We start from the raw sequence: 121,896 nt of genomic DNA on the forward strand, positions 1-121,896 counted from the left end.
TTTCAAGCCCTTATTACCTGCCTAATTCTCTGCTAGGATATTGCTCAGACATCTAAGGAGATGCAAGCTGGCAATTTCAATGCACTCCTAAACATCTCCAGCAAAACACCCGCCGGTGCCAAGCCCTTGGCTCCTGGCTCCTTAACCTGTTTCTACTAAGTAAGGAGATTTCCAGGGCGAGTCTGACTTGGCCCTGCAGGAGGCATCTTTTCTCCTGCCAAGGCTTAGGCTGGAGCGAGCTTCTCCCGAGCTGTCACTCAGGGAGCAGGAATGCAGGCGAGGCTGCCCTGTGGTTAGAAGGACTCCACCCCAGAGACAGAGGTAGGCGCCCAGGTACCAACACCGGAGACTTGGGGCACATCCAGGGTTGTTGATGACAGGCACTGATCTGTTTCTTAACCCTTTGCCTGCCTGCCCTTGGCTTCCTTCTTTCTGGCTGTAACGATATCCAGGCAGTGCTGGTATCTCGTATTTGCCCTGTGCTGGGTGGTGGTTGGTATGGGAGCAGCTGTTGGATGGGGCATCTTTAATGGAAAGCCAGTGATAAGCAGGGATCCAGTCCTCCTTCCTCTGTTTCCTGGGTCTAGAGGATGTTTCCCAGGTGGAGAGATATGTTTTGGGGAAGGGGTCCCTCTGCTATTTTTGTCCTGGAAGGCTGGAAAACTGTAGTGTGCTAAAGCATTAATCTGTTTTGTTGTTTTGGTTTTTTTTCTTCGACACTTGGGGTTTGGGTTTTGTGTTGATTGTTCTGCTGAGGTCTCCTTGGAAGGCTCGGAGTCAAAACAAAGATGGTTAACCTAGGAGCACTGTACTTTAATAGCATTAATTGTCCATAAAGCAGGCAAACCCAGTGTGTACCTTCTTCCTTGATGAGAGTCCTAGCCTGGCAGTTTTGCAAAGTCTGACCAAGTAAATGTTTCCCTGGCTCAGTTGCCCAAGTTTCAGTTGCTCCTTTCTTGTGATGGCAACATCCCACTAGCCCCCAGGTACCCACACGGCCCCAGACAAAACCTGTTGATGGGCAAGGCTGGGGCTGGAGTGAACAGCCCGGCTGGCAGCACGCAGCTCCAGGCACCGGGGTTAAACCCTACTTTAATGCCAGGCTCTAAAGAGTGTTGTGACCTTGCATGCTCCTTTTGTCTCTAAGCCTCAGCTCTCCATCTCTAAAACAGGGATGGCTTTCGCCTGTCCTCCTTAGTTCTACCCGATGTCAGGCCAGTACAAGTCCTCAGCTGGGGGCCAGAGGCTCTACTGGTATCAGTGTCCCGTTGGTTGTTTTTTTACCTGTCATGTAGCTTCTATGTGCCTATGTGGAAGGATAGGCCTCTCCTCTGCAGGGAGCAGGGCAGGTGTCCTGCTCGGTTCTTCCCCTTGCAGATCCCGAGTATGAGGAGAGCCAAGTTTTAGAGTCTGGCCTGTCTCCCTAGTCGTTCTCCTTATGTATTTGCTTAAGGTATCCATCGCTGCCGTGTCCTTGCAGTGCAGCTAAAGAGTTGTGACTGATCTTCGGTGCTGCCTTGCCTGCAGGCGTGCTCTGAGGTGATGGATCTAGACCATGGCTGTGTCAGCCCGTCCAGGGCACATTAAAAACACATCGCTGATTGTTTAAGGGAAGGGTTCCAACTTTACAAGTCGTGTCCCTAAACAGGCTTGTTCTCCACTGCCCCTTGATGCTCTGTCCCATGCTGAGAAGGTAACGCACCAGTTTGCCTCCGTGTGGGCTGTGAAGCACTTTCTGCTTGTGTTTATGGAGTGTTTTGCAGCCTGTAGCAGCAAAGTGACACAGAAAGGGGAAATGATGTTATTCAGGAATTTGTAGCCAAAGGTTTTGGGACATGTTTCCATTGGACAAATGCTACAGTGTGTCTTAGCCTGGTGCTGCATCCTAAAATGCTCTTTGCTGGGTTTTCTCTGCTCCTTGAGGCAAACCACTAGCCAAAGTAAGGCATGCCCGAATTCCGCTGACAAACGCCAGCACAATGCGCCAACATCCCCCACCTTGTGCCTGCAAGCGGAGTGGCCTATAGAGAGTCACTGACCTTGAAGAGAGTGTGAATAGCTGGGCAATGGGCTCCTTGCTGCAGTTTGCAATCAAATGCTCAAAGCCCCGTGCCCACCTTGCTGACCTTTCCTGACCTCCGTTGCCCAAAGATCAATGTCTACGAGTCAAGAAAGTCCTCTAGAGGCAAAGGGGAATTTTCCTCTGTGAAGCATATAGTAGCATGAGAGTACTGGACTCATCCAAGCGTGTGCTGCCGGAGGACTGGGGCCCCAGTGCAAGCAAGAATTATTTCCTTGGGGCTGGCGTGGGCGGTGGAGTCCCAGTTCAGATGTGGTAGCAGTTCTGCATCTCCGTCCTTTTGGTCGATCATTGCCTTTCGAGTGGTGTCCCAAGGATGTCTCCCACGTGCTGAACTGCTTTGCTCGGAACACGACGGAATATCTGAGAAATCCTCCTTTTTTCAAATGCAGCTTTAATGAGCTTGTGAACGAGGCTTCCTCCATCCCTGGTGTGGTCATCGAACATGTTATCTGTTTATCTGCAGGGATATATATTGCAGTGAAAAAGAAAAAGTCAAACCCACCACCAGCACAAAAGATTAAATACAGGCCTTTAAAAAAGCCCCTGTGGGATCTCCCAGCCCATGGGAAGGCTGATGGAGGGAATTTACCTTCTTTTGTCTTGGCTTTCCAGTGCTACCCCTGACACAAGCACCACCATGGCCTGAGAGCCCCTGTTGATTTTTAAGGAGGAACAAAAGCTACTGAACCGAGTGGGAAGGGTTAATTGGGAGTGAACGAGTGGAGTCCATTTTCAGCCTGTAGACATTTAACTGCCCAAAGAAAGAGCCGGTCTGCGAGGTGGGCGATGCTGGCTCTGTTTGGATGGGGATTTTGAGTAGAGCTGTCCTGTTGCTGCCGCCCTCCTTTCCATGGGCATGTCAGGGTGACCCTGGCTCAGGGCCACGCCGGCCAGTTTTGGTGGGTATGTTGTAATCCCTGTAACTTTACAGCACGACCTGCTCCATGGGCTCCGCCACAAACCCTCGTCCCGGGGTGATGTCATGGAGGACATCGCAATGTCATCTCATGCCGCAACACGCTTCTGCTGACACAGCTTGACGTCACGTGGGCACCGCGATCTGTTGGGCACAGCCGTGGATGAATGCTCTGCCCTTTGCTGGAAGCGTTATGTCAGCCAGAGGCCCTGCCAATGCTACCAGGGCAGCAAAGCCTGCATTCGCACCAGCAGCACCTTTTAGCTTGCTTGGTGCTGACACACCACTTTGAGAGCCGCCTGATGATTTGTGCTGCTGCAGTTCGGGTTTCTGTTTTATCCTTGCGACCTGGAAGCTCCATCGAGTGCTTAGTCCTGGGTTTGGCTAGAGGATGGAGCAAAGGCAGCTGAGTTTGCTCAATGCAAGCTCCTTGCATCACTTGTGGTTCTACAGGCAGGAGTTTTGCTCAGGCTGAGTGCAGCGAGGATAGCCTGCTGCCTCCTGGCATCACTTGCCTGCTGGTGGTCTGATCACGGACAACGCTTTGGCTGATCCTGCTGGGAGCAGCAGCTGCACGTCACCCAGCGGTGCAGAGCTGCTGTCTATCTGCTGTCGCATGCAACGCCAGAGCCAGTTACTCTATCGTTGCTCCTGGCTTACAAGTCTGAGGCTTGTCTCAGGGGATCCTTGTTTTTTATGAAAGATTGTGCTGAATCAAACGGAACTGGAAGCAAGCAGATCTCCAGGGGTCGTTGACTCACATCAAAGGATTCCCGAGAGAGCCCTGGATGTCTGTGTCAACAAGACTCAGTGATTCTTCATGGCAAACAGCCTCTTCTCAGCTCCCAGCCAGGCTTTCTGTTCAGTCCCCTGGCTTGGTACTGTCTCCTTGTCAACAGCAGTTGGATGGGTGACTCCTCTCTCCCTGCTAGGACCTGCTGCTGGGAGCATCCCAGCGCCTACGGCTCCCACTGCCCTTTGTAGGGTGTCTTTGTCCTGCTCCAATAATCACAAGGAGCTCTTTCTCCTCTCCACGCTCTTTCATTTTGCTCCATTCCTTTATCTTGAGAACAAGCAGGCTATTCACCCCAGGGGAGGTCAGCCCCAGCCTACCTACAAACCCAGCACCTGCATGAGTGACCATGTCTTGGCAGCATGGGCACCATAACGTCACCTTGGCCCTCCTCTTCTCTGACTCCCCTGTGCCGTGCAGAGCCGAACACCAGCTGCAAGCTCAGAAAGCCCCTGGGTTGCCGGGAGGAGCAATTAGGACATCAGTGTTCTGCTCTTCCAGTAGGCTTTACTGGCTTTGGGGGTTTGGGGGGGGTTTTGTACACTGAAGAGGGTCCAGCTGGTTCTTTATTCGCTTGCTTTGCCTTGCGCCGGCAGGCCCACCCCGTGCACCAGTACTTTCTGCCGGTCCCTCAAGTCTGCCCAGGTCTGGGAGCTGCTGTCTGCCTTGCTGTGGCCCTGCGCCCCAACGGAGCTTCAGCTGCTGTGCCCAGTCGCTCAGCCACCCCGTTGTCCTCTGGTGCTTTCAGGATCCCAATGACTGCATTCACTCGTGGCCCCTAATTTTTGCATATTTTTTTTGGGAGAGGGGTGTTTGACCTTGAGTATGAGGAACTTGTGCCTCCATGTGTGGGCTGTGTGGATGTACCAGCCTGCTTGGAGCTAGCTTGGGGCTCATTGTGTGGTGTAGACTTGCCTTGCATCTAATTAGAGGCTCATTTTTCCCCTTTTTGCCTGTCACTCATTCCTCTTTTCCCCTTCAGAAATGGTGCTCGGCACAGGCAGTCTAGCGAGAGCAGGCTCCAGTGCTGGTTTTCTCGGTCATTTTGTGTTCTGTGGTGCTAAGCCTTACCTATAGGCTAAATCTGACCAGGGTTTGCAGAGGGCCAAGTAAAGCTTACCAGCAAACATCTCTCGGGAGGTGGGCTTGGCACTCGAGACCTCACACCGAAGGGGCAAGCGAGCCGAATGGGTGGATATCCCTTTTAGGAGTTTGAGAAGCTCAGATGCACTTGGACTCGCAACAGGCAGCTTGTAGCAAAGCTTCTGCTGAACCTCTGTTGTCCCCGTGTTCCCTGAGAGCTGAGCATAAGGTCAGGGTGATCCCTCGAATGAGAAGAGGGGACGCAAGCGGGCTGCAGAGTGGCTCCTCAGTGGTGTGTGATATTGTCATGTAATCAGGGCATTCTGCGGGTAATTAAGATTTGCCTGTGACTGCCTTAGATGTTAGAGCATGTGCTTTGTAAACTAGGAGAGGGTTTTTTTTCCTTGGGTGGTGTCATGACCTGGCATTATTTTAAAATAATTTTATATCTGTGATTATTACTTGTATAATGTTACAGGCAATTATCTACCAATAATTACGTTGAATAATTCCAGAAAGAGTTTATTTAATATAAACATTTAGAAAGCTAAATACTATGGATAAGATAGAGCCCAAGGGCTCAGAACTGCTGGATTTTATTTCCAGATTTGCCGCTGGTCTTCTATATGGCCGTGGCACTTAACAGATGTGGCTTCTGCAAATAGCTTGACTTTAGGGGGAAGGAGTTTTGCTCTCCACCATCAAATAAGCCAAAATTATACTGCCAAGATTGAAAGAAGCTTGGACGATGCTCCGCTGCCCCAATAATGCATGTGAAACATCCCAAAGGATCAGTTCTGAGGTGTTAGTTTCTTCTTTATAATAATCTAATGCTGTAAAACACAACTCAAAGTCACATATTTCAAAATCAGCTCTGTTCTATTGCTTCTTTTTCCAACTCCCAGCCTAACAGAGCACTTTAGAGTCTGCAAAAGCTGATGCTGGAAGCCTGTGGAGGAATTAGTGCAGGGACCTATTTGTGCGTTTGAAGCTGGGCAGAGAGCTTGTCTGACAGAAAAAAAAAAAATCAAGGATGAAACAGGCACCAGAAAATTGACAGACAAGCCTGGAAATGCCTTTAACCCTTATTTACTGTAGGGCTTGTGGTTTGAAAAGCCTGGAGTCTCATTTCGACTGTTCGGTCCCCACTAAAATTACAGAGGTGGGAAGAAACCGCCCGACGAACCGTATGGGCTCTGACAAACAAGCCCAGGGGAAAGGGGTTCGTCCCTGGGCCTGCTGTGCAAATTAAAAGCAGGTTTAGAGCTAGACTTTATCCTTGCTCCTGCGATGATTGCAGTGGGCAAAGGGAAGGAATGTACCGCTGGTGTCTCCAGAGCCCATGTTGACATGCCAGCCTCTGCTTACATGGCACTGCCTTGCTGTAACTCCTGTGGGTGTGGAGTCCTAGTTATTTTATCATAGGGACTGATTACAATTTCACTGGCACCGGAGTAAGCAGGAATAACTCCCTGGAGATGATGGCATTGCCGCCCATAAAGAGTGGAGCCAGACTTGCCGTTAAAAGCTCTGTGAGTCCTGGCCTCTTGAGGTGCCACCACGGTGCAGAGCAGGGGAAGGAGCCCCACGCGTCCGTATTCAAGCAGAAAAGGAAACTGAGGAGTAAGAAGGTCTTGCACAAGATTGCACAATGTGGAGGAGCTGGCAGTAACATGCAGGTGTCGGGCTTCCCAGCCTTCCTTGAGGCAGGTTGCTCATGTGTTGTGGAGGGAGCCTGGTCTTGCTTGACACCAACGTCCACAGGAGCAGAAGAGAAAGTAGGTGATCTGCCAGCGAGAACCACCACCATGGGCATGACCCTTGTCTTGGAAGACACATGGATTTGAAGGAAGACCTTGTGGCTGAATGTGTCCCCGTCTCCAAGTGCATGAGATCATCAGGGTAGCGGGTAGTGGGAACAAATACATCAGCCTCTTTTGGGGTTTTGATTTTTTTAACCATGAGCAAAATGGTCTGGGCTTTGCTGCCATGGTACTTTTGAGCAGCAAAGCAGAGCAAAACCACAAACTCGGGATCATGATGACTTACCAGGGCGGGCTCCACGCGTGCGGGAGTGAAGGGTACAAGAGACCCCGGACAAGTGACAGCGCCACAACTTCAGCTTCCACATGTGACACTGCTTTGGGGTCCTTCTTATCGCACCCAGCCTGTGTGCAACCCAAGCCCTTCCCTCCCTAAGCATCTCAGAGCCCTTCTGGTATTGCAGGCATCTAGAAATAGCTGCAAAGTTGCTGTTTCCTCTCCGTTTTGGGACTGGGGAGAGGAAGGAGGCTTGGAGTAATACAGCTCCCTCGTGGTGGCCTCCTGGGGTGGGGCAGGTTTTAACAACGTGCCAGAATATGTGGCTGTCCTTGGACATGTTTAATTTCCCATCTTCTCAGCACAGGGAATGCTTGAATCGCCCTTTAGCGGTTGGGCACAGAAGGGGAAAGATCATTAACATACAAAGGGCTCCTCTTTCAACACCAGCGTTGCGAACTTTCATGATTTTAGCTCTGTCTCATCATATTTGTTCTGCGTTGTACTTGGGTTTGCTTTTTTTAAAAGTCCTAGTTCTTGGAATTGGGTAAACACATCAAAATCTCAGCTTTTGTTAAAGGCTCCTGCTCCTGACGGCTGCAGAGGAAAATCACAGCTTTCCAGAGATGCTGCGAGTGGTGATCCAGCATGAACGCCCCATCCCTTTAGCTTATTTCTGATGCTTGCCATATTCACACAAATCTCTCTGTGAGGGGAAGGGGAGGTGGGGAAAGTTGCTGCTTCTGGTTGCTCTAGGACTGGTGAACGTGAATGGTGCCTGAGCTGCTTTGCTTGTTGCAAGAGAGTCACCGCTTCAGCAGCACGAGTGGAAATGGAAAAGGCTACCTTTTTTCACTTTTTCACTTGTCTACTTTCCTTCTTTTTGTCTCACTCTTCCCTCTCAATGAATTAGGTTAGAGCTTTGTGTCCCCTCCTGGGAACACGGATAAGGGTTGGATTGGTTTGGGGAATCGCTGCCTTCCCCTCTTGTTCCACGCAGGGCGGATGCTTTGCTGTGTAGAAGATAACTTCTTTGGCTGTCTTGGTTTTTCAGGTGGGATTTGTTTGCTGCAACGGGAAATGGTAGGAGTTTGAATCCCATTTTGTGTTGGCATCAGGGCAACTGGGTTGAAGGTCCTGATATGGACCCATTCCACGTTTCCGCTGAAGATGCGACCCACTTAAGATCAGGTGTCTTGTGGGTATTGCCGAAGCTATTCAGGTTAAACATCTTCGCTGGTTCTTAAGGCGATTCTGACAATGGGCCTAAGGGGAAATAGGTCAGGTACTTTGAGATCTGTGTCACTGTGTTGGCTTGAAACATTCCTAAATGCAATCTGTGAGGAGATGCCAGAGCGCTGACCCATCGCCTGCCGCTACTGCAGGCTTTTCCTTCAGGTGCGTTGTGCTCTTCATCGGCAAAACAACGTAGGCGCTCGGTGGCGCGGAGGCACAGAAGGAGAAAAAATGATGGTGCTTCCCCCATAACATTCATCTGCGGTCCTGCGAGCCTGACTCACCTTTTCAGGAATCTGGTTTAATCATTTATGCAGCTTCTGAAGGGACAGGCAGGAGACAGCATGAAAGCGTAACGCCTTTGAAAAGTATTGCCTTGAAAGCATTTGCCTTCCAGGGGATCCCGTAGTAGTTGCTCCAGGGCTGTAACGATAAGTGACACCAAAGTTTGTCCTAATTCTCTGGGGTTTTGCCTCTTGCTGGGCTGTTGAGGTCCTGGCAGTGTTTGGTGTCCTTGCAGGTCCCCTCATCCTTGGCCTTGTGGGCATCGTAACGTTATGTGAGAATCCCCTACTTTTTTTTGTCCCCAAAGTAAACGTTAGTCTTTGGAGAGGAGAGGAGAAAGAATTGGTTTAATACAATTTTCTTTGATGCCCATCTTTGATACGGTCCTTGCACGCAAAAGGCTTTGGTTGCCTATTGAAAATGATGGTTTTACCCAAAAAGTATAACTTGTTTAAAATATATCTACAAAATGTAACTTCCCTTTTTTTTTTTTAAATTGAAACAGAATGTTTTATTACTGGTAGTTGACGTCTTTGCTGTTCCTGCTCTCCTGTTCCCCATCTTTGCCACCATTTTAATGATGAAATTGAAATAGAAAAAGAAGTCAAAGTCGAGTGTGTAGAAATCTGGTTTTATGTTGTTAGCAGAAACTTCAACCAAAAAAACCCCCATTTTAATTAATTTTTTTCAGCTTTTTTAACCAGAGGTTTTGAACCAAAGATTCCAGCCAGCTCAGCCCTGCTAAACACCCTGGGCGTCCTTCAACAGGCTCTTGAGTGCAGGTGAGTCTTGTGGTTCTCCTCCTCCCACATGGACTTGCAGAGCTTGTGCTGCCCCGTGTCTCCACACAGGGTCTCCCTAGCCTTGGACAAGGCAGCCACTGGAGACGTTAATTAATCTCAATTTAGATCCAATGCCTTGGCCTTGGTTCTGCTCCTACAGTCAGGAGACATTTTGCTGTCAGCTCTAGTGGGAGGGGGACTAAGTGTTTAATAAACTGCAGGAACCCAATGGTTTTCCAGTGCAGTTGTGTTGGTTGGTTTTTTTCCATAGCAAGGGATATAAAAGCATCACACAAACCAGCTTTCACTGCGGCAATGTAAGACCTGCATTAGGAGACAGGCGCTAGTCGTTAGGAGTCACAACCAAGGCGAAGCTTTCCAGGGCTCAGCTCTCCCCTAGGAGCCTGCAAACCCAGCTCTTGAGGGGGAACGCCGGCTTCTTCCAAGGTGCTTGGGACCCCCATGAAAACTGAGCTCTCTAGAAGATCTGGTCACCTCGAGAACATAAATTGGAGCTGAGCTACCTTTAAGTTCAAGTCCTGGGACAGGGTGGGGAAGCAGGGATGGGAAGGGAGGCCGAGGATGGCAATGGGAATGTGTAAAGGAGAGTCAGGCTCAAAGGAATCTGCCATTCCGTCACTGGGAGGAATGGAGGAGGCTAAATGAACTCTTCGAAAGGATCAGCACCATGTGTACCTCTTTGGGAGCGGGAAACATGTGCTTCTAATTTTTCTTGCTCGGTGTGTGCCAAGGGGGTCTGTTTCACATTGACTCTCGACCCTTTAGAAGAAAAAGGGAAAAACAAAAGAGAAATAGCTGGCCAAACTAGTGCTGTTGAGGTCCGTGGCAAAAATCCCACCAGCTTCAACAGGACTGTGGTTCAACCTAGAGAAGGAAAAAAACTCTCTGAGCTGGAGCGGTAGAAAAAGTAGAATCTCTCTTGTCTTGGTTTGGGACACTGACTGGACTCGAAGTCGTCTCATTCCCAGCTTATCACAGTACTGGATCAGGCCCACCTAGAAGTGCTCTTAATAAAAATGGATAAAATCCGTTCCTTTTCTGCAGGTGGAAAATGCTCTTGGGATGTGTGTAGTATCTGGGACAACAGGCATGGTCTTGGAGAGGTCCTCACTGGGAAATGGCTTTGCTGTCCAAATAATGTTCTTAGATTTAAAAAAGAAAGAAAGAGCAAAGATCTAAAATCGTTTTGTAAAACAAATGTGCAGAAAAGAAAACTGTTTGGGTCAGTGAAAGTGGCCTTTATTCAATCAACTTGAAATGTTTAATTTAGACTGACTTTTTTTTTAAAAAAAAAGTGTTATATGAAGTGGAATAAATAGGAAAATGAGGAAGTGCGTTGAAAGAAAAATAATTCTTTCTATCCTATGTTTGGGCCATTCTTTCCTGAACAAGTCCTTTGCATCCTTTTCAGTCTCCTGTGAAAGTCTCTCTGGTGACAGAGACTTTCTCCATTTCTTTTCAGAAACTCCCACCGCAGAGCAGCTCTGACTTGTGCCCTTCCTTGGCTTCTCGTTATGTTATAAATAATTCCCTCTTTAAGCATCCTCACACTTTGAAACTTTGACCTGCCTTGTAACGCACCGTCTCCCAGCTTTCATTTTGTTCGTGCCAGAAAACCCCGCTGTTCTTCCCTCGTCCTGTACAGTGGAGTCTCTGTGGTCCTTCTCCCTGCCTGTCCTGGTCTGAGCTACCCGCTCTGGTAATGGTGGGCTCTTCCCCGGACACACCACGCTGCCATCAGCAAATTGCATTTTTATCCCTGTCAGTACCATTAATGATGAAATCGGAGAGGATTTTTCCCAAAGTCTTTTCCTGAAGCGCTCACTGGCAAATCCTCTTTGACCCGAGACTCCTCTTTCCCCACCACTCGTCGCTGTTCCGCTTTAGGCGTTTCCATGCCCAAGGCAGGTTTCCTGGGCTAATCCCCATCTCGGAGCCATTCAGCAATTAGTGCTCGCTGCGGTCCAGGTCCAGGAGTTTGTGTTTCCTTTGCCTGGAGTTGATGACTTTGATAAAAGCTTCTTGGTAAGCCTGGCACCATCTTCCCTTGTTGGATTTTATTCCAGTTTCCATTTCCTTTGCTCTTTTGGATTACTCTTCTAATATAGGCTAGTATTTGCCTCCATCAATGGATTTTCTTCCTTCTGAAATAGACTTGCAAGCCATACATTTCTTCCATTTCCATGTGATTGATAGGACCTTCTCTTCCTTCGCGAGATGCCAGTTCGGGCTGCCGTAGCCGGAAGCTGTAACGGGAAGAGTTTGAGCAAAAACGCCCCTAAAGCAGTGAAGGTAGCAGTAAGATCAGGTTCCCCACTGAATCTTGTGCAAATGTTAGAGCCACAGCGGTCTGCAGTGTGTTATTTGTTACATAGAACTATGAGCAGGAGCTCATAGTTGAACAGGCAACATGAAGATGCTTCTTGGAGGTTTCCAGTCAATGCCAGTTATGTTCTGCCCCTTTGTAATCTGGATATTGCGTTATTTAAGGCAAGAAACCACTGCTTTGGTAAAGATTGCATGCTCCTTCCCCTCTTATTTCCCACCCCCCAACTCTGTTCCCTCAGTTGTCCCCCCGCAGGGACTCTCCCACCAGCGCAGCTGGATGGCGGCATGACACTGGTGTCAGGTGGACCATGAGGTGCTTTTTTGCCAGGTTCCTGCCTGATGACAGGTGACTCAATGCCTCAAGGCTTGTAAGGAAGCCAGCGAGCCAGCATCTGATGAAAGAGCCCAGCGTGGAGAGGTGCAAGGGGAGAGAGAAGAGGAGAAACCTCGCGGGATGCGATGGAAGTGAGTCATCTGACAGGTACTGCCACCAGGCCAGTCTGTAATTAAAGCTCACCTCAGCTGGTGTCTCCACTGGAGCATATGCCAATCATTCCCTGTGGCATTTTCACACTCCTTATCTGTCAGCCTAGAAATTACTTTTTTAGATCAACTTTGAAGGCTTAATTCTGGCAGGGAGACACGGGGGGCCAGACAGTCTGCTTCGCCACAGAGCGCCGTGCAAGGGGAGAAGCAGTAGTCGCTTTGTGTGGACCAGATTTTCAAGAGATGTGAGCTGGTTTTTCAAGGTGGGACCAGGTTTTTCCAAAGTGCTTGGGTCCTGGCAACTCCCATCATGTTTTTAAAAATGTATCTGATGAATTGCTGCTACTTCTTTTAAAAACTCAGTGGGAGCCAAACTCCCTAAAAACGTTGGGACCCCATGGTCCTGCCGACTGAAAGGGTGGCAAGCGCGTGGATGTAAAATTCACACGATGGCTTTGCAAGCTGGCGGCGAGTCCTCTGACCCACCACGGTCAGTTATTTTGTGTGTCGCTCAGTCCCTCAACAACCTGCCTTCTGCAGGAGGCTTTGTGATCCCTTTGCAGATGGACCGAGCGCGCTGTTATTAACAGAACTGATTAGTGAGATTAAGTTATAGTTAATTAAGAAAGCAGTTGACGGATTGGATTCAGCTCTCTGGTGGCGGTATCCAGGGGTCCAGCTTTGGTAACATCTGAGAAAATTATACCAAGCTGGGGTGAATTAGGGATTGAATCCAGATTCTTACGCACAGGGCGATGCTCTGAAATCAGGACCAAGTGAATGCCGCCTCCTCTTTCAAAATCCTTTTGGCTTCTGTTAATTAATGAAATGGGAGTTTTCTGATTTCCTATACTTGGCATAAAGGGCTTTGATGAAGCATGCAAGCACGTTTGTGTCCCTGTCCCGCTCCCTGGATGAGGTGCGCGCGTTGGGCAGCACGAACGACTCATCGGGGATCACCCAAGGATTCTGGGGCAGAGCTGGACCAGAGGCCCTTTCCCCAAGCCCGACGTGGCCTTCCCCACTGGCCCCTCTCTCCTAAGAGGGGAGACGTTATGAATCCAGCTGTGGGTGGGCGCGATGCCCATGCACACACGCCCCCTCCCTCGCGGGCAGTCGCTGCCTCCTGCAAACACACGAGGCTGCGCTCACCCACGCCAAGTGCCCTCTTCCAATGGCCTTGCACGAGCACCCCGTGACTCCGTGCCCAGGAATGCTGCCACGGATTGATCGCCCGCTGGGGATTGCGTCAGGCCCGTAAACTCGTTCAGCACAGGATGAAGCGGCTTGGTGACACCTGCTTGTGTGCAATGTGGCGCTTTCTGGGGACGACGGGTCGCCAAGGGCTTGGGAAAGGGGAGGTGAGGGTTCGTGCATCACCCTGGCACCGAGCCGCACGGGGTGATGTCCTGCTAGCCTCCACAAGGCTTTGGGACCTTTTCCTCTCCTCCTGGAAGGGGTTGGAGAGACGGGAAAGAACGCCGGTCTCTACGATGCCTGCAATTTTCCCAGTTCTCCAGCTAGGAAGATGAGATGGGTCTGCCGAGCTAATACCAGCGCACATGCCTTAGGCTTGCTTGTCCTTACAACTCCAAGCCCTTCCTTTTTCTCCTTAAAAAGCTAATAGAGCCTCTGCTGTTTCTGCTCAACACCCCTGGGCTGTGTTCTGACCTGGTCCATCCTGCTGCCCTTTTATCTCCAAGGGATGTTTGTCCCAGGCCAGGGGTGTCTCCCAGCAACGCGCAGGCAGACGCAGCACACTTACGCCCCACTTATGCCTTGTGCGTATGTAGCATTGCCCGGAGATCTGTGCGATATCAGGCCTGGATTCGCCTCCCTTCTTTCGCACACCTCTCCCTGTCTCCGCCAGGCACTCTGCCTGCCTTTGTAGTCAACTGAGAGAGATCAGCCCTTCTAGGGTTTCGGCTCTCCCCGAGCGAGGCGCCTGCATTAGGCTGGGTGAATTACCAGAGCCCATTTCCCTCTATGGACTGTAGACAGAGCCCCAGGTGCTCCGCTCTCGCTGCTCTGCTCTCAGATGCAGACATTCTTACTCTGAACATCTAAAGCTGGGTGAAGCAAACACCACCCTTTATGTTTCTCACATACATTAAAAGCTAAGTGGCTGATAAGGAACCTGCTAGATTCTAGCCTAAATTTATTAATGTCCAATTTATACAAACCTGTCCTTGTAGCAACGTTGTCCTTCACCTTTATGTTGCTTTTGCACCCCCTGGGTACTTGGGCTGTGCCCTTTGGTAGCAGAACAAGACCATTCCCTTTTATCTCCCTGTGAAAGTCAAGGTCTTCTAGCATCTTCCTTGCACGAAGGGTTCTCCCTTCCCTTCGTTGCCCTAGTAGTTCTCCTCCACCCCTGACTTCTTGATCAAGGATGATTAAAAGAAGATACTATATTTCGCATGAGACCCCTCAAGGCTGTATTGAGGGAATGCTCTTCTCTTTCTACTGGAAGAGGTGAGCCTGGTGATTCTGGGATTACATTACCCCACGCACGATGCTGCACCGTGCTGGCAATTCATGGTCATCCCTGGGCTGAATAATGCATGCTGATTTTTCTCTCTTTGTGCTGGAGGCAATTACTATCTGGCCCAATCTGAAATGCTTAGTTTCTTTCTGACCTAAGCCTTATGCCTGGACAGCTTATCTCCAGGTGGAAAGCCTTATCTCGAGAGTTACCCGACAACCTTTGGGAAAATCAACAGGATTCAGCCAACTCTAGGTCTGTCTTTAAGAACCTCTTGATGTAAAAATAAAAAAGTGCTGAGAAGTGAAAAAGAAAATACTTTTCAAAACCGTCTGACCTTTGAGAAGAAATCATTCCAGAAAAGAAAATGTTTTAGTGTAGAATGAAACAGGCATCGCATTTGGCCAGACTTTGCTGAAACAAAATACTCCGACAGCCCTTGAGTAGCCGGTTTCTGCATGGGGCTGGGAGAGAGATTTGTTCTTTGCTGTTTATTCAGCTTTGGATTTTGGGAAACGTCAACATCATTTTTTTGTTTTCTTTCCTTTCTGAAAGAGTTAGAAATTTCAAAATCCTGAAACTCTTCCCAAAATGAAACAGCTGGTTATTGCTCAACTCTTTCTGTTCCTACCTCCGCCCTCCTGATGAGTTATACAGAGGGTGTGACATTCTGGGATCGCGCTGATCCCCAGGTTGTTGGAAAGGGCCACTTCCAGCAGCTTCTCCCTAAGTAGGGCTCAATCCCGCTGTCAGCTGGTAAACCCGTCCCTGCCGAAAAGAACAGCCTATTCCCTTGGCTCGGCTGCTTAAAGGTGCAGTTCCCAGCAGCACCGCAGAGCCAGCTGCTAAAGCTGCTCCTGACCCCACGTTATTTATCCGTACGGACTTCAGGGCAGTGGGTTCTCGTTTACACTGGTGTAAATAAGAGCCGAATCAAGCTATTAGTGTCTCACACCTCAAGCATTAGGGCTTTCTCTGCATTCATGGAAAAGGTTGGGGTTATTACCAAAGAGGTGAAAATTAGATAATAGCTGATGTCTCAAGGGTGCCAGCCATCCTGGTCTTAAGTGATTCTTTATTTCAAGCACATCATAATTCGCTGGTGACTGCTAACTGGAGCCTGGTGTCTTACTTGCATTTATGGGCTGCTAGCAGATGATTATAGAAAATACAGTAATTAAATAAGTACTTCAGCTGGGTAGGTTTGGCCTGGGAAAGAGTAAAATTAGACGAGGCAGTATGAGCTGTTCCAAATTGTGAATCTGATTAATTTCACTTTCTTTTCTTGTAACGTGTCCAGTAATATTCAGGAGGAAGAGGAGGGGTCACCCAGGAGAGCCTGTGACTGGTGAATTAGAGCCAATAGGCTAAAACAGGTTACGGTGATACTTAGCGGTCTCATTCTGCAAGGTGCAAAACAAGCAGGAAACCTGCAAGTTTTGGGGGCCAGAAGCAGTCCTAACAGCGAGGGAGATGATGTGACCAGAGCTGTGCAGCAGATCAGTGGGACGCCACGGACAGACCTCACACCTGGCTCCAGCAGCTCCGTCAGCTGGGCAACGCTGCCTTTTCGGCTGTGTTGCCTATTCCCTTGGCTAGGCAACTGCTAGGGTTCAAGAGTAAAAGCGGTTTCGGGGCCACCTATTTACGATATTTTTATGACAGCACCTCTTCAGCGGAAGCTCAGGGAAGCTCGCCGCTCTTCCCCTCTGCGTTGTGCACGCAGTGCTCCTCTCCAGCACAACAATTTCCAGCAGAGCCAAGGCCAGGGGTTGAACTGGCTCCAACCAGTAGGAACCTGCAATTACCCAAGCATCTATGGGATGCCATCAATGCAGGATTCCCTTTGATGAAGCGTCGTATCCAGGTAACCTGTTCCTAATCAAACAAGACACCCTGGTGCGCAGGAAAGGGCACTGCCGGCCGTTCCGGGTGCTCCGGGAGCGTGCTGTGGGCAGAGCAAACAGGAAGCCGAGGGATGGACCACTGAGAGCCACTCCACCTTTGCCCAGGGGTGTTGGGCAGGTGACGAGTCACTTAGAGCTGGTCCTTCTCTCGCTCCGGCAGTGACGCATTGTTTTGAACGAGAAATTCCAAGAGCGTTGATAGTCCTTTTGCTTTAGGGACAGCGTCATTACTTGAGGTTTTTGGGGTTAAATCCACAAAGGTGCTGACCTTCCTCGCTCTCAGGAGCCCTACAGGATCTGGGGCCAGGGCGCACCCAACGAGCATTGAGTGTTGGAGGTGCCAAAGGAAGGAGGATGGTCACCAGAGCCTTCCTCTTGAGTGGATGGAGAGAGCAGCCATTCCAAAACATGAGTCATCGCACTTAGGCTCTGAACCACCCTCTCTGGTGGAGGCCACCTTTCTTTCCACAGCCCATAGAGGGAGCTGATGGTGCTTTGATTCGTTTGGCAAGAAGTCTGGCCTTGGTGCTTACATAAGAGTGGGATGCTGAAATACCTGTGTGGCTTGGGCTTTTTGGAACCACCCATGAGGCCTTTGGTCTCTCCTTGCCATGTGGCTCTTGCAGCATCTCATGATGCCGGTGCAGAGGGTTAGATAAGGTGACTGAAGGTGTTAAAGAGATGCCATTCAACATCTGTTCAGGCTGCCCTCTCTGGGGTTCTCTTCTCTGTTTGGGTTTCCTTCCTCTTCCTCATCTGCTTAAGAGATAGATGGGCTCTTGACTGAATCTCTTGGAGGACTGGGTCTAAGGAGAGGAGATATTCTGGACCCCAGGCATGGAAAGATGAGTGGTATTTTAATATCATCCCTGCTGGAGCGTGATGAGATTCCCGCAGACACGCATAGCTGCTGAAAACGCTCAGGTTGAGACATGATGCAGCAACCCTAGGAGCACTTCCAACAGATTGCCTTTTGGGCCAGCGTGCAGGGAATTGAGTTGGGGCCGTCAGAGCTAGCAGCAGAAGCTGAGCCAAAACAGCCACAGCTGTTTCTGGGGACCGGCAGGCTCTGCAGCACACACAGGGACAAGGGTCTTCCACCGGTCTCCTTGGGGATTGCTGCTCTAGACTCTTTCACTTGCCGATGCTTTGCTGTTCTCAGCGCCTTGCGAGTAGGGAAGGGCAGACATCAAAAGCTCGATGGGAGCATCCAAAAGTTCATCTGAAGCATGCAGACCTTTAGCGTTTGTAACGGGAAGTTGGAGAGATTTCAAGCACTCTCATCCCACCTCCTGGCGCTTCTGTTTCTGGTTAAGGCCAGACATAACCACAAGAACAAGCTTTCTCACGGTGTTTCAGCACATTTCCTGTTGGTCCTGGAAGAAAACTGGAAGAACGTTTGAAATTAAGAGGACATCTAGCCTTTGTAGAACCACAAAGGCTCTGTTTTGGAAAGAGGCACAGGCTCCGAGTGTTGGTTGGGGGTGAGTGAGTTTACTTTCTTGAACCAGTTTGCACCATCCCAGCTAATAAGTGTCCCCCTGCCAAAAAAGAGTTGATTTTGTCTTATGGAGAAATGAGTCACGGTTCTGCAGTGCTCCAGTGCGATGGGAGCAATCCCGGGATGCTTCAGGAATCTCAGATGGAGCAGCCTTGTGCAATGGGTAATTTTGGAGCCTGCAGAGGGTCAAAGGTGGGTGTGAGGACAGAATAACATTGCTGTGGAGGGAACGTCCTCCATCATGCTGTCATGTAGGTCGGCATTTCCAGGGAAGTCTTGTCAATCTTTTTTTACTAGAGGGTATTGGGCTGTGTGAAGCAAAGGGCCATGGGCAGAGCTGGTCAGAAACCTGTGTACGCGTGTGGTTGTGAGGAGGGGACTACGTGGAAACATTTCACTTTGGGGAAGAGGAAGGCATTTGAAAATGGTTTCATCAAACTGTTTATGTTGGAAAACACGTGGGTTTTTTTCCAATGCAAGTTGGAGTTTGCCTGCATCTTCCTGGGATTGCTTTTGTTGTGGCAGGCATTTGTAATCAAATTCAATCAAACCACAGAAGAAAAACAACCAACAGGAAAACCCTTCAGCTCAGATCACCCCTTGGTCTCAAAAGCCCTTGGAGGATCCTTCTCTGCCGTTGTCCCTGCTGGGGACTGGAGCATGAGAAAGCAGCTTTGGGCTGGGGAAAGGCAAACTGAGAACCCACCGCGCCTTGCTGCCACCACGAGAGGTGAACCGTGTCATGTAGACCTCCAGCCACATTCTTTTTATTCCATCAAGTATGTGCTGCACCCCTGGATCCAGTCTGGGGCTCATGAAGAAGCCAATACTTGTTTTTGAGTATTTTGTTTTGGATTTGAATCCTTACAATCTTAACACTTTCTTTTTTTCTTTTTTTGAAGATTAAAGAACATCACACCAGAGGAGTTTAGAAAGCCAGCTAAAGAGTGCTGGACACATCAAGAGAAGGATCAAAACCACAGAGCTGAGCTGGGATTTAACATCATCTCCCTACGGAGCGCAGGTGTCGTTTACTTTCCCTGTTTTATCTTTGCTAAGCCTTAATCACAGAGTTGCTGCAATTCCTTCCATGAGGTTAAGTCAAAGGAAATCCCCGGGTCAGGTCATCCATCCTCTGCGCTCAGTTCTCGTCCTACGCATGCGCTTTGCTAAATCCAGAAAGACACGGATCGGGCTCAGCAGTGGGATTTGGGCTGGAGGCTTGGGTGGGAGCACCGTGGGGTTGACCTGTGTCTTGCCCCTCGAGCATGGCAAGCCAGCGAGGGTGGAAAGGTGTCCAGGTTTGTGTTGCTTCAGAAAGGGTTTCCACATCTCACCTTTCTCCCTTTAGGAACTGTGTTTAAAAAAGTCAGAGCCCTCCATTTGATGTCATCTGGGAACTCAGGTCCATTTTGGGGCGAGAATGTCAGATCTCCATTGCTGGCAGCCTGGGAGGGTCTGGAAAAACAGCTGTCAGGCAGAGTTGTCCCTGCTTCGGGGTATGCGATGAGCAAGGCGACCTCTTGCATTCCTCCTGTCCAGCTCCATCCCTTTGCTGCCCCTGGCAGTGCTGCTCTACACGGCGAGGCGGTGCAAGGTACTCATCTTGCCTGCTGTAAACCTCAGGTCCGCGAGGACGAAAGCCCACCTGACGCAGCATGCTCTCCCTTTGCAGAGGGCAGCTCTCCAGCCGGACTCGCTGTGGGCTGATGTCCAGCCAGAGATACATCGTTGAAGCAGTGGGACAGGGTAAGGGAACTTAAGCAAGACCACACAGGGGCTAGCAGCCTTGCTTGGAGTCGATCCCAAATCCCTAGGCCAGTTTGCCACCCGCAGGGCCACGCTACCTCCCTCGGGCAAGGGGAAGTTTCCCTGGGACAATCCTTTCTTCTCATCGGCCTTTTTCTTTTTTTTTTTTTTGTTTAATTAAATTAAATTAAATTTTCTGTAGCATCTTTTATTATTATTATGTACCTTAGGCATTGCTCTGAGTCCATCGGGGTGAGTTGTATAGCACACTGAATAGACAGGTTGACTATCTGCCCACTGCTCCTCCCTTCCCTCCCCCTCCTCTCCTCCGGCCACCCTAGAGCTACGCTGCACTAAATGTGCTTCAGTTTCATCAATCCCCAAGCTGCACATCAAAGGCTGCGTTTGCTTAGCTGCGTGCTTCCCTGGCAGGCTTCAGGGATTAATCACACCTGAGCCTGCGTGAAAAGCGTGACCGTGTCACGCTTGTTTGTCTCGGACGGGTGCTCTGGTTATCTTACAGCAACACTAACTTGGCTGTTGGCCTTCATGGATGTGCCATTTCCATTTTTATTTCGTTGGGTTACCAGCCACAGCCGAGGTTGGCTGTAGGTGCCGTACAAGCATCGTGGAAGACTCCATTGCATATAGTTAATGAACACCCTTGATTTACTTGAGTTGCTGTAGCAGCCGGGAGTCCCTGGTACAAACCAGTGTCCTGCCAGGCCAGGTGCAGTGCAAGCAACAAGAAGTGATTTCTGCCCCTAGAGCTCTGCAGCCTGGTAGAAAATGAGAAAAACAAGTGGATACCTCTTAGGGAGCCTAAAGAAACCATGAGACAATAACGCTGGTTGCATGATCGGTGTCTGTCTGCATCCACCCCCGGAGCAGGAGCTGTCGGCTTCAGGGGCTTGCTGGCCACCATGAGAAGGTTTAGAGCAGCATCTGGAGAAGAGCGAAGCCTCTGCGGAGCGGGCTGGCGCCTGGACGCGACACTTGGGAGTTGCCTGTGTGCTGGGGACAGCCCTGCGCTGCCAGAGGTTCGCATAGGCTGCGTTGGTACCCTCCGAGAAGGGGAATTGGGAGCCAAAACTGCAGCTGGATGGGAGCAAGGATCCTTGCATTAACTTCAGCTGCTGCCTGGGTATGGGCTGGCATTGAGCTGGCCTCTGGGAGCGACCCAGGGAGTCTGTTCTGGTTTGCTTGGATTGCACCGCCTTCCCTCACGTACTGAGCGGCCTTTTCTGTAGCCGCCTGTGATAGCAGCGATGCTACAGGGTGGAGAAAGCTGGGCTTCACCCCGAGTGTACAGTTCAGTCAGCATTTTCCTGGAGATCAACCCTGCACCTGCAGAAATGCTCACGGAGATTAGCATTGGGATCCTGGTTTGGGTGGGATTGTAACCTGGATTATTGTAATCTTGGGCATCATCTCTGGCAAAAGCATTAGCTCACGGTTGCAGAAAGAAGCCCCAAGAGAGAGCAGGGCTCTGTATTGAGAAACAGGCACTGCCCAAAGGAGCTTGCAAAAAAGCTGGGAGGGGAAGTAAACACAACAGCGCAGGGCCGGGATTGCAGCACACTCCCCGTGGCCCCGTCCGGCAGCCTCCGCACCGGGCCCCAGTGCCCTCCTGGCTCCTTAATGCCCCACGCTGACCTGTGCTGCTTCTGCACCGGGGGGCAGAAAAACTGGGGCCCCGGGTTGCGAGGGGGGCACCCTGCAGTGGGAAAAGGAGGTGCCGTGGATGTGAAGCTGAGCAGATGTGGTGATCTCCGCTGGCTCGAGGCAGTCTGAGGATGGAGAAGCCCTTGGCAGCCGCAGGACGTGACCGTGGCAGTTAGCGGGGACCGGGCGGCGTTGGCCGTTTCCAACACGCCTGCGGTGGTAGGCAGCCGGCGCAGCTGAGGGGTGTGTGGCACGCACTGCCTGAGCCCCAGGACCTGGGGGCCATGCAGCTGTGCTGGGGGAGAGGAGACACCCGGGTCTCTTACGGGGATGTGGCTTTGGACCGGCCCGGTCTGAGCTGCCTGCAGCATCCCCCCGAGGATGCCTGGGTACTGCCGGGCAAGGGCAGGAGAGCTCCTGCAGGATGGCAGGCAGGGGAGGATTACGACCGATGAAGTGATACCTACGGCCGCTGGAAGGCTGTGCGGGGTGACCGTCTTCCCTAGCTAATTTCCAGCTCCCAGTTTAAATCCTCTGGACTTCCTCTCTCCCTTGAGAAGATAAAGATCCTGGGCATGCAAGAGTGAACACCCTGCCGTTGCGTCCTCTGCCACAATCAAAGCAGGCATCGAGTGATGCCTCTCCCCGTGTGCGCCATGGGGAACAGGGAGGTGACGGGGGAAAGAGGAGGTGGCTGCCTTCCTGTGGGTGTGTTTTCCAGAGCAGGAGAGAAACCAAGATGGATCAGACACCAGCCAAACAAGGTGACTACGTTGTGAGGAATGCAGGCACAGGCTCTGTTAGTGTGTGAGATGCAGAGAGGAGATAGAGGGGCAGCCAGAAAATGCTTTTGCCAGCACAGCCACGACACTGGCTCCTGAAAGGCAAGAGGGTCAGTCTCAGCATCTCCATCTAGAACGTAATAACGTGAAAGCGGTGTGAAACTCATTGCCACAAGATGCTATTGATGCCAATGGCTTAGCAGGGCTAATAAAGCTTTTAGAGAGGTATTGAGGTAGCAAGAACAACAAGAGTTTTAAAGTAGTAAGTTGTAAAAAGATAAAGGGGTTGGGTACAGATAAAATCCTCATGCTTCAGCACGTAAAGGGCAGTGCAGAAGACGAAGGGACAGGCAGGAGCTTATTCTGGGGCAGGTAATCCCCAAACCACTTCCTTTAGGGCTCCCAGAGGAGGAACCAGAGGAATCCCAAGTCTCATACTGGAGTAGTTCTCCTCCATGAGATGTTTCTGTGGTAATATTGGATTTACTCTCCTGGATAGGGGAAGGATCCATCTCTCTGCTTCTGTAGGGTGAAACGGGTCTTGGTACCACCATGGCAACACACGGTTCCCTCTGGGGTTGGAAAAAAAGACATTTGTGCAGAACTTGTAGGGCGTTTGTTGTCAGGCTGTCTGTCCCTGTCAGCTCGGGGTGAGGCTGGCTAACAAGCCTGCGAGGGAACAGGCCAGCAAATGCAGAGTGAACACGTTAGGTTCCTTTTCTCTGGAAATCAGGCCGGAAAAACAGCATGCCCCCAGTCTGCAGAGCCAGCAGTGTGAGGCTGGCTGGAGATGGCCCTGTTCCTCGCAAAGAGGGGCTCTGGAGCTGGGACTTTCCTCTCTGAGCATCAAACAAGCCCTGCTTCTCCCCCCTTATGGTTTTGGGAGGCAGGTGGCACGGGCAGATGAGCAGAGCGGTGGGTGCTGCCAGCACGGGAGAGGTGGTGGGGAGCGGGAGGCAGCGGAGGGCAGCGCTCCCCCAAGGCTTGCCGGTGGTGGCTCAGGCAGGACCCTGCTCCTCCGGGTAAAACAGGGAGAAGGATCCTTTACCCTGCCTCTGGCCTCCAAGTAGAGCGGAGGAGACTGGGAAAACTTTCCTGTGTTTATCAAAAGCAAGCAGTTTGTCACGTCCTGCGTTATGTGAGGATTTACATCTCTGTGTGTGTCCCCGTGCTCGGTTTCTGGCTGGGGACCTGCTGGGGCCACTCTGAATTCGGTTCAGACGCAGCCCGGTGTGCAGACGAGCCATGCACATACTCGGCCCCATCCACCTTTGATCTTAAGCTGTCAAGAAAGATGCTTTGGCAGGAATCTTGCCCGTCAAGTACCATCCATAGGCAGCCACAATGTCACAGCTGTGACCAAGCCCTGACAGCTCCAGGAGCTGAGGTGGTGCCAGGTTTAAGCCAAGCCTCCACCTTCTGCCCTCAGGCTGGAGGCAGGCTCCTTTCTGGGCTGTGCAAAAGCTCAGGGCTCCCTGCTCCTCTGCCTGGTGAATTCAGGGGTCTCAGCTGCTTTCAAGCATTGTCATAGGTTGGAGGAGCTGCCACTGACACCCCCCCCAATGCCCTGGGTCTGGCTGTGCAGACACCGACCTGCTGCCAAGTCCTGGCTGGGGGTAGGAGCTGCTGCATGGTCCAAACTGCTGAGGAAGAGGATGGGATGCTGCTGCCTGAGCAGAGAGGCCATCTCATCCCAAGCTTGCCCATCATATCCTCAGAAGAGCCAAGCCCTTGCTGCTCCCTGTGCCCCCGGGCGTGGGTACCACTGGGGTGTCACCAGGTACCAGAGCATCTGTGCTACTTCATCCCCCGTCATGCTCTTCCCAAATAATCCCGAAAGTGGCTTCCTTCCCTCGGCTGCGGGTGGGGAAGCCACTAGATGGCAACGTTACCTGCAGTGCTGGCCGCCTCTCCTGGGGATGGAGCGGGGCCGGGGGCGCTCCAGGGGCCACCCGCGCCCCTGGGACTGGGGACCCCAGCCCCGGCACTGCTCGGGGTCCGCGGCGGGGAGCCTGGCCCGGTGGCAGGTTGGTGGGTGACCTCCTAGCTGTGACTCAGTGGCGTACCTAAAGAAAACAAATTACCTTAAAATCACTTCAGTTCTGGGTGATCAGTTTTTGCCTTTAATTGCAAACTGGCTGCAGCATCGTGAGACGTCGCATCACTGGGTAGAGGGTGACGGCACGGGGCGCGTGTACTCATACGCACGCATGCAGTCGCTTATATGTATGTTGCCGTCCCTGAAGGCTCTGTTTACCTGCAGAATTTCTCAGGCAATCCCCAAACTGTCTCTTGCAAACGTGGCTGGGTTTGACCCTGGGGAATGGTTTGCCCCGTGCAGTGTGGCCAGCAGAAGACCCTTCAGCGCTTGCTACAGCTTCTGTGAGTTGGTGTCATTGCTGTGGCTGGGAGCACTGATTTTGCTGCTGGTGAGGGCTTTTAGGCATGACCAAATCAAGCTGGCTTTGAACCAGCCAGCGCAGGAATGCGCAGCAGCGTGTGACCTGCTGGGAAACACCCCGTGCCTTTCTCTGCTCCCGTCAGTTATCATTGCTGCCCGCATTATGTTATTGCCATAGTCGAGCCCTGTTAAGTGAAGGGCTTCAGACCTGATCAGGTGGGTAGGGAAGGTGTGAAAAGCCATCTAGTGTTAACCTGGGCTTGTTCCCTTGGAAAGGCAGGGGAAGGGCTGCTGCGAGCGCCGTGGTGCTTCGGGCGCAGTGCCCGTCTCTGCTGGGCCGAGTCCGACTGGCCGGCGAGTTCCTGCAAGCAGAGAAGTTACCAACCTCAAGCTTGCACCTCTGTGTGCCTCAGTTTCCCCAGGTGATGATCCTTCCCTGCTTCCCCTAAGGCAGGAAGAGGAAGAGGATGGAGGAGCATGCTTCTCCAAGGCAGCCAGATGGCCTGAATGGGAATGCTAATTAACTATCCATCACGTTGGGGCCACAGTGCAGGAGGAAATGAAACTACAGCGTGATATGGAAGAACAGCCCTGAACATAAAAGGGATGTGCTGTTCACCCAGGGAAAGATTTATGGGAGTTCTGAGTCAGAGCTTATAGTACTACAACAAGTAATATAATAAACAGTGGAGGACAGAGCTGTGTTTTTCTCCGCGAGGCTGTAGAGCCTGGAGACGATGGACCGTGGTGGACCAGGATGGGGAGGGAGGCAGGAGCGCTACCCTGCCAACGGCACTGCCCTCACTCCTGAAGTCCTCCTGTTTCAGTGCGATGCCTCCAGGTGGTCAGGATTCTTTTTCTTCCTTTTTTTCAGGCTTTTATCCCTCCTCAGTCTCCACCCGCTGCCCTTCGAGCTCCGAAAACTGCAAGTTTGGAAACCAGCCTTTGTCCCAAAATTGCCCACGCTTTTCTAGCTGCAAACCTCCCCACCGTGTGCCCTGTAGTCGAAGCCTTCAAGAGGAGCCCCGAGGGTGAGACGCCACACGCTGAGCCGGTCCCGGGAGAGATGCCGCCACCACAGCGCAGGAAAGGTGAGATTTGGGCCAAGGGGAAGGCGCAGAGGCCAGGAGGTCTCAAGTCCCAGGTGCCTCCTCACGGCTCCTTTGCAGCAGAGAGCGTGATGGTGCTCATCCACAAAGTCCTGCCCGCTCTGCCCTCTCCACCACCCTGGCAGGGTTGCAGGTCTTTCCAGCCTCTGCGCCTCGCCGTGTGACTAACAGAGCTGGCTGGCTCCCAGGGGTGTCAGTCCGGGACCCCAAACAACCCCAGGGAGCCAAGAGGAACAGGAAAGCCCAGAGTCTCCTTCCTCGTCCCCCTCCTCCTCCTCGCTGCCTGCCAGATGCCTTCCTGGGCCAAGGGGTGGCCCTGGGTGGCCCCGTCTCCCGTTGGCCCAGACGGGAACAGCCGCTCCCTATTACTCATGGGGATGATGTGGGGGGATGCAGGGGCGGAAAGTCGGAGTAAATGGAAAGTGGGCACTTGCCTCTGGCCCTGTCTTCCCATGGCCGCAGCTGGAGCTGAGCTCAGCCAGACGCCCCGGCGCAAGGCCACGGGTGGCAGGCGGCCGGCACGGGGACGCGGTGCTGGGCTGCGCACCTCCGTCCTGAGCCGCGACGGGCTGCTGGGGGACGTGGAGGTGAGAGCAAGCACGCAGCCGCCGGGCCCCCGAGCCCACCGACACGGGCCAGAGAAACGCGCCGGTCCGTGCCTGCACACGCGGGCGTGCAGAGGTGCCTTCAACATCGGCCCGTGCGGCGCTGTGCTCAGACCCCGCTATTCAGCACGCCCTGGGTGACTGGCACCCGCTGGGGGGCTGCTCTGCCCCCCACGAGAGGTGCACAAGGCTCCAGCGGCTCAGCTACCTCCCTGGGGGAGGGCGGCTGCGAAGGGGAGGGGATGGGGCACAGGAGCTGAAACACAGACGTGTGAATTTGTGCTACAACCTGAGATAAACTTCATTTTCCTGCTCTTTGCACTGGAAACTGGCTAAGGCTGTGTCTTACAGATATCTTCAGAGGTGTCTATAAGCCATGCCTTCACCCCACACCCTGGGATTCTCCCTCAGTACCCCCACCCATCCCTCTGTGGGCTGGAGAAAGGCTCACTGCCCACCTGAAAGGCTTTTCAGAGCACCCAGATTTACTAATGTTAGTATTCAAAAGTTCTTCTTTGCCGAAAGCAAAGTTTTCCTACCTAAGCTGAGTTTCCATGAGGAAGCCCATAGATGGGGCAGGAAAGACCAGAGACTGGCGAGCTTGGGGAAGCTGCATCTTCTTTGCAGCAGGCAGCAAGGTATTTTTACAGAGAATACATCTTTCAAGAAAAATCTTTGGACCTGAAGGACTTGGGCTGACTGTGACTCTGAGAGGGTGTGAGATGCGGACCCTCGCTGCTTTCCAGGTCTCAAGGTGGGCCACGGGCATCCCCTCTCCCACGTGAATGCCCAAGCTGCTAGTTATTATGGAGTGGACACACCTCTGCGATATTTTGATGAGAAATTCTGCCCGGGTCAAAGTGAGCAGATGTTCCTAGCAAAAATCATTGTTTCCAATGAATTAACATTTTCCTGTTTAAAAAAAACCAACAACACAAACCAAAAAAAAACTTCCAAAGCCTGCCTCGGTCACTTCTACTGCTCAGTGCTCAGCTCAGGGTGAGGTGGCAGCTGGACTCAAACCCACGGGCACGTTTTGGGCTATGAACTGAATGAAATGGGACCCCCGGAAAGCCCGACCGTGACCAGGTGGAATTTTCCAAACTGACGGCGAGACAAAAGCTTGGCCGACCTCTGCGCCTGCAAATCCCCATCGGGGTTCAAAGGGAGCGGTGCCCGCGGTGCCGCCCACCCTCCCGGGACCAGGAGGAGGTGAGATTCAACTGCTGGTTAACACCGGCGATGCCTCCCCGGCTTTGTGCCGAGCGGGATTGGGTTACAGGGCTGGGGCTGGGAAAGCTCCTCCGCAGGTCACAGGTGGATTAAGGAATTCCAGTCCCCATTCAGTGCCTGGTGAACCACAACTAATATGGGGGCTGTAAAGAGCAGGGGCAGGCGAGATGGGAGGCGTTGAATGGGAAAGGCACCTGCAAGGGAGGGCGATGTGAGCCGGACTGCTGGAATCCGGCGGGCGGCGAGGAAATGGTGTGATTTACCATCAAGCCCGGCCGCAACCTGCTTTTTTTTGCCTTTGAGTAGGGGCAGCCAGGGAGAGCCCTGGGTGAAGACAACAGGGTGGCAGGAGGGGTTCACGTGTCACCTCCATAATGGGGATGCTTCCAGGGAAAGGAAAAATAATCCCCCAGCACAGGTGGGTTGCTGAGCTGGGTCAGAGCCAGGCTACCTCCCAGGCACGGCCGGAGATGGGCATGGAGCCTGCCGGGGGCTGAACAAAGGGACCCCGAACAGCATGGTGCGGGGGAGCGTGGTGGGACGTGGGCAGGTCTCTGGGGAAGACACAGACTCCCAGTGAGGGTGAGGAGCTGATACGCTGGAAGGGCTGGGATGGCGAAGCCAGGGTGTAGGAGGCGGTGAAACCCTGAGTCCAGGACGCTGTAGGTCAGGCGAGAGCAACTCCCTCACTTTGCCTGGTAAAATGCCTGTCTCCTCCAACAGCCCTTCGGAGCCACGTGGCTCCCGCTGGGCTTCGCCCTGCCGAGCCCAGGACGCAGGCTGGACTCTCTGCTTGTCCGAGGTTGGTGGGTCCCTGCTCCAGCCCAGTCTGAGGGGGTTTGGACTCAGAGAGCACCCTGCGTCTGAGCTGGGCACCCAGCCCACCGGTCTGAGCTCTCTGGGGACACGCATCTGCCGGGGGAGCCAGCGACAGGACGGCCGCCTGCTCCCAGCATCTCTGAAGTCAGAACAAGGCTGCAGGTGCTGGGACGGGATGGGATGGGATGGTCCTCCCACACCAGAGCCTGGCCTTGGGAGGGATGCCCCAGTGCCACAGAGACCCAGATGATGCCATGTCCCCCGGGGCAGGTCCCCCTGGGCCCTCCTGGCCGTGCCTGGGGAAACTTTTGCACCTGAGAGCCATCGGAGAGGCAGCGATCCTGTACACCCTGCTCCCCAGGAGACTCCTAGGCGCCTCTTAGGAGGACTTTAATTACACATTTACCATCACCATATTTTTTTCTCCCTCTCTCCCCCCCCCCCTTGAGTTCAGCTTCCCCAGAGATGTAAATACCCGGCGCGTGCCGCGGGGATTGTCAGCCCCACTAATGACCACCTGCTGGGGAGGGAGGACGGTGGCGTGGGGACATGTTACGTGACACCACCCCTACTGGCTTGGCAGTGGCTCCCCGGCTCGGCAGGGGTGTCCCTGGGCCCTGGGGTGGGTGGCTCTGCCTCCAGCTCTGCAGGAAAGGACGGTGGCTCTGGGAGTTGGGGAGATGGCTGTCACGGGGCAGAAGGGGAAGGCTCAGGTCCTGCAAGGGGACCAGGGTTGTCCCTGTGCTTGCTCCGTCTAGTAGGATGATGCTACCAGGAGGCTGCTAGCCCTAGGCACTAGCCAGCCATCAGATGGAGGGGGTCACCAGACACCTCTGCCCTAGAGGGGATCAGAGCTCCGAACGTCACACCACCAGCTCTGCCACCGTCGGCCTCCGTGGCACCCCTGCCAGAGCCATCCCGCCCGCCTCAGAGGGTGTCTGATGCCTCCGGCGCTGTCAGGTTGCTTTTCAAAGCTGCCTGGTTTCCCCTCAAATCCCTCTGCAGAGACGTGCGTGGTTTGGCAGGGACCGAACCCTCCTTTGCAGAGGGGAGAGTCTCGGCTGAGTCGCATCACCCGGCGCCGCTGCGCTCTGTGAGCGGGCACCACGGGCTCAGCCTGCTTTAAAGCGGAGCGGAGGATTGGCTTCTGCCCTTTCCTGCTTCTGGCCACGGCCCTGACTCCTTTATTCAGGCAAAAACTCACACCGAGAATTTAGCTGAAGTTGAGCCTGGGAATCTGGCCCCAGAGGCTTAAATAATTCTTTCTACATGGTACATGCAGAGAACAAAAAAAAAAAAAACAAGCCAAAAAAACAAGCAAAACAGAAACAGCGATACAAGAGGAACAATTTCCTTTACCACTAATTTTCTCTCTGTTCATTATCAAGAACGTGGGGGTCACTGATTATAACGCGCTTACCATCTCTCCAAACCCACATATCCCGGCTGGGGACAGCGAGTGACCAGGCAGCGCTGAGCCTCTGCGGGTGCCCTGGCCGCCTCGGCATCGCAGGGGGCAGGAGGGAGTCTTGCCTGGGAAGGCTCCGGGGGTACCCGGGGCCGGGCGCCGGTGGCTGCCCTGCCGTTACATCTGCTGCGGGTAAATCGAGGACTCTGAGATGACATTTTTTTCCAAAGCTTGACCTGAGTCTGCTCCCTCTGAAACTCCTCGCTGGCTGCAAAGGCGGAGAAGGGAGCCAGGCCTGGGGCTGTTAACACAGTGTTTCTCATCGGTGCTAAAATTTAGAGCTGGAATATGGAGAATGCAGCGGGTCCAACCCAGGGAGCTTCTCCCCGCACCCCTAACGCTGTGCCCGGACCAAGAGTCGAGCTGGGCATCTTCATTCCCCCGAGGACACGTGCAGCCACCGTCCTTGGCACCTTCCAGCAGCAAACCCGCAGGAGCGAGTCACTGGGGTGGGTCAGAAAACACCATTTCTCCAGAGATGTTGAAGCTTTTCCGATGTATTTCTCCTTTTCCGATGTATTTCTCCTTTCCCTCTTAAAAATTCTTGAAAGAAATTTTTTGCAGAGCCTTAACCACCAAAAAGAAAAGGACATGTTTTGGGACACTGCTTTTCATCAAAGCATTGAGGGACTTCGTGCGTGCATTTGGGGTTTTGGTGGAAGGCTTGGGATTTTGCCATATAATGGGAATGTCAACAGAATATATATTTTTCTCTCCAAGTATTTGTTGAAAGCTTTCTGTTCCATCAAATATCACAGTGATTCTTCCACCCCCCTCCCCCGCTTCTTCTCTTCACCTGCTCACGGACTTTTGCCCTGGGACTCCGACATGGTTCCCTGCGAGCCACGCTTGGCTCGCCCCCGAGCATCCCCCATAGCCACAGGCTGCATCTCGAGCTTGGTCTGACACTAAAAGCCCTTTCTGATGAATATAAACCCAGGGAGCGGGGGGTGATTATTTCTCATCTATTTTCAGCAGAGAGAGTAGGTGCAGGGAGGGCTGGGCTCCCCCCGCCGCCGAGGAGCCCTCTCTGCCGCAGCTTTCCCGTCGCTCAGTCCCCACAACCCGGGCAGCAAAAGCAGTTTTCTGTCACCAGCGATGCGAAGCGCGCACAATCGAGGACTGACCGTGCAGTCGGCTGCAAGCTCAAGCCCTTCCCGTCGGTTCTTTAAACGCTCGGCAAATTCTTCCCCCAACCTGCAAGCCCCGGCACGTCCCGCGGCGTGAGGCAGGCACCACGCATCGGATGCAGAGGATACGGCGTCGTCCGTGCTTTCACCTTCCCATGCGTGTGTTCGCCTGCAAATTCAGCTTCCAGTGCTTGGAAGAGGCTGGGGGGGGGGGCCCAGGTGCTCCTAAATGGGGGATGCAGGTGTTGCCCTGTGGCATCTGGGTGTGGAAACGCCCCCCTCCAGCATCCCCTCCCGGCCAGCGGCGCCGATGCTCCCGCAGCTGAGCATCCCCAGCGTGTGCCCCCAAAGTGAAGGTCCCCCAAGTCTCCCCGCTTGCTTTGACTTGAGATCAGATCATTTTGTGCCATTTCTCTGCACCAGAACACAAGGACAGGGATTCCTCTGTGAGCCTTCGTTCCAGCAGAGTCCTTAACCCTGAGACATTGGCCTTTCCCCAGGCTTTTATAGTGCTTCCGAGTGGCCCGGGCAGGGGTCAGATTTCAGAGGAAACCCTGCTACTTCTTCCTGATCCTTTACAAAAACGGGATGAAAACGTCCTACGAATGGTGAGACACGCCCCCCCCGCAACACTTCTGATCCATCAAAATGTTTTGCTTTGAGAAAACAGAATGATTTCGTTCCACTTATTGAAATTTAAACAAGGTTTTGATTGTTTAAAAAAGTAACTTGATTTCGAAGTGGAAAAATTACATCTTTTCACTGCAACAAGTGGCAGAAGGGGCTTCTTTTCGCAGGGGCTCAGCTCTTCCTCCCTGCCATACCAGCTCATCTCGCGGGTTTTGCCTCCCATATGCCCTCAGAGCGTCCCAGCATCAGCAGGATTGTGCCCCCCGCCCAGCACCCGGACCCAGCGGGTGACGGGGTGTGCTTTGCCGGGCCCACGGAGCAGCCAGCAAGGGCAGGGATGGAGCCCAGCGCTGCCAGAGGAGGTCTCAGCCACAGCTTTCAACTTTCCAGTGAGGACATTAAAAACCAGAACAAAACAGAGAATGAATAACAAAGCAAAACAAAACAAAAAAAAAGAAAAGAAAAGAAAATCTGTGGGTTTTAAACTCCCTCCTTGGCCGAACCGCTTTCCAGAGAAACATGTCAACAGGCGCTGCAGCCAGCGGGCTGGAGAGGGATGCTCGTGGGGGCAAAACGTGGGGTTTAATTCTTCCCCCCCCCCATGGGCAGCGAGGTGGGAGCCCCCGCGGCACAGCATCACCCCGGGGACGCCGTCCTGCCGGTGGGTGCTCCGCAAGCGCCTGGGGTGGAGGAGGATGAGGGGAAGGGAGCACCTTCGTGGGCACCGGGCACGGCTGGAAGCAAGAGGAGGCTGTGCCAGCAGCAGGGTACCACGCCGGGCTCCTCACCCCGCTAGAAACACCGCGTTAAACCCCCTCCCAGTTTGCCGGCGTGGCAGCTGTTAAGGTGGTAAAATAGGTGCTGCCCGTTCCAGGCCTAATCCCAAAGTTTTTAAAGTTTCTCCTTTAGAGATGCGTGCCTGCACGAGGTTGTTTTAAAACAAATGAATCAGGTTTATTGGATCAAATTCTCCGCTGAGAGGCCGGTGCGTGATGCTCTCTTTGTTTAAACGCTGCATCTAACCATTACTAACTGCCTCGTTCCGCCGTTAAAGTTGCAAACCCTTAATGGGTCTCACTAAAGGGAAAATAACAGCTTCCCAAACGAAGAGCTGCAATAGGAAAGGAAAAGACCATTTGTACAAGGAACAGTCCCCTGGAAATCATGTAGAAAACCTGGGCCAGATCATAATTTGGCTTGTTGTAGGGCTCACCCTTAGGGGAAAAATCAACCTCCAAACAGTTATCTAAAAAAAAAAACCCAATCCAAACCAACATTGTTCATTATTTAAATGCACAATAAATTCAAGTTATCAAAAAAAAAAAAAAAATCCAGACAAATATTTCCCATTATTTCACTGCTCTGCTTGGAACACAATAAATTCAAGTTATCCTTTTTATCTGCCCCACCCAGAAAGAGGCAGTTTTGCACCGCGCCAGCGAAGGCCGTAGGGGCAGGGAAGGGGCAGGAGGGGAAGAGCATCAAGTTAGGAGAGACAAGTGAAATTTCAGCCTGGTGCCAATCCACAGCCAAAGTCCAAGCGAGAGTTTCATGTTGAACGGAGAGAAAGGAAACATAAGTGGGTTCTTATATACTTTTTGGAGGACCCCAAAGGATTTTCTGGGTCTGCATCAGCAGACAAGATGCTTTCGCAGAGCCGGCCGCCTCGCTGGCTGGGGCAGAGCTTTACCAGTGACCGCTGAAGGGATGGCAAAGGGTTTGGGGCTGCAAGGGCAGGACAGGGTTCAGCTCATTTCCAGCTTCGGTGCTCTCCAGCTCTCTGCGTTAAGGGTGATGGGAAGTGAATGAGGGTTAAAAAGCCTCTTTAACTGGTGCTCTTGTCAAATTAGCAGGGCAAGGCGCTGAGGCCGGGGCTAATGAATGGAATAATTGATTAAATATGTCATATTTCTGCCTAGCAGGTTCACACCTTCCCCAAAGGTTTCCAGATGGGGCATAATTATCCCCCAAACTGGCTTCACACGCCAGGGCACAAGGGGAGGAACAGTGACATGGGGAATTTAGACAGCAGAAAATTGCTCCCGCAATTAATCCCAGGCACTTAATAAACTCACCGAAGAACAGCAGGGATGGAGAGAGACCCTCTCGGGTTTGGCCCTCGGCGGTGCCGGTCAGGAATAGCTGGTGATGCTGGTGTAAATTCGTACCTCTGTGCATTTATGGGGTAGCAAAGCCGTCGCCGGTTTTGCTTCTCTCCAAACAAGATGCCACGAAGGGGAAATTTCCCCTCTCCTTTGCCCCCATATTCATTTGTCTCAGCAGGGGCCAAGGGCTGAAGTGGTGTAAATCGGGGGGGGCTACATGCCCCTTGGTGGATTGCTGCTGATTTACATCAGGGTCCTTTTATTCCTTTGATTTCCAGCCAGCAGTCCCCGTGAAAATCAAACCCAGACCAGGTCTACGTCCTGGAAAATATTTTAAGTTTTAAAACAAAATATTTGCTTTATTGCGGGGGGACGAAGCGGGGGGCAGGGGGAACGATTTCTTGCTCTAAGACTTTTTAACATCCATACCATTTCATCTCAACTCAAACCGGCGACGAAGCAGGGCGCAAATCCCGGCCGTGCTGTTGGGGAAATGCTGATTTACACCACCTGGCCGGTGCCTTGGGTGGCACCAGGCTGACCCGCACCCACCGTGGAGCCTCTGGGTGCTGGAAAGGGAGAAACCCCGCCGAGGCCGGGCCGGGGAGCCGGGCTTCAGCCAGCCCAACCCCAGCCAGGCGGGCTGCTGAGGCTGCAAAGTTTGGGGCAAGCCGTTTTTGAGCATCTTTTTGCAGAAAACCCCTTTCAAATCCCTCCTGCAGATGTTGGAGCTCTGCAAAGGTAGAGGGGGAAAAGATACTCATGTGAAATTTCTCTTCCCATGTGTCCTTCTGAAACCTCCCCGTCGAAGCCAGGTCCCAGCCCCTCCTGTGACGGCCACGCCGCTGTCACCTCCGGGGTGCGGGTGTCCTCTGGGCCACCTCTCCGCCTTCAGGTCACCTGCCCATCAGTAGCTCCCGCCTCGCCTTGCTCATGCCGTGATTCACTGCACGGGCGAACAGGTCCTGGGTGCTTCGGGGGTGTCTGGCACCATCCAGGGGACAAATCCTGCTCCCACTCGTGTTGGTGCTCCGCTGTGGGGCAGGATCAGGCCCTGGGACAGGAGGGTGACGTGGAGCACAGCCTCTCCCCTGCACTATTACCTGCTCCAGCCCCCTCCCGGAGGACGCTCCCTTTAAAGGTCCCTTCCAGCCCAAACTCTTCTATGATTCTATGCTCCCAAACAGCTCCTCACCCTCCCCGGTCCCCCCCTGGGATGGATTTTGCTTCAGCCAACAAGCCCAAAACTCCCGGGGAGATGCCAGCGCCACAGCTCGCTGCGCAGAGGAGCCCGGCTCGCGCTGGCACCCCATCTCCCCGTGCTCCCCCGGGATTATGGACGGGGCTGGAGATAGCGCGGTTGTTCGTTAGTGTGGCAGCGGTGGCGTGTGGGAGGGCAGACGCCAGGCTGTCTGCTCCCACTTTGTTCGGCTTGTTATTAACTTCTCCTTGGGCTGCCATTAACCCAGAATTCCTGTACTTGGCTTCAGGCTTTCCCCGCGCCGCTCTATCTCCAGCGCGTAATTACAGCTGTTGGGATCTCCCTTTATCTTGGAGGATCTTGTAGGTTTGTTACCTGGCACATGCTTTCCTGCCCCCCCCCCACTCCCCTTCCCTGCACCCCTTTAATCCTTCCTGCTTTCATCAGCCTCGGCAGCCGGTGCCGGCAAGTAAAAACCCAGAGCCTCCATCGCAGCGGGCGAAGCCGCATCCCCGGCTCCTGCCGCCGCAGCGGGAGCATCGCCGGGCAGGTGAACGGCAGCGACGCGGCTCCCGCATGTCCCGGCTGGCAGCGCCCGGCGCGCTCCCTGCCACCGCCTGGTCTCGGCATGTGTCAGCACCTTCCAGCCCCAAGACCGAGACTTTGAATTGGCTCCGAGCATGGCCTTCATTTATTTTTTTAATTTAATACGAGTTGACTTGATGTATTTATTTTGGCAGCGGGTTACCCCTCAAACCCCAAACCCTGCTAAAACAGCATGTTCTGTCCCTGCCAGCCCGCGCCGACACAAACAGGAGGGCTGGGACCTGACCCCCCGAGCGTGCGCCCCGTGCTCGTCCCCAGGCAGGTGCCTGGGTGGCACCAGCTCCTGCCCTCGAGGTGCCGGAGCCGCTGGGAACCAGCCCCCCGGGTGAGCAGTGGCTGGGAGCTGGGTGTTTTTTACAGCCTGAAGGTTTGGTGCCAGTTTATTACCCCCGTCTCCGAAGGGAACGCGGAGCAGGGAGTGCTGTCCCCACGCCTGCCCCGGTGGGCTCGGGGATGGGGCGTCCCCTTGGCACATGGTGGGGCTCGGGGATGCTGAGATCAACACCTTCAGACCCTGACCCACAACTCTGCCTGCGCGAGGCCAGTCTGGAGTCGGGGAGGAGGAGGAGGAGGAGGAGGTGGGCTGCTTCTTGCCTGCTGTCACCACTGCCTGGTGGTTTGCCCTGGGCTGCCCCATGCCATGGGACCCACTTGAAGATCCCCAAGTGGGGGGATCCACTCGCTCTCCAGCCCCCAGGCATAGTGGGTTGGGATCCCTCCTTGCATCACGCACAAAACAGAGCTGTGACTCCCTGCCCCAGGAGGGGATATGACCCTGAGGGTCCTTCTGCTCCTGCCTGAATTTAAGTATTGCCCCCAAACACCCATGGGGACACCATCCTTCCACCAGCACCTGGCACAGGGACCCTGGCTCCTCTGCTACGTGGTGGACATTTTGGGGCACTTATATTTAATTATAGGCATTTATTATGTCCCCCATGTAGCAGAGGGGTGGGAGAGCACAGGGGTCTGGGAAGGGGGTCCGGGTCCCCTGAACATTTGAACCCCCCCAGATCCAGCCCTGGGAGCCTCCCTGCCACCATGAGCAGCCTCTGTGGCGGGGGGGACGCAGCCCCCAGCCCCAGCATCTCCCCCCAGCCCTCAGCACCGGGGCGAGGAGCACCGGAGGGAGCGGAGCCACCGGTAGCTCATCCCAGCAAGCCGGCACCCGTCCCTGGGGCCGGTAAGAGCTGAGTCACCCCGGCAGGGAAAGTGAGGAGCCGGGAAAAAGCAGATCAGTGGAGGTTTCCTTTGATAGTCGCAGCAGCCACGCTTTGCCCTCGGTGCCGGCCGAGCTGGGCTCCCTGGGGATGCCTCAGCCAGCCCGGGCAGGGCTGGAGAACATCTGGATTTCTCCTTGTGCCTCTTTTTATTTGCTACTTCGCCCCCGCTTTTGCCTGGGTGGGATTGGGGGATTTTCCACGTCAGCCCCTGGAGTTTGGTGGCCCGGGCAGGGGTGGCAGGGCAGCTCCTTCCCACACCCAAATTTAGGGCTCACTTAGGATTTTGAGCTCATGTCATCCTCAAGGACAGTCCCAGGGACGCTGGTGCTTTGCTCAGCTCCATGCTGGGATGGAGGGATGTGGGGAACCCAGAGCCTGCATCCAGCACCAAGGGGCCAGTCCATGGGTCTGGCTGTGCTGGAAATTATCCTTATGGTGTTGTGAGCTAAGGTTTAGGGAGGTTGGGGTGGGGAGAGAGGGCAGAAGCCATCAGCTATGGAGAGGCAGAGGAAGGGTTGCTGTGTTGGGGGCGTGGGGCAGGACGCGGTCCCAGCGTGTCCTGGGGTTAGCCAGGAGCTCAGCTATTTATATTGGATCTCCTGGCCCCTGCTCGGCGTGACTCAGACCCAGCATGATGGCCAGATGGAAACATGTTTTGAAGATGGTCTAATGGGAGGGTGGGGACAGGGGACCCTCCCTGCCAGCATCCCCAGCTGCCTGTCACCCCCTCGCTCCCTCGAGGCTGCTCCTCCCGGGCAAACCCCACGCGGGGTGGCAGCTGAGACCTTGTGGCCAGTGCTTGGCTCTGCACGGGCCACCCAGCTCCCTTCCCCGGTGCGTCACCTCAATGTCCCCAAACCCATCGCTGCGGTGCAGCCAGGGCTCACGGTCCCCGTCCAGGGCTTGGCGTGAGATCTGGGATTGCAGGAGGTGCAAATCCTCCCCACCAGCACCGTCCGGGGCTCCGGCTGGCTGTCCCCAAAGGTGGTGATGGCATCTCCCAGCCCCGGCGGGGGATTTTGCCCCTGGTTTGCCCTGGCCGGCAGCTGGGGTGGAGGCTGCGGGGACTCCTCCGGGCCCCACGCACCCCGCCGGGGTCAGGGCTCCCCGGGGCAGTGGGAGGGAGCAGCCAGGCAGGTTGGCGCCTGCCGCAGGGAGCGGGGCCCTGCGGGGACACGGGGTGCTGCCGACGCCAGGGGAAGGGGCCTCCCGTCTGCCAGGGCGGGCGCCGACAGGGTGGCTCTGGGCCTCTCCCCACCCTGGGTGTCCTCCCCCAGCACCCCTGAGCACAGGGACTGGGGATGCACAGGGCCTCGACGCCCTGTGTGTTCGTCCCTCCATCTGGTGTCTGTCCCTCCCGTGTCCATCCTTCTCCGATCCCTGGTGCGTCCCCAGGTCCCCGCACATGTGAGCTGAGTGCGAACGGCCTCAGCCCCTCCCTGCCCCGGGTCTGTCCCCTGGGTGCCCAGGGCTGCCCCGTGCCCCCCTCAGGGGGATGAACCCCCCGGGGCAGCCTGTGTGGGAACTCACTGTCCACCCCCCGGGCCCCTGATGGAGGGGGGTCCCCGAGAAGGGGTTACTCCCAACATAGATTACCCCGCACATGGGTCAGGCCCCCCCCAGGGAGACTCAGCCAGGACATGGGGGGGTCGGGGTGCCTCTCGCCACCCCACGTCTACCCTCTGGGGAAGGGGGCGCATTGCTCCCGGCCGGGGGGGAACCCCAGCACCCCGGGGCGGGAGGGGGGGGACACGACACACAGAAGGGGGTGCCCCCCCGGGGGGGAGGGGGCAACCAGGGGGGTGCCCCGGGGTGTGACGTCATGGCGGGCGGGGCTTGGCGGGGCGGGGCGGGGCGGGCAGGGGATCCCCCGGGCGCGGGGCCGCCGTGCGGCAGCGCGGAGCCGGTCGGGGGGCGGCGGGGCTCGGTGCGGCGCTGCGGGCTCCGGGGGCGGGGGGGGGGGCTGCCCGCCCCGGCCCGCCCCGGCCCGGCCTCGGCCCACCATGACCATGAGCTCCGTGGCCGAGACCCTGCTGGGGCCCGACCCCTCCAAAGCCGCTTTCCTGGAGCTTGGGCACCCCTCGCCGCCGCACTACCCGCTGCACGGCCTCCACCCCGCCGGGCACCCCCAGCACGACCCGCCGCCTTTCGCCTCCTACGGCCGGCCCGGGCCCTACCCCTACCCCGGCGGTGCCCCCCCGCCGCCCCACGGCGGTCCCTACCTGCCCTACCCGCCCCCCGGCGCCCAGCATCCCCCGGCCGGGCTGGCCCACGGCGCCAGGCTGCAGGACGCAGGTAAGGTGGGAGCGGGGTGCTCGGCGCTGCACACCCGCCCCCGGGCACCCACCCGAAGGGGAGCGACGGGGATTCACCGGGAAGCGACGGGACGGAGCCGTCGGAAGCGCGTCGGGGCTGCGCCGGCCCCGCCGGGGCAGAGGCGAATGCGGGGCTCGGCCCGGCGGGGAGGTCCCCGAGGGGACCCGCGGGGGCTGGGGACGATGTGTCCCCCGCTCCCAGGGCGCCCGGACCCGCCGGAGCCCCGTGCGGGTGGGTGGCTGCGTGGCTGCAAGAAACTCCAGGGATGGGGAGCATCAGACCCCCGGCTGCTGGCATCCAGCGCCCTGAGACCCCCGGCTGCCAGCATCCAGCACACTCAGACCCCTGGCTGCCCACATCCAGCCCTCTGAGACCCCCAGCTGCCAGCATCCAGCCCCCTGAGACCCCCGAATGCCCACATCCAGGCCTCTGAGACCCCAGCTGCTGGCATCCAGCCCCTTGAGACCCCCCGAATGCCCACATCCAGGCCCTTGAGATGCCCAGCTGCCCGTATCCTGCCCTCTGTGCCCACCCAGGCTGGCAGACCCACCCTCCCCTCTGCCCCACTGCCAACATGCTCCGATCTCATCTCCCTGCCCCATCGCATCCCTGTTCCCCACTGTTTTCCCCAAAAGCTGATACAGGAAACTGCAAGCTGGAGAGAAGTGGCCCCCAGGCTGCCCCACAGAGGGGTCCTGAGCCCGTCTGAGCCCCCAGGCCCTGTTGGCCCCTGTCAGCTCTGGAGAGCCGTGGCCATGGACAGAGCAGACTTTGTGCGGGACATACGCGGGTGAACAGACACGCTCACCACCATGCCCTGCACTCACCCGCGTCAGCCCCGTGGTGCTGAGCCAGGGACCACCTCGTCCCCGGGGCCTCCCTGAGCCCCGGTGGGTTTCTGCCCCACACAAGCCACGTGGCCCAAGAAGGACCCAGGGATGCTCAAAGGCACGGAGTGGGGAGGAGATGGTCCACAGTGGGGGCACAGACCTTGCAGCGAGGGGCCGCCCGGGGGCTCGCCCCGGGGATCAGTGTGCCCACAGCAAGGGCCCCCAGGGCAGGGCAGTCTGTCCTGCTGCCCCCTCCATCACCCCATGGGGCCCTGCCCGGCCCCTACGTTGGGTGCACGGCAGAGGGGCCAGTGGCCTGTCCACTTTTGGGCTTGTACAGTGATTTTGAATGAATAATCCCATCTCTCCCTTCCTCCTTCTGTTTCCCCTTTACTTTACTTGGGCCTTAAACAAACCAGCTCAGCAAAAGCAGGTCCCCCCCTACTTATTCCCTCTCCCCTCCAAAACTAACCTCCAAAAAGCAAAACCCGCTGCATCCCCCAGGGCCAAGGTGGGATGCTTTGAGGTTGCTGGGTTTTTTTTTTCAACCTCCCAGTGTGTTGGTTTAACTCTCTGCTCCTCTCCCACCCCAAGAGCACGAGAAGCCCCTGGCCATTGCCAACGGGGAGCTGCGCATCAACGGCAAGGGGAAGAAGCTGCGCAAGCCACGCACCATCTACTCCAGCCTGCAGCTGCAAGCTCTCAACCAGCGCTTCCAGCAGACCCAGTACCTGGCGCTGCCGGAGCGCGCCGAGCTGGCCGCCCAGTTGGGGCTCACCCAGACGCAGGTATGGCCCCTGCGAGGGGCGAGGGGATGGTCATGGCCCTGGGGACGCACCACGTGGGGGGCTCATGCCCATCGCTGCTCCGGGAGCGACTCTGGATTAAGGCTGCGTCAACGATGCTGGGGTGCAACTGGAACGGTGCCAAGCCGTGCCGTGCCGCGGCGGGGGAGCTGGCGCCGGTGGGCCCCCGGGGCTCGGGTTTGGGGCGCCCCTGCTCGCACCTCCCAGCGGCACCGGGACTTTCCCAGCCCCGGAGCCTGGCTGCCGGCCCGGCCGTGCCCGGCGCTGGGCGGCCCCGGGCCGCGGGACGGGGCGAGTGGGTTTTTGAAGGCGATGGGGAGAGACAGGCAGGCGGCAGCGGTGCAGCCCGGAGCCAGGGGCGAAGCGAGCTCATAAAGCCGGGGAAGAGGAGGCAAGTGGGAACCTGCCGGCAGCGCGGGGGGGACCGCGGGGAGGAATGAGTGGGGCCACCACCCCAGCACAGCGAGCCCCACCGTGCCGCACCCCGGCCCAGCCCCGGCACCCGGCTGGGCTGGTGGGGGCCGCAGCCTGTGGCAGGGTGGGGGGGCGCAGGGACACATGGCGAGGAGCACAGCTGGGGACTCCTGGCTTGCTCTCCATTTATCACACGTTTGTCTGCTCTCCCTGTGCCTCTTACCACATTCTCCTCCAGCTGCCCTTAGTGGAGTCTCTGGTGGCTTGTAAGGGGTTGGGCTCAGAGCCCAGCTTATCTCATAGACCCCCCACGCTGAATCGGCTGTGCCCCCTGGAAAGGGCAGGTGTAGATAGGGGAGACCCAGAGGGGTCTGTAGGTATTGATGCTGGGGGTTTATGGGGGGGCGTTGGCCGCAGACCCCATCCTCCCCACTCACCCCCCTCTCCCCCGCAGGTCAAGATCTGGTTCCAGAACAAGCGCTCCAAGTACAAGAAGATCATGAAGCAGGGCTCGAGCGCGCCCGACGGGGAGCACCTCCACACCGCCGCCTCCCTCTCCCCCTGTTCCCCCAACATCCCACCGCTCTGGGACATCCCTGTGCCAGGCAAAGGGGCCCCCCTGGCCCCCAGCAGCTACATCAACAGCTTCGGAGCCTGGTACCAGCCGCACCCGCAGGACGGCATCCCCCGGGCCCCCATGATGTGATGCTGCCACGGCTCCGGCGCCCGCCAGCTCCGGGAGGGCCAGTGATGGGGCAGAGCATCCGTTCTGCCGCTGCCCCCCGAGGGACTGGGGAGCCCAGCAAAGCCCTGGGAGACCCCAGCGAATGGAGGAGGAGGAAGAGGAGGAGGAAGGCGACCATGGTCTGCAGGGAGCCAGCGATTGCCTGCTCCATCGCAGTCCGAAGTGAGACAGATCCGGCACGACGCCCTGGTGCGCCCGTCCCAGCAGGACAGGACTTGGCCTCCAGCCACAGCCCCGGGTCCCTCCATTCATGGACGTGGGGCAGGGGGTCCCCAAGAGGGGCTGGAGGGCTGGGGAGTCCCCGGACCCCCCCAGCCTGGCTTTATTTATAAATACCGTCCGTTACTGTATGTGCCCCCCACTTTTATAAATAGGCTGTACACCTGTAAAGACTGCTCCTCTGTACCTGCAGCTCCCTTTGCGGCGGGATGTCCCCCCAGTTTTGGGAGAGATGCTTCAGCCCTGGTCCTCGGAGGGTCCCATCTCCAAAATCTCCTGGGGAAACAGCCCCGTGGGGATGGGGGCACTGAAGCAGGGGGCTGGGGCTGTCACGTGTCCCCCCTCCAAACATCTGTGCGGGACCCGCTGATATTTTCAGACATGCGATCGCTCCCCCGAAATGGAGGCGCAATTATAGTAATTGTGGACCCGGGCCCCTCGGTGCGGGGCTTCTCGCCGCCTCCTTGGGGTAATTACGGGCAATTTGGAGCTGTTGAAGATGTCTCCCTTAATAGGGGTGGGAGAGGGAGGGCACGGGCAGGCTGGGGACCCCGGGGCGGGTCGAGCCCGGGGTTACTGCCCCTCGTCTCCAGCAGCCCCCGTGAATACCTGGCCCTGGGGGCGAGGGCATTTTGGGAGTGGGGGATATTTTTCTGCTGCAGGTTTGACAGTGGGTAACCTCTCCTTTTGTGCCTTTCAGAGGCCAGAACCCGGCTAGAAAATACACTATCATTATTTCCCACTTTTCCCAATCCTGCTCAGTGTTTGTCACCCACGATAGGGACGAGACCCACGCTGGGGTCTCTCCCCAGCAGAGCTTTGCTGGTGCAGCAGGTCCACACCGAGGTTTGCTCCATTGCACAGACATGCCATGATCCTCGCTGCAGGTACTGACACCTTATATTTCCCCCCCTCCAAGGGTCCCTTCCTGCCCCGGGGACCACATTTCCCATCCCAGCTGGCAAGGTCAGGAGGGAGCGATGCCGCGATGCCGTGATGCCGTGCACAGTTCTGTTTGCTTTGCACGCAGGGCCAGAGTTTTTCTGAGCACTTGGCTCCCACCTGGGGAGTTGGGTTTTTGAGCAAGCGATCAATAGCCAGGAGATGGGCAGGGCTGGAGAGCTGCGGGGACGCCGTGCCCCGGGATGGGGACACATGGGGAGCCCCGGGTCCCTGCCCACAGCCGCAGGGCTGGACATGAGCCCCCACCACCCTGCCAGCTGGTAGCGGGTTTGATCCCTCGGCCGAGAGGTTTGGGGTGCTGGCGGTGACCCCGCCGGGACACAGGCAGGGTTGGCCCTGGTTGCGTCCCGCAATGGCCACGCAGCGCTGGTATGTGGAGGACGTGGAGCCCATGGGCTGGCTCGGCACCCTGGGGGACACCATGGCCAGGACCAACCGCGGTCCAGGACCAAGACATGACACCGGTGTCCCCTACATGGCTGGATGGCGTCCACGAGTGGGGACAAGCCTGGCAGAAGCAGGGGCCTGTGCAGGGCAAGGCTGGCTTTATTTTCCCCAAGCAACGGAGTCTGTCCTCCCCACTGAGGCTTTAGGGAAGTGGATGGATTTGCTTTGCACCAATGTTCTAGGAAAGGAGAATTTCTCATCCAGAGACGGGAAAATCCAGCTGCTCACGGGTGGGATTTACCCTGGGTGGGGGCTTTGGGCTGGAAGGGGTGGCTTTCCTCCAAGAATTACTGTCCAGCCACAGGAAGGGGCTGAAACATGGAGTGGTCTTGGTTGCAAAGGGCTCTCAGGCAGCTCGGGGTGCTGCGTCGAGGAGCTGGGTGCTGGGTGCCATCCCAGCTCTGTGCATTTGGGGTGAGCCCCCGCAGAGCCAGCGGTGGGGTCGGAGGGGGCTCGGCAGCGTGCCCGGGAAGGAGCTGGCAGGACGGGGGAAGCAGGAGGCAGAGGCCGTGGCGCCCGCTCGGCTTTCCCGATGGATGTGCTGCCAAGGACCTGCAGCCAGAGCCGCTTGCAGGTCCCGTCTTGCAGCGGGAGGGAGGCAGCAGCCCTCGGCTCCCGGGGCCAGGATCCGGCCTGCCCGGCACTCGCGGTGCGGCCGGGATGGCGGCTGGCGCCGGGACCCCAAGGTGGGGGGGCCGCCTTTGCCCTCGGGTCCCCCCTGCACCCAGATGCACACGCAGGGGAGCTGTGGCCGACCCCTCCTGCCCTGGCGCGTGGGAGCAGATCCCAGTTTAGGGCACCCTTGGGTGCAAGGAAATTCCCGCTGCAGCCTATCTCTTGGGCACCCAGAGGAGCCTGGCCCCCGCTGCCACCCACCTGCGCTTGGGTCCTGCTTGAATTGCTCTTGTGGGATGGGGATGGGTGCGGGGACTGGGTCCTGTGCCCTGAGGAGGGGGTTTGGGGGCTGTTCTGCCCTTTCCTCCACAGCCAAACCAGATGGTGACCCCGCTTTCCTCTGCGTCCCCAGGAGAGGGGTAGCATTGCCAGCACGGCATGGCTGAAGCTGGTCTCGGCTGTTCTCCACCGGCCAAAAGTGGCCCCAGTTGGGGACAGTCAAAAAAGGCCAAAAGCCCCTAGACATCCCAGTCTCATAGGGTTTAACCCACTGGACGTGATACATCACACGGGGGGATGGGGATGTCCCTTTGTGTCCCTCTTCCTTCAACCCACACAGGCTGGAAACCCAACCAGCCCCCTTCAAATTGCCAGGGCAGGTTTGGACAGTGGGGGTGGGTCTTTGTGCCCCCTTCCCATCCCCAGCCTGGGCAGGGCGATGGGGCATGGACTGGGGCAGACAGGGAGCAGAGAGGTCCCCAAGGCCACTCAGAAGCATTTCTGTCCTGTTTTCCAGAGCTGACACGGTGACGGAGCCCCAGCTGGCGGCAAAGCCGTGGCTGCCAGGCGTCGCTCCTCGGCTCCGGCTGCCGCGTGCCGGGTTAGCCGAGAGCCAGGGAGGGGACGAAGACATGGCAGATGCCAGGCCGGGCCGTGGGCGGGCGGCTGCCCCCGCTCTTTGTGCTGGCAGCGGCGTGACGCAAGCGGCTGGAAGCGGCGTGTTGCAACGGGGCAGGAAACGTGTGCCGCGCTGGGAGGGCTGCGCGCCGGGGCTTGTGCACGCGGGGCAGAGCCGTGCGGGGATGCCGGTGGGACACCGGGCACTGCTGCCCCACAGCTTGGACCCATGGGGGATGGAAACCACATCTGAGCCCTTGTCCTGCTCATAGTTGCAGGCAAAAATCCCTACCGAGGGGCTGGGTGCCCCCAGCATCCCCATCCTGGTACCAGCCGGTGCCATCCTCCATCCCTGGTGCCAGCAGGGGATAACTGGGATAACTGGTGTAATGAAGGACGATCCCTGTACCCCTGTCCCAGGGCCAGGCGAGGGATGCTGGGAGGAGTGGGGTGATGGGGTGACATCCCCACTCCTGCTCTCAGGCCCCATTCTGCTTTGGGAGCGTGCTGGTGAAGCGGCTGCTGGTGGGAGTGGGCTGGTCTCTGGGGAGGGATGTCTGGGCCCCACAGCCCCTTTTGGAGAGCTCTGGGGGTCTTGGCCACCTCTGGGCTGGAAGAGCTGCAGGTGACGCTGGTGGTAACCCCCACCCCAGGCTATTGGAGATGGGGCTGAGCGAGGATGAACAGGAGGAAGGCAGCTGAGAGGGGCTGTGCCCGGCTCTGCCGCAGCTCATCGGGCAGGTGCAAGGGGCTCCTGCACCAGCCGTGGCTCCCAGCACCCAGCCCACCCCAGGGGCTGTGGGTGCTGCGAACCCCGGGAGCCCCCAGCCCCACGCAGACGCCGGGACGTGCCCTGTGGCCGGGACAGGAGGGGCAGGGGAGCTACATGAGCGCAATATCCTCTCCAGTGCCCATCCCTGGGGCATCAGGCCTGGAAGCACTGGCTGCCGGGAGAGCCCAGCTTGCAGGCAGCGGTGCCGGAGGGGAGCAGGGCTAGTGCCTGTCCGCGGGCAGCGATGCGCCCAGCATTTATATAATCCACGGATATGTCATCTTCTTTTTTTTTTTTTTTTTTTTTTCTCCCCCCCTAAATTAAAAAAGAAAAAAAAAACCAGGCAGCGCCAGCTCATGCCGTGCTTCTCACTCCAGGCAACGCCGCTCGGTTTCCTCCTCTCCCAACCCGCCGCCTCCTCGCTCTTGCTGGCAGCCTCCCCCTAATAACCCCCGTGTCTCCAGCGTGTCTGCCCGCCTGCCGGCTCCGGGGCGGTTTGCACGCAGCCTCCAACCCCAACCCCAAGCGCTGGGGGACGGGGGGCTTGGCAGCACCCCTTAATTCTTTGCAACCGGCCCGGTCATGCAGGCGCCGTACGGGGATGCCGGGGGGGGTCCGGCTGCACCCGATGCTGGCACGCCGGGGGCACGGGATGACGGGGAGCTGGCGGGTGCAGCTCGTGGTGGGGATTTGGGGAAACCCCCACAGGTGCAAGGTGGATTTGGCCGCGGGGATGTGGGGACAACCTCTGGGGACGCTGGAGGCTGGGTGCGTCCTGTCCGTGCCCGGCACGCCGGCACCCCACGGGGCTGGGGGTGTCCCCAGACAGTGCAGACATCCCCGGGGCCACCCCACGGGGGGCTGGATGGTGCGTGGGGCTGCATGGGGAGCAGCGCTGGGACCCCCTGCGTGGCCATCGGGGATGTGGTGCCGGGGGCCAGGGCAGGTCCCCTGTCCCCAGCGCGGCTCGGTGGGGACAGCACCAGGGTGGGCAGTGGGGCTTCAGCCCCTGGCCCTGTGCTGCGCTCCCACCCGTGAAACCACACCGGTGGCACTGGGGACAGCGGGGCAGGGGTACCGGTGTGGTTCAGCCCCACAGAGGGTCCCCCACCGTCTGGGGGGTCTTTGGGTCACTCGAGCCCTCCCAACCCTGTAACACCAATGGGGAAAGTCACCGTCTCCGCAGTGGCGGCGAGCGTCGGTCCCACGGGGTCGGTGCCTCGGTGGGGGTCCCGTCCCCCGCCAGCCCTCACTCACAGCATGTCCTCAAAGGGGACGCCGGGGCAGCCCGGTCACCCTCCCAGTTTGCAGAGCTGGAAGCCCACTGGTTCCCAGTAAGAGGAGCAGGAGGGAAGCGGCAGGTCTCTGCGGCGGTTCAGGGGAGTCTCTGCAAACCAGGAATAAAATTCCCCCCAGGTTCCCTCTCGACGGGGCAAAGCACGACTCGGGGTGAGCCGACGGCCGCCGTGCCCCCCGCCCGGTGCCACCCCCGGTCCCCGACCACCCCCCAGCTGCCCCCCAAAAACAGGCGCGGGGGACACGTTGTTTAACTCTGCGTTTCCCAACCTGGAAAGCTCCTGAGTTTCTCCCTGCTCAGCGAAAACCTCCCGAAAAAAAATGGTGTTTGGAGCCTTCAAATTCGAAACGCTTTTATTAACATTAATAGATCAGCTTTTGTTCACTAGGAAAGCAGCAAAGGACGCTCGGAGGAAGCCCCCGTCCTTAGAGGGGGCTCCCATCAACCAGGTTTGGTTTTTTCCTTAAAAAAAAAGAAAGTGAACAAAAAACCAGACCGAAACCAGTTTGGTTTAGATCAACTTTATACAAATGAACCTTATGTACACTCTCTTTTTTCCCCCATTCACCCCTATTTATATAAGGCAACATAAATAAGATCCTCGGGACTGTACAACACATATGAACACTTTTTAAAACTGCACTTTCTGCTTTTAAAAAAATAGCATCATTCTCTTAAAAAATAGTAAAGAGGTTTTTTTTTTCTTTAAAATGTGTTGTCGATTTATTTAAAAAATAGGCATTTTGCTTCGCCATTAGCTTAACTGACACGGATGGAGGCACTGTTAGAAAATGGACATGAGCGCGATTTTTCTCTTTAAAAAATAACTTAAGCCATTTCTGAACTGTTTAAATATTAAAATATCCCCCACCCCACCCTTTTTTATCTATTTTTAAATAACCACCTTTTTGTCTGAGCATCGTCCCGGGCGATTCCCGCGAAGCTGCCGCAGAAGCGGCTGGGCTGGGGGGTCCCGGTTTGCTCCCGTGGGGCGTCCGTGGCCCCCCCAAACCGCTCCCAGTGCCCGGATTTCGGGTGCCGCGAGGGCGAAGCGCATCCTTTGGCATCGGCGATGGGCCCCCACGCGCCGCGTCCTGCTCCCCACGAGCTCCATCCCCGCTGGGGTGCAGGTGCTCCGGGTGCCCCTCGCACCCCGCCTGGGTGCCCACCCGTGCTCGGGGCGGGGGGCTGTGGCGTGGGGCAGCTCCCCCAAAGGCAGCTCAATGGGGTGGCCCCAAGAGGCAAAGCTCCGGCGAGGGACCCCCGGCGGGATGTGGCTCCTCGGGGGCCATTTTTATTAGGGGGTGATGGAAAAAGAGAAAAAAAAATATGCATAAGAAGAATTCGCCACCTTTTCCTCCTGCGCTGGGCTGGGAGCTAAAGAGTTTAACCCTTTGCAGTCCTCTTGTTCCTGAGATGAGCTGGGAGAGGATAGGATATGTAAGTGTATATCTAGGGGTGCGTGTACATGGGTGTCCTTTTTTCTTAAAAAAAAAAAAAACAAAGAAGAAAAACCAAAAAAATAGGGGGAAAAAAAAGGAGGCAAAGGAGTTCTGCCACTGTCTCTTGTTCCTTTTCTCACTCCAGGCTGTTAATAGACGGCGCCGGTGTTGGGGGGAGGCCCCGGGGAGGTGTGATGCATCGTGGTGGCCGGCGGTGGCTGGTGGGGTCCGTGGGGTCCGCTGAGGGTCTGGGGGTGATACCAGGGGTTGTGCTCCTCCAAAAAGCCAGGGGAAGAGCTGTAGGGAAGCGGCTGCGGGAGCGGGGTCCGGCCCGGCGCGCTGCCGTGCGAGTTACTGTCCCAGACGGCCGGGGAAGGGGGGGAGTTGCAGGCCATGGAGTCGCTGTTGTTGGGGCTGTGCTCCAGCGGCACCTCGCCGTTCTTGTACAGCTTCTTGAACTTGGAGCGGCGGTTCTGGAACCAGATCTTCACCTGGAAGGGAGGGAGAGGAGTCAGCGCCCCGCCACCGAAAGCAGATGCCCCGGTTGACCGGGGCGCTCGGGGGGTGCAGGAAGGGGACCCGGGGCGATGGGACCCCAGGTACGCGGGAAGGGACAAGGGATGTGGGTGTCACGGAGAGCCTGGGCACACCGTGCACTGCGGGAAGGCACCCAGGGCACGGGCGTCACGGGGACCCCACACACGGGAAGCCCCCCACGACGTGGGTGAACCTGGACACACCATGCACTGTGGGAAGGCACCCATGATACGGGTGTCGTGGGGACCCCGGAGATGCGGTGCATCGCGAGGAGCCCCCCCGGGGACATGGGCGTCGCGGTGAGCCCGTCACACCATGCATCACGGCACGCCGGGCGTCGGGAGCGTCCCCGGTGCTGGGTGAGGCGGCGGCGCTGGACGCCCGGGGAAGGGGTGGGGGCGGCGGTGGTTGTCACCCAAACAGGATGTCCCTCTGGGAGCGGGTGACGCGCTCCGTCAGCCCTTTGCCCAGTGTCCCCGATTGCTTCATCGCCCAAGGGAGGAGGAGGAAGGCCGGGCGCTGGGGAGCGCCACGCCAAGGGCGGCACAAGGGCGCCAGCGCCGGCCCGCAGGCAGGGAGGGCGCCAGGGATGGGACGGGGTGCGGGGGAGTCGGGCGCTGCGGTGACGGCGGTGACAACCCGCTCGCCCTCATGCCAGCAGATCGGCGGGGTCGATTTGTCCCCACGCCAGGCAAGCCCCAAAAGCAAGGGTTTAGCCCCAAAACTGGGTGGTTCGTGGGGAGGAGAAGCCCATCACACCTGTCCCTGCTTTTCCAGTTCAGCCTGAAGTGCCACCCCCAGCACAGGGTCCCTTGGGGGGGATCTGTCTCCTGTCCCAAATTCCCTTCTCTCTGCCCGGACCAAGAGGGATGGGGGAGCTGGAGCGCCGGGAGGAGGGACCCAAGGGGAGCCCCAGAAATCCCGTCCGGGGGGAGCAGGGTCCGGCTGCCGTGACCCCGCGCTCCAGCTGGACTCGGGGCCAGAACCTGCTGCTGGGATGGGGTGTCCTCAGCACCCCGTCCCGAGCACCCCATCCTGAGCACCCTGACCCGAGCACCCTGTGCCGAACGTCCCGCCCCACCCGGGATTTGGTGCCCCGCGTTCCCGGGAGGCCGGCTGCGTTGCTGACCCAGGACCCGCCCAGGCACCGGGGCAGGATTCAGCCTCAGACCCTGCCAGGTGCCTGGGCAGAACGAGGTCTGGGATGGGGCTGGCTCCAGAGGGAGGGGGATAAACCCCAAAACCTGGGGAGCAGGGCACAGCTGAGGTCTGTTCCCTCTCTCAGCTCCTTTCCTCCTCTCTAGCTTTTCCTTAGCAGCGCAGCTCTGCTCCGCGCGGGGAAATCTGGCAGCAGGGACCCCTGCTCCTGCGAGCAAGTGGGGACCATCCCTCCCCGGGCACCCCCAGATCCCCTCCCGGCTCTCACCATCCGGCTGTGAACAGACCCCTCTCCCAGACCCTCACTGATTCGGGTTTTGCAAGGTGGGGGGGCAGCTCCAGCTCCCTCTCTTGCTGATCCCTCCTGCCCACGGCTGGGAATTGGGGTGTTAGGGGGTTCGGGGGGAGGCTCTGCCCTTACCTGGGTCTGGGTGAGCCCCAGCTGGGCAGCCAGTTCGGCCCGTTCGGGCAGCGCCAGGTACTGGGCTTTCTGGAAGCGGCGTTGCAGAGCCGCCAGCTGGTAGCTGGAGTAGATGGTGCGGGGCTTGCGGATCTTCTTGGGTTTCCCATTGACCATCCGCACCTCCGGCTCCGGCTCCTCCTTCACCGACACTGGGCAGAGAGCGGAGGTGTGAGGTCGGTGACGGCAACGGGGTCCCAGCGCAGACCAACCCCCTCCCCAGCTCAGGGTCATCCTGCTGTGTGTGCTGGCGCTGCCCCGTCCCCTGCGACGTTCCCCCCGACGGCCGCATCCGGCCCGGCTCCATCCCACTGCACCCCCCGCCAGAATGCCGGGGGCGGGGGGCTGAGCCCTGCCCCAACATCCACCCCATCCTTCGGTGGGGACAACACTCCCAGCCCCAGCCCCGCGGCCACCCCGTCCCCAACTTGGGGACACTTAGAGGGGTGCAACTTCCTCAAGCTCCCGCTGCAATCGCGGGGGACCGGTGGGATGGATGCGGCCCCTCTCTCCCGAGCATCCTACCTGCTTCTTGGGCTGGGAGCTGCTGGTCCCTGAAGTGGCTGTACTGGCGGTAGGAAGGGCTGTAGGAATAGTCGGATTTGGGCGAGTAGGTGCCGGCGGCGCCGATGCCGTTGAGGTTGAACTGGTGGTAGGGGTAGTGGCTCACGGGCTGGCTGTAGGACTGGCCCGAGTAGTAGTCATGCTGGCTGGTGTAGTAGCCCAGATCGGTGACGGAGGACTCGGGTAAGGTGGGAGAGTCCTTGGAGGCTGCATGGCAGCTCAGCGAGCCCGAGAGGTCGGTGAGGATGCTGGAGAGCTTCTTGTCGAAAGAGCCGCTCATCGCTGGAACTGGGGGGGGGGGAAGCTGCCCGCCTGGCTGGGGACCCCCCAACCTGGCGGCTCCGGCTGCCCGCGCGTCAGGCCTGGCGTGCCCTGAGCCGGCTCCTCCGCACCGGCTCTTGCGAGGAGCAACCAAGAGACTGTGCCCAAACCTCCAGCCCCGGCCGCCTGCTTAAAGCCTTTAATTAGGGAGCAGGGCAGGGTGGGTGCGCATTCCGATTGGCTCCAGAAATATTGCCTGGGAGGCAAAACAGGCTCCTGCCTCCTCTCTCTGTGTGTGTGTTTTTTTTCTTTTTCTTTTTTTTTTTTTTTCCTTCTTTCCCTCTCTCAAGAAACAACAAAGAGTGGGTGAAGGAGGGAGAAGGAATAAATAAAGATCGCAGGCTCCTGTCTGCAGCAGCAGGGGCGGGACGGGGGGGGCGGCTGGCAGGGCCTCTGGGGACACCGTGTGATTCGGGAGGGGGACTTTTTTGAAAGGGGATTGGTGTACCCCACCCCCACCCCCCACGGGGACCCTTGGTGCTGTGGGGGGATTTGGAGGGGGAGCAGGATGAGGGGGTGTTTTTGGGGGGGGAGGAAGGGTTGGGGTTAGGGAGGAGGATGGATCTGGGCTTGGCGCTGGGTGGCTATGGGGGGGTCTGTTTTAGACACACACCACCCACCCCCCGGCACCCACCTTCTCCCACTAGTTACCAGTGTCTCCCGGTTCAACACCATCCCCAGCCTCATGGAGTGGGGGACCCTCTTGTACCCCAAAACTTGCTATCCCCAACCTCCCTCGTAGGGATCTTGGGGTGGTGTCAAGCCCTGATTCTGGGGACACACACACCCCCACCCCCCCACCGGGGATCTGTGCCCCTCTCCCACCCACAGTCCAGGCCCTGGCCCCCCCACTGCCCTAAGAGCCCCCAGGTGTGTCACCCAGCCCGGGGCTCCCAGCCAGCCCCTGCGACCCCCCCAGCACTTGCAGGGCTGTCCCCAGCCACCCCCTTCACCCAGGACCGAGGTGGGGGTTTGGGGGAGGGGCGGGTTGGGAGGGGGCACTTTTATTTTGGTGGGGGGGGGGGTCTCTGCCTCCGCTGCAGGCCCATACCCCTGAGAGGGGCTGGGGGGGCTGGGGGCGGGTCCTTAAGCCTGGCCGGGGCTTTCCCCACCTGCCCCCCCCCGGCGTTGTCCCCCGCCCCCCCCGCAGCGCAGCGCGGGGCAATGGCGCCACCTGGCGGCCGCAGCGGGGCTCTGCGCCACCTCCGGGGCCGCGGGTTCGAGTCCCGGACCCGCCGCCACCGCCGGGGCCGCGGCTGGGGTGGAAAAATGTGAACAGAATGGAAATAGAATAGGAACGGGAACAGGAACGGGAACAGGAACGGGAACAGGAACGGGAACGGGAACGGGAACGGGAATAGGAATAGGAATAGGAATAGGAATAGGAATAGGAGAATATGAATAGGAAAATATGAATAGGAAAATATGAATACAAGAATACGAATGTGCATTGGAATAGGAGCAGGAGAAATTTGAAATAGAACTAGAAATAATCAAAATAGAAGTAGAAATAGCAACAGAAATAATAGAAATAGAAATAATAAAAATAGAAAGAAATAGAACTTGAGCTGAGTTGCAGAGGGAAGCAGCCGGGACGAGGCAGAAGCGCGACCCAGAAGCCCTGCGAAGGCACGGCCTCGCCTCTCCGCATGGGAAACGTAACTTGAGATTTGAGGAATTAATTCAGAGGGGGACAGAAATGTCTGGGACAAGCCCAGCCCTGCCGCCTGTCCCGCTTGGGGCTCCGCGAGGGCCTCCCTGGGGAGGTTTCCCAAGGTCCCGGAGGAGCCGCTGGGACATCCCCGAGGTCCCCGGCCAGGCTGTCCCCGCAGCCGGACTGTCACCAGGGCTGGTTCCTTCTGGGAGAGGGTTTCTCCAGCAGGAAAAGCCGGTTGGAGACCTGCAGGCCGGGGAACGCGGCTGGGGAGCGGGGCGCAAACAGGGAGCAGGTCTGTGCAGTCCTAAACCAGTTTGGGACTGGGAGGCACTGGTGCCTCCAGCTGCCGGAGGCTTCTCGGCCAGGCTGGCGCTTGGTGAAGCCCCAAAAACCCGGGAGCTCATGGCGGGCGGGGGGGCGTCCAGTTTGGGTGAACTGGGACAGTGGGGGTGGCTGTAGCTGTGTTGGGGTACCCGGGGGTGTCCGGGGGGGGGGGCTGGCAGGGCTTACCAGCGCCCCCCCGCCCCCTCTACCCCCCAGAAGGCTGGGGTGGGGGGGTCCCTCCCCTGTGCACCCCCAGAAAGGTACGGGGGGGGTCCCCTCCCCGTGCCCCCCACAAGGCTGGGGTTTGGGGTGGGGGGTGGTGTTACCCCCAGATGCCCCCGGGAAACGGCCCCCCTCAGCCCGGAGGTGCCCACGGGAGTCCCCTAGTGTCCCCACCCCTGCCTCAACTGCGGGAGGGGTGCGGGAAGGGACCCCGGCGGCCCGCCCCGCCCCCCGCAGCATCCTTGGGCGGATGGCGTCATCTAGTGGCCTTTCGGGGTAATGACACCCCCTCTTTGGGTGCTGCCCCCCCCACCTTGGGTGCTCATACCCCGCCCCCCCCCCGGGGCAGACAATACCCTTCCCTGGGGGTTCACACACCCCTCCCCCCCGCGTGCAGGTACCTCCCCCTCGGGTGACAACGCGATCCTTGGGTGCAGACACCCTCTCCTGGGGTGCTGGCCCCCCTCACTGGGTGCAAACAGCCTTCTTTGGGTGAAAAAAGCCCTCTTTGGGTGCAAATACCCCCCCTTTGGGTGCAAACAGCCTTCTTTGGGTGAAAAAAAGAGTCCTCTTTGGGTGCAACCACCCCCCTTTTGGGTGCAAACATCCCTCCTGGGGCACTGCCCCCCGCTTTGGGTGCTAGCACCCTCCTGGGTGGCAGCCAAGGCCACAGGGGAACCCCTGAAATGCTAACAATCCGGTGGGCAGAGAGAGGGACCCGTTGCACCCCAAAATGTCCCCAAGGCGGGGGGGTGAACCCGGCCACCCAGCCAGGGCTCTTCGTCGCCACGCCGCGGGCTGTGTCACCCGCCAGAGAGAAAATCCACGTGTCCCCGGGGAGACGGTGGGGTTTTGGGGTGCTCCGAGCCAGGATCAGGGCCAGCCCACCCTGGGGGGGGGGCCTCGGGACAGGGAATGGGGGCAAGGGACAGGGGACGGGGGAGGGGGACGGGGGGCCCTTGGGACTGTCCCCTGTGCTGTCACTCTTTCCAGTGACACTGTGCAGCGCGGGAGCTGTGCCGGGGCGTGGGGACATCGGGGTGGGGGACACAGGACATCCTGCAGCCCCCGCCCCCGGTGTGGCATCACCCCCCCACACACACCTCCCCCACCCACAGGTTTCCTGGCACGGGTGGGAGCGGAGCGCTGGCTCCCGGTGACCTTTGCTGGAGTTGGGGACCGTGGCCGCCACCACCCCGGGAGCGAAGCGGTGACACCACGGCCGCGGTGTCCCCGTCCCGCTGCGTGGGGTGGCCACCCTGGGGTGCAGCCGTGGGCCTCGTCCCGCTCTCGGGGGGGGGGTCCCACTTTGACCTTCTGCCCCCCGCCAGGCTCTCGGGGGGGTGTGTGCGTCTGTCCGTCCAGCCTCCCGCTGCACCCAGCCCCGGGGATCCCTCCCACCCGCGGTCCTTGGAGCCACCCCTGGGTGTCCCCCGTGGGTGTCACAGCCCCCAGCAGCCATCCCGGTGGGGGACCCCCGGAGCCGGTACCGGGCAGGGAGCCGGCGCGTTCCCGGCGTTCCCGAGTGGGACGCGCCGTGGGAGGCCGGGGATTTTCTCTCCCTCCCCTTCCCCCCGTCCGCCCCCGCCGGCAGCTCCGACCTCCAAGTGGGGCACCGTGGGGGGGGCTGAGCTTGGGAGCGGGGACTCCATCCACCTGGGGGGCCCATTCCGGGGGGTCCCATCCCATGGGGGGGTCCCATTCTGGGGGTGGGTCCCACCCCATGGGGGTCCGAACCTCGGGGGCGGACCATGCCGGGGCATCCCAGCCCATGGGTATTCCAGCCTGGGGGGGGTGTCCCATCCCATGGGGGTCCGATCCTTGGTGGTTCGACCCTTGGGGGGGGTCCCTTCCCACGGGGGTCCCATCCCATGGCGGGTTCCGATGCTCGGGGGGGTCCGATCCCGGGGGGGTCCTATCCCTGGGGGCCCCATCCCTGGGGGCCCCATCCCAAGGGTCCCACCCGGAGGGGTCCCACGGGTCAGCACAGATGGCAGGGCAGGGCACGTGAGGCCCCACCCAACGGGGGGGTTGGGGGCGGGGACCGCTGCCCCTCCCCCCGCCCCTCCCCCCCCGCAGCCGCGGGCCGGGGCGGCGGGGCGGGGCGGAGGGAGCCGTCCCGCGTGTGCGGGCACGGTTGTGCGTGACGGGTGGGTGAGTGTGTGTGCGTGCGCGCCCCCGCGCTACCCCGCGCGCTCGGGCCCCTCCGCGCGTGGGCGTGGGCGGGGAGTGTGCCAGCGCGCGCGCGCGCGCGCGTGTATGCTCCCGCCGCCTTGCCGTGCGTGCACGCGCAGGTATGTCCACGCCTCCCCCGTGCGCACGCGCGGGGCGGGACCCCCCCCTCATTCCCTCCCTTTCCCCCCCCTCCCCGCAGGTGCCCGGTGCGGGGAGGGGTGGGGTGGGGGGAGCGCGATGTGCGGGGGGGATGTGCGCAGCTCCTTTAAGGGGAGTGCCCGGAAGGGCGCGCGCCCCGCCCGGCCACGCCCCCGCCCCGCAGCGCACCGGTCACCGGTGGGGCGCGGTCGTGCGGCGGAGCCGGTGCGGGACATGGCGCGGTGCTGCCGGCTGCTGCTGCCGCCGCTGCCGGAGCTGCTCCCCGCGCTGCTCCCCGCGCTGCTCCCCGCACTCCTCCCCGCGCTCCTCCCCGCGCTGCTCCCCGCGCTGCTCCCCGCACTCCTCCCCGCCGCCGCCTTCAACCTGGACCGCACCTTCCCGGTGCTCAAGGAGGGCGCGACCCCCGACGGCTTCTTCGGCTTCTCGGTAGCGCTGCACCGCCAGACCGAGCGGCGGGAGCGGTGCCTGTGAGTGCGGGGCGGGGGGGTTGTCCTTGCGGTGGGAGGGGGGTCCCGGGGCTCGAGGTGTGCGGGGGGCAGTGGGGCGGGGGGTCCCTGGGGTAGGGCAAAGGTCCCACAGCTGCGCTGGGGGCAGGGATGCGCCGGGAGGAGGAGCTGGTGGGGCTTAGGGTGCGGGGAGAGGGGTGTCTTGTGGGTTTAGGTGCTGGGGTGGGAATGGGGGGGCGTTGGGGGGGGTCTCTCAGGGCCTCAGAGCCCTGAGCTCAGGGTAGGGGGCCATATATGTTATAAAATCGCTCCTTGGGTGTGTATCCTCTGCTCGCGGCTTTTCTTTGCACCCCTTTATTAGATGGGGTCCCATCCTGACCCTGGGCTTTCCCCCCCACCCTTATTCCCCGGGTGCCAAGCACCTGCTGCGGGTTCCCCACGCGGGACCCCAGGTGCTGCGGGGCAGGTCTGGCAGCAGAGCAGGGACACACCGTGACAGCGGTGCTGGGCACGGTGCCCGGCAGCCGCCCCGGGACGTGGGGGCCATCCCCACCCGTGGGGCCCCGGCTCGGCGCCGTCTGCGCCGACCCTCACCGGGGCGGTTGCGAAGCCCCTCACGTCCCCCCTTCAACCCTCACCCGTTGCTGGCGAGGCTCCATCGTCCCCATCAACCCTGGCTCTGCCGGGGGAGCCCTGGGGAACCTGTTGAACTGTAATTCCTGCTGCTGAGCAAAGCCCCAACAAAAGCCCTTTTCAGTCGGCTCATTCCCCGTGCGATCCCACCACTGTCACTCGCCGTGTCCCCCGCTGTCCCCCCGCTCGGCCGGACCCCCTCCCCGCGGGTTCCCATCCCTCCTGGCTGGAGGTGTGAGTCGCGTGTGCGAGTTGCCTGTGCGTGCTGGGGAGAAGGCGCCGGCGCAGGGCTTGGGTTGGGTTTTTCTCGCTTGAGGGCACAGGTTTTTCCTGGCTCACCCTCCCGTGGAACTCCCGTCTGCGGGGGGGGGGGGGGGGGGGGGGGGGGGGGGGGCTCCCTCTTTTCCGCCGTGCCCGTGGCGAAGGGACCGGCGGCAGCTGCTGGACGCAGGCGTCTGCTGCTCCGCATTCCAGAGATGCATTTCGGCCGCTCACCCCGCCGTGGGACGTCTTGTTGTTGCTCCCCGTCCAGGAGGGAGTGAAGCTGTTCCTCGTGGAGCAGCTGCGGGGGTGCAGGAGCTGGCCCGGCGCCCCAGGGACCCCTCCTCCCTGTGGGGACACGCTGGCTCCCATCCATGGCTGAGTTCCTTCGGCTCCGGTGGCATCGGAGCAGCTGGCGGGGTGGCATCGAGGTCAGGGTCCTGGCTGGCCCCAGCACAGATCGGCTCGTCTGTCTTGCCGAGATGTTGGCAGTAGCTGTTGCTCTGTTTTTTGGGGGGGTGGGTTCAGGGGGCTTTGGCTCTGGCGGGGGCTTGCGATCCCCCGCCATGGGCCACGTGGCCTGTGCGTGTTTGAGCGCGATGCTGGCGAGGCGCAGAGGCTCCGCGGTCTGCGGGGGAAAGGCTTTGGAGTGCGAAACCCCCGGCAGATTTGCACCCCCTTCCCCCAGGAGCCCTCCGCTGCCTGTCCCCAGTGGGGGGGGTGGGGGACAGGGGACACTTGTGAGCACAGAGGAGCCAGGGGAGGCCGAGCACGTCCCCGCTTCCCCATGGGCAGCAGACGCGGACGGGCTGTGCAGGCAGCTCTGCCTGCGTGGCGCGGGCAGGAGAGGGCTGGGGCGAGTGCAGGCAGCTCCCGCCTAACCAAGGCCTGGCTCGCTCGCTGCGGGCAGCTGCGGAGAGGGAAATGCCCACCTCGGTGTCCTGACGGCCAGCTGCCCTCCTGCGAGCTGGGGGAGCTGCCTGCCCCTCGCCCCTGCGCGGGGGGGACAGCGCAGGCAGGAGCGTGGCAGGGGGCTGGAAGAACTGCAGGGTTTGCTCTGTCCGTGGGGGCGTCTGTCATCCCCAGCCAGGGGTGTCGGAGCCATTTTGGGCAGATGTGGTGAGGTGGGACCGGTGCAGGCGTGCCCCCCAGCTCCCCCCACCATCCCAGGGCTGCCAGCCCTGTGCTTCCTCCCCACAGCCGAGCTGCCAGCCGCGGCGGGGGGTGCCGAGCGGGGCTGCAGCACCACGGGAGTGAACCCGCTCCCCTCCCTCAGCCCCGGCAGCAGATGGCGGTTCCCCCTGCCCTTTGCTTGCCGGGCGGGCCTTCGCAGGTGCAGCCCTGCTGCAGCCGGGGTGGGGACAGGAAGGGGATGCTTCCTGCCACCATCAACCCCGGCAGGGGCGTGTCCCGTGCTTTTTTTGGGGGGCTCGATGCCTGGCCTCACCCCAAACGTGACTGTGGCTGCTGGAGGTGTGGGGATGGTGGTGGGGCGAGAGGGATGCTCCGGAGCACGGCTGGCGTTCCCGACCTTCCGGTGGGGTGGGGAGAGCCGCTTCCCGGCTGGGCGCTGGCGGGGGGCCAGGCTGGCACAGCATGGCCGGCGTGACGCCCGAGTCACCCCCCCACCCCCCCACCCCCCACCCCCGCAGTGTTTTTCACGTCCCAGAGCTGTGCCCATGCGAAGGTTTGTTTGCTCACTCCTCCCTAGGCCAGGTGAAGGCAAGGTAGAAGCAGTGGCGTTATCAGCCTCCCTGAGATTAAGAAACTGCTTCGGCTGCCTGTGCCAGGTCCGGCTGCAGGCTCAGGCGAGGGGGAGGTGGTTTGGCTTGTGGCTGTGCTGGCGGGCCCCGGCGGTGCTGGGGAAACCTGACCCGTGCGGGTTTGGGGGTCCCTGAATGATATGGGGGAAACCGAGGCGTGGTACGTCTGTGCTTGGGAGGCTGGGAGCCCTGTGTGTGCGGCCTGGGGGGAGGCAGGGGGCAGCACCCACATCTGCGACCTTCTGGGTGCCTCTGTTTCCCTTGTGGGGAGGGGGAGCAGGGGTGCTGCCCGTCCGCTTGGGGTCCTTGCTGGTCCCAGCTGGCTGGTGGGGAGAAGGGAGAGCGGGGCTGGGTGAATTCCCAGCTTTCCCTCCCCCTCGTTTGGTTTTCTGCTGGTCGCCAGAGCCGGCCTGGCCGTGCTCCCCCCGCCTTGGCCAGGGTCCGGCAAAAGCCGCCGGGGTCCTGCGGGGCTGCGGCTCCTTGGCAGGCGGAGGGGGGACGGATGTGGCGTGGTGGGGCCAGCGCCCGGGGGGTCATCATCCATCCATCCATCCATCCCTCCATCCCTTGCTGCTTCGAGGAGGCATCTCTCCCCTTCTCCCGCCTCCTTTCCGGCACAGGCATCAGCAGATTTGCCTGCTCAGGGCTCCCGGGGGGGATCGATCGCTGCAGGGCCCCTCCACTGCAAACGCAGCAGCAGAGAGGGGCGTGGGGGAGTCGGGGTGGTGGTGGGCAGTTTGGGCTTGGCCTGGAGCAGCAGCTCTTGAGCAGGGGTGGGCTATGCTGGGGTCAGTTGCCCACATTTGGGGGTTCGGGGGGGGTTGTTGGGGCTATACCCTGTAACCCAATTGTGGAGCTGAGCTCTCAAACCTGGAGCTTGGCCCATCCCCAGCGTGGGGTAAGGTTTGGGGTGTGAAGCCTTGGGGAGGGTCCCTGCGCCATTGCTGCCTGTGACGGGGGATGAGACGGGATGGGGTGCTGGTGCTGGAGTCCCCCCACCCTCCCGCCCGCTCCTCCCCCCGCCTCTTGGTGTTTGTCACTCCTTGAGCATGTCAGGAGATGGATGAGGAGTTGCACTCGCTGCCCGGCTGCTCCCCACCAGCCCCGGGGAGGGGGCTCTGGAGCAGTTGGGCTGGGGTGCACATGCTGCTGTTTGGGGGGAGCACGGCCCCCTGTTGCTGAGCCCGGCTCACCATCCAGGTCCGATCCTCCTTCCCATCCTCATCCATTCTCTCCCACCCCAGGGGTGGCCGCGTTTTGGGGCCAGTCGGTGCCCTGGTGCCGAGACCATCCTGCAGCTGCCCCTCCTGGCTCGGCCAGTGCCGCAGAGCCCCCCCACTGCCGTGTCCCCCCCGGTTTACCAGGGTGGATTAGAACGGGGCATGGCCTCTCGCATTCCTGCCTCCCTCCCTTCCCAGCCTCCCCCTCTTGCTGCTGTTTGACCACCCCTGCCTTTGCTGGGCTGAGCCGTGTCTCCTCATCCCTTCTCCTAGGATGGGACCAGTACCACGAACTGGTCCTGGCCTCCCCAAGATGGGAGGCCCAGCATCCCCCCTCCTGGTTTTCCTGGGTCTTGAAATAGCTGGGCTCCACATGGTACCTTGGGGGATGCCTGTGCGTGTGTGTGTTGTCCCCTCCACTCCGGTGGGGCTCAGAAGCCCCCAGTATCCTGCTAACCCTCTCAGGAGCAGAGCCTGCGGGTGGGCTGCCGTGCTGGGAAGTCTTGGCTGGAGGCAACGAGGCGCCAGAGCCACTTGGCTTGAGTCGGCTCCCACCTCCCCCCCGGGACCTGTGGGGCACGGCCATGAGGAGCGGTGGTGGTTGGGAATGGCTTTGCTTGGAGCCGGGTCCAGCTGAGCCAGGACCACCTGGGGAGGCTGGGGGCATGTCCTGACCGTGGCAGCCCCCGGCAAGGGGCCGCATGTGTGTCCCTGCCCCCAGGAGCCATGCTCATGGTGGGGCAGCACCAGAGGGCTGCGGGTCCTGCTGGGCCTTGGGCTGGGGGGGCAGGACCCCCCCATGGCTGGGGGACCCCCCCCAACTTCCATCTCCAGCGCTGAGTCACAGCGTGGCTGCCCTGAGTCACTTCCCCTCCAGAGCAGTGGGGACAATGGTGCCCCTTGTCCCGTCCCCCCCACATCCCTCAGGTGTCACGGTGAGGGGCAGGAATTACGGGGGCAGATTCCTTTGTGCCAGGCTAGAAAAAGTCAGGAGGAGACATCCTTCCCTCTCCGTGCCCTCACCTTCAAACCTGGCGGGTTGCACTTTCCCAGGGGGATGCGGATGCTGCTGCCCCCCCCAACTCAGCATTCCCGGGCGGGAGCAGACCCCCTGTCGTGCCCCTTTCGGGGCTCTCCTGCAGCTGAGTGATGCCGTCCTCCCACCTGCAGCATCTGGCTGACTCAGCCGGAGCGATGCCGCCGGCGGTGCCCGTCACCGGCTGGGCGGACGTGGGGCGGGGGGGGGGCCCTGGCGTGCCGGGACGGGGGCTGCCTGGGGCCCCACATTCCTCCTGCGCCTGGGCTTTGAGTCAGCCGCCCCGGCTCTGCCCGGACGCGCCCGCGCTCCTGGCCTCGCATTGCTCAGCCCTGCCCAGCGCAGCCTCCCCGGGCGCTCCCTTCTCGGTGGCAGTGGGATGAGGACAGCCAGATTTGCCCCTGTCCTCACCAGTGGCCGGGCTGAGGACTGACCAGCTCATTACCCCAGTGCCCTGTGGTAAGGTCTGGGGGCTGCAGCGGCTACCTGGGTGCCTTCTCCTGCTCCCGTAGCCTGCCTCCGTCCTGCCTGTGAGGGGGGACACGCTTCCTCTGCTGGCACGGTGCGGCCGTGCCTCCTCCACACCATTGTCCTCCTGATTCCCAAAGGACTTCCCGGCGGAAAGGCTGGCCTTTCCGGAGCCCCCCCAGGCACGCTGGGTCCTCCCGCCATCCCCCAGCCCCACGGCAGGGCTGCGGGTCCTGTGCCCTGCTGCTACCCGGGGTCCCTTGGGATGGGGGGGGTTCGGGTGGGTGCTAGGTTCCCTTCAGCATCACCTTAAAGCCCCTGGGGGGGGTGAGCGCACGTGGGGCTGGGCTGTGGGTGAGGTATCTCCAGCCCGGGCACCACTCCAGGGATGCCAACGTCCCGCTGCATGGCACCACCGTGACTCAGCCGGGACACCTCTGCCCCTCCAGGGGCCTGAGTCACCCCCCGGAAGGGTGCTGCCTCCCCTGGGACCCCCAGTGCTGCCTGGAGGAAGGGAGGCAAGCCCAGACCCCCTCCTGGGAAGAGGGATGCATGTGTGCCAGCTCACCCTCCCCACTCCTGGGGGGTCTCCCGCCCACTCGCCACGACGCCTGGCGCTTGCAGCGTTCGCTGGCATGGCAGCGGGAGGCGGCGAGCCTGTCCGCCGGACGCGCCGCAGCTGTGCCGCAGAGGTCCTGGCCTCGCCGCCGGCTCAAAGGTTGGCCGGGAAGGGCTGCGGCTGTTTACACAGACCCAGGGGCCCCAGCGCTGGCGGCGGCCGGGTTGTGCCGAGCGGCTCCCCGCTTCGCTTTCCCTGCCGGCACGGCGGGGTTTGCAGGCATCAGCCCCCCCTTCTTCCTGCACCCCCACACACCAGGGTGGGGGTCTTAGCTGTGAGCCCCGTTGGGATCGGGTCCTGCAAGGAGAGGGCAAAGACCGTGTCTGTCAGTCTGTCCCCTACCCAGAGAGGGGGGTGTCTTTCCCTTTGCTGTCCTGTGAGACCTTTCATGCCCATCCAAGGGGAACCCCCCTTCCTGCTCTGGAGATGGGGCCGGGGGTCTGCCTCCTCCCCTTATTTGGGGGTGTCAGGGCATGATGTGCTCCAGGAAAGCAGCTCCCACCCCCTCCGAGTGCCTCCTGGCCACCATCACACCCCACCGCCCTCTGCCCGGGGCAGCCTGCACCCCCAAAATGAGGTGGAGGGCGCTGGGGTGGGTGGACCCGCTGACACCCCGCCTTCTGCCCCCCAGGCTGCTGGTGGGGGCCCCCCGAGATGTCGGGCCAGCGAACGGCACGCGAACGGGCGCCGTCTACGCCTGCCCCCTCACCGTCTTCACAAGCGACTGCCAGCGGCTCGACATCGAGTTGAAAAGTACGTAAGCACCCCAAGGCACCCCAAAACGCCCCCTGGCATGCGGGGGCTCCGGGGGTGGGGGGGTCCCTGCTCTCATACTGTCTCCTCCTCGCCCAGGTGAGCCAGACAAGGCCATCATCGATGACATGTGGCTGGGGGTGACGGTGGCCAGCCAGCGGCAGCCGGCGGGGAGGGTGCTGGTGAGTGCACGTGTACCCCAGTTCTTTGCACGCGTGTGTGCCAGCGCCCTGCTGCCGCCTTGCACAGGGGCACCGGGGAGCTGCTGGGTGCTTTCGCGTGGGCCTCGCGCGCGTCCCCAGCGCGGTGGGGACTCCCCTGTTGCTTCCCTGTGCCCTGGGGCAGGGAGCTGTGGGGTGACAGGGTGCTTGGACCCCTCTCCGGGTAGCGTGTGCAGGGGTGGATGGGCTGCGGCTCTCGGGTGGCAGGACAGTGTTATACCCTATGGATCATCATAGCCAGGATAACGCTGTGCCGGATGGGCTGGGTTAATGGCAGGGCAGCATCCGTATATGCGGCCTGATGCCAGGATCGGGGCAGAGGCAGCACGTGGGGCAGGGGGTGGTGGCCTTGGGAAGGAGGGGGCTGTATCCCCTCATTTTTGGGGGTGCCGCAGGTGCTGAGGGGGGTGCCGGGCTGTCCCGGCAGGCCTGCGCTCACCGCTACACCAAGGTGCTGTGGTCGGGCAGCGAGGACCAGCGGCGCATGGTGGGCAAGTGCTACGTGCGGGGCAACGACCTGCGCCTCAACCTCAGCGACGAGTGGCAGACCTACCACAACGAGATGTGCAACTCCAACACGGACACCGACGAGACCGGCATGTGCCAGATGGGCACCAGCGCCGGCTTCACCGCCAACATCATCTATTTCGGGGCGCCCGGTGCCTATAACTGGCAAGGTGCGTGTGCCTGGGGAGGGGCAGGGGTGGGCAGCCCCCTTCCCCGGGGCCGCCTGGTGCCCGTACCCCCGTGGGGCATCCCCTTGTGTGTGCATCGCACGCGGCCGTGGGCGCCCGCGGGCACATTGGAGCACACGCGTGCATGGTGAGCGCACGCGTGTTTGCGTGTTTGCTCGTGCGTGTGCCTTACATGCGCCACCCATGTGCGCCACTGCGTGTGCTTATCTACGCACCCGTGCAAACGCTCGGCGCGTGGGTGGGCGTGTCTGCGCTCACGCGCTGCGGGCGTGCAAGGGGAGTGGGTGCTGAGCCAGGGGTGGGGAGCTGCCCCCCGCTTTGGAGTTAACCCCCTCCCCATCACAGGTACCGACTACATGCTGCAGCGGGAGATGTGGGACCTGCATGACTTCTCCTACCCCAACGTGAAGAATGGCAATACCTATATAGGTGGGGGGGGGCGGGGGGCTTCCCCCTGGTTCCTTGGGGGAATTTGGGGTGAGGAGGAGGTTTGGGGGATGAGGATTTATGGGAAACCTCGAGGGTGGATGTTAAAGGGGTGTGGGGTTTAGGGGGGCTTGGAGAACCCACCCAGGGATGGTTTGAGCAGGGGTGCAGTGGTGACACCGTGGTGTTCAGGGGCCTGGAGGGGGCCTTGGGGGGGGAAAACACGGGGTCTGGGGATATCGGGGGTTCCCGTGCTGGCCCCCACCTCACCGGCAGGGTTTGGCGTCAGGGTACACGGCGGAGGTGGGCAGCGCGGTGCTGCAGCAGGACGCCGTGACGGTGGTGACGGGCGCTCCCCGGTACAAGCACACGGGCGCCGTGTACCTGCTGAGCCGCAGCCCCCAGCAGATGCTGCAGAGGAGCCTCCTCCTCCCCGGCCACCAGGTCGGCTCCTACTTCGGCAGCGCTGTGGCCCTGGCAGACCTCAACAACGACGGGTGAGAGCAGGGGGCCGGGACCCCCCATCTCCCAGGGGTGGGAGGGGGTCTCTCCTGGGGTATCCCGCAGCTCAAGGGGGTCTCTATGGGTTATAGCGTAGAGGGCACAGCTCCAGGGGAGCGGGGGGTCTAATTGATTCTTTTTGGGGGGGGTCCCCACCACTTCTGGAGTGTCGGGGTGGGGGGTGTGTCGCAGCCCCCAGCCCCGACCGGCCCCTCGGCCCCGCAGGTGGCAGGACCTGGTGGTGGGAGCCCCCTACTACTTCCAGCGGAAACAGGAGGTGGGGGGTGCCGTCTATGTCTACATGAACGAGGTGGGCGACTTCCAGCCCCAGCCCAGCCTGGTCCTCACCGGCCCCAGCTACTCCGCCTTCGGCTTTGCCGTGGCCAGCATCGGGGATGTCAACCAGGACGGCTTCCAGGGTGAGGGGCTGGGGACCACTGGGCGGGGGGGGGGCTGCTTTTGGGTGGGGGTGTCTTCGGGTAAGAGGGGATCCCCCTTGAGGGGGCGTGGTGGGTCTGTGGAGAGGTTTGGGGTGAAGAGGAGATGGGGGGCATCCGGGGCGGGGTGAGAGTTTGGTGCGGGGAGGGGGTTGAGGAGGTGTGGAGGTACTGCGGGGCAGCCCCCACCCCGTTCCCATGGGGCTGACCCTGCTCTTCACCCCACAGATATCGCTGTGGGGGCTCCTTTCGAGGGGCCCGGCAAGGTCTACATCTACCACAGCAGCGCAGAAGGGCTGCTGGACAAACCCCGGCAGGTAATGGCCCCACGGGGAGCCCCTCACCGGGGCAGCGGGGCTCCAGATCCCCTCTGAGCATCCCATGCTCCAGGGTGGGATGCAGCAGGTAGATCCCCAGATCCATGGGGCTGCTGAGCAATGGGTGACCCCCCCCTCCCCAAATCCAGGTGATCAGCGGGTCGGATCTGGGCCCCGCCAGCATGCAGACCTTCGGGTACTCGCTGAGCGGGGGGCTGGACGTGGACGGTAACTCCTACCCCGACCTCCTGGTGGGCAGCTTGGCGGAGAGGGTCGTCCTGCTCAGGTAAGGGAGCTGGCACCGGTGGGCGTCCTGCAGCCCTCTGCCCTCCCTGCCGCCCCCCGGGGACGGATCCTGACCCCCATCTCTGCCCAGAGCTCGGCCCGTGATCAACATCTTGAACAAGACCTTCACAGTGACCCCCAGCAAGGTGGACCCTGCCCGGTGCACGCCCGACTCCTGGTGAGCCCCCGCCCCGGTGCAGCCGGTCCCGCTCGTGGCACTGCGGTGCCCGCGGCTCCGCTCACGGTCCCTTCCCCCCCCCCCAGTATCACAGTGACCGTCTGCTTCTCCTACAACCAGAGCGCTGGAGACCCCAAGTACAAGGAGAAGATCAGTGAGTGCCCGGGGGATGCAGCCGTGGGCGCGTGTGCACGTGGGAGTGTGCTGGGGGGGACACACGACACACGTGTCCACCAGCACTCGTGCAAGGGTGTGTGCACACCTCGGGGGGAACGTGTGTGCAGGGGGTGTCGTGAGCACACGCTTGGGGAGGACGTGCATGCGTGTTGGCGCGTGGGGATGCACACACGTGTGTGCAGGGGATATGAGTGTGCACGAGGGGTTGGGTTGGAGGCACGTGTGTGTGCAGCACCGTGGCGCTCTGCTCTCCCCGCAGCCCTGGAGTACATCCTGGAGGCTGACAAGGACCGGCACCCCCCCAGGGTCAGGTTTTTGGGGACCCACTCCGCTACCTACCGCGGCATCTTCCCCATGCCCGAGACCCGCTGTGAATCCAAGGAGCTCCTGCTGCTGGTGAGCGTGTGTGAGTGCACACGTGTGAGGGTGCACACATGTGTGAACATGCTGCAAGTCGCTCTGCGTGCGGCACCGGAGCTGGGGGATGGGCTCCTGGGAGGTGGGGAGAGGGGTGGGGGTGGGGGCAGGGAGTCTTGGGAATAACATGGGCAGGAAAAGAGGTGGAAATCCATCCAGCCCTCCATTCTGTGACGAGTTTGTTGGGTCTCGCAAGCAGGGTGTGAGCAGGTGGTGGTACGCCAAATGTGGCTGGGGGCTGCTTGGCTGGAGGTGGAGTGAGGGGGCCAGGGAGGGAGTTGGGGCTCTGCTGTGATTTCTGCCACCCCGCAGGACAACATCCGAGACAAGCTGCACCCCATCGTGCTCTCCATAAACTACTCATTGGTGGAGAAGCCCAGGAGCTTCCAGCTGGGTCCCCGCTCCCTCGACGCTTTCCCCGTCCTCAACCAGGACCAGTTGCATGAGAACGAGACCAAGGTGCCGGGGGGGGTTGGTGGAGATGCTGGGCTGCGGGGACCCCGCAAGCCTGGCCTGGGGGGTGGGAGAAGGTTCATGGGGATGCCCCTGTCCCTCCAGATCGAGTTCCAGAAGGAGTGTGGCTCCGACAACAAGTGCTACAGCAACCTCCAGCTCCAGAGCAGCTTCGTCACCGACCAGAACCAGCCCCTGCCCAGGTGACAGCACGTCCCTCTGCGTCCCAGTCCACCTCTGCCGCCCACTGTGCCACCCTCCTTAGCCATGGGTCACCCCTCAGCTCCCCCCCGAGCTGTCGCGGTGGGACCTCTATCCCACTGGGGCCACTCGTGTGCTGAGCGGGGACGGTCTCTGCGCAGGGTGAACGGTACCCAGGTGCTGCAGTACAGCCGGGATGTGCGGAAGCTCTACCTGAGCATCAACATCACCAACGTGCCCACCACCTCCTCCAACGGCGAGGATGCCCACGAGGCGCTGCTCAACGTCACGGTGCCGGCCAGCCTGCTGCCCTCCTCCGTCCGCCCGGTAGGCGATGGCATCCCCAGCTGGAGAAGGCACAAGGACCAGGGTGGGCTTTGCTGGGATGTTCCTCACCCTCTTCCCCTCCCCAGAGCGGAGCCTGTACCTTTGCGGAGACGGTGCTTTGTGAGCTGGGCAACCCTTTTAAGAGGAACCAGAGGGTAAGTGCTTCTCCCCTGCCACCCCCCAGCCCTGCCCGGGGGCTCAGCAGGTAGGTGGGGGTCCGGCTGAGCTGCTCCACGGTCCCTCTGTGCTGCAGGCAGAGCTGATCATCACCTTCGAGGCCATTAGGATCATGCTGGACACACAGGAGGTCTTGGTGTGGCTGGACCTGTCCACGTGAGTGTCCTCGGGTGGGTGGAAACGGGCTGGGAAGAGGGTGCCTGGTGCGACGTCAGCTCGTCCTGCCGTTCATTGGAAAGGCAGCAGCGGAGCGGGATCGTATCCAGCAGCGTTGCTGGTCCGGGAAGGATTGGAAAGCAGGCAGGGAGCTGTTCGACCCGGCAGGGCTCCTGGGGTGGGCAGGACGGGGAGCCGGAGGCTTCTGCTGGGAGGTGGGGGGCTGTCCCACGCTGTCTGGGGGCTGTTCGGTGGGGGGAGATGCTGACCCCAGTGTCTTGGCAGGCAAAGCACCCAGGAGGACCTGCAGCCCGTGCTGGCCAAGCTGCTGGTGGACTATAGCATCCAGTCCTCACTGACCATGTGAGTGCAGCAAGGCTGAGCCCCCCGTCCCTCTGCTGCCCCTCCATCCGCCCCACCTGAATTTGGCTGCATCGGGTGCGGGCACAACCCCCCCGTGTCCCCGGAATGGGGCAGACGGATGCCCCAGAGATGCTCCCTGCCCACTTTGCCCCCCTCGCCATGGCTGTCCCCCCTGTCCTGTCCCCAGAGACTCTTCCCACGCCCAGTCGCACTTCAGCGGGAAGGTGGTGGGCGAGTCGGCCATGCAGAGAGAGCAGGACGTGGGCAGCCCCCTCACCTTCGAGTTCAAGGTGAGCTGGGGGGCGGCCGGTGCCTGTGGGGGTGGGGGGTTGGGAGTGCCCATCTCCATCCCCCGCTCTGCTTTGCAGGTGACCACCAGGGATGAGTTGCTGGGCTCCCTGGGCACCATCCTGCTGGGCTTCGAGTGGCCCTACGAGATCCCCAATGGCAAATGGCTCCTCTACCCCACCAAGATCCTCGACCTCGACAATAACGAGACCTGCCACCCCCCCGGGGGGGTCATTAACCCCCTCAACCTCACCGTGAGTGCCCTCGACCCTGCTGCTTTGCAGGGATGTGCCCCTGCCCCGCTGCGTGGGTACTTTCAGCCCCGTGGGCCCCGGGTGGGCAGAGCTGCCTGGGCACTGATGGGGCTCGTTCCCACCACGTAGCTGCTGGAGGACCAGGCTCCGTCCCGGCAGAGGCGGGAGCTGGAGGCCCCCGAGCCAGCGGAGCACCCCATCACCCTGGCCACCGCCAGGAAAGCCGAGTCGGAGGTGGTGCTGGTGAGCGGGGGCTGCAGGGGGTGGGGGAGGGCAGCAGCACATGCCCCCACTGGGACCGTGGCACATGCTGCTGCTTGGCACCGGCACGGTGCATTGGGGGCTCCGGTTCCCCCCCGATCCCCCTCCCTTATCCTCCCCCCTAATCCCCCTCCATTATCTCCCAGAGCTGCTCCAAGGGCACCGCTCGCTGCATCTGGTTCGAGTGCCCCGTCCTCCACACCCAGCACTCCACCACCTTCAGGATCTACGCCCGGGTGTGGAACAGCACCTTCATCGAGGTCAGCACGGGGCCCCGTGGCGTGGCCCACGGATGGGGGGGGGACAGGGCGGGGGGGACAGGGCTGGGCTGCTCCCTTGGGCACGGTGAAACAGGGCACTGAGTTGGCCAGGTCTCAGCTCCTGCATCCCTTACCCCGCCCCCACCATCTGTGTCCCCCCCAGGAGTACAGGAGTTTTGACCGGGTGAAGGTGGACGGCACAGCGACGCTCTTTCTCCGGACCCACGTCCCCACCATCAACATGAGGAACCACACGGTGTGGGTGAGTGGTGCCAGAGCCTCTTACTGGGACGGGCTGGGAGGGACTGGGGGCCACGGGGAGCTCCTCCCGCGACGAGGCTCTTCTTGGCCCTTCCAGTTCTCCGTGGACGTGGACTCGGAGCTGACGGAGGAGCAGCCGGCCAAGATCACGCTGTGGCTGGTGCTGGTGGCGGTGGCGGCCGGGCTGCTGCTGCTGGGGCTGATCATCCTCCTGCTCTGGAAGGTGAGGGGGTGCCCAGATCACCCTCCTGGGGAGGGAGTGCAGGAGCCTTGCTGAGACCCGACAGGCTCATGTCACCAGTGGCTGCTGTCCTCCCCACCTGGCTGTGGGGAGCAGCGGGTGGAAGGTGCCCGGCTGCTGAACGATGAGGAAGAGGAGGAGAGAATCCTGACTTGCCCCCCCCACCCCCCTGCCCTGGAGCAAAACATTTGGGGAGCTGCAAAAAACTCAAAGCAGGGCTTGGACGATGGCACCTCCTCACCCCATGGCTCCCACCTCCCCCTGCGCTGCAGGGAGTGGCGGGGTGTCTGACCCCCTGCAGACCCCCCGGAGACTCCCCTGGTTCCCTGGGGACTCCACCCTTTGGCCAGGAGGGGTTACGTGGGTCTGCAGGGCCACCCACCCCCAGCATCCCCAGGGGTGAGGGTGCAATGGGGCAGCTTGCTGCCCTGCTCCCCCCACCCCACGGGGGGTGGCCAGGAGCCCCCCCCATCCCTCTCCCATCCCAGCCCTGACCCTGTCCCCTCCTTCCCCGCAGTGCGGTTTCTTCCGGCGGGCCAACACGCGGGCCATGTACGAAGCCAAGGGGCAGAAGGCGGAGATGAGGATCCAGCCGTCGGAAACCGAGCGGCTGACGGACGACTACTAGCGGGGGGGCAGCCCCGCTGTCCCCCCGCCGGGTGCCAGCGCCACCCGCTTGGTAATGCCCTGTGCGGCCGGCTGCAGCGGCATCCTCCTTCTCTTCAGCCTCCTCTCCTCTTCCTCATCTCTCATCTGGTTCCTATAGGGTCCCTATAGGGCACAAAGGGCTCTGTGGGGTCTCCAAGGCTGCTGCTCCCTTTGCCTCTGCTCTTCGCCGGCTCTGGGGTCTCTCCCCTTCACCCCCCGTGTCATGCTCCAGCCCCGCGCTGACCCTCTCCCCTCCCTCTCCCCCCCCACCACAGTGCGACTTCTTCCAGCGGACCCGCTACTACCGGATCATGCCCAAGTACCACGCCGTGAGGATCCGGCAGGAGCAGCGCTACCAGCCCAGCGGCCTCCTGCCCCGACCGCGCAAGAAACACTGGGTGACCAAGTGGCAGGAGCCGGAGAAGTACTACTGACCCCCCCGCCCGCCCCCCACCCCGGCCCCCACGCGAGGGGAGCACAAGGGCCGGTGTTTGACTTTGCACAAGCGCATCTCTCCCTGCCCCGATCCCCCTCGGACGCAGCCGCATCCCGGCGCTGGCTTCTGCGTGCTCCTGTCCGCTTTCCCGAGCTCGCCCGGTGCCCAGCCCGGCTCTTGCTCGCTCGTGCCTTGCACGCTCGTGGGGATGAGCCCCAAATGTGCCACCTGCCCCCCAGCCCCCCTGACGCGACCACTGGTCTCATGAGTGCCTTCCCCCCTGCCGCGCAGACACTCCTCCGGCCGGGTCCTGCACGGGTCCTTGCACGTCCTCGCACGCTGGGACACGCTCACATCCCCCCGTGCATCCCCCTTCCCTCGACGCTGGGTGTGGGACCCCCCTCAGCTTTCGCCAAGGCTACATGTGATGGTGGGAATGGGGACGGTGGGAGCTTGTTCCTTCCTCCCCTGCCTCCTCCTCCCCCCGCCCAAAGCAGTGCAGGGGCCTGATCCTGCATGTTGACCTCCCCCCAGCCTGCATCAGACGCAGCTGTGGGTTGGGGGTAGGGGGTGCAGAGCATGAGGCTGTGTCCCCCACCCCACAGCCGTGTCTTGGGGGTCTGTCCCACCCCCACGGACGCTGCCCTGTGGGTTAAGTTATTCTGTGTCTCTTGTTGGCGTTTTGGTGTAGAGCTCCGGAGCGCGGTTGGTACTGGGCAGGTGAGGGGATCTCGTATCCCCAGACCCCCTGCCCCCGCCCCCCCCCCCACCCCCCAGGGCCCAATAAAGCCTCGCTCTGGGATTTGTAACTTCTTGTCTCCCCAGTGTCCCAGTTGAAAGTGTGATTGGGGGGGGGCTGGGGGGGGAGGAAGACCCTGGGCACAAAGGGGTGGGGATGAAGTACCCCAGATAGGCGGGGCTACTGGGGGGGACGCCTCAGGTGGGCAGGGAGATTTGGGGGTAGCACCCCAAGGAGGCAGGGATATGGTGGGGGGGGGGGTAAGGCCTGGGCGGGCTCAGCCCCCCCCCGAAGCGCTGGCGGGGCGCTTCGGTCAGCGAAGGGTTAAACAGGTGGGGTCCGCTCCGGTCCTGAAGGGGTTACAGCTTGTGGGGGGGCGTGGCTATCAGCGAGGGGGGCGTGCCCGTTCCCCACCCCCGGGGGCGGCGCCAAGGGGCGGTGCCGGGCGGTGATTGGAGGGGGCGGGCCGTTTGCGCGCGGCGCGGCGGGGGCGTGGCGCGGGCCGGGGGCGCGGGGCGGGCGGGGGTCGCCATGCGGCTGCTGCGGTGCCTGGGGAAGCGGGCGGCGCTGGCCGGCGTCCCCACCTACATCGAGCACTTCAGCAAGTTCTCGCCGTCCCCGCTCTCCATTAAGCAGTTCCTGGATTTCGGTAAATACCACCCCACCCCCGCGCGGCCCCCAACCCCCCCCACCGCGGGGTATCCCCGGGTGGGAGACCCCCCTCCTCCTTCGTCCTGAAATACACCCGGTCCGGGTTAATACCCTCCCCTTCCGCCGTGAATACTCGGTTTGGGGGCGGTGCTCCGGGGAGGGACCTCCGTGCACACCCCCCCCACCCGGTAAATAAACACCCGTTTGGGGTGGGGGGGCTGCCCCCAGGGAGGGACCCGCTCCAGCGGGTATCTGGGCCTGGGTAACTATAACCACACGCGCACACCCCCAAATACCCGGTTATTATTTTGGGGGTACCCCCCCGGTGCTCCCCGGCCCGGGTAAATAGCTCTCCCCGCCACCCCCCCCACTGCTCCCGGGTAAATAGTTGGGGCTGGGAACGTGGTGTCCTGATATGTGACTACTGGGAGGGGGTCACCCCCCTTGGCCCCCCCCCAGGACCACCCACAGGGGGGTGGTACCCCCCACAGGCAAGGAACGACCTGGATAAATCTGCGCCTGGGTAAATATCCCCCCCCCCCCCGTGGGGTATGTCCTGCCCCCACCCGGTAAGCACCCACCGGGACCCCCGAGTGTTCCCTGCACCCCCTGGTCGTCCCCTCCGCAGCCAAGTAAATACCTGCCTGGCCCGCCAGCACCCCCAGGGTGGGTGACACAGGTCCCCCCACAAGCAAACACCCCAGGTAAATACCCCAGGGAGGGTGGAGATGCCCCCACCCATCGTTGTCACCCGTCCAGGCTCCCCCCCCGTGTTCCCCCCCCGGGGATTTTAATGCCAGCGCTATATTTACTCATGTCCTCTCTGCACTGTCCCGGGCCGAGGCTGGCAGCTGCGCCCTGGGGGTCCCCAGCCCCTGCCCGGGACCCTGCTGGTTCTGCCCCATCCCACCAGTGCTGAGACCCCTCCCTCGACTCCTCTTCACATGTCACCTCCATCCCGTGTCCCTCGTCCCCAGGGAGGTGCCCCCCAGAGGCTCAGGGTCAGCTTTGCCCCCTCCCCGCCTTGCCGGACACTGGCTCCTGGCTGGGGACGTCCATGTCCTGGGGTCACCCCGGTGCGTCCCCACGGCAGAGGCTCCGCACCCCGCTGCCACCGGGTCTAGTCTGGGTGTCCCCAGCTCTGATGGCGGCCCAGGTCCTTCTCCCCACCAAATCACCCTTGAGGGGGGCTTCCAGTCCCAGTCTGGGCACTCATCCTACCCCCCCACCCCCCCAAGGTCCCCGTCTAGCCAAGGGCAGGCTCCTGTTCCTGCTTCCTGTACTCCAGTCCTCCCAGTCCCCACCAGCAGAGAAGCAGGAGCAAAGCCAGCCCTGGGGCTGGGGGCATCAAGCTGGGGCTCAGCCCGTGTCCCACCCCCCCGCCAGGCTCCAGCAATGCCTGCGAGAAGACCTCCTTCGCCTTCCTGCGGCAGGAGCTGCCCGTCCGCCTCTCCAACATCATGAAGGAGATCAACCTGCTGCCGGACCGCGTCCTGCGCACCCCCTCCGTCCAGCTGGTGCAGAGCTGGTGAGATGGGGGAGGTCCAGGGGGGCCCCCCGCTGTCACCAGGGGTTCTGCCGCCTCCGGGACCACCCGGTCCCACGCGGCGTTGGGTGTGGAGGTGCCAACACCATTGTCTGTGTGGGTCCTGCTGCCACCGGGGGTCCTGCTGGCCTGGGTCACACAACCGCGGGTCCCACTGTTGTCACCCGGAGGGGTCCCACCGCTGTCACCTGCCTGGGTGCCACCGCGGGTCCCACCGCTGTCACCTGAGTGGCTCCCATCGCCACCACGACTCCTGCCACCGCCATCGCCCCGCGGCGGGCGGGGGGCGCCGCTGCCACCGCAGATCCCACCGCCACCGTGCGTCCCACCGCTGCCACCGGCTGTCCTCCCCCACGGGGCAGGGTGTGACAGGGCCAGGGATGGGTGACAGGGCAGCACCCAGCTGGTGCCACGCCATGCCCTTAAGTGACAACAGCTGCAAGGCTTTGAGGGACACCTCTATGCCAGCAGGGTGTCCCCAGACAGCAGGGGGGTCACGAGTGCCACCCCCACATCCTGCCCCAGCCTCCTGCCCCCGGAAAGGGCCGAGCCAGCCCCAACGGAGGTCCATGTCCTCGGGGTGGGGGGCGGTTCTGGGTGTCCCTTTAAGCACCGTGTCCCCCTGCCAGCTCTGTCGGTGTGAACCTTCTCCCAGTGCTGCCACGTGATGAGTTGTTTGTGCGGCGTCCTCAGCCCCTGCCAGCCCTGCCCGGCGCTGCCAGCACGGGCGGGCAGCAGGATCGGGCCATGCCACGCTCCCACAGCCCTCACAGGGGGCCCCGCATTGCGGTGACCCTCGTGCCCCCCACCCCATCGGAGGGGCTGCGTCCCCAAGTGTTCCCAAGGGCCACCGTGCCAGCAGGGGAATGGGACAGGCTCGGGCCCCCCGTCAAGCTCAGTGTGGTTTTGTGGGGCAGAAGCTTTTGGGGAGGGGGGCTCCTGGTTGAGGGGGTGCTGAGCCCCTCTCCTCACATGGTGCAGTGCCCCAGGGCACCCTGTGCCGCCCTGACATGGGGTCCCCAGGGTGTCCCCTCTCTTTGGGGGGCACCAGGCAGGGGGTAACATGCTCCTTCCCCAGGTATGTCCAGAGTCTGCTGGACATCATGGAGTTCCTCGACAGGGACCCCGAGGACCAGACCACCCTGGGACAGTAAGTTGGGGGGTGGCAGCGTGTCCCTAACACCCCTTGTCCCCCATCCTGGGGCGTCGCCTCCTCCCAGACACACACTGGTGAGAGCTGGTGTCACCAAGGGGCCCTGGCCCCCGGCATCATCCCCCAGCTGCCCCTCTCCCCACTTTGCCCGGCATGCTCCGGCGTCACCAGACTCTGCTCTGGGTTTTCCCTGGTGCCACCAGCTCCTGGGGCCACCCAGCCTGGATCAGGGCTCTGCCCAGAGCAGGCGCCCCCGGGCTCCATCCTGTCCCCCTCGTCAGGTTCACGGACGCCCTGGTCACCATCCGCAACCGGCACAACGACGTGGTCCCCACCATGGCGCAGGGGGTCATCGAGTACAAGGAGGCCTACGGGGATGACCCTGTCTCCAACCAGAACATCCAGTACTTCCTCGACCGCTTCTACCTGAGCCGCATCTCCATCCGCATGCTCATCAACCAGCACAGTGAGCGGCCCCGGGGGTCCCCGACTGCCCCAGCTGTCCCTGGGGTCCCCACCCTGCCCTGGGCATCCCCCTGTCCCAAGGGTCCCCATCAGCCCTGAGCATCCGGCACCCCCCAGAGCATCCCACCCCAGCCCCAGGGATCCCACCCCTGCCCTGAGTCCCCCCTGCAACCCCAGAGATCCTGCCCCAAGTGTTCCCCCCCGGCACTAGGGATCCTACCCCAAGCATCCCGTTACCCCAGTCGTCCCCCCAGCCCCTGGGATCCTGCCCCAAGTGTCCCCCCCCAAAGCGTCCCCCTGCCCTGAGTGTCCTCGCCAGCCCCAGGGACCCTGCCCTCAGCATACTCTGCCCCAAACGTCCCACCCCAGGGATCCAGCCCCACGCGTCCCCCGCCAGCCCCAGCGATCCTGCCCCACGTGTCCCCCCCAGCCCCACACTTCCTGACCCAGTGTCCCCCCACCCAGCACCAGGCATCCCCCCCCAGCCCCAGCGATCCTGCTCGGAGCATCCCCCCCAGACCCAGCCTGCCCCTGTGCACGTCCCCATGCCCCACATGTCCCCACCCCACCCCATGCGTCCCCACCCTGCCCCACATGTCCCCCCTCACCCCTGGGAGGGGCAGTAGGCCCAGCCTTGGGCACAGCCTAGGGTGGGGGGCCGTGGGGGTGGCCCCAGTGTCTCTGGGGCCAGGGTGGGGTCCCCGCTGCTCACTGCTGTGTGTGTGTCCCCCCCGTCCCCTCCCCAGCGCTGCTCTTCGACGGCAGCACCAACCCGGCGCACCCCAAGCACATCGGGAGCATCGACCCCCACTGCACCGTGGCCAACGTGGTGAGAGGTCTGTGGGGATGGGGGGGGCTCCTGCCCCGATGGAGGGCACGAATCTGGGGGGGGGGGGGGGGGGGGGGGGCAGGTGCTTGAAGATCCCCCCAGTCTTCCCCCTGCTCTGGGATCTGCCTGTTTGGTTGCCATTCATGTCCTGAGTTTGTGTGGGCCTCAGCCAAGGTGTCCACAGTCTCCCCTTGTGCTTTGGGATCACTCCAGAGGACCCCAAAAACTTCCTGGGTCTGTAAGGACATAAAATATTGCGGGAGTGAGGGGAAGGGGGCCCCAACCCCCCCTCCACCCTCCTGCTGGGGGTGCTGACCTCCGCCTCCCTCTCCCAGATGCCTACAACATGGCCAAGCTCCTGTGTGACAAGTACTACATGTCCTCGCCCGACTTGGAGATCGAGGAGGTGAACGGTGAGGCCGCGCTGGGGGTGTTCCCTGCAGCAGGGGATTCTCAGGTGGCTCGTTTGGGGTTGGGGAGGATGACAATGCTGATGGCTGCTTTCCTCCTCCCTGCAGGAAGCAACTCCCAGCAGCCCATCAGCATCGTCTACGTCCCCTCACATCTCTACCACATGCTTTTTGAGCTCTTTAAGGTAACCCCAGCGCTCTCGGGGGTCCGGTGGAGGCAGGAGGGCAGTTGAGGGGGGGTCCCCTAAAGCACAGCCAGCTCTGTGCCCGCAGAACGCCATGCGAGCCACCGTGGAGAGCCACGAGAACAGCCCGCGGCTGCCGGCCATCAAGGTGATGGTGGCTCTGGGCCAGGAGGACCTCTCCATCAAGGTGCGTGAGGGGCCACCGGCCCCATCCCGGGGGGGGGATCCCCAAGCCCAGCCAGGGGGGCACTTAATGGGACTGGGGGGGGGACCAGGAGCGGGGTGGTCACCTCCCACCACGTCTTGCAGATGAGTGACCAGGGCATGGGCGTCCCGCTGCGGAAGATCGAGCGTCTCTTCAGCTACATGTACTCCACCGCTCCCACCCCGCAGCTGGGCACTGGGGGCACCCCCCTGGTGGGTGCCTGGGGTCCCTGTACAGCCCTGGGGGATGGGGGACGGGATGCGAGTCTGCGGCTGGGGGCAGCGTGGGGACATTTCGGGGTGCTTGGGGTGGCGTAGGGATGTTTTAGGGCGGCTAGAGTGGCATGGGGGTGCTTTGGAGGTGGCATGGGGAGGTTTGGGGGTGCCTGGGGTGGTGTGGGTACATTTTGGGGTGCCTAGGGGTGTCATGCACATGTCTGGGCGTGGCATGGGGGTGCTTGGGTGTGACGGGGGGACACTGGGGTGGCATGGTGACATGCGATGGTGCCTGAGGAGCTTTGAGAGTGGTGTGGTGACCACTGCAGGTGGCACGTGGACACCGGTGGGTGCATGTGGTGCTACCTGGGGTGGCGTGGGGAGACTTGGGGTCCCCTGGGGGTGCTGAACCCAGCATCAGGGACTACCCACCCCATCTTCTCCCCTCCCAGGCTGGCTTTGGCTATGGCTTGCCCATCTCCCGCCTCTATGCCAAGTACTTCCAGGGGGACCTGCAGCTCTTCTCTATGGAGGGCCTTGGCACCGACGCTGTCATCTACCTAAAGGTGGGTCTTTGCCCCCCGGCACCGGGGGTCCGCAGCCTCTGGGGTGGGCACAGAGCCCTCCCCAGCCCCCTGTGTCTCCCACAGGCCCTGTCCACGGACTCAGTGGAGCGATTGCCCGTCTACAACAAGTCGGCGTGGCGGCACTACCAGGCCAGCCAGGAGGCAGGGGACTGGTGCGTGCCCAGCACCGAGCCCAAGAACACCTCCACCTACCGCGTCCCCTAGGGCCCCCCCGGGGGCTTGCTGCCCCCCCAGGTTGTCGATAGCCCCTGGGACCCCTCCCCTGGGCGTCCCCCATCACCATAGGGTGGTGTTTTATGCCAGTGTGGTGTTTTAGCATCCCGTTTCTGCCTCCCGCCACTGCGGCTATTAGGGCTCACTGGGAAGCACGTGAAATGTGGGGTGGGGGGAGTCCCAGTGGGTTGGGGGGTCCCAGCAGCCCCCCCCCCACCCTTGGTGGCACTTAGGTATGTAGCTGGGGGTGGCATTGGAGCAGGATGGAAGGGGTAGAGCCCCTGTTGTGTCCCCCTGACCTTGGCACCCACCCCAGAGGGGTGCACCCCTTGGATACCCCAGGGGTGGCGAGAGACTGACTGGTCTATCCCAGTATGACCAGTAGCACTTTCCTGCCTCTCCAGCCCTGACAGGGTGGGGGGACCAAGCCTGAGCCCCCCCAGCTCCCTCTGCCATCCCTGGTATTGCACTACTGAGCTGTTCTCACCCGCGTGTGTGCCCCCCGCACCCCACCCGAGGGTGGGTTCCCCACACATGCTCCGACCTGCTTGGGAGCCTCCCCCTGCCCCCCTCAGACCCTCCCCGCTGTCAGTAAATTGGATGTTGACTGAGCTCCTGGCGTGGTATGTTGGGGTCCCGGGAACACCCCCCACACGCGCGCACACTTTGCACCCCTCCCTGTGCCTCAGTTTACCCACCCGGGAGTCACCCGGGCTTGGGGGGAGGCTGCTGGGTCACGCCAGCCTGGGCGCAGGGACAGGGTGGCACTTGGGGACACAGGCGGCTCTGGGCTGGAGAGCTCGGTCCTGGGGTGGGGGCCACACTCTGCCCCCCCCCACCTCCAGTTCCCCCCCCACACCTCCAGTTGCCCCCCAACCTGGCACCAGGCTCCCCCCTACCCCATCTTGTCCCCCAACCCCATCCCAGTCAGGCTCACACTGGTCGCACTGGTTTGCACTGGCCCTCGATACCCTTTTATTTCTTGGGGTGTCCCCCAGAGCGCCATCCTTGGGGCTGGGTGGGGGGTCAGCATTCACTCCCTGCACCCCAACTCGGGGGTGTGCGTGTTTTGGGGTGGTCAGGCCATGCACTGTCCTCGGCTGGTGCCGCACCGTGCCGGGGGACCAGGGTGAGGGGGGTGGCTGTGACCCCCCTCAGGGTGGGGGGGGGGTGGGTGGGTGACGGGACAGGGTGGGGAGGGGGTCCAACGTGCCATTTGCATCCAGAAAAGGGGCCCAGGGGGGGCCCGGACTGTGCCTTTGGGGTGCAGGGGTGCAGGCAGGGAGGGGGCGGCTGGAGGAGGGGGGGGACGTGTGCTGCTCCGTGCCTGTCTCAGCCTGGCACCGCCGTCCCTTGGCCACGGCAGCGGGTCCCGTGCCGGAGCCGGGTGCCCCCCAAGCATCCCGGGGGCTGTGGGTGGGGAGGGGGTGCAGGGGCGCTCCCGGCCCCCACCTTAGCTCCGCCGCTGCTCCTGGTCCCTCTTCTTCTGCTTCTCCCGTTGCTTCTCCGCCTTTTCCTGGGCCTTGCGCTCCTTCTCCACGGCCAGGCTCAGCTCCTTCAGCTTCCGCTTCATCACCGCGCGGTCCTGCGAGCTGCCCACGCCCAGCGCCTGCCGGCACAGCCGGGCGCTGGCGGTGGGGCCGCGCGACCCTCCCCGTGGCGTTGGGGTGCCGGCACCCCCTTGACCACCTCATTGGGGTACCTGGAGCCCTCCTGCACCGCCTGTCCTCAGGATCATCCCACTGAGGTACCTACACCCCCCACCATGCACCAGCCTCTTGGGGTACCTAGAACCTCCCCGCTGCCTCCTTGACTCATCCACTGGGATACCTGGAACCTCCCCCTGCCGTCCTCCCCCATGGAGCAGCCAATTAGGACAAGAGGTTTTAGGTACCCTGTGATGAGCCCATTGGGGTACCTAAAACCTACCTGCATCTGCCCCTTGGAGCAGCCCATTGGAATACCTAGAACCCTCCCTGACATCCTGCCCCATGGAGCACCCTGTTGGGGTACCTAGAACCCACCTAGAGCTGTCACATGGAGCACCCTGTTGTGATACCTAGAACCCACCCAGCCATCCTGCCCCATGGAGCACCACATTGGGGTACCTAGAATCTCTTGCCTTACAACTGAACCTGTTGGGGTACCTGGAACCCCTTGCACCCCACCAGAACAGCCCCCCCCAGCCCCGTACCTTGAGCTTGGCACCATCGAGGTGCAGGAGCCGTGGACCATCAACACCGTGGGCCAAGAACACCTCCACGTACTGCTCCAGGTTGAGGCTCTCCAGCCACTGTCCCACCTGCTGGCACGTCCAGCCCGCGGCTGTGCCGGGGGGCTCGTCCAGGAACTGGCCACAGGGGGGGCTGGCTGTTAACGGGGGTGTCCCCACAGCACCTGGGGGCTGGACCCCAACATCACGCACCCCGCCCAGGGGCTCACCTCGTCTGAGGACTGTGACAGGGTGTGGTAGGGGTAGGAGCACTTGGTGGCGGTGGGGCCGGGCAGGCGCGGGCTGGCGCTGGGCGGTGGGGAGTCCTCGCTCAGCGTCGAGTCCTGGGGCAGCAGGAGGGGTGAGGGCAGGGCTGGCCCCACTGCCCCCAAAGCAGCCTGCAGCCCCCCAGCACCCTCCCTATAGCCATCCTCCCCACAGGGCTCTGACTCCCTATAGGGCTACCAAACCCTGTGGGGTTTTGATCCCCTCTAAAGCCATTTTGACCCTATGGGGCTTTGATCCCTCTCCCTATAGTTACCCAACCCTATGGGGCTTTGAACCCCCTCATAGCTATCTTGACCCTATGGGGCTTTGTCCCCTGTCCCTACAGCTGGCTTTGACCTCTCCTCATATAGCTACCTAACTCTCAGGAGCACCAACCTCCTTCTCCATACCCCTGTAGGGCTCCCATGTTCCCCCCCCCATACCCACCCGCCCTCCAGGGCCGGGAGCCCCCCGTTCCTGGGCACTGACCTGGGAGGCAGATTTGGCAGGGCTGAGCCCCTCGTGCCGGGGGGAGCTGGCGGGCGACGCGGAGCCGGGGGAGGCCAAGCCCCTCGCGCCATCCGAGAACCAGGAGAAGGGCAGGAAGGGTGACCCCGAGGAGCGGCCAGGACCCTCCACCGCTTCCCTGGGGACAGCGCCATGTTAGGGCCCTGGGGCCATCCCCGCACAGCCCCCCCTGCCCTGGGGGGGGTCCCTCACCTGCTGCCCATGGACAGGCGGTTGCTGCCCTTCTCCTTCCGGCTCTTGCTGGAGGATGCCCGGCGCAGGGTCACTCTGGGTGGGAGAGAGCGGGCTGGGTTGGCGGGGAGCGGGGTGCCCCAATGGCTGTGCTCCCCCCTCAGCCCCCCCATAATCCATCCTCAGACACCCCTCCATCACCTTCAGGGGATCCTCTGCCCTCTGTGCATCCCTCCCTCCCTCCACGCATCCCTGCCTCCATCTTTCCGTCCCTCCAGGCATCTCTCCATCTATTCCTCCATCTTCCCATCGTACATCTCCATCCCTTCATCCATCCCTCAGTGCACCCCCTCTTATCCCCCTCCATTCCCCCCCACCCCGTACCCCCCCTCCATCCCCTCCCCAGTGCCAAATCTCACCCCAAATCCAAGAACTTCCTCCGTGTTTTCTTATCGAGCCCCACGGTGGGGCTGGCCGGCTCGGGGGGGCTCATGTCCCGGCTGTCATCTGCGGGAGGAGGACAGGGGTGTCACCTGCTGCCCCCCACATGGGTGCTGGGGGGTGCCAGGGTGCCTGCGTGCCCCCCAGACTGGGGGGGATCGAGGCGGGGGTCTCACCTTCGCTGTGCCGCTGGGGCCGGGCGTCGCGGCGGGCAAAGCCAGGCGAGCTGTCGGAGCTGTGGCAGGACTTGGGCGAGGGGGTGCCCGCCAGCCCCTCCTGGGACGAGGCGTTGGTGAGGGGCCGGTAGCGGCTGGCGGGGGATGAGGGGGCTGGGGGGTCCCCCAGCGCCCGCCACACCTCCCCCACCTCGAAGGAGAACTCGACGCCATGGGAGAAGGGCGGGGGGGCCGGGGGGCCACCATCGCCCTCGGCTCCCTGGGGGGCACACGGCACGGGGAGGGGGTGTCAAACCCCTGTAGCCCACCTCGGGGTGTTTCCCCACCCCATTTGAGTTACCCCAAACCCTTCCATTGGGTCCGTGGTGCCCCCCCCCCCCGGCCCTGCAGCCCCCCGCCCGGGGCTCACCGCCGCCTCGGGCCCCTCGTCGCCCTCGGTGGAGCTGGCGCTGTCTCGCAGGCGGGAGCGGGACGGCCGGTGCCGGCGGCCCTTGGCTAGGAGCCGGGCTCGGGCCTTCTGCAGGCTGCTGTCCAGGCGCGGCGTCTCTGGAACCACAGCGGTAAAATCTGGGGGTGAAAGAGAGACCGGGGCAGAGAGAGAGAGAGAGAGACGGACAGACGGACGGGGGGAGGTGGACGGGTGGACAAAGGATGAGTGGAGATGGAGGGATGGGTGGACAGGCAGGGAGGGAGGAGGAAGATGGGGATGGAGGGATGGAGGGATGGATGAATGGAGAGGTAGGGACAAGGAGAGATGAGGGAGGGATGGTTGGGAGGATGGATGGACAGGTAGGGAGGGATGGATGGACAGACAGGTAAGGAAAAGGAGGTGGTGGACAGAGATGGGTTGGGACAAGGAGGTGGGGAGGGATGGATGGATGGATGGATGGATGGATGGATGGATGGATGGATGGATGGATGGATGGATGGATGGATGGATGGATGGGGACAGGGACAGGCAAGTGAAGAGGTAGGGACAAGGAGATGGGAGGGATGGTTGGAAAGATGGATGGATAGACAGACAGGTAAGGAAAATGAGACAGGGTGGACAGACAGATGGGTAGGAACAAGGAGATGGGGAAGGAGGGAGGGAGGGATAAGGCCAGGTAGAAGAGATGGAGGGACAGATGGATAGTTAGGGACAAAAGGACAGAGGTGGAGGGATGGATGGCCAGTTAGGGACAGGGAGAAGGGGATGGAGGGAGAGGTGAGACAGGAGAAGGGCAGCCCAGTGGAGGGGGGACAGAGGGACAACAGGGCACAACGGGACAGAGGGACAGGGCAGGAGAGTCAAAGGACAGGCAGGGGATCCCAGCAGAGGTGGGAGAGGGGGGCGTTGGGGCGGTGGGTGGATGGGGCACCCCAGCGGGGTGGGAGAGGGGACAGAGGGACAGAGAGAAGTGTTCAAAGAGACGCCCCAGCACGGGGAGGGGAGCAGCGGGGTGTCCCCGAGGACAGAGCGGCCCCATCACCCGGGGGGGGAGGAAGCTTTGCCCAGGGCCACCCCGATGTCCCTGCCCTGCCGCCGCCTTGCTAGCCCCGGCCCGAGGAGCGGCTCTGGGCCGTGTCCCCATGTCCATGTCACCTCCTGCATGCCTGTGTCCCCACACCCCCCTGCCCCAACCCTGTCCCCATGCTCACACCCCTACATCAGTGCCCCATGCATGTCCCCCCACCGCCCTGTCCCCTCGCCCCATACGTGTCCTTCTGCAGGTGGCTGCGTGCCCCGTGCCTGTTTCTGTGTCCCCAAGTACATGTTGTCCCCAAGCCCAGCTCTGGAGTCCCCCCGCCCCACTGCTGGCAGGTTGGAGGACACTGAGGGTGGCCGGGGACCCGCGGGGGCAGCACCCATGGGTGCCCCTGCACCCCACGGGCCCCCGGGGACTCACCGAAAACCTCATCCACGTCCTGCAGTTTGGAGACCGACATGGTGGGACTGAGCTGGGGACAGGGGGGGGCAGTCAGGGAGGGGGGGACCCTGCGTTGGTGGGGGGGGGGGGAGCGGGAAAGGGCACCCAGACCCCCTGCAAGTGGGGCTGGGAAAGGGTGTGTCCCGCGGCCCCTCCCTCCCCCGGGGAGCCCGGGCCAGCTGGGGGGTGGGGCTGGGCTGGGCTCGGGGGGGGCAGCGCTGGGAGCGGGGACGTTACCGGTGGGGAGACGGGACACCGGAGAGGGGGCTGTGCCGGGGATGCTGTACCGGGGGTGGGGCTGTACCGGGGATGCTGTACCGGGGGTGGGGCTGTACTGGGGTGCTTCTCCGGGAGTGGGGCTGTACCGGGGATGCTGTACCGGGGATGCTGTACCGAGAGTGGGGCTGTACCGGGGATGCTGTACCGGGGATGCTGTACCGGGGGTGGGGCTGTACTGGGGTGCTTCTCCGGGAGTGGGGCTGTACCGGGGATGCTGTACCGGGGATGCTGTACCGAGAGTGGGGCTGTACCGGGGATGCTGTACCGGGGGTAGGGCAATACCGGGGATGCTGTACCGAGAGCGGGGCTGTACCGGGGATGCTGTACCGGTGGATGGGCCGCGCGGGGGTTACGCCCTGGTCCGTTCCCCCCCCTCCCCGACTCACCCGCGCTCCTCGGGCATCCTGGGCCCCCCCCGCCGCCGGGCCCGCGGCCGAGCCGCGCCGGGGAAGCGCCGGGGAGCCGGGCCGGGCCGAGCCGAGCCGAGCGGAGGGCGCTGCGGAGCCGGGCCGCCCCGCCGGGCCGGGGGCCGCGGGGGGGGACAGGAACCCGGAAGCGGCCGGGGGGGGCCGGGACCAGCCGCCCCGCCCCGCCCCGCCCGGCTCGGCCCAGGCCCGGCTCGGCCTAGGTTCGGTTCGACCTAGGTTCGGCTCAACCCAGGCTAGCTTCGGCCCAGGCCCGGCTCGGCCTAGGCTCAGCTCAGCCCAGGCTCGGTTCGGCCCAGGCCCGGCTCGGTCTAGGCTCGGCTCAGCCCAGGCTCGGTTCGGCCCAGGCCCGGCTCGGCCTAGGCTCGGCTCAGCCCAGGCTCGGTTCGGCCCAGGCCCGGCTCGGTCTAGGCTCAGCTCAGCCCAGGCTCGGTTCGGCCCAGGCCCGGCTCGGCCTAGGCTCGGCTCAGCCCAGGCTCGGTTCGGCCCAGGCCCGGCTCGGTCTAGGCTCGGCTCAGCCCAGGCTCGGTTCGGCCCAGGCCCGGCTCGGCCTAGGCTCGGCTCAGCCCAGGCTCGGTTCGGCCCAGGCCCGGCTCGGCCCAGGCCCGGCTTAGCCTAGGCTCGGCTCAGGCTCGGCTCGGCTCAGCACAGGCGGGCCCGGGCAGGCGGCGGCGGTGCTGAAGGGACAGCGCCTGCGGGGCGGGCTGAGCTCGGGGCCGGGGGGGGGCAGGGACACGCGGGGCGCCCTGACCCGCAGCGACACGCGCGCCCCGGGCACACTCACACTCACCCTGTGCACACACCGCACACGCACGGACACCCCCACACCCCCATACCCCCACACCCCCACACTCTGCCCCCCCAGCCCTGCCGTGCCCCACATCCTGCCCCCTCCTCCCAGTTCCCCCCAGTCCTGCCTATTCCTCCCAGTGCCCCCTGTCCTTCCCAGTCTCCTCAGTGCCCCCAGTCCTGCCCTCTCCCCCCCAGAGCCCCCCCAACCTCCCCACTTCTCCCGTGCTCCCTAATCCTTCCCAGTGCCCTCCCAACCTTCCCAGTCCTCCCAGTGCCCCCCCATCTGGCCCTCTCCCCCAGTGCCCCCAATCCTTCCCACTCCTCCCAGTGCCCCCCATCCTGCCCTCTGCTCCAGTGCCCCCAATCCTTCCCACTCCTCCCAGTGCCCTCCATCCTGCCCTCTGCTCCAGTGCCCCCAATCCTTCCCAGTCCTCCCAGTACCCCCCATCCTGCCCTCTGCTCCAGTGCCCCCAATCCTTCCCACTCCTCCCAGTGCCCCCCATCCTGCCCTCTCCCCCAGTGCCCCCAATCCTTCCCAGTCCTCCCAGTGCCCCCCATCCTGCCCTCTGCTCCAGTGCCCCCAATCCTTCCCAGTCCTCCCAGTGCCCCCTATCCTGCCCTCTCCCCCCAGTCCCCCCCAGTCCTTCCCAGTGCCCCCAGTCGGCCCAGCCAGCCGGGACAACGAGGCGCGGGCGGACGCTGAGGCCGTGTTTATGGGGATGGAGGGACGCGAGGACGCTGCGTTACAAAACGAGGACCAGTACATACATACGTACATATATATATAGTATATACACCCACAGGTATACGTGTGAGATTAAATAACCCCAGCACCCCCCCGGGGCTCTCGCTCCCCGCCCCCCCCTTAAATACTCCCCCCTCCCCAAGTGGCTCCAATCCAGTCGGACCCCCCCTCCCGTGCCCCTCACCCGCGTGCCCCCCTCCTCCCCCTCCCAGTATAACCAGCTCTGGCTCCCAGTTGCCCCCACATCCAGTTACTGTCGGAGACTCGGTACTTCGGGGGGGGGGGCCAAAACAGAAACAAAAATTAAAGGGGTTCCCCCTGGGCCAAGGGGCTGGGACCCCCCGACCTGGCTGGGGTCGGCCAGTACTGAGGGGTGTCCCAGCCCCAGAGAAATACTGTGATTTATTGGGGGGGGAGGGAGTATTTACAGTTGGGGGGGGCGGGTGAGAGCAACACCCCCACCCTGGAAGGGGACCCCCCCGTGTCCCCCACCCTACCCAGGGAAGGCAAAAGCCCTGGGCTCAGGGAGGGTAATGGCGGGTGCTGGGGGGCACTGGGGGCAACCCCCACCGTGCCCCTGCAGCGGGGTGCCAGGCAGCCCCCACACCCCTGGGGGGGCCACGGTGGGGCTGATGCCACCCCCACCCCCCCATGCCTGCTGCTGCAGGGGTTGGCAAAGGCTGAGGGGGGTCCTCCTGCCCGGCTGTGGTGGCACTGAGGTGGGAGCGTGGCTTGGGGGGGGGCAATTGGGGTCCCCCCTCCACAGCGAAGGTCCACGGTGTCCCAGGCACCGAACCCGAGGGGAGCACCTCGAGGGGTCGAGTCTGCAGGGTGGGGGGGGCCCAAGGGCAACCGGGCCCCCCCTTGGCTGGTGCTCCAGGAGAGTCCCAAGAGGATGAGCTGGGAGCAGCTGGGGGGGGGGGGGGGGCTTCCAGTGTACCCCCCTTTTGCTCCCCAGTATGGCTCACATTTTGGGGGGGGTCTGTGGGGCTTTTCTGTCTGCCCCCCCCCCCCCCCCAGCGTCCAACCGGGGTGCCAGCTCTGTGTCCGGGGGGTGGGGGGGGGAGGAGGGTGTCACATCGAGGGGAAGGTGTGCTTGGGGAGGGGGGAGGCCTGGGGGGGGGCCGTGCCCCCCCGCGCCGATTGGTCCATCACGTCACCACGAGACTCACACTGGACACAGACAAGAACGCGGGGTGTACGCCCCCCCCAAGACGCACCCCGGCCCCCCCCCCCATCTGCTGTCTGTGCCCCCAGGGGGGAAGTGGGGGGCACCAGGAGGCCTTGGCAGGGGTCTCACCTCCTCCCCAGTGGGGAAGGGGTGGGGAGGAGGGGGAAGGAACAGGGCCGGGGGGGTGGAGAGAAGCCCCACCACCACCAAAATCGCTGTGGTTTGAGGGTGGTTTAAGTCGGGTTGGAATTTTTCAAAGTCTGCAGCTTGGCCTCCAGTTCGGAGATCTGAAAAACAGCAAAGGGGAGAGGTCTCAGCTGGGGGGGGGCGCGGGGGGCTTGGGGATGGGTGGGGGGCACAGGGACGGGGGAGACATGGAGACAGGGTGGAGGACATAGGATATGAATATGGGGGGGGGGACACGAACAGAATGAGGATACAGGGATGGGGACACAGGGATGGCGGGGGACTGAACTGGGGCAGGCAGGACAAGGCAGGCAGGACATGGGGGTGCTGGGGTGGGGGGAGACACAGGGCTGCAGGGAGACAGGGCTGGGGGATAGCGTGGCCAGGGTCCTGGAGGGCCAGTGTGGGGCTGGGTGCACAGGGATGGGGGGTACAGGGATGGGGGGGCAGGCTGGGGGCACAGGGATGTGCAGGGGGGGCTGCAGGCAGGTGGTGGGTGAGTCTCTGTGGGACGTCAGGGGACGTTTTGGGGGTCATGGGCGGGGAACATGGTGGGGGGCTCTGCTGGGTGCCAGGGACACCCCCCAGCTGCCCGCCTGTGCCCTGGTGCCCCCCAGCCTGGCAGATGCCGGCCCCCCACCCCCACTGCAACCCACGGCAGCCTCCTGGGCGCTGCAAGATCCCGGGAGATCCGGTGACCCCGAGGAGGATCTGCTATGACCCAGCACAGCTCTGGCCCCACCCACTGGGGGGGATCCAGTGTAGCTAGCATGGAATCCAGTGTGATCTGTTGTGGGATCCAGCATGACCAGCATGGGATCCAGCTCCCAAAAGAGGATCGCGTGTGACCCCGCGCCTTGCGCAGATCTACCAGGAACCACCGCGGGATCCCGTGCAAGCAGCCTGGGATCCAGTGCCCAAGAAGATCTCTTTTGATCCATTATGGGATGTCAGACCCTGAAGCAGGATCCACTGTGACCCAAACCCTAGGCAGATCCACTGCAATCCAGCGTGGGATCCAGTGCCAGGAGGAGGATCGGGCGTGTGCCAGCACCCGAGCAGATCCACTGCGATCCAGTGCAGGGCACAGTGGCGGGAGCACAATCCGGTGGGAGCCGGCGCCCAAAGCAGATCCACCGTGATCTGGCGTGGGATCCAGCGGCCGGAGCTCAGTCCGGAGGGGAGCCAGCGCCCCACGCAGCTCCGCTACCGCCCGGCGTGGGATCCAGCGGCTGACGCGAGCCGGCGCCCGAGCAGATCTGCTGCGATCCATCCTGGGATCCAGCGGCGACGGGAACCCATGGGCCACGACGGCGCCGTGGCGGGAGCGGCGTGGCGGAGCGGGGACGGGCGGCGGCGGGGCCGAGGCCGGGGCCGGCCGTGCCCGCGGGGCTCAGGGGCAGCCCGCATCCCGGCGCCCGGTGCCCACCTTCTCCTGCAGCTTCTCCATCTCCTCCTTGTGCGCCAGCTCCGACTCCTCCAGCACCCGCCGCTGCGCTGTCTCCTTCTTCAGGAACTCGATCTCCCTGCAGAGGCCAGCGTGTGGGTGCACGTCACCCCCAACCAGCACCGGGGAGACCCCGGGGAGGTGGGGCGGGTCAGGGGGGACCCTGGGACTCGGGTGTCAGGGAGGGACCGTGCTCAGCGGGGTGGTGGTGGCCAGGGATCTCCCAGGGGATGGTCCCTGCCCAGGGATGTGGGATGCCCCGGAAGGAGTTGGCACCCCAGGGGTAGTTCCATGTCCATGCCCCGGTGATGGTCCCTGCCCAGAAGATGGTCCCTGGCTGGGGGATGGTCCCTGCCTGGGGGATGGCCCCTGCCCAGAAGATGGTCCCTGCCCAGGGATGTGGGATGCCCAGGAAGCAGTCGGTGCCCCAGGGGTGGTTCCACGTCAGGGGGAAGGTCCATGCCCCAGGGGTTGTCCCTGCCCAAGCAATGAGGGGTGCTCAGGAAGAAGTGGGTGCTCCAGGGACAGGCTTCTGCTGGGGGGATGGTCCCTGCCTGGGGGATGGCCCCTGCCCAGAAGATGGTCCCTGCCCAGGGATGTGGGATGCCCAGGAAGAAGTGGGTGCTCCAGGGGCAGGTTTCTGCCCAGGGGGTGGTCTGCACCCAGGGAAAAGTTCATGCCCAAGAGATGCTCCATGCCCAAGAGCTAAGGGTGCCCAGGAAGGGTTTGGTGCCCCACAGGGGGGGCCCATGCCCAGGGAATGGTTCATGCTCAATGGCATGGGCTGTGCCCAGGGACAAAGAGTGCCTGGGAAGGGGTCGGTGCCCCAGGGGTGGGCCCACGTCAGGGGGATGCTCCGCGCCCGGGGGAGGATCGGTGCCCAGGGCCCGGCGCTGCCCTCACTTTTGCTGGTACTCCTTGATGAGCCTCTTGGCCTTGCTGTACTTGCGCTCCAGGGTCTGGTACTGGGCCTGCGTCTCCTTGAGGTGCTCGTCCACGGCCTGGCAGAGGTTCTGCGCCTCCATCCAGTACCCCTCCAGCTTCTCCATCCGCTCCTTGTTCTCCTCCACGCTCTGCTCCAGCTGGGCCTTCTCGGCCCGCCAGCGTGCCTTCTCCTGCTCCAGGCACTGCAGCTGGGGGACAGCGGGGTCAGGGTACGGCACGGCACGGCACAGCCAGGGAGCAGGCATGACATGGCATGGCACAGCATGGTGAGGGTCTGGGGGGCAGATGTGGGGAGCTAGGAGGGGATGGGGGAGGTGGAGGTCCAGGGGGAGGATGGAGGGGGGCCCCTCCTGCCCGCGGGGAGCCAGGGCACCCGCTCACCTTCCTCTTCAGCTGCTGGATCTCAGCCTCGGTGACGGCGTGCTTGATCTGGAGCTGCGAGAGAAGACGGGCGTTCGCACGGGGTGGGCACGTCCCCGCACCGCTCTCGGGCGTGCACACATGCTGCCACGCACGGGCACGCTCCCCCGGCATCCCCCGTCCCCTCCTCACCTCCTTGAACTTGTGCACCAGCTTTTCGGGGTCCATCTCCACGGGGGAGAGCGCGTCCTCGTTCTCGGCCAGCTCGAACACCTCAATGGCCATCTCGCCACTGGGGAACATGGGGCTCATCTCCTCCTCCTCATCCGTGGCGTACTCGCCCGTCTGCGGAGGGCACGGAGCAGCGTTGGCACTTGGTGGCCCCCGGACTCGCACCCCCACCCCTCCCGGGGAAACCGAGTCACCAGCCCCATATTGGGTGGAGGGACCGATTCCATCCCCTCCTGGGTGGATGCTATCCTCCTCACCTCCTCATCATCCTCGGTGTACTGGGTGTAGCGCTGCTCGATCATCTCCCGCTGCCACCGCTCCTGTTCCAGCGTCTGCTGGATCAGCTGCGCCACCTCGCTCTGCTCCCCCGGCTTCTCCCGCCCGATGAGGAACCTGCGGGGATGGCGGGGCTCAGCTGGGGACCGGGGGCTCCAACCGCGGGGGGCCTGGGGTGGGGAACACCCAGGTGACGCAGCCAGGGGACAGTGGGGAGGCTCAGCCAGGGGGACACAGGTGGCACAGCTGGGGGACATCCCTGCTGGGACAGGGGGTGCTCCTGGGGGTGGTGAATTTGTGGGGGCATGTTATGGGACCTGTGAGTGAGTTGGGGGGCTGGGGGGATCCTGGGCTGATGTGGGGGTGTTTTGGGGGGCAGAGGGCACTGGGGTGGCACAGGGCAGACAGTGGGCATGGGCACTGGGGGGGCAGAGACATTTTGGGGCAGGGGGACAGCCCAGACTGGGATCTGGGGTGCTCTGGGGACAGGCTATGTGGCAGGATGCCGCAGGGGGACCAGCACGGGCTGTGGGGGTCTCCCAGCCCCCCAAACCCCACAGTCCCGGGCCCTACCGGACGCGGCCCTTGGTGTTCCTGAGGACGGAGGCGGCAAAGCTCTGCGTCACCCCCACCAGGCTGGTGCCATCCACCTCCACGATCAGGTCGTTCACCTGGATCCTGGGGACAAGGACACCATCACAGCGGAGCCACCCCTCGCCCACCTCCCCGGCACCTCCCACTCTGAGGAACATCTGGCACATCTGGCTGCTCCCACACCAGCTCCTCCACCACCACCCAAGCCCACGGGCGTGCGGCAGCGGGGACCCACGCGGGTGTTTCGGGCCGGGCAGCCCTTACCTGCCGTCCCGGTGGGCCGCCCCACCCTCCGTCACCGTCTTGACGAAGATGCCCAGCTTCTCCAGGCCCATGTCAGCCCCCGCGCCCATGCCGATGATGCTGATCCCCAGCCCTTCGGAGTCTGCAGAGACAGAGAGCCGTGTCCTGGCGGGGTGGCAGTGGCCACCCAGCGCCGATGGAGTCACCTCCAACCCGTCCCCAAGGTGCCGCAGGGGCCCCGGGGCGTGGGACTGGGTGAGGACCCACCTTTCTCCAGCTCCACGGGGAAGAGGTCGAGCCGCTCCACCCTCTTCTCCAGCTCGTACTCGGCCGACGCGGCCATGGGGTCGACGTCTTCATTGCGGCGGTCGTAGTCTTCATTGGAGTAAGTGCTGAAGACCTGCCGTGGCGGATGGAGCCGCTCAGCGAGGCAGCGGGATGGGGTAGGAAAACACCGCAGCCATCCACTGCCCCGGCACCAGCAGCACCCGCGGCCGAGGAGGCATCCCGGGGCGGGGGGAGCCCTGGGCAGGGGCATGGGAGGTGTTACTGAGCCTATGAGACTCTGGAGAATCCCCCCTCCAGGTCATGTCATGGAGTGAGGGGGAATCTGAGGAAGCACAGAGGGTTTGGGGTGGCCCTGGGAGCAGAGATGGTGCCATGTCCTGCCCCCCATGGAAGGGTGGAAGGGGGGTGGATGGACAGAGAGACGGACAAAAGGGAGGAAGGGAGGAAGGGAGGAAGGAAGGAAGGAAGGAAGGAAGGAAGGAAGGATGGGTGCGTGGGTGGGTGGGTGCATGGGTGGGTGGGTGGGTGGACAAGGTGGCCAAGCACTGCTTGCTCTCAGTCACACAGTTTGGGGAGGGCAGAACCAGCTTGTTCCCCCCCTGCTTCCCTCACCCCTTCCCCAGGCAGGGGCTCCCCAGCTCTCAGCCCACCACCTTCTCATGGTCCAAACTGTCCCACGGGAGCAGGGAAGGGCTCTCTCCTTGCACCAGCCTCCCCACCTGTGCCCTTCCCCGCACCTCACCCCTGCCCAGGCACCCCTGTGCAAGCCTGGGCTGCCAGCCCAGAGCCCGGGGACCCAAACCATCGTGCCTGGGACAGGTAAATCCCACCGTAAGTTTAGAGTTGGTTTATTGCCCTGGGTTTCCACCTAGTAGGTTCAACTTCCACCTCCATGCGCTCACCTGTGGGCCTCGGGGGTCCGCGGGTCACCCCCAGCCCCAGGTCTCCATCCGTGCCCAGCTCCCTCTGGGTTTCACTTGCAGGGTCCTGGGCACCGCGAGGGGTCAACCTCGCGGCTGGGGCTGCCCCGTCCTCTTGTGCATGTGGGGACTCAGAGGTCCCCAGCCACCGTCGGACCCAAGGGAGCGGGGACAGGGACAGCCAGGATTTCAGAGGCCTCGTGGAAGCCCCTGCCCGAGGCCGGGGAAGGGACCCAAGCAGGGGCAGCAGTTTGGAGCGGGGCGATGAAAGGCAAAGGAGGCTAGGGACGCTTATATATGGTCCTCCAACCCGGTAAATCCCTGGGGATGCTGAACCCCAGCATGGGGCAGCCCCAAGTCCTCCCACACCAGCTCGGGAGGGGCTGTGGGCACCCCCGTGCTCACCCCATGCCGGGTGCCCCCATGCTGGCCACCAAGGTGCTCCTGGCCAACGCTGGACGTGCCACCAGGATGATGTCCCTGGCCTGGAGCTGGAGGGAATGGGGTGCCATGTCCCTGCACCCCGGGAGGCTGCCAGCACCTCTCTCTGGATGGGGCCAGGCTGGCCGGGCGCTGAGCCTGGCAGATGTCCCCGGAGGGGCCCCGCTCGGCGATGCCGCCGGGGCGAGTGGATTAGGGATAACACCACAGCACTAAAGCCTCACAACAACAGTTATTAGGGATGAGTGTCAAGGGCCATCGCACAAAGCCCGGTGACACCCGCGGATGGGCAAGACCCACCAGGGTGGCACCCACCGAGGGGTGCTGGCGATGAGCAGGGCAGGGGACACGCCTCCGTGCCCGCCGGCCGCACGCGATCCCTGGGGGGCTGCGGGTACCCAAGCCCACAGCCACGGGCTCACGTCCCAGCTCACCCTGCTGTGCTGCCCACCCGTCCTCAGGTCCTGGGGGGTTTGGGGTGCGATGGGGGCCTGGAGTGGCTTCCAAGGAACAAGCAGCCGGAGCCAGGACAACGCAGGGGAAGGGGCTGGCGGTGTGTGCCCCCATCCCTGGGTGCAGCTTTGGGCCCCATACTGAGGCTGGGTCCCCAGCGCTCCTGGCCCCCACCCCCACAGCGGGTTTGGGGGGGCTCAGCCTCACCCATGTACCCAGGAGGAAAGCTGGGACTATCGGACACCTGGGTCCCCTCCCCACCCATGTACGGGACCCCCACCATCACCCTGCAGTGGGACGTGGGTAAAAGCAAGAGGCCGAAGGCAGTGCTGGGGGGGAGCGGAGCACCCCAAAAAGCCCAGCTGCCTTTCCACGGAGCGGGGGAAACCCTTCCCAGGGCCAGGCTGGTTGGTTCCCAACGGACCAAGAACCACCCCCCCCAGCATGCAGCCACCCGGCACACTGCCACCGCTACCCCCTGCCCCGGTCACGGTGGTCCCCGTCCCCCCAGTCCCAGGTGGGGCCACCCACCCGCTCTGACTCAGAGCCAGAATATAGGCCGGGGCTCTAAAAATAACCCAGCTCCGGCACAAAGCAATTGCTGCTCCTCCGGTCGGGGGGATTCGAGCAGGAGAGAACACCCCGAAATAGCTGCACGGCTCCTTCTCCCCCCCGGCTCCATCACTGGGGGAGCATCTGAGATGGGGACCCCAAAACCAGCCAGGATCCCCTCCGGGGAGTGGGGGGGGGGGGACGGGTGATGCTGCCCCACGCCTGACCATGCCGCTGAGACACTTCCCCTTCCTCCACTTCCCGAAACGGTCCTGGGCGCCATGGCGGGGGCAAATACCCCCCCACATTGCCGCTTCATCCCCGGGGACCCCCGGTTTGGGAGGAGCCCCAGCACCGAGGGACCCCTGGGGACCAATGGCAGAGAGTGGCGGTGCAGCCGCCGCACCCAGCACCCCCCACCCGTATATTTCGGGCATCCCCACCCAAAATACAGGGTGGGTCTTGGCCCGTCCCAGGCACGGCGGTGGGTTGGCACTGGTTGCTCTGCATGGCCCACCCCAACGGGTCCCAGTGCCATCCCCTCCCCATCACCCTGGCCCCAGGGTGGCCCCTCGCTGCTGGGGGGGCCCAGGCCATGCCAGGGCAGGCCCCTTCGTTAGCCCGCTCGTTAACCAGGCCCAGGCGCCCGCCCTTTTTCCCCCAGCGCAAGGGCATGGCCAAGCGGGGTGCCATGCCCCATGGCTCGGGGGCCGGGGGGCACAGACCCCTACCCCACATCCCTGTCCCCTGCACCACCTCCCCCAAAGGGGTGGTTTGGGGCTGGAGGGTCACACACCCCACCCCAGGGTGCCCCTCACCCTGGGGTACCACCCCATCCCCAGCTGCCGCCCACCCTGCAGTGCCCCAACCCCCAGCTGCCCCCCACCATCCCCAGGCGGTCTCACCTGGATGGGGGCTGTGCTGAACTGGATCTTGCGGTTGGGGACGGGCTCCTCTTCCTCGGACAGCCCAGGGATCTCCACACAGCCCGACTCAGGCTCGTACAGCCCTTCAGCCTCCTCCTCCTCCTCCAGCCCGCTGCCCCCCGAGTCCTCCCCGAGCCCGCTGTAGGCACTTATGTCCACCAGGTCCGCCTCGGAGAAGTCCTCCTTCTTGGCCTCCTCGTAGGCATCGCCGTCCTCCGCCCGCTCGCCCTTGACGCCCTCCTCGCCTGTGGCCGCCCCCAAGCCCCCTTCCAGCCGGGGGGCGGTGGGTGCTGGACCCTCGGCCCCCTTGGCCGGTTGGGGTGCAGGCACTGGTTCACCCGCCGCCGTCGTCGCCTCCTCCTCCTCCTCCTCCTCGGCCTCGCCGCTCTCCTCCACCTCCACCGGCTTGATCTTGCAGACCTCCTGCACCCGCGGGGCGGCTGTCTCCTTCTCCACCGGCCGGCTGGTCTTCCCCGCTGCCTTCTCCTCCTCCGGCGGCCGGGCACGGGCCGGGGTGGCATGGCCATCGCCCAGCCGTCCGGCCTCGGGGCTCGGCAAGAAGACCCGAGGTCGCTTGCCCACCACCTTGGCGTTGAGCGGTCCTCCCGCTCGCCCTGGCGCTTTATGGAGGTTGTTACGGAGGTCGGCCTTCTCGAAGACGGCGCTGAGCTGGCTGACAGTGGGTGAGACAGCCTCGGTGTCCAGCTTGTCCAAGGACTCGGTGCTGCCGTTGAACCTCACCACCACATCCAGCTTACGGTCCTGGAAACCAGCTCGTTCCTTACGTAGCAAGAGCTTGGTGGTGGTGGCCTTCTCCTGCGGGCTCCTCTCAAAGATCTTACGGGTCTCCTGAAGCTTGGAGAAGGGTTTGTCAGGTTTGGAGTCAAAGCGGCTGACCCTCTCCGAGACACTGGTGCCCAGCTTGAGGAGGTTGCCCTGGTCCACGCTTTCACTGAGGCTGCCGGCCCGGGGCAAGGAGAGGCGGACGGGCTTCTCCTTGGCCTTGGCCAGGTCGCAGGCGCCCTCGGGGCCGGGAGCCGTCCCCATCTGCAGGAACATGTTCTTGATACGGTGAACGTTGGAGCCATACTTCTTACCCCGGCTTTTCTTGCCGTCTTCACCATCGGTCTCCTTTGTGGGTGCCAGGGCCTGGATGGTGGCCTCGTAGGCGTTACGGTGGGGGGACGCGCTCCGGAGACCCCCGCCACCCGTCGCCCCGCCGGAGGGGGACCCCCCGCCGGCGGCCGCCCCGCCGCCTGCCTCCGTCCTCAACATGCCGCCACCGGTCCGCTGCGCCGCATCGCCCGCCGCCGCTGCCGCCACCACCGCCGCCGCTCCCCCCGGTCACGCCGCGGCCCCTCGCCGGCTACAGCGGCATGGGGAAGGGGATGCCGCCCGGGGAGGGGGCCGCCACCGGCACACCTGCACCGGCCCGCGGGGGGCTGCGGGGCCCGGTCAGGCCATGTCCATCCCGGGGGGCCCCCTCCGCCCCGGCCCTCCTTCCTTCCTCCCTTCTCCTCCTCTTCCCCTTTCTCTGTGGCTGGTGATGGAGCCGCTGCTGCCTGCGATCTGCCCGCCCCGCTGCCCGCAGAGCCCTCTGGGTCTTAGCGGCGCGCTCGCTCTTCCTCTTCCACGCCGTCGTGCTTCGGCCTCGCCACCGCCACCGCCTCGGCCAGCCCACGGGGACCCCCCAAGACCCCCACTTGCTGCCGAGATGCCCCACGGTCCCCTCCCCACACCAGCATGGGGGTCCCCACCCTATGACATGCCCCGCCCCCCCCCCCCCCCCAGCATCCGTGCAGTGCCCTGCGTGTCCCCCGCCTTGTCTGGTGTTGCCGCCCCCCTGGCTCTGTCCCCATGTCCCCCCCCTGCTCTGTCCCCCACTGTGCCTGTCTGCTTCTGCCCCCTGTGCCCCCAGGTTTGTCCCCATGGCTCCCAGGCTGGTCCTTACGTCCCCTCAGTCCCATCCCTGTACCCCCCAGTTTTGTACCCACACCCCCTGGATCTGTCCCTACATCCCCCCATCTTATCTCCACATCCCCATGATTTTGTACCTGTGTCCCCTCATCCCATCCCCAGACCCCCCGAGTTTATACCTATGTCCCCCCCATCCTGTCCCTGTACCCCCAATCCTCCTCCTGTATCCCCCCACGTCCTGTCCCCATATCCCCCCCCCAAGTTTGTACCCATATCCCCCCATCTTATCCCTGTATCACCCCAACTTTGTCCCCACATCCCCCTATCCTGTCCCTGTGCCCCTCCTGGCTGTCCCCGTGTCCCCTCAGTTTTGTCCACACGTCCCCCTGCTCCCACCCCGTGGGACCCCCACACACCCGTGCCCAAAGCCCCCCACATTTCGAGGTGCCCCGTGGTGTCCCCCCAGGGCCCTATTTCCTTTCTGTCCCCGTACATCCAGCCCCGGGGTGCAGCACGTACCCCCCCACGCCTCCACCCGGGGGTGGCAGGAGGGGAAACTGAGGCTGGGGGGGGGGGCCGGTGCTGCTCCCCTGCCTCCCTGCACCAGCCGGGTGATATTTTGGGGGGTTATTTGCGGGTTTGCTGTCTTCCCACCAGGCACTGGGGGGGGGGGGCAGAGGGGAGCCGTGCCGGGGGTCCCTGCTGCGGGAGGAGCACCCCAAGGGGCTCGGGGATGGGGGAGGGGGGGCACCCCTGCTCCCCGAAGCCGGAGGCGCCAGGACCCTGCAGATACCCCGCGTCTCCCAACGCAGCCTCCCAACCCTTTGTGCGTGACGCGGCGTGACGAGGCGTGACGTAACGTGACGTCTCCCCGCCACGGCCACCCCCTTCCTTTTCCGCCGCCGCCATCCCCCCCGCCCCCCCCCCGCGTCCTCCCCCTGCCCCGAACCCCATCGTCCCGCCGAGGGCCACCCCCTGTGCGCGAACACGCGTGGGGAGACGCTCCTGTCCCGGTGCCACGCAAGGGCACACGCGTGTGCGGGGGCAGCGCTGCCGGCGGGGGGTGGGTGGGGTAGGGGGTGTCAGCTGTCCCCAAGTGCCCCCCCCCCAACCTCGTCCCCAGATGCCACCCCACTACCCTTGAGTGGGGTCACTGGGACAAGCCCACCCATGGGACACCCCACCAGACCCCTCCTCCCCCCCAGCAGGGGACACGGGGGGCAGCCCCGCCGCTCCCCATGTGCTCGGTGACACGGGATGTCCCCCACGTGTCCCCAGTGGGACCCCCCCAGACGGGCCCCCCCCGGGCCAGGCCAGCCCCGCTGCCTCCGTCAATCAGCCCTGGCCCCGCTCCAGGGTGGTGGCGAAGATGGAGGCCCCCGCGCTGCTCCGGGCCTGGGTGCTGGCAGGCGAGTGGCAGCCCTGTCACGGGGGGGTGACACGGCCGGGACGGGGGTACCCCCAGCAGGGAGGGGCTGGGAGGACCCCCCCACCCCACTGCGGGGTGGGGATGGGGGGGGGGGGCGGGGAGGGGACAGGGGGGGACACACATGGCTGCGACGTGGCAGAGCTAAATAAAGCCATCCTGTCCCTGGTGCCAGCTGGGTTTGGGATGGGGGGACGGAGCGGGACCTCTCCGTGACGGGTCCAGGGCGAGGGAGGGTGCTGTCCCCATCCCCGTCTCCCTCCCTGTCCCCTCCTAAATACAGCCCACCCCATTGTCCCGGGACACCTGGCACCGCAGGGACAGGGTTCTGCCCCAGCTGGGTGTCCTGGAGGGGGGCTGTGGGCACCTGCGGGTCATCCCGGGGTCTCTGGGCAATGGGGAAACTGAGGCAGGGAGGAGCCGGGTCCCCCCAGCCCCGGCTCTAGCCCCATGCCTGGCTGCAGCCGTGGCCCTGGGGGGGTCCTGGGCTGCCCTCCCCGACCACCACGTCCTCCCCGACCGCCGCCTCTCCTCCGAGACCGGAGCCATCTTCGTCCATGAGCTGGAGCAGGAGCTGTTCCAGGAGGCCTTCCTCACCGGGCATGAGGATGATGGTGGTGAGGGCCAGGCCAAGGGGAGTGGGGACAAGGGGGAGTCCCGCAGTGCCTGGATTGGGAGGGGGGTCTGGGACTGTTAATGGGGGGCACTGGCTAATGCCTACTCCCCACCAGGCAGGACCCCAGCTGGGCCGTCTGTCTGTCCTTCCATCCCTCTGTCTGTCCATCTCATCCTCTGTCTGTCCTGCCCTCCTTCCATCCATCCCCCCAACCTGCGCTCCATCCCACCCTCCACCCCTCAACCCCTCTAGGGACTCCCGAGCACCACCCCATTGCGCTGTTAAACCCACCCAGGAGTGGCATCCCTTCATCCCCCACCACGGAGGGAGTGGGGGTCACCTCAATTTGGGGTCATTCAGCTCAAAAAAGGGGATCAGGACCCTCTTGGGGCACAGCCGGTGCAGGGACCAGTCACGGTTCCGTGGTGGGACCAGTTGGGAGGGAAAGGGCCTGCAGGGTGTGGGTCCGCCCGCAGCACAGCCTGGTGGCATGTGTGTCTCCATGTCTCTGTCCGTCCTCGCCCATCCGTGTGTCCTGGCACCCAGCAGCCGCCCCCATCACCTTCCAAACCCACCTCCGGGACCACCCCGACCTGCCGCGGTGGCTGCGGTACATCCAGCGTGACCCCCACCAGTCGGGCTACCTCTACGGCTGCCCCACAGCCGCCGAGGTGGGCACCCACACCATCGAGGTAGGTGCCCGGCCCCACGGCCCTGTGCCAGGGGGTGACACGGGGTGGGGGGAGGATGTGGAGTTGGCATCTCTGGGGGTCTCTCCTTGGCTTGCAGGTGCTGGCGTACAACCGGCACACGTACGAGACGGTGGCACAGCGGCTCGTCGTCACCGTCATCCCTGCTCCAGGTAAGGGCTGTGCACCCCCAGATCGCACCGGGCTCTCCCAGAGCCCCCTGGGTTGGGCGTGGGGTGTCCCCACGGGTGCCACATGTCCCCCGTAGGCGGGGAGCCGCCGTACCAGGGTGAGTTCCTGGTGGGCAACAGGAACGTGGAGGAGCTGCTGCCGGCGGCCGCGCAGGAGATGTTCCTCCAGGCCACGGCCAGCGTCTGGGACCAGGACGACCTCCATGTCATCAACATCACCTCCGCCCTGGACCGGGGTGGCCGCGTCCCGCTGCCCATCGAGGGGCGCAAGGAGGGGTATGGGCAGACCCAGGGTGGGGCTGGGGTGCTGGGGGTGCCGCCAGGCACACCCCCAGCTGCCGTGAGTGGGTTTTGGGGGGTCACCTCCAGCCGGTCCCCCCGACCCTGGCAGGGTGTACGTGAAGGTGGGCTCCCGCGGTGCTTTCTCGCCGTGCCTGGCGTCGGCCGCCTCGCCGCAGAGCCGCTTCCGCTGCAGCCTGGGGCAGCAGCCCCTCGCCTCCTGCTACGACACCTTTGCCCCCCACTTCACCATCCGCTGGTGCAACCTCACCCTGGTGAGACCCACGCCCCCACCATCCGTGCAACAACCTCCGTGGGGACCCTCCCCACTCCCCCTAACCATCACACCATTGCAGCTGCAGGTCTGGCCCAGCCCCACGGCGCCGGGGCCGGTGTGGGGTTCCGGGGTGCTGGAGGAGGGTGGGGATTTTGAGCCCCCCACCGAGGTGCCCCCCCGGGACCTGCTGCCCGGGTACCTGGTGACGCTGCTGGTGCCGCTGGCGGTGGCCGTGCTGCTCTGCCTGCTCCTGGGCCACCTCATGTGCTGCCGCAGGGAGGGAGTGTGAGTCGGGGGGGACATGCTCAGGGTGGGGGGTCCCCCCACCCAAACTAGGCCATGGGCACCCCAAGCTGGGTGCCCCTTCCCTGGCCACCACGGCCCCAGGACAACCTGGGGGTGGTGAGCGCCCTTCTCACCATCGTTATATTTTTTTTCCCTTTTTCCCTCTGTTTTGTAGGCAAAAACGGGACCTGGCGACGTCTGAGTAAGTCCCTGCGCCCAGGAGTAGCCGTGTGGATGCTGGGGGGCTGGTTTGGGGGTGGGGGGGGCTTTGTCGCGGCCAAGCACATGGAGCGCCAGCAGGGATGGGGATGGGAAGAAGAGGGTGATGGGGAGCCCTCGACTGTCTGGGGGATGTTATGGAGGTGGTGGAGCCTAAAGGTCTCCCCATCACAAAGGGCCCCCCCAGACCCCCCTCCTCTCCCCACACCTCGGTGCCCCCAGATAACCCCCCACAGACACGTGCTGGAGCACAAGAACTGTTTTACTTCTCCAATAGCCTCGGCGGGACTCAACACCAGCAAGGAGAACCCCAATGATGGGGTGCAGACCCCAGTGACGGGGGACAGACCCCAGTGATGGGGAACAAACCCTAATAATGGGGGGACAGACCCCCCCCAAGGCCCTCCCCAAAGGGATGCGGGTGGGAACGCGGGGCGCAGCTCCCAGTTGTCCTTCTCCCTCAGCATCCAGCTGGTTCACCACACCACCATCCACGGTGACACGGAGGAGCTGAGGCACATGGCCGGCAGCCGGGATGTCCCGCGGCCCCTTTCCACCCTCCCCATGTTCAACGTCCGCACGGGTCAACGCATCAACCCCATGCCTGGTCCCCCGGATGGTGCTCGCGTCCCCCTCCTCCCGCAGTGAGCCGGGGCGGTGGGTGCCTGGGTGACACCAGGGTGATGCCGGGGTGCTGGGGGGGGGACAGTCCCAGGGATGGGGATGGACGATGGGGTGCCATGATGCTTTTGGGGTCACTTTGCAGGGGACAAAAGCCTGGCAGCGGGCAGAGCCCAGCCAGACAGGCAACTGCTCGTCCGGCTGGGCTCTGCCCGCTGCCAGGCTATTGCCTGGAGCATTTTGGGGGGGGCTACCGATATTTGGAGGGGGGGTCATCAGCATCCACGTGCATCAGTGGGGCAATACAGGACACCTGCATCCTATTCCCTCCCTCTTCAACATCATCTGTCCCACCTGGCCTGATGAAACCCTTAAATAAGAGCTGTGGGAACATTATAATCCCTTTTTTTCGGGGGGGGGGGGGGGGGGGGGGGGGGGGGGGGGGGGGGGGGGGGGGGGGGGGGGGGGGGGGGGGAATAAGCTATTTTCTTCCTGTTTTGCAGGTAACGCGGGTGGCTGCGTTGCTGCCACCTCCTGGGGTGGCCCCACCGAGGTCCCTGCTGTGGGGTGGGGACTGGGGTGGCTTTTGGCTGATAAAGTGGCTGTTTAACGATGAGATGTAGCTTTTCTGCTTTATTTTTGACCCCCTGCAAGCAGTCCAGCCTGGCCCTGGTGGCTGTGGTGGTCTTGGCGGGGGCGGTTGGGGGAGGTTTGGGGGTCTAGCCTACTGCTGGGCTCCTTCTGGCTGCAAACAGTGCCTTGAGTTTGCCCGTTCTCTGCCCCAGCCAGCCCCAAAGCTGGATGTCCTCTGGGGCTGGGGGGATGCCGAGCGCTGTGGGGCTGGGGTCCTGCTGGGGAGGTGGGGGGAGTTCCTGGTCTGTCCCTTCTGCTGGGGGTTCCCGCTCCCCTCTGCCCCCCCCCTCTTTGGCTGCTCTGCTCCATCTGGGTGCCCTGCTTGCACTCGCTCCCCCCATGCTCCACCCGTGACACCCCCCCCCAAAGACTTGCACCCCCTGCAAGGGCTTGGGCTGACACTGTCATTGCCCCCCCCCCCCACCCCCAGCCCTGTGGAGGGGAAGGGGCTCGTGGTGAGCCGGTTAGGGACGGGGACAGGGACAAGGTGGGGGACGGATGGCCAGTCCCAGGGACCCACGATGGCACCCCAATGCCCCCCAGCTCACCTGGGTGCCTGTGTCCAGCAGGATCTCGCCTGGAGCCCCCGGCTGCCCCGGCCGCTCGCCCGCTCCACCGTGCAGACCCAGGCATCCCGCCCCGCACCCCCATAACCCCTCCCCGGCCCCCGCCAGGGGGTTCCCCCAGCCCAGCCCCGGCCCCTCGCCTCCAAAGAAAGAGCCTCTTTCACGGCAGCCCCCCTCCTTGCGTGGGGCAGGCGCCAGGGTGGGGGTTAGGAAAACACGGGGGCCTGGGAGGAACAAGGGGAGCCATTGACGGGCCGGGGCAGGCGAGGAGAAAGGCGGCATTGAGGCCCCGTCCCGCTGCCTGCGCAGCCCCCCTCGGTGCTGCCGGGGTCTCGCTCGTGCCCACCGTGACGGTACCGTGGGAGACGTGAGCGCGGCACGTGGTGGGCACGCTCCAGCCCGGGCACACGCGTGTGTGCCCTGCCCGGCTGCCTTTGCACGAGCCAGCGTGCGCGGAGGGTGCTGGAGCGTGGGGGGCACCCGCTTGGGGGTGCGGGGGGCTTGCACCCTGGCACGCACACCGTGGCACGCCTGTTGCAGCCCAGGGTGAGCACAACCCCCTGCCCCAATTTCGGTGCATCACTCCGTGCCCCCCCCCCGCCCCAGCTGCAATACCTGTGCTGCCCCCTTCCTGCTCCCCAACTCTTTGGGGGGACACCCTGGGCTGAGTGCCCCAAACCTGGTGCAGGCTGTCCCCCCAGCCCCCCTTCCTACCCTGGAAGCCCCCCCCACATGTCCCCAAACTCTTCCCCCCATTCGGGGAGGGGACACACACCAAAGTCCCCTTCGCCATGAGTGCACAGGAGCTCTGCCCCTTCCCCAAATCCAGCCCAGCCCTCCTTGCTTAGGGGGTGGCTCCCCCGTTCCTTCCTCTCCCCCCACCCCCAGGGCGGCGGGGGGGCTGAGCGAGGAGGAGGAGGGCTGGGGGGCTGGCGGGGGCCGTGCTGGGGTGGGAGGACAGGCAGGACGGGAGCACAGAAGCTCGGTGGGAGCAGAGCGGGAGCAGCCGGGAGGAGAGCGCGAGCGGGGACGAGGGGCACCGCACCCCCCACCACCCACCCAGGACCCCCACCCCAAGCCCCGAGAGCGAGAGTCGCCAGTAGAAGAGCACCCCAGGTTTGTTGGATCATTTCACATGCTTTATTTCAGCAGTCAAAAAAAAAATAATTAAAAAAAAAAAAAAAGACAATTTCAAATTATTATACATATACAAACTAGGTACAGACTCCGGGAGAGGCCGGAGCATCCGCCGGGAGATGGGCCGGCAAACGGGGGTGGGTTCGTGCGCCTCCGTGCCCAGGGAGGGAGGGAGGGAGGGATGGATGGATGGATGGATGGATGGATGGATGGATGGATGGATGGATGGATGGATGGAGAAAAAGCTGCTGGAAGATGAGAGCGGAGCTGAAGATCCACCTGCTTAACCTGGAAAGTGGGGTTGTCCTTTTTTCCCTTTCAAGGCTTTTAAATTTCTTTTTCTTTTTTTTGTGGTTCTACCTTGTGTTTGCTCCGGGATTTGCTTGCGGGATGGAGGGGGGGGGAAGTAAACAGCACCTTTAGAAAATTCACAAGTTGAGCTGGGCAGCAAAGAAAGGGGGGGGTGGGGGAACCCAACGAAATAGAGGGAAATTAAAATAAATCAAGCTGAGTCGCGTCTTTGGAGGCTGTAGCACCAGGCAGTCCGGGTTCGGGTGTTGAAGGACCAGGATAAAAGAGAATTTGAAAAAAAAAAATAACCCCAGGATAAAAGTCCTGGGGGGAAGAAACCTCAGCGACTCCTGAGGGACCTTAAACAGAGGAAAATAAAAAGAAAAGATCAACAGAGCAATAAAACAGAGAGATGGGGAGGGAAACATTAGAGAAAAATTAGCACCTTTGCTCTGAACCTGGCAGGAAAGTCCCGGCACGGCTGAAAAACCCCAAACGAACCTAAAACTACTTGAAATAAAAATAACCCCAAAATTTAAAAAAAAAGAAAGAAAGAAAAAAAAACCACAAGAAAACAAAACCCCAAAGCACAGCGGTGAGGTAGCCTTCCAGAAAAGGAGAGTACGCAGCGAAGGGTCGGGTCTGCTCGGCGGCGGGGGCAGCGGCCGCTCCCCTGATGTGCTTGGGATTGAATGGATTTTGCTGCCTGAATAAAAATAAAATAAGAAAGAAAAGGACAAAAAGAAACCAAACACAAGGGGAAGGGGGAGAGGGAGAGAGAGGGGAAAACAACAACAAAAAGCAGATTATAACCGAGAGTTAAACATCTTCCTTGCAGCAAAGAAATTTAATATACTAATGAGATGCAAGAAGCGAAGAGGCCAGCGGGGGGAGGTCGGCTGGAGGGGGGCTCGGCCGGTCCCGGCGCTCCGGGCTGGGGGGGCTCGGCACCGCGGGGGGGGCTCGGCGCGGCGGTGCGTTCGGTGAGCCGAGCCCTGCCGCCGTCTTCGGGGCTGAGGAGCGCCTGACCCCGAGGAGGAGGAGAGGAGGGCAAGCAAGCGAACCCACTTCCTGGTGATTTGGTTTGAAAAGTCATTTATTTTTTTATTTTTTTATTATTTTTTTTGGTTTAATGCTTTTTTTGGGGTTGTTTTTTTTTTTTAGGTTTTTCTTTTACGGAAACGCAAATAGTTTTAGAGACGCTGGATAGAAACCGACACAAATTCAAGTCCATGTGAAATTTTCTCCTTTTTTTTTGGCTGTTTTTTTTTTTTTTATTATTATTATTATTATTATTACTCTCTCCTGTTACGCGTGGGGCGTCCGGTTTACAAGAAGCAGACGGGGCCGATGTCGATGCCGAATTCCTGGTCTGGAGCGCCAACGTCCATAGGAGCCAAATCGATGATGGGCAGGCGAGAGGTCTTTGTCGTCTTGTACTCGATGACTGTCTTGCCCCAAGCGCCGGTGTGACTCTGCGGGGAGGTCAGGATCAGCCCCGTCCCCACACAACGGCCCCACCACCACCGCCGAGACCATCCCCCGGCCCACTCACCGTGCAGCCGTCCTCGGTGACGCCGTAGGTGAAGCGGCTGTTGCCTTCGGCCCTGATCTCGATCTCGTTGGCGCCTTGGAGGAGAAGGGCCTTCTTCAGGTTGCCGGTGTCCTGGTCCATGTAGGCGACGCTGTTCTTGCAGTGGTAGGTGATGTTCTGGGCGGCCTCGGTGGACATCAGGCGGAGGAAGGTCAACTGGATGGCGACGTCGGCTGGGTTGGAGCCCTCACCACCATACTCGAACTGCCGGAGAAGAGGCGTTAGGCACCGCGGAGCTGGTTGTCCGTCCCAGTTGTGTCCCCACCCCGCACCGTCCCCCTGCTCACCTGGAATCCATCGCTCATCGTCTCGCCGAACCAGACGTGCTTCTTCTCCTTGGGGTTCTTGCTGAGGTACCAGTTCTTCTGGGCGATGGTGGCCTGGGTTGGGTAGACGCACGTCTCGCCTGTCTCCATGTTACAGTAGACCTTGATGGCATCCAGGTTGCAGCCTTGGTTGGGGTCGATCCAGTATTCGCCTGCAGGGCAGAGGGAGGGGGGTCAGAGAGCGGGAAGGGGGGCAGGTGGCCACAATGGGTAGAGGATGGAGGTGAAGAGCAGCCATGAGGGTTGGAGGTGAGGGGAGGTGGGATGGAGGTGAGGGGAGGTGGGATGGAGGTGAGGGGAGGTGGGATGGAGGTGAGGAGAAGGTGGGATGGAGGTGAGGGGAGGTGGGATGGAGGTGAGGGGAGGTAGGATGGAGGTGAGGAGAAGGTGGGAGGGGCAGAGGATGGAGGGGCAGGTGAAGGGTAGCTGTGAGAGATGGAGGATGAAGGGATGGACGGTGGAGGTGAGGAGCAGCCATGAGAGATGGAGGAGGAAGGTGAGGAGCTGGTAGGAGGGATCAGGGGGTGGAGCATGGAGCTGAGCAACAGCCATGGGGACCAGAGGAAGGAGGTGAGGAGCAGCTCTGAGAAATGGAGGGTGGAGGTGAGGAGCAGCCACAAGAGGTAAAGGATGGAGGTGAGAGCAGCCATGATAGACAGGATGGAGGAATGAAGGTGAGCATCAACCACGGGGGATGGAGGAAGGATGGAGGTGAGGAGCAGGTAGAGGGGGCAGAGGGATGGAGGTGAGAGTATCCCAGAGGGACGTGGGGACTGGTGGGGACACTGACCGCTCTTCCAGTCGCCGTGGCACATCTTCAGGTCACGGCAGGTACGGGCAGGGTTTTTGCGGGTGCCTTCGGGGCTGCGGATGTTCTCGATCTGTTGGCTCAGGCTCTTGAGGGTGGTGTCAACCTCCAGGTCCCGGTCGCGCATCACGTTGGCGTCGTCAGCTCGGTAGTAGCGCCCACCGTCATGGGCCTTCTCCTGGGGTGGCTGGGGCAGGAAGCTGAAGTCGAAGCCGCCGCTGGGGGGGCCGGGAGGACCAGGGGGGCCAGGTGGGCCGGGGGGACCCTGTGGGAGGAGGAGGATGGTGAGCAGAAGACAAAGGCAGGCGGCTCTGGGCAGGCAGCGGCAAAGGGGCTGATACGTACAACTGGGCCGACATCGCCGGTGCGACCGCGGGGGCCAGGGGGGCCGATGGGGCCGGGCAGCCCGTTGAGACCATCTTTGCCAGCAGCACCAGCGGAGCCAGGAGGACCCTGTGGGAGAGGAAAGGGGGTGAGTGTGGCCATCCCACCCAGGCGGAGTCGTCCCCTCCAGTCCCAACCCATGTCCCCACGAGAAACCCAATGACAGCAGGACACAGCCCTGCTGCGGAGACCCGCTCCCCCCTGCTCTCCACGGGATGCTCCAGCCCTGGCTGGAGGTCATGGCTCAGCCAAGGACTTACTCTTGGACCGGCGGGACCAGAAGCACCAGAAGGACCTTGTTCACCAGGAGAGCCCTGTGCAAAGCAAGAAACAAGAGGTCCCGTCAGCATCTCACTCTGCTTCCAGGACATGGGGCAGTACCGGGGCCACTGTCACCCCATGGGACTTACAGGAGGACCAGGTGGGCCCTGGAGACCGGAGAAGCCTCTGTGACCCTTCATGCCTCTGTCACCCTGTTCACCAGCTTCACCTTTGTCACCACGGGGACCTTGTGGACCCTGGAGGAGGAGGAGGAGGAAGAAGAGGGGTTGAGCAGGGTCCGGGCCAGCCACTGCCCCCGCGCCCACAGGGACGCAGAAGCTCCAAGGAATATGGAGGAGAACATCAACTTACAGCAGGACCGCGAGCACCAGCAGGACCAGGGGGGCCGGCGGGACCTTGGGGACCCTGGGACAGGAGAGAAGGGGACAGGTTAGAGCATCCTCTAGCTTCTGCTTTCCCCGGCTCAGGACACCATCACCCCAAGCAGGGCGATGGGACACCCGGCTTCCCGGAGAAGCTCCTCCAGCGGCAAGAGCTGAGCCTGGTGCTGGACCCTGACCCGCTGCGGGTGTGCGGGATCAGGCCTTGGTCCGTAACTGGGTCGAGTCCGGGGTGACCCCTGGGACGGGGAGGGGTGCGAGGGGGGGCGCTGGGCAGAGCATCACTTACGGTCTCACCGCGATCTCCGTTCTTGCCAGCAGGACCGACGGGGCCAGGGGCACCGGGGGCACCGGGAGCACCAGGGGGGCCGGCAGGGCCAGTCTCACCACGGTCACCCTGTGAGGAGGAGGAGAAGGAAGAGGAGGAGGAAGAGGAGAAGTCAGGTCAGTGTGGGCCAGCGCAGCCCCATCGTCCCCTCCCGCAGCCCCCTCACCAGCCCACTCACCTTGGGACCAGCAGCACCATCGCGACCAGGGGCACCTTCAGCACCGGGAGCACCCTACAGAGGAGCAAAGACCCCCTCGTTAGGGCAGGCGGGGGCTAACGAGGGCCTGGATGGCACCGCCTCCACTCAGCCCCCCGCAGGCTGCACCGCGCACCGACTACGGCAGCATCCATGAGTGCCACGAGTTGGCGAGTCCTCAGCAAACCGAATGCCGAGATGAGGGGGTCCGTGCCCCCCAACACCGACGGTTGCCCACGGCCGCTCACCTCACGTCCAGCTTCACCAGGGGGTCCAGCCAGGCCAGGGGGGCCCATGGGGCCGGGAGGACCGCGCTCGCCAGGGGAACCAGAGGGACCTTGCTTGCCGGGTTCACCCTGTGGAGGAGAGAGGACAGGGGACATCAGACAGTGGTGAGCATCCTCCCCTCTAGGGCCGCAGCCAGGGGGGGCTGCACAGGTGAGTCCAACCCTGGGGGGTCCCAGCATCGTTTCACCCCCGCTGGATACTCACAGAGGGGCCGGGCAGCCCAGGGAAGCCTCTCTCGCCTCTCTGTCCGGGGAGACCGACGACACCACGCTGTCCAGCGATACCTTGGGGTCCGGGGGTGCCAGGAGCGCCCTGCGGGGACACACGGCACCTCAGGGTGGTGGCAGTGGCGGGGGCCACCCTCCCCATGGAGGGGATGGCTGAGGGATGCCAGGCGGCATCCTGGCATCCCTGGCTCTGCGGAGGGCGTCCGAGTCGGGGGGTGACTTACGATGGGGCCGTCAGCACCAGGAGAGCCCTTCTCACCGGGGGGGCCAGGGGGGCCAGCAGGGCCAGGCTCACCGGGGCGGCCAGCGGGGCCGGTTTCACCACGGGGTCCTTTGCCACCTTCCTTCCCGCTGGGGCCGGGGGGGCCGGGGAGACCGATGTTTCCCTGGGCGGGGGGGGAGGCGATGCCATCAGGCAGAGGCCCAGGACCCCCCCAGCTGCCAGCTGAAGGGTGGCCAGGTGTGTCCCAGTGCCAACTGGGACAGGGCGGCCACGTGGAGCCGCCTGGACGGGTGCCCAGCACCTCCCATCCCGTGTCCCCCCATCACCGACAGCCGCCGTCCAGCACCCTCCCGCCCCCCACTTCCAGCCCCCCACCTCTTGCCCCACCGGGGCCAGGGGTACTCACAGAGGGGCCGGGGGGACCAACTCTTCCAGCAGCACCAGGGAAACCAGTAGCACCCTGGAAGGGAGAAAAGCTGGAGTCACCAGGGGCCGGTGACATGGCTCCTGCCGTGGAGCGGGTCCAGGGGACTGTCCCCTGGCTGGCGGCCACTGCAGGGAGCCCTGGGGCCAGTGGCCAGGAGGAAAGCATCCATCCAGGGGGGGATAGGGCTTATTTGGCGGGGGGGGGGGGGGATAAAGACAACATCCCCCCCTTTTCCCTTCTGCTCCAACCCCACCATGGGATGAAGCCACCCCGGGTCGACGCCATCCCCCCAGACAGTTTTAGGGGTGCAGGGCTGGAAAAGCCCCAGCTCCCCTCTGCCCCACGGTGTTGGGGGGGGGCAGAGCAAAACATAGGTAAGTCACCTCGGGGGTGTTTATGCCTGGGGGGGTCTCCTGGGGGCACCAAACCCTCCCACCACCATAAGACTGGTACTTACAGGGGGTCCAGCGCTACCACGAGCACCTTTGGGACCAGGAGCACCAACAGCACCCTGTGGAGGAGGAAGAGGAGGAGGAGAGGGGTGAGCTACAGCGTAAGGCTGGACCCCGAGTGGGTGTGGAGTGGGGGGGAGTGCAACTTACGGCGGGGCCAGGAGCACCAGTGGGGCCGGCAGGGCCGGGGGGACCGGCATCACCCTTGGCTCCAGCATCACCAGTTTCACCTTTAGCACCAGGCTGGCCATCAGCACCCTGCAGGAGAGCGGAGAGGGGTGAGCCGGGGAGGGGGACACAGTGTCACCCCCAGCGGGGCAGGATCAGGCCCCTGGGGCAAGGAGGAGCAAGGCCGTTGTACTTACGGGGGGGCCAGCAAATCCAGCAGGACCGGGAGGGCCGGGCTCGCCACGGTCGCCCTAGGAGAGAAGGCGAGGATGGTGTCACCCCAGGCGTGGGACAGCCACCCATGGCCACCAAAGGATGGCCACACAACAGCCAGGATGGGGGGGACACTTACAGGAGCACCACGGGCACCAGTGGGACCAGCAGGACCGGGGGGACCAGCTTCACCCTGGAAAAGGGGAGGAAAACAAAAGAAAAAGAGGTCAATGCTGTGGCAAGGAGGTGGCGCTGGGTACCAGGACACATCTGTCCCCGGTGCAGTGTCTGGTGGGGGGATGGCCCTACCTTGTCACCGGGAGCACCAGCAGGGCCGGGGGGGCCGATGGGGCCGGTCAGACCTCGGAGACCGTCTTTGCCAGGAGCGCCGTCAGCACCTTTGGGACCTGGGTCGCCCTGGGAGAGGAAGATGATGGCGGGTTACCTGGGGAGCTCCCTTTGCACAGCAGCACAGAGGCTCCCCTGGTGCTTCATTCAGGGACTATCCTCATCCTCCTCCCAGGCTCTGGGGGAAGAGCTGGGCTCAGCGCCCAGCTGGCAGCAAGGGCCTGTCCCTAAGGGCCACGCTCGATGGGGACAGAGGTGGCACTGAGCATCCCCTCCCCAGGGGGCTGCTGTCCTCCAGTCTTGGCTTAGGGGAGTCCATCCAGCCCCGAGAGGATGATGGAGGGGGACAGGGACAGCGGGAGCAGAGGACCAAGGGGGCACATCAGGATTTTGGGGGACACGTACTCTGTCACCCTTGGCGCCTGGCAGGCCGGCAGCACCACGCTCTCCGGGCATACCCTGCAGACCGGGGGGCCCTTGGCCACCGGGGGCACCGGGGGCACCAGCATCACCCTGGGCAAGAGAGACAGAAGGTGGGTGTTAGTGAGAACACGGCACTTCCTCGGCACAGCAAATTCCTCCCCAGCTTCAGCCCCAGCAAAAGAGGGTGAAGCCAAACCCACCCCCACCCTCCCTTTACATCTGCACCCCAAGAACCACCAGCTGGGGACGGTCACCCATCACCCGGACAGTCCCAGCCCGGCACAGTGGCACCGAGGCCTCGCACCTACCTTAGCACCATCGTTACCGGGAGCACCGTTAGCACCACGAGGACCTTGGGGACCAGGGGGGCCTTGGACGCCGCGTTCACCTGGGAAACCTCTCTCGCCCTGGAGGGGGGAGGCAGGAGAGGGGCCGCAGCCGTCAGGGGGGTGGTGGGCACAGCGAGGGTGCCAAAAGCCGGCTGGGGAGGGAGTGGGGTTCAACTCACCCTGGCACCGGCGGGACCGGGAGCACCGACATCTCCGGGGACACCCTGGGAGGGGAGGCAGAGGGTGCAGAGTCAGCGCGGGAAGGGGTGGCCTTGGGGACAGGCTGGGGGGTCCCCGGGATGCCCCTCAGGGGCGGAGAGGGAGGGGGTCCCACAGTCCTAGGGGGATGGGGCAGGGCTGGGGTCCCCGCTGCTCCCAGTGGAGAGGCTATGTGGAGCACCTCGGGGTGTGCTGGGGGGCAGCCCCCAGACCTGGCTGGGAGGGGGGCAATGGGGAGGGGACAGGGACGGTCACACTGTGGCCGTGCTCGCCCACACTCACCTGCTCACCGGGCTTGCCAGCCTCACCGGGGGGGCCAGCGGGGCCCGGCAGACCCTGGGGAGGAAGAAGAGGAGCGATGAGACACCACGGAGGTGGGTGACCAAAGCAGACGAAGAAAGGGGCAACGTCACCCCGACCCTGGATGGTTTGTCCCCTCTCAAGGGAAGGGGACTTCCCTCACCTGGAAGCCAGGAGCACCAGCAGGACCTTGTTCACCTCTTTCTCCAGCGGGACCCTGGGGGAGAAGGGACAAGCATGAGGGGGGGCAGTCAGCTCCCAAACCCCTTCTCCAGTGGCTGAGCGCAGCCATAGGTGGCCAAAGGCTTGTTGACACTCACAGTAGGGCCAGGAGGACCTTGGGCACCAGCTTCACCGTCTTTGCCAGCAGGACCCTTTGGAAGAGAGAGAAGAGAGCACTCAGGGCACAGCCTGGATCTGCAGCCCAGTGATTCCCTGTGGGACTCTGCCCCCTCCCTGAATTGTGGGGCTGGATGTGGCCGTAGCATCCTTCGAAGAACAGAAGCCGCGGCGAGCTGCCCGCGGCCACGTCACCTCCCTGCTGTCCCTTCTCCAAAGCCACTGGCAGCCGCCAGGCTGGAATCCCAGCCACCTCTACCCGCTGCCATCCCATCCTTGGAGCCTTCCCCAGCCCCATCTTGGCCGTCCCAGCCCCACGCCGGTGCGAAGCTCCCTGCCAACCCCCCTCCGGGCTGGCTGGGCTCCGGCGAATACTTACGACAGCGCCGGGGGGACCGGGAGCACCTCTCTCGCCAGGTTTGCCAGGCTCACCCTGAAGGCAAGAGAACAGGATGAGACCCCTGATGGGACCACAACACCGGCAGGCAAGAGCCTGCAGGCTCAGACAGGCACCAGCGCAGCCTTCCCTGGGCGGGGGTCACGTCCCCTGAGCCACCCCCCCCCTCGGGTGCCTGCTTCGCAGGAGCCACGTGCCCACCCACAGCCACCGTCCTGGTTGGTGGCAGAGGCCAGCAGGCAGGAATCCTTCACGGACTGGGATGCCTGCATCCCTCTGGCAGCATCATCCCCAGCACCCCCCTCTTCCCTGGGGGATGCAGCGCTTGTTCACACTCACCGCAGCACCTTTAGGACCAGGGAAACCCATCACGCCAGCTTGACCTCTGGCACCAGGGGGGCCGGGGGGGCCGGGGCGGCCGTCTTGACCAGCGGGACCCTATTATGGGGAGGGGGAGTGAGCACCACGTTAGCAGAGCCCATGGCGAGCCGAGGCAGGAGCGGGGCATCGGTGGGTACAACTTACAGGGGGGCCAGTCTTGCCGTCGGGACCGGGGCTCCCAGGGCTTCCAGTCAGACCCTGCAAGGGAGCACGAGGTGGGTTAGTGGCTCACGGCTCCGAGAGATGCTCCAGGGAACGTGAGCGGCCTGGCAAGCGGCTTCTCCACCGGCATGGAGAGTGCGGCAGCCAGCGCCCGTCCCTGGAGCGGGGCCACCGGCGCAGTGGCGGTGCCGACGGCGCTCGCTGTTCCTCGCAACCCCCCTGCCGCCGTGCCCACCACCCCCTCGCGCTCACCTTGGCACCGGGGAGGCCGGGTTCCCCGGGGCGTCCAGCTTCACCAGGAGATCCTTTGGGGCCAGCGGGGCCGGGGGAGCCACGCTCGCCGGGGGGACCCTGGGGAGGGGTGGGAGAGGGGACAGACGGTTACCCCAGCTGCAGGACATCACCCGGAGAGGGGGACAAGAGCCGTGTCACCGGAGGTGGCAGTGACACAGAGCCGGCTTCGCCACCATGTGGGGACAGGTGACAAATGCCCGGTGTCCCCACCGCCCCCGCTGAGGACACGGCTTTCTCGCCCAGACAGGCAGGAGGGAGACCTGGGCACCTACCTTGGGACCGGCGATGCCATCAGCGCCAGGGAAACCGCGGCTGCCGGGAGCACCCTGCGAAGGACAGGAGGGGGGTCAGTGCGGTGACACGGGGTGACCTCGGGGAGATTAGGGGTGCGGGGAAGGGATGTGCCAAGGTGGCACCTGGCCACCAGTGGTGTCCCTTCTGAGGTGATCCACTGGAGACCTCAGTGGCGCACTGGAAGGGGCTGGAGGTGTCACCACGGTGGGTGCCTGTCCCTTAGCACCCACGAGGCTCAGCCGCTGGACGTCGGGAGATGGGAGGAGGACAGGGATGGGGACGGGGACCTGGCAGGGGTGGGACAGGGACTGCTCCTACTCACACGTTCGCCAGCGGGGCCAGGAAGCCCAGCAGGGCCAGGCTCACCACGGGCTCCTCTCTTGCCTTCCTCGCCAGCTGGGCCAGGGGGACCTTGGACACCAGCAGGACCCTGGGGAAGGAGGCAGAGGGATGAGCACCCGCACACAGGTGTGTGGGATCCAGGAGGGACCAAGCCCCCGAGGAGATGTGGGGGGGTCACTTACAGGTTCGCCTTTGGCACCAGTGTCTCCCTTGCTGCCTGGAGCACCGGGTTCACCCTGGCGGTGGAAGGAGAGAAGAGGGAAAAGATATTTAACACCAGATTGATGAGCAAAGGGAGCCCTGAGCTGCACCCTGCCTGGTCCCTCAGCAGGAGGCAGGATGCCCAGCATCTGTCCGCCCCTAGCACCATCCTGCACTTGCAGGGCTGGAGGAGACAGGGGTTGCCAGAGGAGGCATCTCCAGGTGGGACAGCAGCTTGCTGGAGGAGCAGGAGGGATCCGACCCCGGGAGAAGGCGGATGAGGGTGTCCAGGGATACTCACGCTGTTACCCTTGGGACCGGGGGCACCGCTGGGACCCTGGGGTCCGGAGGGACCACGGGCACCGGGGAAGCCGGGAGCGCCAGCAATGCCAGGAGCACCCTAGAAGAGGCAGATGAGGAGGTGAGGGAGCAGCGTGGACCCTCATCCCAGAGCCAGGTGGGGGGTGAAGGACACTCACAGTTGCACCCTTGGCACCGGGTTGACCATCAGCACCGGGGTTGCCCTGCAGAGAGAAAGAGGAGGAGGAGGGTTATGCCAGGGCTGGCAGGACGTGAGGCCGAAAGGCAAGGAGCTGTCAGATGCCACTTACAGCAGGACCAGCAGCGCCAGCAGGGCCGGGGGGACCGGGCTCACCACGGGCACCTTGGGGACCTTCGCTGCCACGAGCACCCTGGGGACCAGTTTCACCCTGGGGAGGAAGAGGAGGGAAGAAGAGCCGTGAATGCGAGGGCTGCCCTGAAACCACTGACATGGCTGATTTCCCCTTCTGTCTGCAGCTCCTTTCCCATGGAGGCAAAGCCAGGAGAGATGCCCATGGGACTTGGCTGGGGACGTCGCTGTCTGCCCCACTGTCCCAGACAGCAGCGAGGCGGCAGCACTTCACCTTTTCTCATTTCTGGGCCACGTGGGGAACCCATTCGATGCTCAATCCTTCTCCCACCCACCAGCTCCCAGTTTCCAGCAGTTTTTCCCCACCCAGGAGATGCCACCTGGGAGCAGATGGTCAGGCAGGTCCTACCTTAGCACCAGCAGCACCGGGGAAGCCGGGGGGACCAGCAGGGCCGGTTGGACCCTAGAGAGGAGAGGGGGCACGTGTCGGAGGAGGGAACCCACCTTGCACATCTGGTGCTGAGGGGTTTTCCGGGCAGCAGAGCTCTGGCCCCCAGCCAGGATTTCCTGGCCGCGGTGGAGCCGGAGGGGATCTCCCTCCAGAGAAACCACAGCTGATGCCGGGTACTGGCTGCGGCGCAGGTTTGGGGGTTACTTACGGGAGGACCAGCAGCACCGGGAGCACCGTCGTTACCACGAGCACCCTGCAGGAAAGGAGGCACGTTAGTGATGCCCACCGGCAGGAGAGGTGGCCCCCAGCCCCCCCCCATGCCCCGGGGCAGGGGATGCTCAGCTCTGCCCAAACCAGATACTCACAGCAGGGCCAGATGGACCGGGACGGCCTCTCTCGCCGGGAAGACCACGAGGACCCTGGGGAGGGAAGGGGACGTGTTTTTGTCAGCAAAAGAGCCACTTTTCCCTTTTGGGGACTCCTCCCATCCTTGTGCCCCCCCATTCCCCCATTCCTGCCTAAAGAGATGTTTTCAGGGGGTTAAACGCCCTCTTTGCCCCATTCCCTGGGGAAGCATCGCCAAGGACGAGCTGTTTCCCCATCACGTCTTGCCCCCCCCAATCCATATCCCCTCGTGCTGGCCGAGGCCAGATCCTCCCCCCATGGTCCCTGGGGACTCCAGCACTCACCATCTGCCCAGGAGCACCGTTCTCCCCGGGGCTGCCAGGCTCACCCTAGGAGAAAGGACAAGATTGAGGGACCTGCTCCAGAGGGAGGGAGGGAGCAGCGATGACTTTACCAGGAGGGCAGGGGTGCCACTGCCACCACTCCTCACCTTGGGACCAGCGGGACCGGGCTCACCCTTGGCACCATCCAGACCACTGAAGCCCTGGGGAGCAGGAGAGAGAAGAGGGGGGGAGTCAGGAGGGGACCCCCTGATGAGGTTGGGCTCCCCCTTCCCCTAAATCTTGCAAGCAGGGGAGGAGGGACTCACTCTGTGACCCTTCATGCCTGGCAGACCGGCGGTTCCTGGGAGACCACGTGCACCCTAGGAGAAAAGGGGAGGTGGTGATGGAGGTGCTTTGGGGTGGGGGGTGTTCCCACACCCCCTTACCCCTGTCCCCAGAGGGGGCGAGGCAGCTGGTGTCACGTCCTTGCTATGCTACCAGGCAGGACATGGAGGGGGTGTCCCCTCCTGTGTCCCCTGGCGAGGGCGTCCCAGTGGGGAGCATCTCACCTGGGGGCCGGGGGGACCGCGCTCTCCGGGACGGCCGGGCTTTCCAGCTTCACCCTAAGGACAAGGACACCAGGTTGGTGGCACGTCCCCAATCCAGGTGGCTCCTGCTCACCTCGGGGGGCCACCAGGCCCCAAAGAGCGAGGGGAGACCCCATCCAGAGGCCACTTACATCATCTCCGTTCTTGCCAGGGGGGCCGGCGGGACCACGGGGACCCATGGGACCCTAGGAGAGATGCAGGGCAGGGATGAGGATGCTGTGGGTGACGGCTGCGCCCTGTCACCCTGACACCCGGGCTGGGCAGTGCCAGCCTCTGGCAGCCCCGTTCCCACGGATCCCAGCTGAGATGCCCCGGAGCGGGGACAGCGTGGCCGTGGCCGGGAACAGGCGGCCTCATCCCCATCCCCGTGGGACATCAGGCTGGAGGAGGAGGTGGCAGGACTCACAGAAGCGCCAGGCTCTCCAGGTTCACCAGGGGGACCTTGGAAACCTTGAGGACCCTGTGGGTTAGTGGGAAAAAAGGGAAAAAAAGGAAAAAAAGGGTTAGAAAATTAGAAGATTGGGCCTGAAGACCCCGATGGCAATGGCGGTCTGTCGTCCTCCCCCCCCCGTATGGCAGCATGAGGACACACGTCCCCACGTGTTCCCGTACGCAGTGGGAGGGGTGGGATGCCCCACCCTACCCTCGCGCCGTCCCGTCCCACCCGGCCTCCCGCCACCCGGAGGGGCCTTGTCCCCAGCACGGGACGGGAGGGTGAGATACTCACAGGAGCACCGGGAGGGCCGGGGAGACCGCGGGGACCAGCTGGACCCTGAGAAGGAGAATGGGAAGTGGTGATGAGTGGCTGCCATGTCACCCTGTCCCCATCCTTGTCTCCATCACCACTCCATTGCTGTGGTGACAGCCCATCGCCACCCCACCATCATCCCACTGCTGTCCCCATCACCACCTCACCTTTGTCCACACTGATACACCGTTGCCACCCCATCACCATCCCATCCCTGTCCCCATCACCAACCATTCCCTGTCCCCACTGTCACCCCATCCCTGTCCCCATTGCCACCCTATTGCTGTCCCCATCACCACCCCACCTCTGTCCCCATCACCAACCATTCCCTGCCCCATTGTCACCCCATCCCTATCCCCATGGCCACCTCATCCCTGTCCCCACGGCCACCGCACCCCTGTCCCCATCACCACACCACCCCTGTCCCCATCACCACACCACCCCTGTCCCCGTGGCCACCCCACCCCTGTCCCCATGGCCACCTCATCCCTGTCCACATCACCTCCAGCACCAACATCCCTCCCCATCCCTCCCACCTCTTACCACTCCACAGCATCCTCAGAACCACCGGCACTGGAATTGCTCCCAGCTTCACACCTCCCCCCTGCGTCCCCCCTGCGTGTGTCCCCCCCCCACGGGGACCCCTGCCACCCCGCTGCTCACCATGGGGCCAGGCACAGCCATGCCGCCAGCTTTCTCGTCGTAGCCATAAGACATTTGAGGAGCGAAGTTCTGCAGGCAGGAGGGAGAGCAGGGGGTAAGCGGGGCGCAGACACCCCCACAGGGGTCTGCACCGCTGAGGACCCCCCCATACTCACTCCGCCGAGGCCTGGAGGACCTGGAGGGCCTGGGGGTCCCGGGAGGCCAGGCTGTCCAGGGATGCCATCTCTGCCAGGGGGGCCGGGGAGTCCCTGGGGAGAGAGAAGAGGAGAGTGAGCTCCAGCAGGATGGGGGTCCCGGTGGGGGGGAGGGAGCTCTGCGGGGGCGATACCCACCCTGTCTCCTTTGGGGCCGGTGTCTCCCTTAGGACCCTGTTGGGGAGAGGCAAGACGGGCGGTTAGAAAAGAGGTTCTCCAAAAACAGGTGGGGGATGCCGCGGGGTTTGGGGGGGGGGCTAAGGGAGCCCTTACCTCTACTCCAGCGCTTTCTGGGTAGACAGGGGAGGCTGTGGGAGAAAGGAGGGGCATTTAGAGGAGCCGAGTGCGACCCACCACCCCACCCAACCCTGCACCCACCCCACAGCCCCGACACCCAGGGGAAGGATGCTGAGCTGGGGCAGGATCCAGCCCTGCCGCTCCCTGGGGACCCCCCGGGGGACGGAGGGGACGACACGGTACCGTCGGTGTCGGGACAGATGGGGCAGCACTCTCCGAAGGGGATCTCGGCATTGGGGCAGTCGGAGGTGTCCTCGCAGATCACCTCGTCGCAGAGGATGTTGCCGCTGTCGCAGACGCAGATCTGGCAGGGTTCGGGTTTCCACACATCCTTGTCGTTGTACGTTAGTCCATCCTGTATGCAGCTTCCAGTTTGAACTGGGAGAGAGGGGCAGGGCAGGGGGAAGCATGAGGGCGGGGGGCACGGCAGCAGCCCCCTGCACGGCCCTTCCCTTGCTCTCCCCCCCCCCTTCATCCCCCCTTCTCCTGCAGCGTTTCTCCCTTCATCTGTTTCTCATCAGCCCATTGCGGTGACACAGGAAAAGCACCACAATAAACTCTTCCCACATACGCTGGAATTTAAACAAAAACCTCCAGCCAGTTGCTGCGTCCCACGGCGGATGGGGCCAAGGCAAATACCCCCGCGGCGGGCAGGGGGTGGGCACGGGGGTCCCCGCCGCCCACGGGGGACGGGGACGGCGATGGGGATGGGATGGGGATGGGATGGGTGGGATCGGGTGGGTTGGCCCCAATGTCTGGGCTGAAATTAGATCCAGGCGGCTGCGGGATAGGGCTGGATCAGGCCAGATGGGGTTGGGGAATTAGAGTCCAGAGACTGGAGACAGGCAGGGGCTGACGTGGGGAGGGCAGGGCGGCGCGCCAGGGCCTGGGGCTGGCCCCATGGCGGGGAAGGGTCCTGGGGAGGGGGCGCGGGGCTGTTCCGGCCTGTGCCCCCACCCCCGCTCAGCAAGGGCAAAAGGGAAAAGGGAAAATGCAAAAGGCAACAAAATACAAAAGGCAAAATGTGAAATACGAAATGCAAAATACAAAATGCAAAAAGTAAAACGCGAAATGCAAAAATGCGTACTGCAAAAGGCAAAATGCAGAACGCAAACTGCAAAAGGCAGAACGCAGGGTGCATGTTGTCAAATGCAAAATGCAGAATGGAAAGGGGAAAAAAAAAAAAGCACTAAAAAAAATTCCACCCCCCCAAATGACAAAACTGGGCAAAATGTAAAGGGCACCGCAGGCCTGGCCCCGTCCCAGGTCCCCCCGTGTCCCCACGCCTGCAGGTGGCAGGCGCAGGCGGGCGCAGGGGGGCACCCGGCGGTGGGGGGCCGTGACCCCAGCCGTGCCCCCGGCCCCCCCCCCCGAGCCCCCGGCCCCGGTGCAGCCCCACGGGGAGGCCGTGGGGTGCTGTCCCCGTCCCGGGGCGGCCGAGCGGGGCCGTCTGGCCAGCCCCGACTTTACAGGCTGCCGAAACATTTTCCTTATGAATCATCCGAGACTTTTCTAATTCTTTCCTGATGGCTTTTGCAGATCCTGGGGCCGGGCCCCCCCCCTCCCCTCCTCTCCCCCCTCGCCGTTCTCTCCCGCGCTCTTTCCCCCCTTTCCCTTCCCTGCCTCCTCCTCCCCTTCTTCCCCAGCTCCCTCCTTCCCCACCGGCTCCTCTCCACCCTTCCCTCCCTCCCCACTCTTGGCAGGGCGCCCCGACTCTCCGCACCGACACAGACCCCCCCCTAAAACCCTTTCACCCCCCAACCCCAAACCCCCTCCCAACCCACTTTTTCCTCCTTATTTTTTTATTTTTTTTTTTCCTCCCCAGGAATTTCCCCCAAGTTTGTTGTTATTTTCCTCTCCAGATGCCAACCACCCCTTTATCCTTCCCCAACCCACGGCAGCGGGACCAAGCGTCGAAGATGCCGCCCAACCCCATCCCCACCCACCACCCCGCGTCCCGCCGGCCACGAGCACCGTCACCGACAGCGGCTACTTACTGTCTTCTTCTCCTTGCCCGCGGGTGAGTAGTACAGTCGCTGCTATCAACAGCAGTAACCGAGAATCCACAAAGCTGAACATGTCTAAATATTAGACATGTAGACTCTTTGGGGTCTCTTTTGTTCTTAGGTTGGGGTCATACGGGGCCGATCCGACTCTGGAGCTCCAAATCCAGACCCCAGCAGAAACTTCCTACTGCCCTTGCCCACTCCTTCGCCTCCCCTTATATACGATGCGGCGGCGGGGAGAGGTGGGACCCATCGCAAACGGAGAATTTTGGACGGCCCCTCGGCCAATCAGCGGCACCCAGCGAGTTGGGGGGCAACCCTCGCGCCCCCACCCCCCCCGTCCGTTCATGCACACGCATACACAGACGTGCACACGCGTGTTGTCCCGAAGCAGGGCTGGGAGCGGTGGTTGTGGGGTGGATGGGAAGGGGGTGCTGGGGTGGGTGGGATGGGAGTTTTGGGGGCCTTGGGGGGGGGGTTCTGGGGGTTTTTTTTGGGGGGGGGTTGTGCTTCCTGAGGTGTTTGGGGGGCTGGATGTGGTCGGGCGGGGTGGGGACAGGCGATGTGGCACGTGGCACTTCGGGGACCCCGGTGCCACGCGACGCCGGGTGCCGCACTGAGGTGGGGGTGTCAGGGCGCTGCAAACGCCTGCTCCCACCTGTGACCCCCCCACCCATTCTTGCACCCAGAGCTCCCCCCCACCAATCCCCACGAGGACCCTCGTGCAGTGGGACCAAACCCCCCAGCACGGTGCCAAGGCCAAGGGCGTGAGCACCAGGTACCCACAGCA

At 62.4% G+C, this 121,896-nt stretch overlaps 8 protein-coding genes across 15 annotated transcripts; 4 read left to right on the forward strand and 4 right to left on the reverse strand.

Moving 5' to 3' along the window:
* The first annotated feature begins 38,536 nt into the window (after window positions 1-38,536).
* DLX4 (distal-less homeobox 4) lies at window positions 38,537-42,264 on the forward strand. The gene is made up of 3 exons (XM_064473089.1): window positions 38,537-38,967; window positions 40,413-40,606; window positions 41,493-42,264. Exons 1-3 carry the CDS (start codon window positions 38,676-38,678, stop codon window positions 41,742-41,744), a joined length of 738 nt encoding a protein of 245 aa, XP_064329159.1. The 5' UTR covers window positions 38,537-38,675; the 3' UTR covers window positions 41,745-42,264.
* Window positions 42,265-48,423: 6,159 nt separating this feature from the next.
* Window positions 48,424-53,998, reverse strand: DLX3 (distal-less homeobox 3). The gene is made up of 3 exons (XM_064473286.1): window positions 51,116-53,998; window positions 50,552-50,742; window positions 48,424-48,926 (listed from the first exon to the last, which is right to left on the reverse strand). Exons 1-3 carry the CDS (start codon window positions 51,432-51,434, stop codon window positions 48,585-48,587), a joined length of 852 nt encoding a protein of 283 aa, XP_064329356.1. The 5' UTR covers window positions 51,435-53,998; the 3' UTR covers window positions 48,424-48,584.
* A 1,849-nt stretch (window positions 53,999-55,847) lies between these two features.
* Window positions 55,848-72,000, forward strand: ITGA3 (integrin subunit alpha 3). 4 transcript variants are annotated; one of them, XM_064473572.1, is made up of 26 exons: window positions 55,851-56,479; window positions 63,090-63,211; window positions 63,311-63,393; window positions 63,860-64,109; window positions 64,473-64,556; window positions 64,843-65,050; window positions 65,280-65,473; window positions 65,720-65,808; window positions 65,958-66,094; window positions 66,185-66,271; window positions 66,358-66,425; window positions 66,708-66,844; window positions 67,178-67,324; window positions 67,424-67,521; window positions 67,681-67,846; window positions 67,933-68,001; window positions 68,100-68,179; window positions 68,465-68,542; window positions 68,730-68,832; window positions 68,911-69,084; window positions 69,214-69,327; window positions 69,492-69,605; window positions 69,769-69,867; window positions 69,964-70,089; window positions 70,625-70,786; window positions 71,031-71,171. In XM_064473572.1, exons 1-25 carry the CDS (start codon window positions 55,938-55,940, stop codon window positions 70,733-70,735), a joined length of 3,480 nt encoding a protein of 1,159 aa, XP_064329642.1. In that variant the 5' UTR covers window positions 55,851-55,937; the 3' UTR covers window positions 70,736-70,786; window positions 71,031-71,171. The 4 variants fall into 4 exon arrangements, with proteins under 4 accessions (XP_064329645.1, XP_064329642.1, XP_064329643.1 ...); XM_064473573.1 differs by lacking the exon at window positions 55,851-56,479 and adding an exon at window positions 62,460-62,557; XM_064473574.1 differs by lacking the exon at window positions 55,851-56,479 and adding an exon at window positions 62,691-62,732.
* Window positions 72,001-72,420: 420 nt separating this feature from the next.
* On the forward strand, window positions 72,421-79,000 carry PDK2 (pyruvate dehydrogenase kinase 2). Of its 2 annotated transcripts, none has more exons than XM_064473576.1 (11): window positions 72,421-72,579; window positions 73,968-74,109; window positions 75,206-75,277; window positions 75,562-75,746; window positions 76,492-76,581; window positions 76,910-76,987; window positions 77,093-77,169; window positions 77,258-77,356; window positions 77,479-77,586; window positions 78,042-78,155; window positions 78,240-79,000. In XM_064473576.1, exons 1-11 carry the CDS (start codon window positions 72,462-72,464, stop codon window positions 78,378-78,380), a joined length of 1,224 nt encoding a protein of 407 aa, XP_064329646.1. In that variant the 5' UTR covers window positions 72,421-72,461; the 3' UTR covers window positions 78,381-79,000. The 2 variants fall into 2 exon arrangements, with proteins under 2 accessions (XP_064329646.1, XP_064329647.1); XM_064473577.1 differs by lacking the exon at window positions 72,421-72,579 and adding an exon at window positions 73,084-73,104.
* A 350-nt stretch (window positions 79,001-79,350) lies between these two features.
* SAMD14 (sterile alpha motif domain containing 14) lies at window positions 79,351-84,897 on the reverse strand. 2 transcript variants are annotated; one of them, XM_064472975.1, is made up of 10 exons: window positions 84,760-84,897; window positions 84,074-84,125; window positions 82,594-82,730; window positions 82,185-82,284; window positions 81,987-82,074; window positions 81,589-81,663; window positions 81,358-81,514; window positions 80,832-80,945; window positions 80,584-80,739; window positions 79,351-79,998 (listed from the first exon to the last, which is right to left on the reverse strand). In XM_064472975.1, exons 2-10 carry the CDS (start codon window positions 84,111-84,113, stop codon window positions 79,843-79,845), a joined length of 1,023 nt encoding a protein of 340 aa, XP_064329045.1. In that variant the 5' UTR covers window positions 84,114-84,125; window positions 84,760-84,897; the 3' UTR covers window positions 79,351-79,842. The 2 variants fall into 2 exon arrangements, with proteins under 2 accessions (XP_064329045.1, XP_064329044.1); XM_064472974.1 differs by having other exon boundaries at window positions 82,594-82,751.
* A 2,441-nt stretch (window positions 84,898-87,338) lies between these two features.
* PPP1R9B (protein phosphatase 1 regulatory subunit 9B) lies at window positions 87,339-97,063 on the reverse strand. Its single transcript, XM_064472969.1, has 10 exons — window positions 95,348-97,063; window positions 92,056-92,188; window positions 91,810-91,930; window positions 91,525-91,629; window positions 90,933-91,068; window positions 90,637-90,789; window positions 90,466-90,519; window positions 90,043-90,272; window positions 89,122-89,218; window positions 87,339-87,793 (listed from the first exon to the last, which is right to left on the reverse strand). Exons 1-10 carry the CDS (start codon window positions 96,641-96,643, stop codon window positions 87,740-87,742), a joined length of 2,379 nt encoding a protein of 792 aa, XP_064329039.1. The 5' UTR covers window positions 96,644-97,063; the 3' UTR covers window positions 87,339-87,739.
* Window positions 97,064-98,548: 1,485 nt separating this feature from the next.
* Window positions 98,549-102,504, forward strand: SGCA (sarcoglycan alpha). 3 transcript variants are annotated; one of them, XM_064472970.1, is made up of 10 exons: window positions 98,549-98,694; window positions 99,176-99,328; window positions 99,874-100,019; window positions 100,117-100,189; window positions 100,285-100,483; window positions 100,599-100,761; window positions 100,843-101,048; window positions 101,224-101,250; window positions 101,732-101,924; window positions 102,392-102,504. In XM_064472970.1, exons 1-9 carry the CDS (start codon window positions 98,655-98,657, stop codon window positions 101,913-101,915), a joined length of 1,191 nt encoding a protein of 396 aa, XP_064329040.1. In that variant the 5' UTR covers window positions 98,549-98,654; the 3' UTR covers window positions 101,916-101,924; window positions 102,392-102,504. The 3 variants fall into 3 exon arrangements, with proteins under 3 accessions (XP_064329040.1, XP_064329041.1, XP_064329043.1); XM_064472971.1 differs by having other exon boundaries at window positions 101,732-101,911; XM_064472973.1 differs by lacking the exon at window positions 102,392-102,504 and having other exon boundaries at window positions 98,550-98,694; window positions 99,877-100,019; window positions 101,732-102,308.
* A 1,709-nt stretch (window positions 102,505-104,213) lies between these two features.
* On the reverse strand, window positions 104,214-121,307 carry COL1A1 (collagen type I alpha 1 chain). The gene is made up of 51 exons (XM_064473597.1): window positions 121,098-121,307; window positions 119,284-119,478; window positions 119,077-119,111; window positions 118,942-118,977; window positions 118,765-118,857; window positions 118,610-118,678; window positions 117,926-117,970; window positions 117,605-117,658; window positions 117,330-117,383; window positions 117,160-117,213; window positions 116,917-116,970; window positions 116,758-116,811; window positions 116,612-116,656; window positions 116,288-116,341; window positions 116,131-116,175; window positions 115,881-115,934; window positions 115,452-115,550; window positions 115,320-115,364; window positions 115,142-115,240; window positions 114,822-114,875; window positions 114,620-114,727; window positions 114,276-114,329; window positions 113,962-114,060; window positions 113,692-113,745; window positions 113,506-113,604; window positions 113,149-113,202; window positions 112,751-112,804; window positions 112,594-112,647; window positions 112,413-112,466; window positions 112,091-112,135; window positions 111,891-111,989; window positions 111,565-111,672; window positions 111,121-111,228; window positions 110,951-111,004; window positions 110,796-110,849; window positions 110,581-110,688; window positions 110,436-110,489; window positions 109,958-110,011; window positions 109,553-109,714; window positions 109,306-109,413; window positions 109,062-109,169; window positions 108,796-108,849; window positions 108,579-108,686; window positions 108,261-108,314; window positions 108,038-108,145; window positions 107,888-107,941; window positions 107,589-107,696; window positions 107,226-107,508; window positions 106,397-106,587; window positions 106,071-106,313; window positions 104,214-105,990 (listed from the first exon to the last, which is right to left on the reverse strand). The coding sequence occupies exons 1-51, from the start codon at window positions 121,177-121,179 to the stop codon at window positions 105,844-105,846; spliced, it is 4,362 nt and encodes a 1,453-aa protein (XP_064329667.1). The 5' UTR covers window positions 121,180-121,307; the 3' UTR covers window positions 104,214-105,843.
* Between the last annotated feature and the right edge of the window lie 589 nt (window positions 121,308-121,896).

This window comes from Phalacrocorax carbo, chromosome 25, assembly GCF_963921805.1.
Source record: "Phalacrocorax carbo chromosome 25, bPhaCar2.1, whole genome shotgun sequence".
Taxonomy (NCBI): Eukaryota; Metazoa; Chordata; class Aves; order Suliformes; family Phalacrocoracidae; genus Phalacrocorax; species Phalacrocorax carbo.

What these genes read in the sequence shown, in the direction of transcription:
- SAMD14 (XM_064472974.1), bottom strand. Translation starts at nt 84,113, where the DNA reads ATGTCGGTCTCCAAACTGCAGGACGTGGATGAGGTTTTCG. An exon ending in CTGCCAAATCTGCCTCCCAG is followed by an intron (nt 80,946 to 81,357) that starts GTCAGTGCCCAG and finishes CTGCTGCCCCAG; the next exon opens with GACTCGACGCTGAGCGAGGA. An exon ending in TGTCACAGTCCTCAGACGAG is followed by an intron (nt 80,740 to 80,831) that starts GTGAGCCCCTGG and finishes CCCTGTGGCCAG; the next exon opens with TTCCTGGACGAGCCCCCCGG.
- PDK2 (XM_064473576.1), top strand. Translation starts at nt 72,462, where the DNA reads ATGCGGCTGCTGCGGTGCCTGGGGAAGCGGGCGGCGCTGGCCGGCGTC. An exon ending in TGCTTTTTGAGCTCTTTAAG is followed by an intron (nt 77,170 to 77,257) that starts GTAACCCCAGCG and finishes CTGTGCCCGCAG; the next exon opens with AACGCCATGCGAGCCACCGT. An exon ending in AGGAGGACCTCTCCATCAAG is followed by an intron (nt 77,357 to 77,478) that starts GTGCGTGAGGGG and finishes CACGTCTTGCAG; the next exon opens with ATGAGTGACCAGGGCATGGG.
- DLX3 (XM_064473286.1), bottom strand. Translation starts at nt 51,434, where the DNA reads ATGAGCGGCTCTTTCGACAAGAAGCTCTCCAGCATCCTCACCGACCTC. An exon ending in GCTCCCAGCCCAAGAAGCAG is followed by an intron (nt 50,743 to 51,115) that starts GTAGGATGCTCG and finishes CTCTCTGCCCAG; the next exon opens with TGTCGGTGAAGGAGGAGCCG. An exon ending in TGGGGCTCACCCAGACCCAG is followed by an intron (nt 48,927 to 50,551) that starts GTAAGGGCAGAG and finishes CCTCCCTTCCAG; the next exon opens with GTGAAGATCTGGTTCCAGAA.
- PPP1R9B (XM_064472969.1), bottom strand. Translation starts at nt 96,643, where the DNA reads ATGTTGAGGACGGAGGCAGGCGGCGGGGCGGCCGCCGGCGGGGGGTCC. An exon ending in AACACCAAGGGCCGCGTCCG is followed by an intron (nt 91,069 to 91,524) that starts GTAGGGCCCGGG and finishes CCATCCCCGCAG; the next exon opens with GTTCCTCATCGGGCGGGAGA. An exon ending in TCCAGCAGCTGAAGAGGAAG is followed by an intron (nt 90,273 to 90,465) that starts GTGAGCGGGTGC and finishes GCTGTCCCCCAG; the next exon opens with CTGCAGTGCCTGGAGCAGGA.
- COL1A1 (XM_064473597.1), bottom strand. Translation starts at nt 121,179, where the DNA reads ATGTTCAGCTTTGTGGATTCTCGGTTACTGCTGTTGATAGCAGCGACT. An exon ending in CTGGATTTGCTGGCCCCCCC is followed by an intron (nt 110,689 to 110,795) that starts GTAAGTACAACG and finishes GCTCTCCTGCAG; the next exon opens with GGTGCTGATGGCCAGCCTGG. An exon ending in CTGGTGAAGCTGGACGTGAG is followed by an intron (nt 108,850 to 109,061) that starts GTGAGCGGCCGT and finishes GCTCCTCTGTAG; the next exon opens with GGTGCTCCCGGTGCTGAAGG.
- ITGA3 (XM_064473575.1), top strand. Translation starts at nt 55,938, where the DNA reads ATGCTCCCGCCGCCTTGCCGTGCGTGCACGCGCAGGTATGTCCACGCC. An exon ending in GTGTGGCTGGACCTGTCCAC is followed by an intron (nt 68,180 to 68,464) that starts GTGAGTGTCCTC and finishes GTGTCTTGGCAG; the next exon opens with GCAAAGCACCCAGGAGGACC. An exon ending in TTAACCCCCTCAACCTCACC is followed by an intron (nt 69,085 to 69,213) that starts GTGAGTGCCCTC and finishes CCCACCACGTAG; the next exon opens with CTGCTGGAGGACCAGGCTCC.
- SGCA (XM_064472970.1), top strand. Translation starts at nt 98,655, where the DNA reads ATGGAGGCCCCCGCGCTGCTCCGGGCCTGGGTGCTGGCAG. An exon ending in CCGGGCCTGGGTGCTGGCAG is followed by an intron (nt 98,695 to 99,175) that starts GCGAGTGGCAGC and finishes GCCTGGCTGCAG; the next exon opens with CCGTGGCCCTGGGGGGGTCC. An exon ending in CGGGACCTGGCGACGTCTGA is followed by an intron (nt 101,251 to 101,731) that starts GTAAGTCCCTGC and finishes CTTCTCCCTCAG; the next exon opens with CATCCAGCTGGTTCACCACA.
- DLX4 (XM_064473089.1), top strand. Translation starts at nt 38,676, where the DNA reads ATGACCATGAGCTCCGTGGCCGAGACCCTGCTGGGGCCCGACCCCTCC. An exon ending in CGCCAGGCTGCAGGACGCAG is followed by an intron (nt 38,968 to 40,412) that starts GTAAGGTGGGAG and finishes TCCCACCCCAAG; the next exon opens with AGCACGAGAAGCCCCTGGCC. An exon ending in TGGGGCTCACCCAGACGCAG is followed by an intron (nt 40,607 to 41,492) that starts GTATGGCCCCTG and finishes TCTCCCCCGCAG; the next exon opens with GTCAAGATCTGGTTCCAGAA.